General features: G+C 44.7%; 4 protein-coding genes and 1 pseudogene across 8 annotated transcripts in view; 3 read left to right on the forward strand and 2 right to left on the reverse strand.

Moving 5' to 3' along the window:
* Positions 1-31,710: 31,710 nt before the first annotated feature.
* Positions 31,711-40,793, reverse strand: sypl2b (synaptophysin-like 2b). Its single transcript, XM_041845325.2, has 6 exons — positions 40,606-40,793; positions 40,340-40,417; positions 37,479-37,597; positions 36,917-37,118; positions 36,006-36,197; positions 31,711-32,417 (listed from the first exon to the last, which is right to left on the reverse strand). Exons 1-6 carry the CDS (start codon positions 40,621-40,623, stop codon positions 32,289-32,291), a joined length of 738 nt encoding a protein of 245 aa, XP_041701259.1. The 5' UTR covers positions 40,624-40,793; the 3' UTR covers positions 31,711-32,288.
* Positions 40,794-53,294: 12,501 nt separating this feature from the next.
* LOC121537717 (sortilin) lies at positions 53,295-80,301 on the forward strand. Of its 2 annotated transcripts, XR_006657396.1 has the most exons (20): positions 53,295-53,874; positions 60,739-60,798; positions 61,266-61,339; positions 61,452-61,554; positions 61,819-61,980; positions 64,027-64,100; positions 66,115-66,164; positions 66,851-66,978; positions 67,202-67,346; positions 67,581-67,736; positions 68,974-69,183; positions 72,406-72,574; positions 72,856-73,046; positions 73,254-73,443; positions 75,121-75,237; positions 75,445-75,556; positions 75,895-76,007; positions 76,505-76,634; positions 76,843-79,487; positions 79,606-80,301. XR_006657396.1 is itself a non-coding variant. In XM_041845320.2 (19 exons), exons 1-19 carry the CDS (start codon positions 53,608-53,610, stop codon positions 76,855-76,857), a joined length of 2,466 nt encoding a protein of 821 aa, XP_041701254.1. In that variant the 5' UTR covers positions 53,295-53,607; the 3' UTR covers positions 76,858-80,301. The 2 variants fall into 2 exon arrangements, 1 of the variants encoding a protein (XP_041701254.1); XM_041845320.2 differs by having other exon boundaries at positions 76,843-80,301.
* Positions 80,302-80,996: 695 nt separating this feature from the next.
* LOC121538012 lies at positions 80,997-82,062 on the reverse strand (annotated as a pseudogene).
* A 468-nt stretch (positions 82,063-82,530) lies between these two features.
* LOC121537718 (nuclear transcription factor Y subunit alpha) lies at positions 82,531-116,422 on the forward strand. 3 transcript variants are annotated; one of them, XM_041845323.2, is made up of 9 exons: positions 82,531-82,820; positions 94,992-95,083; positions 98,552-98,698; positions 98,891-99,067; positions 103,015-103,120; positions 103,483-103,655; positions 105,114-105,287; positions 113,985-114,095; positions 115,149-116,422. In XM_041845323.2, exons 2-9 carry the CDS (start codon positions 95,009-95,011, stop codon positions 115,212-115,214), a joined length of 1,029 nt encoding a protein of 342 aa, XP_041701257.1. In that variant the 5' UTR covers positions 82,531-82,820; positions 94,992-95,008; the 3' UTR covers positions 115,215-116,422. The 3 variants fall into 3 exon arrangements, with proteins under 3 accessions (XP_041701257.1, XP_041701255.1, XP_041701256.1); XM_041845321.2 differs by lacking the exons at positions 82,531-82,820; positions 94,992-95,083 and adding an exon at positions 97,139-97,783; XM_041845322.2 differs by lacking the exons at positions 82,531-82,820; positions 94,992-95,083 and adding an exon at positions 97,141-97,783 and having other exon boundaries at positions 103,501-103,655.
* A 4,609-nt stretch (positions 116,423-121,031) lies between these two features.
* The window catches only part of LOC121537716 (S-adenosylhomocysteine hydrolase-like protein 1), a 57,775-nt gene continuing 34,627 nt past the window's right edge, over positions 121,032-144,179 (forward strand). For both annotated transcript variants that reach the window (XM_045207296.1, XM_045207297.1), the window contains exon 1: positions 121,032-121,550. In XM_045207296.1, the coding sequence (XP_045063231.1) occupies positions 121,359-121,550 (192 nt within the window). In that variant the 5' untranslated portion in view covers positions 121,032-121,358. The remainder of the gene's footprint in view (positions 121,551-144,179) is intronic.

Consider the following 144,179-nt stretch of genomic DNA (forward strand, 5'->3'; position numbering starts at 1 on the left):
GCTGAGTTGCATCCAAAGAACACCATACCTACTGTGAAGCATGGGGGTGGAAACATCATGCTTTGGGGCTGTTTTTCTGCAAAGGGACCAGGACGACTGATCCGTGTAAAGGAAAGAATGAATGGGGCCATGTATCGTGAGATTTTGAGTGAAAACCTCCTTCCATCAGCAAGGGCATTGAAGATGAAACGTGGCTGGGTCTTTCAGCATGACAATGATCCCAAACACATCGCCCGGGCAACGAAGGAGTGGCTTCGTAAGAAGCATTTCATGGTCCTGGAGTGGCCTAGCCAGTCTCCAGATCTCAACCCCATAGAAAATCTTTGGAGGGAGTTGAAAGTCAGTGTTGCCCAGCGACAGCCCCAAAACATCACTGCTCTAGAGGAGATCTGCATGGAGGAATGGGCCAAAAAACCAGCAACAGTGTGTGAAAACCTTGTGAAGACTTACAGAAAACGTTTGACCTGTGTCATTGCCAACAAAGGGTATATAACAAAGTATTGAGACACTTTTGTTATTAACCAAATACTTATTTTCCACCATATAATTTGCAAATAAATTCATAAAAAATCCTACAATGTGATTTTCTGGAAAAAAAATTCTCCTTTTGTCTGTCATAGTTGACGTGTAACTATGATGAAAGTTTACAAGATTACAGGCCTCTCTCATCTTTTTAAGTGGGAGAACTTGCACAATTGGTGGCTGACTAACAGGCAGGCAGGCAGGCAGGCAGACAGACAGACAGACAGACAGACAGGGAGGCAGACAGACAGACAGGGAGGGAGGGAGGGAGGGAGGGAGGGAGGGGGGAGGGAGGGGGGAGGGAGGGAGGGGGGAGGGGAGGGAGGGAGGGAGGGAGGGAGGGGGGAGGGAGGGGGGAGGGAGGGAGGGAGGGGGGAGGGAGGGGGGGAGGGAGCAGTATCAAACTGAACCTGCCGCTTACTCCTTATGCAATCACAATAAACCACAACCCCCCAGCAACGATTTCACTCACATTCACAGCCAAGAGCTGCACACACACAGGTTGTCTGGATCCAAACTGAAGTATTGTTTCACTGTTGTTTCACTATTGTTTCACTTCAAAGTGAATAGTTAAGCAGAGTAATTCAGTTTAAATTCAGGTTAGGACACAACACAGCCACAACACAGCCACAACACCGCCACAACACCGTCACAACACCGTCACAACACCGCCACAACACCGCCACAACACCGTCACAACACCGCCACAACACCGCCACAACACCGCCACAACACCGCCACAACACCGTCACAACACCGTCACAACACCGTCACAATCACATTCACTGGATGAATGGAGGCACAGAGCCACCGACCAGGGAAACCTGGTAATCTTACCCAGGCAGGTTGATTTGCCCACCACCAGCTTTGATGAGCTTGTTGAATTCTTAACGCTGCTATACTGGACCTTTTTTGGCAAGGCTATGGATGCTTGATTGGGTCGCATCGACTATGAAAAGCACTTTAGTCTCTGCAGGGATGCCCCTGAGACAGTTGCTGTCCACAGCCCTGTGGTGCTAAACTTCTGCATTCTGATTATGTCGCTGTCCGTCTCAGGGGTGCTGAATATTTGTCTTACAGCTCAAAGTGATTCATGTTCAGTTTCGACTCTCTGTTACCTGCTGTGATGAGGACAGCATGCAAACAAACAACAAACAACAGAAATGTGGGATGCATGCCAGCAAAGCCACTACCCAACACAACACTAAACAATACATTAATTGCACACTAACGGTGGCAAATGGTGCCCACAAATTGCTAGGGCCTACATAAAGCTGTCCCAACAGCAGTCACAACACCTTACCCCTGCTACACCTGGCTATCAGCGGAGCCTTGTCTGGCAGCGAAACAGTTCATTCAGCCTAATTTACTGCCTTAAAAAAAAAACATAGCTGATATGGCTGACTTGCTTAAACAAATGTGGTTTCTACTGACAATTGAGATGTACAAACTATGGCATAAGGGGACGACAAGCGGACAAGAGACAATCCGTAATTTCGATTAAAGACATTAATGAGCGAGCTGGGACGGACGTAGTCAATATAACTATTTGTTTAGCACTTTTGAAATGTACAGCGACAGAATTCAGAACATGAGCCGTTCTTACAGTATTCTCCCTGTACACCGAGTTTCTCTAAAACAGGTTATAGGCTACATGTGCACCACTAAGTCAGAACAGTAGGCAAAATTAATGGGGAAAATAGACTACACAATATACACTTAGTTTTACTTTCTTAGCTACAGTATACATATCTCCCTGGCATATTACATCATTTATGCAGCAGCATACAAGACATTTTTGGACTCACCTTGTTAATCTGTGCTCAAGCATAAAGGCCTTGAACAGGAAGGTGGCGCGGCGGTCCTTCGTGGGCAAATTTTGTCATCAAAGTCTGTCATTCTCTGGGTTTATGGTGCTTTCAAGACAACTGGGAACTCTGAAAAAAAACAAGGTTGAATCATGATGACGTCAGTGATCTTCAGGTCATAGCGTTTCCCGAGTGGCGCAGTGGTCTAACGCACTGCATCGCAGTGCTAGCTGTGCCACTAGAGGTCCTGGTTCAAATCCAGGCTCTGTCGTAGCCGGCCGCGACCGGGAGACCGATGGGGCGGCGCACAATTGGCCCAGGGTAGGGGAGTGAATGGCCGGCAGGGATGTAGCTCAATTGGTAGAGCATGGCGTTTGCAACGCCAGGGTTGTGGGTTTGATTCCCACGGGGGGCCAGTATGTAAAATATATAAATAAATAATGTATGCACTCACTAACTGTAAGTCGCTCTGGATAAGAGCGTCTGCTAAATGACTAAAATGTAGCTCTAGCAAGAGGCCCAAGCTCTGGATTTACAATTCTGAGTTGGATGACAGTTCAAAATGTGTTTTTCCAGAGTTCCCAGTTGTCTTGAACTCACTGAAGTCAAGTTTTCGCAGTTCCGAGTTAACAGTTGTTTTGAGCGTGGCACAAATCATGCTTCGTTGACAGCATGGCCAATGTTGAATGTTTATCATTTTAAACTTGGAAAAGAGACCATTAATCCCAGATTTGGGACCACACAGCCACTCCACTGAATAGCAGGCTACTGTAGATATAACATGATTTGATGTCGTTTTATCTGTGGCCACTGACCTTGAGCCTTCTTGGATGGGCACTTCTAATGTAACTCTATGGCAGCACCCAAGGGGCTTCAATTTTCGAGCTCTACCCTTAGACTTGGCGGTGACGTAGTGTCCCCATGAGTGACAGAACACTGAGCCAATCACGGCGCAACTAGAGAACATTACCAACACCTACGCTCCGTATTTTCCGCTGGCTGCTCCACCACCACAGAAAGCACTGAGCTAGGCTGAAACACCTGTATTTTGGAGCTGCCTTACTCAAGAAAGCAAAAAAGAGACCATGTTTGTAAGCAGCTATATCTTTTTTTTACATTGTTTGCAAACTGATATGTGACACATATTATTGCCAAAATAACATGCAAAACAGGCAAGCTAAAAATGTGGGGCTCAAAACAGGTGGGGCTCTGCCTCACCTGCCCTGAATGACGGCTCTGCCTCACCTGCCCTGAATGACGGCTCTGCCTCACCTGCCCTGAATGACGGCTCTGCCTCACCTGCCCTGAATGACGGCTCTGCCTCACCTGCCCTGAATGACGGCTCTGCCTCACCTGCCCTGAATGACGGCTCTGCCTCACCTGCCCTGAATGACAGCTCTGCCTCACCTGCCCTGAATGCGGCTCTGCCTCACCTGCCCTGAATGCGGCTCTGACCGACCTGCCCTGAATGACGGGTCGCCACTGGTAATAGAACTGTTCCTTGTCACTTCATCTGACCTGACCTCGGCCCACATTCCTCACTTTTCCCTAATCCACACATTCCTCACTCTTCTAATCCACGGCTATCCAACTTTATCAGTGACTGAAACCAGACTGTTACCCTTTGGCCCTCTCCATAGGATCCATGAGATTCTCATCGACGGGGCTGTAGTGGAACAGGTTGAGAGCTTCAAGTTCCTTGGTGTCCACATCACCAACAAACTATCATGGTCGAAACACACCAAGACAGTCGTGAAGAGGGCATGACAAAGCCTATTCCCGCTCAGGAGACTGAAAAGATTTGGCATGGGTCCTCAGATCCTCAAAAAATTCTACAGCTGCACTATCGAGAGAGCATCCTGACTGGTTGCATCACCGCCTAGCATGGCAACTGCTTGGCCTCCGACCGCAAGGCACTACAGAGGGTAGTGCGTACGGCCCAGTACATCACTGGGGCCAAGCTTCCTGCCATCCAGGACCTCTATACCAGGCGGTGTCAGAGGAAGGCCCTCAAAAAGACTCCAGCCACCCTAGTCATAGACTGTTCTCTCTGCTACCGCACGGCAAGTGGTACCGGAGTGCCAAGTCTAGGTTCAAAAGACTTCTCAACAGCTTCTACCCCCAAGCCATAAGACTCCTGAACAGCTAATCATGGCTACCCGGACTATTTGCACTGCCCCCCCACCCCCCACCCCATCTTTTTATGCTGCTGCTACTCTGTTAATGATTTATGCATAGTCACTTTAACTCTACCCACATGTACATATTACTTCAACTACCTCAAATAGCCGGTGCCCCCGCACATTGACTCTGCACCGGTACCCCCATATATATATAGCCTCCCTACTGTTATTTTATTTTACTTCTGCTCTTTTTTTCTCAACACTTTTTTGTTGTTGTTTTATTTTACTTTTTTATTAAAAATAAATGCATTGTTGGTTAAGGGCTGTAAGTAAGCATTTCACTGTAATGTCTGCACCTGTTGTATTCGGCGCATGTGGCCAATAAAAATTGATTTGATTTGATTTGATGTAACAATAATATTATACATGTAAAGTAGTTATAGTATAGTAACATGAATACGTATATATTTCAAGCTAGAATTCAACACTATAATGAATTAATCTCTCGTGGACAGACTACGTAAACATACCAAATTAGAGTTTAGTTCTGGCTTAACCAAGATTAATAATGAATTAATTATATGATATCTATGATAAGAACATCCTGCTAAATGACTAAAATATAAATCCAAATGTAAACCCATGGATCTATTACATATCACAGAGAAATAGAGAGAAATAGAGAGAGAATACAATGAAAGGGATGAGGGGTGGAGGAGAGAGAATAAATGAAAGATAGAGAGAGTGTGGACATTTCCCAGTCCCAGGAGACAGTGGTTATTCAGCCATGCAAATTAATTTGGAGCTGCCTTACTCAAGAAAGCAACAAAGAGACCATATTTGTATGTGGCTTTATTAACTCAATGCTTTTTTTAAATATGTATTTTTACATCGTTTGCAAACTGATATGTGACACGTATTAATGGAAAAATAACATGCAAAACAGGCAACCCCCCCCAAAAAGGTATTATTATTTATTTATTATTTATTTTTAGCTAAAAATGTGGGGCTCAAAACAGGCAGGGCTCTGCCTCACCTGCCCTCACTCCTTGGTGTTTATGTCCGTGTGCATGGGTGTGTGTGTGTGAGTGTGCGTGCATGGGTGTGTGTGTGTGTGTGTGTGAGTGTGCGTGCATGGGTGTGTGTGTGTGTGTGTGTGTGTGAGTGTGCGTGCATGGGTGTGTGTGTGTGTGCGTGCGTGCGTGCATGTGTGTTGTGTGTGTGTGTGTGAGTGTGCGTGCGTGCATGGGTGTTGTGTGTGTGTGTGAGTGTGCGTGCATGGGTGTGTGTGTGTGTGCGTGCGTGCATGTGTGTTGTGTGTGTGTGTGTGTGTGTGAGTGTGCGTGCATGGGTGTTGTGTGTGTGTGTGTGAGTGTGCGTGCGTTTGTGTGTGACTCAGGTAGTGCAGCAGCCCAAACAAAAACTTGACAGGGACACTGATTGGACACTGGTTTTCAAACTTTTCTTGCCTCCGACCAGGCAAACCGGCAACCCAGGGACCCCCATCACATGTTAGCAAAACAAATTTGATCACATTTTGTCATCAGGTGAATGATAACGGCTAGTAGAAGTAATCAACATTTTAAGATGAATAGATTTGGTAGACAGTTTCATTATTTTGACCTCCCCACAGTTCATTGGAAGAGGAAGTGTCGACTCTAACATATTATATTATCTAGAACTGTATCTTAGCAGTGTAGAGAAACGTTTTCTGCAATTCTACACAGTTTGGCATGAGGCCGTGAGACGATTGAGCAGATCCTGGCTGGATTCCTGGCTGGCTCCTGGCTGGGTCCTGGCTGGGTCCTGGATGGATTCCTGGCTGGATTCCTGGCTGGCTCCTGGCTGGGTCCTGGCTGGGTCCTGGCTGGCTGCTGGCTGGGTCCTGGCTGGATTCCTGGCTGGCTCCTGGCTGACTGAGATACCACAGTAGGTACTGTAGCAAAGTCATTAAACAACATTGCACCAACATCATGAAAAAAGACGACTTTACCTGGTTGTAATCTAATCTGGTTATCTGACGTCTCTACACTACTTCCACAAAACCAGTATACAACCAGAAAATGTGTGTGACGAGTACTGAGTATACGAAGAGGCAGGACGCAGACGCAGGAATTAACAAGGTCAAGGTTTACTTAAACAATGACAAAGAGAAATAACAAAGAGAGAGTAAACGACACAACGCTTAACAATCACACACAACATCATCCAGAACAGTCCAGGGCTAAATAGGGGTGGTGATGAGATGATGAGGTGCAGGTGCGCTGGAGGTGATTAGGGTGCGTTTGGTTTCCATTCCTGTGTTTGCCGAGGTGGTGCGCTCAGACCGGTGGCTCAGGAGACCGGCGAATCAGAGCGCCGGATGGGGAGCAACGGGAGGAGACGTGGCAAAATGAAGTGAATCTGCCGTCGCGTACCAAATTTTACACACGCAGGGCACAACCCCTCCAAACACAGTTCTACCCAGATGAAACCCTCTTGTGAGAGGAGGAACAAATCAGTAAAATTAGCTTAGATAGAGGAGGGAGGGGAGGAGGGGAGGGGTGGGAGGAGGGGAGGGGAGGAGGTGGGAGGAGGGGAGGGGAGGAGGGGAGGGGTGGGAGGAGGGGAGGGGGGTGGGAGGAGGGGAGGGGAGGGGAGGGGTGGGAGGAGGGGAGGGGTGGGAGGAGGGGGAGGGTGGGAGGGAGGGGAGGGGAGGAGGGGAGGGGTGGGAGGAGGGGAGGGGGTGGGAGGAGGGGAGGGGGAGGAGGGGGAGGGTGGGAGAGGAGGGGAGAGGAGAGGGGGGAGGAGGGGGGGGGAGGGGGGAGGGGAGGGGTGGGAGGAGGGGAGGGGTGGGAGGAGGGGAGGGAGGAGGGGAGGGGGTGGGAGGAGGAGGGAGGAGGGGGAGGATGGGAGGGGGAGGGGAGGGGAGGGGAGGAGGGAGGGGAGGAGGAGGGGAGGGGTGGGAGGAGGGGAGGAGGGGGCCCCTGGCTGTGCAAGCTGTCCCAACTCTCAATTCCCAGAAGCACAGGTTACATAAGCCAGCCAGTCACAGCGTGGTGTCTGTCTGTTCCTAGATCCTGTAATCACTGTTAACACAACAGGATGAAGACCCCCAATAGAGACACGACATGCAGACAACGTTGGTTTTTTGTCTCTTGATTTTCTTCATTGAGGACGTCTGTTACTAATGATGTTCTCATGCCAGGTTTAAAGAGAAAATGACCCTTTCATTTTCATTTGTTTCATCCGTTCCGATCCTGTCCTGTGATATCGTCCTGTGTTTGTATGTTCTTACATGACCTCCGTAGAGAGCCCAGTGTCATGACCTCTGTAGAGAGCCCAGTGTCATGACCTCCGTAGAGAGCCCAGTGTCATGACCTCCGTAGAGAGCCCAGTGTCATGACCTCCGTAGAGAGCCCAGTGTCATGACCTCCGTAGAGAGCCCAGTGTCATGACCTCCGTAGAGAGCCCAGTGTCATGACCTCCGTAGAGAGCCCAGTGTCATGACCTCCGTAGAGAGCCCAGTGTCATGACCTCCGTAGAGAGCCCAGTGTCATGACCTCCGTAGAGAGCCCAGTGTCATGACCTCCGTAGAGAGCCCAGTGTCATGACCTCCGTAGAGAGCCCAGTGTCATGACCTCCGTAGAGAGCCCAGTGTCATGACCTCCGTAGAGAGCCCAGTGTCATGACCTCCGTAGAGAGCCCAGTGTCATGACCTCCGTAGAGAGCCCAGTGTCATCGTCCTTCTACTAGAGAAGCGCCCACAGCAGGCAGATCAGTCCTGTGTAGGCTCTCTCTCTCTGTAAATTAAACAGATTTGTTTCATAGTGTTAAATAAAGCCAGTATCAAGCGGCAGTAATCTTGGTGCCAGGGGAAGAGCCTCGTGGTGAGATGTAAAGGATTTAAAGGGGTTTTCTGCTCTTGTAGTCTATGAATCTGGTCCTGCTGTATTGTGTCTGGACATTTTCTGAGAAGAAGAGGCTTATGGTCTTTAAACATACTGCCGTGTCATGATTAGGATTACATTTCATTCCACTGTCACCATCATCACGAACACAAATAGTCTACATTACTATGGAGGATTGAGACAGCGGCCATACAAATAGCATTACATTACTATGGAGAATTTTTACAAATCGCCTTTTTGAAAATGTCTGTCTGCGATGTCCTGTGTAGGCTAGCTTTTGAAATTCCTCAAAAATATTACTGGCTTCCCCTCTATGGCAGTTGTGTGTGCTTAACATGGCCTGGCATGGCTTTAGTCCAGAGTCAATGAGCCGGGGGAGATGTGATTAATACAGAGTTAAAGCAACACAAACCCCAACATTCAGATTACAGCAGGAGACAACAGGATTAGTGTTATCCTCTGAGCTGGACTCATTCACTAATTTGACAGAGAATTTTCCCTTTTAAAGATTGATTTCACTCTCCATGGATCGGCACCGGGCCCTGGTATGATACTAGATGGTTAGCTAACACTGAATTTGTCAGCGCTTATGTCATAGTTTTTTTTTTTCCCCAAGGAGGAACCATCATAGCTTTCCAGTAGAGAGCCCAGTGGTTTAAAACAGATTGAGAAACGCTGCAGTAGCCCATTGTGAACTTCCATTCGTACTGTAGTGTGGCTGGCTGGCTGGCTGGCTGGCTGGCTGACTGGCTGGCTGACTGGCTGGCTGACTGGCTGGCTGGCTGGCTGGCTGGCTGGCTGGCTGGCTGGCTGGCTGGCTGGCTGGCTGGCTGGCTGACTCCCTCCATTGCTGAACGACATCTGGCCTGTCTGGCTGGTGCTATCCACTGGCTTGCGGCAGGCCTTTGCAGTGTTTAGACTATTATTAGCAATGCGCCATCTGTCTGGGCTTAAACACCCCTTCCATTTTTCCACATTTTGTTACATTACAGCCTTGTTCTAAAATTGATTAAATAAATGTTTTTCCTCATCAATCTACACACAATACCTCATAATGACAAAGCGAAAACAGGTTTTATACATTTTTGCAAATGTATAACAAATACTTATTTACATAAGTATTCAGACCCTTTGCTATGAGACCTTGAAATTGAGCTCAGGTGCATCCTGTTTCCATTGATCATCCTTGAGATGTTTCTACAACTTGATTGGAGACCACCTGTGGTAAATTCAATTGATTGGACATGATTTGAAAAGGCACACCTTCTCACACCTGTTTATATAAGGTCCCACAGTTGACAGTGAGTGTCAGAGCAAAAACCAAGCCATGAGGTCGAAGGAATTGTCCGTAGAGCTCCGAGACAGGATTGTGTCGAGGCACAGATCTGGGGAAGGGTACCAAAAACTTTCTGCAGCATTGAAGATCCCCAAGAACACAGTGGCCTCCATCATTCTTAAATGGAAGAAGTTTGGAACCACCAAGACTCTTCCTAGAGCTGGCCTCCCGGCCAAACTGAGCAATCGGGGGAGAAGGGCCTTGGTCAGGGAGGTGACCAAGAACCTGATGGTCCCTCTGACAGAGCTCCAGAGTTCCTCTGTGGAGATGGGAGAACCTTCCAGAAGGACAACCATCTCTGCAGCACTCCGCCAATCAGGCCTTTATGGTAGAGTGGCCAGATGGAACCAACTCCTCAGTAAAAGGCACATGATAGCCCACTTGGAGTTTGCCTAAAGGCACCTAAAGGACTCTCAGACCATGAGAAACAAGATTCTCTGGTCTGATGAAACCAAGATTGAATTATTTGGCCTGAATGCCAAGTGTCCCGTCTGGAGGAAACCTGGCACCATCCCTACGGTGAAGCATGGTGGTAATATCCTCCCGGCCGGCTCGGTCCTCCCCTACTGCTCCGTGGCTTGACGATTCATTGCGAGCTCACAGAATAGGGCTCCGGGCAGCCGAGCGGAAATGGACTCCCTGCGGACCGGTCATCTTTCCACTCCATCCTCTCTACATTCTCTTCCTCCGTTTCTGCTGCTAAAGCCACTTTCTACCACTCTAAATTTCAAGCCTCTGCCTCTAACCCTAGGAAGCTCTTTGCCACCTTCTCCTCCCTGCTGAATCGTCCTCCTCCTCCCCCTCCCTCCTCCCTCTCTGTGGATGACTTCATCAACCATTTTGAAAAGAAGGTTGACGACATCCAATCCTCATTTATTAAATCAAATGACACCGCTGGTCCTGCTCACACTGCCCTACCCTATGCTTTGACTTCTTTCTCCCCTCTCTCTCCAGATGAAATCTTGCGACTTGTGACGGCCGGCCGCCCAACAACCTGCCCGCTTGACCCTATCCCCTCCTCTCTTCTCCAGACCATTTCTGGAGATCTTCTCCCTTACCTCACCTCGCTCATCAACGCATCCTTGACTGGCTATGTCCCTTCCATCGTCAAGAAAGCGAGAGTTGCACCCCTCCTCAAAAAACCTACACTCGATCCCTCTGATGTCAACAACTACAGACCAGTATCCCTTCTTTTTTTTCTCTCCAAAACTCTTGAGCGTGCCGTCTATAGCCAACTCTCCTGCTATCTCTCTCAGAATGACCTTCTTGATCCAAACCAGTCAGGTTTCAAGACTGGTCATTCAACTGAGACTGCTCTTCTCTGTGTCACGGAGGCTCTCCGCACTGCTAAAGCTAACTATTTCTCCTCTGCTCTCATCTTTCTAGACCTATCTGCTGACTTTGATTGCGTTCTTCCACCTCTGGCCCCCTACCTCTGCGGAAGCACAGTTCCCGCTCAGCCCAGTCAAAACTGTTCGCTGCTCTGGCACCCCAATGGTGGAACAAGCTCCCTCACGACGCCAGGACAGCGGAGTCACTGACCACCTTCCGGAGACACTTGAAACCCTACCTCTTTAAGGAATACCTGGGATAGTATAAAAGTAATCCTTCTACCCCCCCACAAATTTTTTTTAAAATTAATTAAACATATATATATATATATATATATATATATATATATATATATAAAACAAATGAAAATTAAAAATATACTCTAAAAATTTAAACATTTAAAGTTTTCCCACTGGCTATCATAAGGTGAATGCACCAATTTGTAAGTCGCTCTGGATAAGAGAGTCTGCTAAATGACGTAAATGTAATGTAAATGTAATAGCATCATGCTGTGGGGATGTTTTCCAGCGGCAGGGACTGGGAGACTAGTCAGAATTGAGGGAAAGATGAACGGCGCAAAGTACAGAGAGATCCTTGTTGAAAACCTGCTCCAGAGCTCTCAGGATCTCAGACTGGGGCGAAGGTTCACCTTCCAACAGGACAACGAGCCTAAGCACACAGCCAAGACAACGCAGGAGTGGCTTCGGGACAAGTCTCTGAATGTCCTTGAGTGGCCCAGCCAGAGACCGGACTTGAACCCGATCAAACATCTCTGGAGAGACCTGAAAATAGCTGTGCAGCGACGCTCCCCGTCCAACCTGACAGAGCTTGAGAGGATCTGCAGAGAAGAATGGGAGAAACTCCCCAAATACAGGTGTGCCAAGCTTACAGCGTCATACCCAAGAAGAGGCTGTAATCGCTGCCAAAGGTGCTTCAACAAAGTACTGAGTAAAGGGTCTGAATTCTTATGTAAATATGATATTTCAATGTTTGTTTGTTTTTTCATAAACATTTCAAAAAAACTGTTTTTCCTTTGTCATTATGGGGTTTTGTGTGTAAATTGATATGGGGGGAGTACGATTTAATCCATTTTAGAATAAGAAAAGTCAATGGGTCTGAATACTTCCGAATGCACTGTATAATGTATTTCATCTCACTAATGGAAAAGTATTGTACTCCACTCTGTGCCATTGCCAAAAAAAAAGATGTGGATCTAGGGATATGATGTTTAGACAATTTAATTAGCAATATATTAAACATTATTTGCTTGAAACGGATTCATAGACTGAAATATATCCCCATTGCAATATTTACACAGACTGGAATCTAGAGTAGTTCATATGCTTTGCCATGTCCATTGTTGGAGTATGGTATGCTTTTTCTTCAATGGCAGAATCTTAAGCACCCTCGAGGAAAGTTAAAAGGCTTGTCTTTAAAGCTACAATGAACACAGTGTTTCTTTCTGGAAATAATGTTTTCTCTCAAGCAATTATATTGTCATACAGTAAAGCTATCTCAACATTCAATGACTGCCTGAAGACTCTCTTCTCTGTGGATTATGAGGCTGTGAATTTCAGCCTCTCCCTCCTCAGAGATATCTATTTTAAGCTTCTGCTCTTTTCCAACTCCTTGCAGCTATACTGATTTTAATAATAATAATAGTTATGATGATAACAGCGTGACTCTGAGATTTGAGATGTTAGCAACTCATACCTCAGGCCATCTTTTATTCTGGAACATCAATATGAGTGTGATGACCTCCTGTGTCTGGTGAGGTGTATCAAGGGACATTAGACGGTATTTACTAAGAACCAAAAGGAAGCAAACGGTCTGAAACAGGGAGGGACTACTTGGAACTTGCAAAAATGCTAAATGTTTTTGATACGGCACCAGCCCAGTAGGCCTCGTTCAGGAGAGTGGAACATTCCAGCATGTTAATGTACAGTATTGCATAGAATAGATTTGAATGTCTGTCCTTTTTAATTAAGTATAAAAGTTAATTTAATCAAAAATATCTAGATCTAGTCCAGTAACATTACAATTCATTTATGTCAGGGGGTTTGATACTGATGAATGACCAGTTACTCTGTATAAAGCTAATGGTTTGGTGCCATCTGGTGTTGAAAGGATGTTACTAATCTCTCCTAGTTCCAGTCTGTAATCCCAACACGCTTCAAGCTGACCACCATTGTCCCTGTTTCTAAGAACTCCAAGGTAACCTGCCTAAATGACTATCGCCCCATAGCACTCACATCTGTAGCCATGAAATGCTTTGAAAGGCTGGTCATCATGGCTCACATCAACACCGTCATCCCAGACACCCTGGACCCACTCCAATTCGCAAACTGTCCCAACAGATCCACAGATGACGCAATCTCAATTGCACTTCACACTGCCCTCTCCCACCTGGACAAGAGGGGAAATAACTACGTGAGAATGCTGTTCATAAACTACAGCTCAGCGTTCAACACCATAGTCTCCTCCAAACTCATCACCAAGCTAGGGACCATGGGACTGAACCCCTCCCTCTGCAAATGGATCCTGGACTTCCTGACGGGCCACACCCAGGTGGTGAGGGTAGGAAACAACACCTCCACCACGCTGACCCTCAACACGGGGGGACCCCCAGGGGTGTGTGCTTAGTCCCCTCCTGTACTCCCTGTTCACCCACGACTGTAACACCATTATTAAGTTTGCTGACGACACGGTGGTGGTAGGCCTGATCACCGACTGCGATGAGACAGCCTACAGTGATGAGACAGCCTACAGCGATGAGACAGCCTACAGCGATGAGACAGCCTACAGCGATGAGACAGCCTACAGCGATGAGACAGCCCACAGCGATGAGACAGCCTACAGCGATGAGACAGCCTACAGCGATGAGACTTGGCAGTGTGTTTCCAGGACAACAACCTCTCCCTCAACCACGCCCCCATCACGCCCCCATCAACGAGGCTGTTGTGGAGCGGGTCGAGAGCTTCAAGTTCCTTGGCGTCCACATCACTAAGGACTTAACATGGTCCACACACACCCCACACTGTCGTGGAGAGGGCAAATGCACCGCCCTCGACTGCAAAGCGCTACAGAGGGTGGTGCGGATGGCCCAGTACATCACTGGGGCTGAGCTCCCTGCCATCCAGGACCTCTATATAAGGCTGTGTCAGAGGAAGGCCCAAAACATTGCCAAAGACTTCATTCACCCAAGCCATAGACTGTTCACTCTGCTACCATCAGGCAAACGATACCGGAGCATCAGCTCTCGGACCAACAGGAACCGAGACAGCTTCTACCCCCAAGTCATAAGATTGCTAAATAGTTAATTAAATGTTTACCTGGACTATCTGCACTGACTCTATGCACACTCACAGGACTACACTACCGGTCAAAAGTTTTAGAACACCTACTCATTCAAGGGTTTTTCTTTATTTTTACTATTTTATACATTGTAGAATAATAGTGAAGACATCAAAACTATGAAATAACACATATGGAATCATGTGGTAACGAAAAAAGTGTTAAAAAGTGTTAAACAAATCAAAATATATTTTATATTTGAGATTCTTCAAATAGCCACCCTTTGCCTTGATGATAGCTTTGCACACTCTTGGCATTCTCTCAACCAGTTTCACCTGGAATGCTTTTCGTACACAGTTTCTTTCTCTCTGACTCCAAAAGTCCACAGTGCTTATCTCACTCTTTCTCTGGGGGAAGGACACACAGTAGTCAGTCAAGAACCAGAAACAGATAAGGACCTCAACCATAGAAATATAATTACTTTTCCATTCTATGTCATTCAATTTCTATGATCTCTACTGAATGGACTGTGACAGACCACCATGTGGACTACTCAAATAAAGGATCCAAGATACAAGTGCAAAGAAGGGTCTGCTAATAACAGCAACAGATGATTCATAATCAGGGATGGGCAATGGCCGGCCCGATGATAATTTAAAACTGAGTTGCAAAGAAAAAGCCATATCTCAGACTGCCCATCTTAATCTTTTCTTTTTATTGGCCAGTCTGAGATATGGCTTTTTCTTTGCAACTCTGCCTAGAAGGTCAGCATCCCGGAGTCGCCTCTTCACTGTTGACATTGCGACTGGTGTTTTGTGGGTAATATTTAATGAAGCTGCCAGTTGAGGACCTGTGAGGCGTCTGTTTCTCAAACTAGACACTCTAATGTATTTGTCCTCTTGCTCAGTTGTGCACCGGGGCCTCCAACTCCTCTTTCTATTCTGGTTAGAGCCAGTTTGCGATGTTCTGTGAAGGGAGTAGTACACAGCGTTGTAAGAGATCTTCCGTGTCTTGGCAATTTCTCGCATGGTGTGACACTCTGGCTCCAGGGACTCTGATTTATGGAGCCAGGGTTGTTCATTTTCATTTGGGTGTATTTCTATGTTGGGATTTCTAGTTGTGCATTTCTATGTTGTGGTGGTTCTTGATTATTCATGTGACTCCCAATCGGAGGTAACGAGTGACAGCTGTAGGCTCGTTATATCTGATTGGGAGCCATATTTAAACTGTTGTGGTTTCACTGTGTGTTTGTGGGTTTTTGTTCCGTGTTCAGTCATAGTCACTGTTGGACTTCACTATCGTCTTTTGTTTTGTATTTACGTGCTGTACTCATTAAAGTCATGTTCACTCAACGCGCTGCGCTTTGGTCTACTCATTCGTCAGACGACCGTGACAGAAAAACCCACCATAAAAGGACCAAGCAGCGTGTCCAGGAGCAAAGAGACTGGACATGGGTGGAGGCGCCGGGTAAGGAGATCGAGAGGCTGGCGATGGCCCAGGTGGGCAAATCGTGGTCCTGGGAGGACATGCTCGGGGGCAAGGGACCTTGGGGGAAGATCAAGGCCCTGGCGAGAGAGGAGCAACGGCGTCAGCAGGGTCATCGTTGGAAGGACGAGAGGCAACCCCAAAAAGTTTTTTGGGGGGGCACATGGCTTGGGCGGCTGGGCAGCAGGAGGCTGCCACAGGGAGACGTGGAGAGAAGGCTATCGGATTACGGGAGCCATTGGCGAGTAGAGGAAGGGAAGTTGTTGCGGCACGGCGTGAGAGACTGATGTGTGTTACCAGTCCGGTCCGGCCCGTTCCTGATCCCCAGTTAAAGCCAGTGGTGTGTGTTCCCAGTACGGACCGGCCTGTTCCTACTCCACGCATCAAGCCCACGGTGTGCGTCGCCAGTCCAGCCCGGCCTGTTCCTGCTCCACGCACAGAACCTACGGTGTGCGTCGCCAGCCCAGCCCGGCCTGTTCCTGCTCCACGCACAGAACCTACGGTGTGCGTCGCCAGCCCAGCCCGGCCTGTTCCTGCTCCACGCACAGAACCTAAGGTGTGCGTCGCCAGCCCAGCCCGGCCTGTTCCTGCTCCACGCACAGAACCTACGGTGTGCGTCGCCAGCCCAGCCCGGCCTGTTCCTGCTCCACGCACAGAACCTACGGTGTGCGTCGCCAGCCCAGCCCGGCCGGTTCCTGCTCCACGCACCAGGGATATGGTGCGCTCGCCAGCCCGGCCCGGCCTGTTCCGGCCACTCGCACAGGAACCTACGGTGCGCGTCGCCAGCCCAGCCCGGCCTGTTCCTGCTCCACGCACCAGGGATATGGTGCGTCCGCCAGCCCGGCCCGGCCTGTTCCGGCCACTCGCACCAGGGATACGGTGCGCGTCGCCAGCCCAGCCCGGCCTGTTCCTGCTCCACGCACCAGGGATACGGTGCGCTTCGCCCAGCCCGGCCCGGCCTGTTCCGGCCACTCGCACCAGGGATACGGTGCGCGTCGCCAGCCCAGCCCGGCCTGTTCCTGCTCCACGCACCATAAAAAGCCCTGAGATGCGTGTTCTCAGCCTGGGACCACCAGTTCCGGCACCACGCATCAGGCCTACGGTGCGTCCCCAGGGCCCAGCATGCCCTGTTCCTTCTCCCCGCACTAGCCCTGAGATGCGTGTCCTCAGCCCGGTACCTCCAGTTCCGGCACCACGCACCAGGCCTACGGTGCGCCTCAGACGGCCAGAATCTGCCGTCTGCCCAACGGGGCCTGAACTGCCCGTCTGCCCAACGGCGCCTGAACTGCCCATCTGCCCAACGGTGCCTGAACTGCCCGTCTGCCCAACGGCGCTTGAACTACCCGTCTGCCCTACGGCGCTAAAGCCGCCCGTCTGTACTGAGCCTGCAAAGCCGCCCGTCTGCCATGAGCCTTCAGAGCCGTCCGCCAGATCGGAGCCGCTAGAGCCTTCCGCCAGACAGGAGCCGCTAGAGCCTTCCGCCAGACAGGATCAGCCAGAGCCGTCTGCCAGACAGGATCAGCCAGAGCCTTCCGCCAGACAGGATCAGCCAGAGCCTTCCGCCAGCCATGAGCAGCCAGAGCCTTCCGCCAGCCATGAGCAGCCAGATCCGTCAGCCAGCCATGAGCAGCCAGATCCGTCAGCCAGCCATGAGCAGCCAGATCCGTCAGCCGGCCATGAGCCGTCCAGCCAGGATCCGCCAGAGCCGTCCAGCCAGGATCCGCCAGAGCCGTCCAGCCAGGATCCGCCAGAGCCGTCCAGCCAGGATCCGCCAGAGCCGTCCAGCCAGGATCCGCCAGAGCCGTCAGCCAGCCAGGATCCGCCAGAGCCGTCCAGCCAGGATCCGCCAGCCAGCCAGGATCTGCCAGAGCCAGCCAGCCAGGATCCGCCATTTAGTCCGGTACTGCCCCTTAGCCCTGTGCTGTCCCTTATCCTGGTGCTGCCCCTTATCCTGGTGCTGCCCCTTATCCTGGTGCTGCCCCTTATCCTGGTGCTGCCCCTTATCCTGGTGCTGCCCCTTATCCTGGTGCTGCCCCTTATCCTGGTGCTGCCCCTTAGTCCGGTGCTGCCCCTTAGTCCGGTGCTGCCCCTTAGTCTGGTGCTGCCCCTTAGTCTGGTGCTGCCCCTTAGTCTGGTGCTGCCCCTTAGTCTGGTGCTGCCCCTTATTCTGGTGCTGCCCCTTATCCTGGTGCTGTCCCTTAGTCCGGTGTTGCCCCTTAGTCTGGTGCTGCCTCTTAGTCCGGTGCTGCCCCTTAATCCAGTGGGGTTATATTGGAGGGTGGTCATTTGGAGGAGGCTACGTAAGCGGGTAGTGACTATGGTGGGGTGGGGACCACGACCAGTGCCAGAGCCGCCACCATGGACAGACGCCCACCCAGACCCTCCCCTAGACTGTATGCTGGTGCGCCCGGAGTTCGCACCTTTAGGGGGGGGTACTGTGACACTCTGGCTCCAGGGACTCTGATTTATGGAGCCAGGGTTGTTCATTTTCATTTGGGTGTATTTCTATGTTGGGATTTCTAGTTGTGCATTTCTATGTTGTGGTGGTTCTTGATTATTCATGTGACTCCCAATCGGAGGTAACGAGTGACAGCTGTCGGCTCGTTATCTCTGATTGGGAGCCATATTTAAACTGTTGTGGTTTCACTGTGTGTTTGTGGGTTTTTGTTCCGTGTTCAGTCATAGTCACTGTTGGACTTCACTATCGTCTTTTGTTTTGTATTTACGTGCTGTACTCATTAAAGTCATGTTCACTCAACGCGCTGCGCTTTGGTCTACTCATTCGTCAGACGACCGTGACACATGGAATAGCCTTCATTTCTCAGAACAAGAATAGACCGACAAGTTTCAGAATAAAGTTTTTTGTTTCTGGCCATTTTGAGACTGTTAATCGAACTCACAATTGCTGATGCTCCAGATACTCAACTAGTCTCAAGAAGGCCATTTTTATTGCTTATTTAATCAACACAACAGTTTTCAGCTGTGCTAACATAATTGCAAAAGGGTTTTCTAATGATCAATTAGCCTTTTAAAATGATAAACTTGGATTAGCAAACACAACGTGCCATTGGAACACAGGACTGACTGATGGTTGCTGATAATGGGCCTCTATACGCCTATGTAGATATTCCATTGAAAATCAGCCGTTTCCACATACAGTAGCCATTTACAACATTAACAATGTCTAAACACTGTATTTCTGATCAATTTGATGTTATTTTAATGGACAAAAAAAGTGCTTTTCTTTCAAAAACAAGGACATTTCTTAGTGACCCCAAACTTTTGAACAGTAGTGTACATATGAGATGAGTAATGCAAGATATGTAAACATTATTAAAGTGACTAGTGTTCCATTTATTAAAGTGGCCAGTGAATTCAATAGGCAGCAGCAGCCTCTAGTGTGCTAGTGATGGCTATTTAACAGTCTGATGGCCTTGAGATAGAAGCTGTTTTTCATTCTCTCGGTCCCAGCTTTGATGCAACTGTACTGACCTCGCCTTCTGGATGATAGCGGGGTGAACAGGCAGTGGCTCGGGTGGTTGATGTCCTTGATTATCTTTTTGGCCTTCCTGTGACATCGGGTGCTGTAGGTGTCCTGGAGGGCGGGTAGTTTGCCCCCGGTAATGCGTTCGGCAGACCGCACCACCCTCTGGAGAGCCCTGCGGTTGCGGGCGGTGCAGTTGCCGTACCAGGCGGTGATACAGCCCGACCAGATGCTCTCAATTGTGCATCTGTAAAGGTTTGTGAGGGTTTTAGGTGCCAAGACAAATTTCTTCAGCCTCAGGAGGCACTATTGCGCCTTCTTCACCACACTGTCTGCATGGGTGGACCATTTAAGTTTGTTAGTAATGTGTACACCAAGGAACTTGTAGGTTTCCACCTTCTCCACTGTGTTCCCGTCGATGTGGATAAGGGGGTGCACCCTCTGCTGATTCCTGAAGTCCACAATCATCTCCTTTGTTTTGTTGACGTTAAGTGAGAGGTTAATTTCCTGGCACCGCATTCCCAGAGCCCTCACCTCCTCCCTGTAGGCGGTCTCGTCATAGTTGGTAATCAAGACTACTACTGTTGTGTCGTCTGCAAACTTGATGATTGAGTTGGAGGCGTGCTTGGCCACGCAGTCATCGGTGAACAGGGAGTACAGGAGGGGGCTGAGCACGCACCCTTGTGGGGCGCCAGTGTTGAGGATCAGCGAAGTGGAGATGTTGTTTCCTACCTTCACCACCTGGTGGCGGCCCGTCAGGAAGTCCAAGACCCAGTTGCGCAGAGCGTGGGTAAGACCCAGGGCCTCGAGCTTAATGATGAGCTTGGAGGGTACTATGGTGTTGAATGCTGAGTTATAGTCAATGAACAGCATTCTTACATAGGTATTCCTCTTGTCCAGATGGGATAGGGCAGTGTGCAGTGGGATGGCAATTGCATCGTCAGTGGATCTATTGGGGCGGTAAGCAAATTGAAGTGGGTCTAGGGTGACAGGTAAGGTAGAGGTGATATAATCCTTGACTAGTTTCTCAAAGCATTTCATGATGACAGAGGTGAGTGCTATGGGGCGATAGTCAGTTACAGTTAAGATGGAAGTTTACATACACTTAGGTTGGAGTCATTAAAACTTGTTTTTCAACCACTCCACAAATTTCTTGTTAACAAACTATAGTTTTGGCAAGTCGGTTAGGACATCTACATTGTGCATGACAAGTAATTTTCCCAACAATTGTTTACAGACAGATTATTTCACTTATAATTCACTGTATCACAATTCCAGTGGGTCAGAGGTTTACATACACTAAGTTGACTGTGCCTTTAAACAGCTTGGAAAATTCCAGAAAATGATGTCATGGCTTTGGAACCTTCTAATAGGCTAATTGACATCATTTGAGTCAATTGGAGGTGTACCTCTGGATTTATTTCAAGGCCTACCTTCAAACTCAGTGCCTCTTTGCTTGACATCATGGGAAAATCAAAAGTCTGGTTCATCCTTGGGAGCAATTTCCAAACGCCTGAAGGTACCACGTTCATCTGTACAAACAATAGTACGCAAGTATAAACACCATGGGACCATGTAGCCGTCATACCGCGCAGGAAGGAGACGCGTTCTGTCTCCTAGAGATGAACGCACTTTGGCGCGAAAAGTGCAAATCAATCCCAGAACAACAGCAAAGGACCTTGTGAAGATGCTGGAGGAAACAGGTACAAAAGTATCTATATCTACAGTAAAACGAGTCCTATATCGACATAACCTGAAAGGCCGCTCAGCAAGGAAGAAGCCACTGCTCCAAAACGGCCATAAAAAAGCCAGACTATGGTTTGCAACTGCAAATGGGGACAAAGATCGTACTTTTTGGAGAAATGTCATCTGGTCTGATGAAACAAAAATAGAACTGTTTGGCCATAATGACCATCGTTATGTTTGGAGGAAAAAGGGGGTCGCTTGCAAGCCGAAGAACACCATCCCAACCGTGAAGCACGGGAGTGGCAGCGTCATGCTGTGGGGGTGCTTTGCTGCAGGAGGGACTGGTGCACTTCACAAAATAGATGGCATCATGAGGAAGGAAAATTATGTGGATATATTGAAGCAACATCAGTCAGGAAGTTAAAGCTTGGTCGCAAATGGGTCTTCCAAATGTACAATGACCCCAAGCATACTTCCAAAGTTGTGGCAAAATGGCTTAAGGACAACAAAGTCAAGGTATTGGAGTGGCCATCACAAAGCCCTGACCTCAATCCTATAGAAAATGTGGGCAGAACTGAAAAAGCGTGTGCGAGCAAGGAGGCCTACAAACCTGACTCAGTTACACCAGCTCTGTCAGGAGGAATGGGCCAACATTTACATTTTAGTCATTTAGCAGACACTCTTATCCAGAGCGACTTACAGTTAGTGAGTACATACATTTTTATTTTATTTGTTAATACTGGAATCAAACCCACAACCCTGGCGTTGCAAATGCCATGCTCTACCAACTGAGCTACATCCCTGCCGGCCATTCCCTCCCCTACCGTGGACAAAGCTGGGCCAATTGTGCGCTGCCCCATGGGTCTCCCGGTCGCGGCCGGCTACGACAGAGCCTGGATTCGAACCAGGATCTCTAGTGGCACAGCTGCGCCACTCGGGAGGACATATTTACCCAACTTCTTGTGGGAAGCTTGTGGAAGGCTACCCGAAACGTTTGACCCAAGTTAAACAATTTATAGGCAATGCTACCAAATACTAATTGAGTGTATGTAAACTTCTGACCCACTGGCAATGTGATTAAATGAATAAAAGCTGAAAGAAATCATTCTCTCTACTATTATTCTGACATTTCACATTCTTAAAATAAAGTGGTGACCCTAACTGACCTAAAACAGGGAATTTTTACTAGGATTAAATGTCAGGAATTGTGAAAAACTGAGTTTAAACGTATTTGGCTAAGGTGTATGTAAACTTCCGACTTCAACTGTAGTTCAGTTACCTTTGCTTTCTTGGGTACAGGAACAATGGTGGCGATCTTGAAGCATGTGGGGACGGCAGACTGGGATAGGGAGAGATTGAATATGTCCGTAAACACACCAGCCAGCTGGTCTGCGCATGCTCTGAGGACGTGGCTAGGGATGCGGTCTGAGCCGGCAGCATTGCGGGAGTTAACATTCACAAATGTCTTACTCACGTCGGCTACTGAGGAGAGCCCACTGTCCTTGGTATTGGGCCGCGTCTGTGGCACTGTGTTATTCTCAAAGCGGGCGAAGAAGGTTGTTTGAATGTTAAATGACGAGGCAGAGGCATTGATGCGAGTAACCAGTCTTGTTCTGTATATTGCAATACATCCGGGTATCTCAAGTACACCGGTAAAACACTGGAGTTGCAGTAATTAACATTTACCAACAGATGGCATCATTGTGCCATCCCCACCCATAACATCTTACCTTTTATAAAATAGGACAGGAGGTGTCAATTCACTAACAAAACAAACCTAGTAGTAATTTCCAACATGAACAGATAAGTATTTTTATTTATTTATTTTTTTAGTTAACCACTTAACACATTTTGATACTCTCTTCACTTTTATCTCTGTCAAAATCCCTAATGGGAAACCTACAGATTAAGTATTTTTGGTGGCTGGGACAGACGCCCGCAGCGTGAAAAGACAGGGGGCTTGTCTGCGTGGACTGCGGGCTCCCGCACAGGCGTGTCACCTGACTGTCTAAGGGGAGTATTGATGGGCGAGGGAGTGGCCGACCTGTGATCCCCTGGCTCTTCGCCCAGTGCCTCAGGCCCCATGTGACTTGCTGGGGTTCCGTCTTTTGTCATGCGACCCCTATGACCATCAGAGTTCTGAGTAGATGCTGGCTCAGCAATCCGAAGGTCAACCCTGTTACGACGGTACAGTGATCCATTCACTTCGACCAAGTAGGAGCGTGGTGCCACTTTCTGTACACAGGATCCGAGTCTCCAGAGGCCCGTCCGGTCCCCTGGTAGTGGCTTCATTCGCACCGTTTCACCCACCCTGAGCTCAGGTAAGTATTTTGCTGATTTGTCGTAGATGAACTTGGAGACCTGTCTTCTGTGACGTAGCTTCACCAGCACGTCTGTCACCACACATGGCTCCAGGAGAGTGCTTGCTACTGGCAGAGCTGCTTTTAAACGCCGTGCCATGAGGCGCTGGGCCGGGCTGCTATCCATGCCTTCTGTCGGGGTATTGCGCCATTGCAGGATTGCTTTCCAGGCATCTTTGCCCTCTCGCAGAGCTTTTTTGCAGAGGTTCTTTGCGATTTTGACTGCCGACTCAGCCTTCCCATTCGCTTCTGGGTGTCGTGGTGATGAAGTGACGTGCTCGAATTCCCATTCTGCAGCAAATTTTCAGAACTCACATCCGGAGAATTGGGGTCCATTATCTGAAATTACCCTATCTGGCTGGCCATAGCGGGCAAACTGAGCCTTGCAGCGTTTGATCGTTGTCTCTGCTGAGAGGTCGGGGAGGAGGTCAATCTCCCAGAAGTCTGAGTAATGATCAACTACCAGCAGAAAGTCTTTGCCACTGTGCTGGAAGAGATCTAGACGTACTATCTGCCAGGGGCGCATTGGTAGCTCGTGGGACATCATCGTCTCTCTCTGTTGCTCAATGGCATATTCATTGCAGATTGTGCATTTACTGACATAGTCTTTGATTTCACTCTGCATTCCTGGCCAATACAGTGTGTCACGTGCTTGTCTGTAACAGGCCTCACCTCCTATGTGACTTGAGTGCACGCGCGCCAACATCTCAGGACGCAGAGACCGGGGAATAACGACTCTCTGACCCTTCAATATTACTCAGTTTTGAACACTGAGCTCTTCTTTGACTGGCCAATATTCTCTGATGGCTAAAGCAGTTTCTTCCTTGCAGTCGGGCCAGCCCATCAGAATCACAGACCTCAATGCCTGGAATTGCTCGTCCCTGTCTGTGTGCTGTCTGATTTGTATAAGGCGCTGGTCCGTAACATTGAGGTAGTCAGCCTGGTTGATGTGTTCAACATCCACTTGCTCTGTTTGTAAGCTGCACACTGCGTGTTGTTCATGCATGGAGCGTGTGTGAGTGCCTGATGCAGTAGCCCTGCTGAGCGTGTCACTCACATACATCTCTGGCCCTGGCTTATACACCACCTTGAGGTTGTAGTTTTGTAGGGCCAGTAGCTCTGCAGTCGTTTCGGGGCATTCAGGAGAGGCTTGCTGAATATAGCAATAAGGGGCTTGTGATCTGTCTCTGCGGTAATATTGTTACGCCCGTACAGGTAGTGGTGGAAGCGTTGGCATGCAAACACAATGCTGAGGCACTCCTCTATCTGGGCATAGTTCTGCTCTGTTGGAGTGAGTGCCCTAGAGGCGAATGCCACAGGCTGGCCCTCTTGCATGAGGCAACAGCCCAGACCATACTGGCTTGAGTCACTCTGAATCGTGACAGGTTTTGACACATCGTAGTATCGCAGTACAGGTGTCTGGGTGACCAGTTGTTTTATTTCCCTCACCGCTGTGTCATGTTTTGGGAGCCAATGCCAGATGATGTCCTTGTCCATGAGCCTCCTTAGTGGTTCACACACTTCAGAGAGCCGCGGTAGGAACTTGGCCAGGTAGGTGACGAATCCGACGAAGCGCTGCACTGCCTTCACGTCAGATGGGTGGGGCATATCCAAGACAGCCTTCACTTTTTCTGGATCCGCCTTAAATCCGGTGGAGGACAAGATGTGCCCATGTAAGCGAACCTCTTGCACTTTAAACTGAAGCTTTTTTATGCTTAGCCTTAGCTTGACCTGTCTGCATCTGACCATCAGGGCCAGCAGCTTGGCGTCATGGTCACATTCTGCCTCCTCATCACTGTCCCCACAGCCCACTACGAGGATGTCATCTGCTATGGGTTCCACGCCACTGAGTCCCATCAACAGCTCGTGCTGTTTCCGCTGATACACCTCTGGAGCCACGGAGACACCAAACGGGAGCTTCAACCACCTCTTCCTGCCCCAGGGTGTCCAAAAGGTGGTCATGTAGCTGCTGGGCTCGTCAAGCTTGCACTGCAGGAAGGCATCTCTGGCGTCCACGAGCGTGAAGACTCTGGCCTTTGGGAGCTTGTAAAGAACATCCTCCAACGTGGGCATAATGTAATGTGAACGTCTCAGAGCCCGGTTGAGGTGTTTAGGATCCATGCATATCCGTAGCTTGTCTGGTTTCTTGACGATAACCATATTACTTATCCAGTCTGTAGGCTCGGTGACGGATTTGATGTGGCCATCTGCTTCGTATTTGTCAAGCTGAGCCTTCGTAGCTTCTTTCATGGCCACTGGTACATTGCGGGGTGCACACTGGACAGGCTGGATTGCTGCGTCCAACTCAAAGTGGACTTCGCCGGGAACTGACTCGACCGGTGCGTTGAAGACATCATGGTACTTGCTTAGGAGTGTCTCCTTGCTCAGGGGCCCAGCCTGGACTTTGTCTATAATGTCAAGATCAGCTGGGATGGTGAAGTTAATAAGCCCAAGGCGCTCGCATGTAGAACCTGACAGTAATGGCTGTTGACTAGCCTCAACTATTTCAAACTCAAGTGTGTTTCTGGCCACGTAAAACACACTCTGTCACAAACAGGCCTAAAGAGGTCATGAACTGACCTGAATACAGTTTCAGCTTGGTGCTACTCTGTGTGAGTTTGTCTCTGGGCGCGAGCCTCCTTTTATCTTTAAGGCTCATAACGTTACACGTGGCCCCTGAATCTAGCTGGCATTGCTGTGGTTTATTATTAAGTAGCAGAGTGACAAACCATTTTTTTCCTTTTGCCCTTACTGCCCCTATGCACTCGCTAGCATATACATCCTCTGTGCTGTTGTTCCCTTCATCTGTGTTTATTTCAATGGAGTGCACTTTACCCTCCTTTCTCTTGCTTTTCATGCAGGCCCTTGCGAAGTGATTAGCTGTACCACAGGATTTGCATATTTTTCCATAGGCTGGGCAGTGTTCTTTTCCTCGTCCATGAGAAATGCCACAATATCGGCATGCATTGGGGTTGTCTACTGCAGAGTTGGCTGTAGTATTAGCATTAGCTGTGGCAAAAGGGAATTTCTTTACTGGCTGCCTGAATGTACCATTGACATTGTCCATATGTTGCCTTTCTAGCTCCATGGACCTTATCTGTATATCCGTAAGCTCTGCTGCACGGCATGTCTCCACTGCCAAGACCAGTGTCAGGTCACGTTCTCTCAGCAAACGTCTGCGGGTGCCCTCATCAGTTATGCCAAGCACTATCTTGTCTCTGATCAGTTCATCTCTTAAAGCACCATAGTCACATGTAGCTGCCTTTTCCCTTAGCTTAGTGACAAAGCTGTCAATGGACTCCCCGTCCTCCTGTTTGCAACAACGAAAACATAACGCTCGTAGATAACGTTCTTTGCTGGCTTAAAGTAAAGTTGGAGAGCATCAAGAATAGCTGTAGCGTTACCTTGCTGAGCTGCTGTTAGGTTCAGGCTGTGTTTGTATACGTGTCGGCATTCAGCTCCCATTATAGTCCTCAAAGTGGCAGCCACTACCTCATCGTCCTTTTCCCGAAGTCCCGTTGCTAGTGCATAGTCCTCCCATTCACCTCTAAACGTATCCCAGTTTGTGCTCCAATCTCCGCTGAGCTTCATAACGGCGGGAGGGGAAATGTTCGCTGCCATGTCTAAACGGTGCTAACAACACTGAAGCTAACTAGCAAACTCAATCTAGCTAAGGACAATTCCGGAGAAGTTTTACTCAACTAAGCTTCTTTTTTTTCTTAAAAAAAAAACCCAGAACAGGTGACTCTAATTTGCTGAAAGCATGGTTAGTTATCCGACTCTGACACCATGTTTGAATGTTCAATGACGAGGCAGAGGCATTGATGCGAGTAACCAGTCTTGTTCAGTATATTGCAATACATCCGGGTATCTCAAGTACACCGGTAAAACACTGGAGTTGCAGTAATTAACATTTACCAACAGATGGCATCATTGTGCCATCTTCCACCCATAACAAAGGTGTTTAGCTTGTCTGGAAGCGAGACGTCGGTGTCAGCGACATGGCTGGTTTTCCTTTTGTAGTCTGTGATTGTCTGTAGACCCTGCCAAATACGTCTCGTGTCTGAGCCATTGAATTGCGACTCCACTTTGTCTCTATACTGATGTCTTGCCAGTTTAATTACCTTGCGGAGTGAGTAGCTACACTGTTTGTATTCTGCCATATTCCCAGTCACCTTGCCATGGTTAAATGCAGTGGTTCGCGCTTTCAATTTTGCGCAAATGCTGCCATCTATCCACCGTTTCTGGTTAGGGTAGGTTTTAATAGTCACAGTGGGCACTACATCTCCTATACACTTTCTGATAAACTCAGTCACCGTTTCAGTATTCTTTTAAATTATTTTCGCAAGCTACCCGGAACATATCCCAGTCCACGTGATCAAAACAATCTTGAAGCGTGGATTCCGATTGGTCAGACCAGCATTGAATAGTCCTTAGCACGGGTACTTCCTGTTTGAGTTTCTGCCTATAGGAAGGGAGGAGCAAAATGGAGTCGTGGGCAGATTTGCCGAAAGGAGGGCGGGGGAGGTCCTTGTAGCCACCCCGGAAGTTCGAATAGCAATGGTCGAGGATTTTAGCAGCCCGAGTACAACAGTCGATATGTTGATAGAACTTCGGGAGCCTAGTCCTCAAATTTGCCTTGTTAAAATCCCTGGCTACAATAAATGCAGCCTCAGGATATGTGGTTTCCAGTTTGCATAAAGTCCAGTGAAGTTCTTTGAGGGCCGTCGTGGTATCAGCTTGAGGGGGGATATACACGGCCGTGACTATAACTGAAGAAAATTCTCTTGGGAGATAATACGGTCGGCATTTGATTGTGAGGTATTCTAGGTCGGGTGAACAAAAGGACTTGAGTTCCTGTATGTTACTACAATTACACCATGAGTCGTTAATCACGAAACACACACCTCCAGCCTTCTGCTATCCGGAGAGATATTTATTTCTGTCTGCGCAATGAACTGAGAACCCATCTGGCTGGACCGATTTCGACAGAATATCCCCAGAGAGCCATGTTTCCGTGAAACAAAGTATGTTACAGGCCTTGATGTCTCTCTGGAAAGAAATCCTTGCCCTGAGCTCGTCGACCATGTTATCCAAAGACTGAACATTAGCGAGTAATATACTTGGAAGCGGTGGGTGGTGTGCACACCAGCAGGCCGCTCCGAGTGCCTCTCCTCCGCCGGCGATGTTTTGGGTCAGCCGCTGGAATCAGTTCAATTGCACCTGGGAAGAGCAAACAAAGGATCTGCTTTGGGAAAGTCGTATTCCTGGTCGTAATGCTGGTGAGTTACCGCCGCTCTGATATCCAATAGTTTTTCCCGGCTGTATGTAATGATACAAAACACTTTTGAGCTAATAATGTAAAAAATAATACATTTAAAAAAATACCGCAAAGTTTCCTAAGAGCTAGTCGCGAGGCCGCCATCTTCGTCGGCGCCAGGTGTGTGAGTGTAACGGGGTGATAGTCATTTAGACATGTTACCTAGGCATTCTTTACCAACTCTTTCCCTTTAATAATTTATAGCATTTTATAAGACCACCTTGTTTGCAAAATGATACATAACATTTGACCTTGTTTCTCTCCAAATAAAACTAAACTCAGCAAGAAAATAAAACGTCCTCTCACTGTCAACTGCGTTTATTTTCAGCAAACTTAACATGTGTAAATATTTGTATGAACATAACAAGATTCAACAACTGAGACATAAACTGAACAAGTTCCACAGACATGTGACTAACAGAAATTGAATAATGTGTCCCGGAACAAAGGGAGGGTCAAAATCAAAAGTAACAGTCAGTATCTGGTGTGGCCACCAGCTGCATTAAGTACTACAGTGCATCTCCTCCTCATGGACTGCACCAGATTTGCCAGTTCTTGCTGTGAGATTGTTACCCCACTCTTCCACCAAGGCACCTGCAAGTACCCAGACATTTCTGGGGGGAATGGCCATAGCCCTCACCCTCCGATCCAACAGGTCCCAGACGTGCTCAATAGTATTGAGATCCGGGCTCTTCGCTGGCCATGGCAGAACACTGACATTCCTGTCTTGCAGGAAATCACGCACAGAACGAGCAGTATGGCTGGTGGCATTGTCATGCTGTAGGGTCATGTCAGGATGAGCCTGCAGGAAGGGTACCACATGAGGGAGGAGGATGTCTTCCCTGTAACGCACAGCGTTGAAATTGCCTGCAATGACAACAAGCTCAGTCCGATGATGCTGTGACACACTGCCCCAGACCATGACGGACCCTCCACCTCCAAATCGATCCCGCTCCAGAGTACAGGCCTCGGTGTAACGCTCATTCCTTCGACGATCAACGCGAATCCGACCATCACCCCTGGTGAGACAAAACCGCGACTCGTCAGTGAAGAGCACTTTTTGCCAGTCATGTCTGGTCCAGCGACAGTGGGTTTGTGCCCATAGGCGACGTTGTTGCCGGTGATGTCTGGTGAGGACCTGCCTACAAGCCCTCAGTCCAGCCTCTCTCAGCCTATTGCGGACAGTCTGAGCACTGATGGAGGGATTGTGCGTTCCTGGTGTAACTCGGGCAGTTGTTGTTGCCATCCTGTACCTGTCCCGCATGTGTGATGTTCGGATGTACCGATCCTGTGCAGGTGTTGTTACACGTGGTCTACCACTGCGAGGACGATCAGCTGTCTGTCCCGTCTCCCTGTAGCGCTGTCTTAGGTGTCTCAGTATGGGCATTGCAATTTATTGCCCTGGCCACATCTGCAGTCCTCATGCCTCCTTGCAGCATGCCTAAGGCACGTTCACGCAGATGAGCAGGGACCCTTTCTTTCAGAGTCAGTAGAAAGGCCTCTTTAGTGTCCTAAGTTTTCATAACTGTAACCTTAATTGCCTACCGTCTGTAAGCTGTTAGTCTTAACGACCATTCCACAGGTACATGTTCATTAATTGTTTATGGTTCATTGAACAAGCATGGGAAAGTGTTTAAACCCTTTACAATGAAGATCTGTGAAGTTATTTGGATTTTTACGAATTATCTTTGAAAGACAGGGTCCTGAAAAAGGGACGTTTCTTTTTTTTGCTGAGTTTATATCGAACGAAGGTGATCATTTGAAACATAAAATACAAGGTGAATTGAAAGCCGATGGGGAGCACTACATGAACAGGAAGTAGTTGACAGCTAGAAGAAGTTCTGCCTTATCACATGTTGAGGTAGAAGAGAGGCACAAAAACGTACAAGTAACTTAAACCAGTCTTCAGTATTTTTGCATAACTGAAGAGGTACTGAAATGGTAAGAACTGTATTGGTAAGAACTGAAACTGAAGAGGTACTGAAATGGTAAGTACTGAAATGGTAAGAACTGAAATGGTAAGTACTGCATTGGTAAGAACTGAAACTGAAGAGGTACTGAAATGGTAAGTACTGAAATGGTAAGAACTGAAATGGTAAGTACTGAAATGGTAAGTACTGCATTGGTAAGAACTGAAACTGAAGAGGTACTGAAATGGTAAGAACTGAAATGGTAAGTACTGCATTGGTAAGAACTGAAACTGAAGCGGTACTGAAATGGTAAGAACTGTATTGGTAAGAACTGAAATGGTAAGTACTGAAATGGTAAGAACTGCATTGGTAAGAACTGAAACTGAAGAGGTACTGAAATGGTAAGTACTGTATTGGTAAGAACTGAAACTGAAGAGGTACTGAAATGGTAAGTACTGAAATGGTAAGAACTGAAATGGTAAGAACTGCATTGGTAAGAACTGAAACTGAAGAGGTACTGAAATGGTAAGTACTGTATTGGTAAGAACTGAAATGGTAAGAACTGAAATGGTAAGTACTGCATAGGTAAGAACTGAAACTGAAGAGGTACTGAAATGGTAAGTACTGAAATGGTAAGAACTGCATTGGTAAGAACTGAAACGGTACTGAAATGTTAAGAATTGAGCGGTAAAAACTGAAATGGTAGGTGAAAAAGGGACGTGTCATGAATACTGTGAGGTAGGCGTGAAAACAGGAGTTTGATGGCTTTATTTTCTTACAAAACGTTGTTAAATTAAAACAATATCACAAACCATGCCGAACAACAGAAAAAAGGAACATTTCAAACCTTATATGAAAGTAAGTACTGTTGCTTATGGCAGGGTTCCCCAACTGTTTTTTATAATTTTTTGACATAAAAACACAGCAAATCAGCACCAAGTGATTTTAATTGAGAAAATCTGTTCCAAAGTAGTCCCATGCATAATAGAGAGATATGTGATCGTATTCAAATGTAAGCAAGGTTTGAAATTATGTTTCAGTCAAATATGATATCTAAATTGGGCTTCTTGCAGTCAATAAATAATTTGTAATTAAATGTTTTCCGGTCCCCCGACCATCCACAAAATAATATATAATGGCCTTCAGCTGAATCTACAATAGTTGATGATCCCTGGCTTTTGGCATCACTTGTAATGTCTGTGACCATTTAAAATAGAGTGACTATTTTAACTGGCAAATAACAAGCAGAGTGTGAGAGAATAACAGCTTTTTTTTTTTTTTTATACAACAAAAACACTAAACTATCCACAAAGTAACAGTGTGAGACGAAAAACACTGGTTTCCGATCAACAAAATAAATTCACACGTCTCGACTCTTTCTGAATAAACTGAGGGACGCATTTGATCGTTGCATTGTGTTAAGATGTACTGTTAAACTAAAAACAGTTGACTGCATGAAACAAAAGTAGTTCTGAAACAAAACTAGCTATGACTTATATTTATGGCATATTTGCTGGATTCAGTTTTGTACCCGTTTAGACATCTTCAAAACGCACCACCTCGAACACTTCTGAATAATAAACGTGAAGCTGTCAATGTTGGCAATTCATGAAAGAAACTGTTTCCAACTTAATAAAGCTACTAGAAGACATTTCTAGTAGCGCCCCCAAGATTGGTTAATTTGTGCGACTGCTTCGCATGCAGTCTGGAACGCAGCCGTTGACAGCAGGGTGTCCAGTTAGGAAGGCCTGACCCCTGACCCCTCCTCGGCGTCACCAGGGGGGTTGGCTGACTTGTGGAAGGGCGTCTCCTTAAAGATGAACCAGCAGTTACCACCCCACAATATCAGGTTGAGAAATCCAAAGATCTGCCACAAAAAAACACATATTTTAGTCAGGACAAAAAACATGTTTCTTAGTAAGGAAGTGTCACATTTCTCAATGGCATGCATCAAATGGTAATGGCTCCACATTACAATTTCTTCATAAAATTAAATTGACGGTATATGGAAGAGACATGGATGGAATTCTGCAGCCAGGGCTGTAATTGAGGGGGGGGGGGCGACGACTCAGTTCTCAAGCAAAAACTCAGGTTGACATGTAAAACTTGTTTTTGAGCAGAGTTCCCAGGATGATTTCCCAGATTCCACACATGTACAGAGAGGGGAAAAAGTATTTGATCCCCTGCTGATTTTGTACGTTTGCCCACTGGCAAAGAAATGATCCATCTATAATTTTAATGGTAGGTTTATTTGAACAGTGAGAGACAGAATAACAACAAAAAAATCCAGAAAAACGCATGTCAAAAATGTTGTAAATTGATTTGCATTTTAATGAGGGAAATAAGTATTTTACCCCGTCTCAATCAGAAAGATATCTGGCTCCCAGGTGTCTTTTATACAGGTAACGAGCTGAGATTAGGAGCACACTCTTAAAGGGATTGCTCCTAATCTCAGCTCGTTACCTGTATAAAAGACACCTGTCTGCAGAAGCAATCAATCAGATTCCAAACTCTCCACCATGGCCAAGACCAAAGAGCTCTCCAAGGATGTCAGGGACAAGATTGTAGACCTACACAAGGCTGGAATGGGCTACAAGACCATCGCCAAGCAGCTTGGTGAGAAGGTGACAACAGTTGGTGTGATGGAAGAAACACAAAAGAACTGTCAATCTCCCTCGGCCTGGGGCTCCATGCAAGATCTCACCTCATGGAGTTGCAATGATCATGAGAACGGTGAGGAATCAGCCCAGAACTACACGGGAGGATCTTGTCAATGATCTCAAGGCAGCTGGGACCATAGTCACCAAGAAAACAATTGGTAACACACTATGCCGTGAAGGACTGAAATCCTGCAGCACCCGCAAGGTCCCCCTGCTCAAGAAAGCACATATACAGGGCCGTTAGAAGTTTGCCAAAGAACATCTGAATGATTCAGAGGAGAACTGGGTGAAAGTGTTGTGGTCAGATGAGACCAAAATCGAGCTCTTTGGCATCAACTCAACTCCCCGTGTTAGGAGGAGGAATGCTGCCTATGACCCCAAGAACACGATCCCCACCGTCAAACATGGAGGTGGAAACATTATGCTTTGGGGGTGTTTTTCTGCTAAGGGGACAGGACAACTTCACCTCATCAAAGGGACGATGGACGGGGCCATGTACCGTCAAATCTTGGGTGAGAACCTCCTTCCCTCAGCCAGGGCATTGAAAATGGGTCGTGGATGGGTATTCCAGCATGACAATGACCCAAAACACCCGGCCAAGGCAACAAAGGAGTGACTCAAGAAGAAGCACATTAAGGTCCTGGAGTGGCCTAGCCAGTCTCCAGACCTTAATCCCATAGAAAATCTGTGGAGGGAGCTGAAGGTTCGAGTTGCCAAACGTCAGCCTCGAAACCTTAATGACTTGGAGAAGATCTGCAAAGAGGAGTGGGACAAAATCCCTCCTGAGATGTGTGCAAACCTGGTGGCCAACTACAAGAAACGTCTGACCTCTGTGATTGCCAACAAGGGATTTGCCACCAAGTACTAAGTCGTGTTTTGCAGAGGGGTCAAATACTTATTTACCTCATTAAAATGCAAATCAATTTACAACATTTTTGACATGCGTTTTTCTGGATTTTTTTGTTGTTATTCTGTCTCTCACTGTTCAAATAAACCTACCATTAAAATTATAGACTGATCATGTCTTTGTCAGTGGGCAAACGTCCAAAATCAGCAGGAAATCAAATACTTTTTCCCCCTCAGTGTACAGATAATACAGCCCTCTCCTGAATTATTGGTAAATATGAACAAAAGGCGCTGTATTAAAAGCTTAATCTTACCCTCAAAATATCATATGAATCGTCATCAATAAATAATTATTTTATTCAAAAATATGCGTCACAATTATTGGAACCCCTAGAAATTATTATGAACAAAATCTAAATTGATGTATATTCCAATTAAGATTTTACTTTTTAAAAAAAGTTCATCTGAGTCTTTGGGAACTCTTAAGTGGTCATCCATGACTTCCTGTTTCACTGCGGTATAAATATGAGGTGACACAGGCTAAACTCCCTTAGTCATCCATCAATATGGGAAAGGCCAGAGAACACACAAATGAAATGAGACAAAAGGTTGTTAACCTTCACAAATGAGGCAATAGCTATAAAAAAAGATAGCTACACGCCTGAAAATACCCATCTCCACTATTAAAGCAATAATTAAGAAATGTAAAACAACTGGAGCTGTGATTAACCTGCCTGGAAGAGGATGCAAGTGTATTTTGCCCTCACGCACAGTGAAAAGGATGGTTCAAGTGGCAAAAATGTCTCCAAGGATCACAGTTGGAGAATTGCAGAAGTTGGTTACATCTTGGGGTCACCGAGTCTCCAAAACTACAATTAGACGCCATCTCCATGCCAGCAAGTTATTTGGAAGTGTTGCCAGAAGAAAGCCTCTGCTGTCACCAAACCACAAACGTAAACGCCTGGAGTTTGCTAAATGTCATTGGAACTTTGACTGGAACCAGGTTCTATGGTGTGAGGAGATAAAAAGAGAGCTTTTTTTGGCAACAAACACCAGAGGTGGGTTTGGAGTACAAACAGCCATATGGTCATGCAGAAAATAACCTAATCCCCACTGTGAAATGTGGTGGTGGATCTGTGAAGTGTGGTGGTGGATCTGTGAAGTGTGGTGGTGGATCTGTGAAGTGTGGTGGTGGATTTGTGAAGTGTGGTGGTGGATCTGTGAAGTGTGGTGGTGGATCTGTGAAGTGTGGTGGTGGATCTGTGAAGTGTGGTGGTGGATCTGTGAAGCGTGGTGGTGGATCTGTGAAGCGTGGTGGTGGATCTGTGAAGCGTGGTGGTGGATCTGTGAAGCGTGGTGGTGGATCTGTGAAGCGTGGTGGTGGATCTGTGAAGTGTGGTGGTGGATCTGTGAAGTATGGTGGTGGATCTGTGATGTTGTGGGGCTGTTTTACTTCCAAAGGCCCTGGGAAACTTGTTAGGATACATGGCATTATGGACTCCAAGTACCAGGAGATTTTAGGCCAAAACTTGTCTGCCTCTGCCACGAAAATGTTTCACTGACCATAGAATCAAGCTTTTGCAAAGACCATCCCAGTGCTCTGACCTAAACCTGTGGGATGAAGAGGAGAGTCCACAAGCCAGGACCAAGGACTGAAGGATCTGGAGAGTTTCTGTACGGAGGAATGGTCTCAAATCCCTTTCTATGTTTTCTCCCACCTCATCAAACATAACATAATTATTTATTATTTCTTAACGACAAAAAACATTTTAGAATTTGTTTTACTCAATTAAAGTTTAGATTAATATGATATTTTAAGTGTAAGATCAAGCTGATAAACAACAATTACATTTTTTCACAGCCTTTTGTTCATATTTACCTAGGGTGCCAATAATTCAGGAGGGCACAGTAAGTAACCAATATTAATAACTCTACATGTAGTAGCCTACCACAGAGGAGTTGAGTCGCCCCATGTGAGGCACTGCTCCTGGTGTGCACTTGTTGCTGACGTCCTTGCAGGTGGAGATTAAGCCTACCAGGTTAGAGGGGCTGGTGGCCCACTTCACGTCAGTCAGGCCTTTACCCCAGGCAGAGGAGGACACCAACCACAGGAAGGTGAAGGCTCCGGTCACCAGCAGGTCCTGTTGGAAGGATAGGAGACATGGTAAATAAAGTATATAAATGCAGGTTGAAGACGAATGTTGGAACTTAAAATCAGACAAACCCGCCTACAAACAGTATGTAAACAGTCCATATAACAACCTGACTTCTTCACAACAGCGTATTCCTGCATCCCACTACCACCAAATCCAAATAATTAGTTATCAGGCTTTTAATTTGCATTGTTTTGCATCCGATTGTGTGAAACTTGAATTAGTGAAGCAGTTGTGGGTTAAATAGAAAACGTCAAAGATTTGAAAGTATTTGATGTTTGCTTGATTCAGCTTGGAGTTTGCACTTTTGGGACTAATCCATTGTACCAGGAAAACTAAATCAAGTGCACCTCAAATATCTGACAATGTACTTCACCCAGATCTGTTGGTCCACAAGCAACCAAAATGTTCAATGACAATTTCTTGGATTGCCACCCCCAGTTCCATAGGTCCACCCCCCACCCACCCACCCACCTCCAGATGAACACACCCTTCACCCTCCCCAGTTCCAGTTCTTCATTTACAGACCACTGTTAAGATCCCTTTCTCTCGTTAAGTGCCCATCTCACGCAGTTGTCAAGTGTCTATAGCTATTTCGTGCCAACGCTCAAACTCTTTAGTGTTCCAAGTCATTCTGTAGACTAACATCTACACCTTCCATTCACCACTACAAAGAGCACGGACGAAACAATTCCCAGATAACTCACCACAATGGGGCCACGGCTGGTCTGCCTGTAGACGTGTTGGTAGCCAAGGTAGATCACCAGGCTGGCGGCACTGTAGAGGAAGGCAAACACCCCAACACAGACGTAGAACTCAGCTGAGGAGGAGTGGTCGCCGGTCAGATAGAGCTGGATGGTACTGGAGTCGTTCTTACAGGAGGGGACGCTGTATGGATGGGCCATCAGCCTGTGGGGGAACAGATGTGTAGAGAGAGGGTGGTGTTCAGTAAGGAGAAAACTAAGTGAAACAGGGAGGTACTACCAGAAATGGGCCAATAAGAACACATTCGTTTTTGGGTGTAGAGACATGTAGTATAGGGTCATGTTCAGTAGGTAGACATTTGGGAAATGTTTTGTAACGGAGTGAAAACGGGGAGGTACTCGGCTGAGCTTGTCCCGTAAAAATACAGATGTTCGTTTTTTTTTGTCGCAAAACATTTCGCTTCAGTGTGTCCCGCTGAACACGACCCAATTATAATAACAAGCCACTTTGAACAGAAACATCACACACCCATACGATGAATCTGTTTACTCCTGTTCTGCTTACCTGAACGGGTAGTTAAAGGCAGCAGTGATTTCTTGGCTGCCGTTACCCTGGCACTGCACATTGATGCTCGTAGAGCCGGCATAGCCCGACGTCGTAGCGAAGGCAAATATGGAGAAGACCTGCAGACAGACAAAGCCAAATAAGGACAGATTTTAGATTTTAGTCATTTAGCAGACGCTCTTATCCAGAGCGACTTACAGTTAGTGAGTGCATACATTTTTTTTTTATTTTTTTTCATACTGGCCCCCCCGTGGGAATCGAACCCACAACCCTGGCGTTGCAAAACGCCATGCTGTACCAACTGAGCTACACGGGACAGGACACGATCAAATGAAAGAAGCAGTGCATAACTGGACATATAACTCTTTCTGAAATGACATTCAGTCCAAACAGTGCAGATTAGAACATGACTATGGCACCCTGTGCTAACTAAACGGCAGTTTGCTTTACAGGTTCATAGCAGTCTGAAGTGACGGGAGTTGACCGGTCTGGTAACGGATCAGATAAAAACTACCGACAGTAGAAAGTGGAGTAAGACAACTATGACTGGATCATGCCCAGCGAGTCACCGTGGATGACTGACGGGCTTCCTCTCCCGCTCACACACGATTTCCTCTACAGAAGGGCATCCTTCCTCACAGGAAGTGATTATCACTTGACTATAGAAACAAAAAAACACAGTAGAGCAATCGACTAGTAGTAGTAGTAGTATGAAAAATGTATGCACTCACTAACTGTAAGTCGCTCTGGATAAGAGCGTCTGCTAAATGACTGAAATGTAAATGTAGTACCGTCATGATGGTCTTACGCCGTAGAGAGAAGTTGTTTTATTAGCCTGAGTAAAACACTCCTTTTATACATGCGATACAGGATGCACTTGTCAAGAGACGCCACCTCACAGATGGCTGTGTAGAGCCTTGTTGTATTGATACTCTACAGAGGCCATAGTATAGTGTGGTGAATATTGTCTAATAATAATAATAATAATAATAATATACTGGTAAAATATCACATTTCAGCGAGATCTAAAGGATCTCCAGACGAGTTCTGAGTCCGTCTTCTATTGTTTTGGTGTCACAGGCAGTCAACATTCTTTGCAAAAATATACATTTGTTGCATCTTGTAAATGAACAGATTGCTACCATCTTTCATATTTAGTTTGCAACAATGAAGTTGTTACGGTATAGTCGAGGTCGGGACTTCCAAATTGTTACATGATGAATAACAGGAGGAGGTCACAGTGAGATCACCAACTATGGGCCTGCAGTACGTCACAACACCAGCTAGTTTCAATCCATTTGAAACCCATTCTGCTGCTATGCAGGGTGGCTGGTGACACGGTAAAAAAAAAAAAAAAAGGCACCCTATGCATTAGTCTGATTAAATCAGGCTGTAATACATACACAGTCTGAAACTAATGACTGCAAAGTCGTGTAGATGTTCCTTACAAGCCAGAATGATGAATTTAATTACATTTGAACTTACTCTACCGGTTGTCTGTGCAGTTTGTCCTCAATTTGAGAAAAAAAATATTGACAGGAAAGTATTGTTTGCCCAACTTTTTCGATAACCTGGACCATGTAAATACCTGCTGATTTAAGTTAGTATGCATGCATCGCTTGCACACATATATGTTTGCTCATGACCGAAGGCATGTGCACAAGACGGAAGTACATGCACACAATGCATGGATACTAACCATACCTCAGTGATACTAACTGAAGTCAGCAGGTGTTTACATGGTTTTAAGCATGTGCCAGGTGAAAGAAAATTGAACTTCAGTACCTGCACTCTAAAAAGTTGGGTAAACAACACTTTGCTGTGGATATTTTGTCTCAAATTTCGACCATCTGGACCAACACCACAGTCAACCGGTAGAGTAAATTCACATGTAATTGTTTTCAACATTCTGAATTGTAAGGAACATCTTACACGATTTTGCAGTCATATTTTCAGGCTGTATATACCAATGAATTGTGTATTACAGCCTAATTAATCCGACTACCTCTACATAGACCAAGCCCTGCATATTTATACAAAATAAAAACATTCATTTCAAGTCATTGAGGTTCTCCCCATGATAGGCCAGATGATCGCTAGCCCTTGATCATGACTCAATTCCATGACACATAAGGGTTGTTGAACGAAGGCGTCTTCTGTACGGGGGAGTTTTGTTAAGAGCGGAACACTCGGTCTGAACATTAACATATCGCTTTGCCGTACGGTTTTGGAAGCATAAGGACCATATCGTTTATATCAGCATGAAATTATAAAAAATAAATAAAGTTCAATTGATACACACCTTTACAGGGTTAGAGTTTAGTGTTCCCACACGGCCATGTCTCCATGTTACAGCGCGTCTTTACAGAAGACAGACGAAGACAGAGGGACCACTTGTGCTAATTGTCCACATTTTACACTAAATAATAAGTGATATTTCCTGGGGACAAAAAAAGGCACCACGTTGTAGGAATGACCCGATTAGCTATTTAGCATACTCAGTGTAATGGAAGAAGGCCGCCAGAAACATGTCACTGAAAAATACTGTCAGCTGCAACTGTGATAAAACCGGTTAAAATAGTGTACAGTAAGTGTGCATTTCGCATTTGTGAAATTATTTTTGATGTGATATGAAAGTAGAGGGCTTTATGTTCCTAGAACCGTTTAGCAATCGAGAATCGAGTCACCTTTAGATGGAGTATCTGGCTGTTTTGGCTGCCAGAGCCAGTCTACCTCTGAAAATAACATATAAAGGTCCGTGTACCTTAAGGAGGAATGGTCAAGTTAAGGTCCGTAAGAGTACATACTGGGCTACATGATAGCTTAATAATAAATAGCTAGAAAAACATTAACAAACTTACCCATTCGAGCACTCTAATAAATGCCAAGGGCTCTTTCAAGGGTCCCAGGTCCAGAGTAAATCCTGAAGTCTGAATTTTCTTTTGATATTCAGGGAACAAAGGTAAACAATGTTTTTTATTAACTAACTAAGTAGACAAAGTTGTCATTAGATGATAGGCATGCAACCAACACACAAATAGACCACCACGCAATACTTTTGCGCAATAGAAGCGGGTTGAACATTTTATTTAGCGAACATAAACACTTTTTCAGACGCTGTCGTTACCTGGGCTATCCCGTCCATCGTATCACTGTCCAAGTTAATTTATCGGACAGTATGCAGTACTTTCTCTTTAGACGATTGTTGGCAGGTAAAACATGGATGACTTCCTTGGTAATTTCAGAAATGTATGTCAAACTTTTTTTTTCTCCAAGTGAAGAGCGCTGCACACGTGTTCACCGACGTTCTTAAAGTGACATGTCCACCTAATTGTATTTCTTCTTCTTCTTCAGTGGGGTTTGTCGGCGGTTGGCATCCAACGTTATGGTGCATTACCACCACCTACTGTACTGGAGTGTGGGCCAGAGACAGGGAGAAACTAAATCCTACCTGCCAGCCCCATTGCTCTTAAAAAAGATAACAAAATATTTGAGACTATTTCTAATGACGTTCTACTCAATATAATATTTAAACTAATTTCCTGTATCCCCTTCTCACTCATACTAGATATCATCCTCTCTTTCCCTCTGATACTGCCTAAACTGTAGCAATACATGCGCCACAGTCTCTATTTCCTGACAATAATCACACTTTCCTGTTGGATACTTTCCTATCACATTTAATGTCTTATTCAACTGGCTGTGTCCCACCCTTAATCTTGTAAAAATAGCCTCCTCTCTTCTGTCCCTTCCTGCCGTCCTCCCCTCCCCGACTTTCCTCTGTACTTGAAATAAATGCCTTCCCTTATTATCTCTATTCCACTGCTCCTGCCATCTCTGCACCATCACTGTATATATCAGTCTGTTTGCCTCTGCCCTGCTCATTGAAACTTCAACATCAACATCCCCACTACTAAGTGCTTGTTTAACCTGTTCCCCTCCACCCCCACAAGGGCTGGGACCAAAGTAAATCTCATCTGAATACCCATCTGTTTAATCCTGCCACGGGTTTGTAGCACCTCATAAAGCAGGTCTTGTCTGCTACGTGAGCTAAAGGACTGGAGACTCATTAACACTGCACATGAATCAGAGCAAATAACTACTCTGTCTGGCTTAACTTCCTCCACCCACTGCAAGGCCAACAGTATGGCCATCAGCTCCGCCGTATATACAGCCAGATGATCTGTAATACGTTTCCTGACTTCCACCCCACATTACTGCACTACAAATGCTGACCCAGTACGTCCTGTCCTTGGATCTTTTGAACCATCTGTGTAAATGGCCACAAAATCCTGATTCACAGTTTCCAGACCTCTTAAATAAATCAGATGGATCAACACCCTCCCTATCTTTCTGTAGTCTCTCTAACACTTCTAGATCAACTACTGGAGGCGGGAGTAGCCATGGTGGATTTACAGGAATAACTACTGTTGGACTAAACTCCCTTCCATACAGTCCCATCTCCTTCGCCTGGGTATTACCCACCCACCCAAAGCGCACCTAATTGTATTCATTTTTATTAACAATAATAAATCAATACAAAGGTACATGGGGAATATAAGTATACATAAAGAGTATTAAAAACATAAAACAATGTTTTAAGTGAGAAGCAGGCATTGGTCTGAAGTCGAAAAATAATTCTGGATTGTTTAACACCCCTGACTTCTGATGACATGGCTGCACTCCAAGCCTACCACCTGCCAACTTGACCCTATGCCCACAAAGCTGCTCAAAGAACTCCTGGTTAAAAAAAACTTGATCCAGATGAACTAAAAAAACAACTGATCTCAAACCTCCGCTTCCTTTAAGATACTAGAGAAGGCCAGCGGCTGACCTCATTATTTAATTCACACAGTATCTTTGAAACCCACCAATCCGGTTTCAAACCATTTTACAGCACTGAGACTGCACTTGTTAAGGTAGTAAATTACCTACTGCTGTCCTCTGACCGTGGACTCTAATATAATCTAGACTATTGTAATACTCTCCTGTCCAGCTGATCAGACTCTAATATAATCTAGACTACTGTAATGCCCTCCTGTCCAGCTGCTCAGACTCTAATATAATCTAGACTACTGTAATGTCCTCCTGTCCAGCTGATCAGACTCTAATATAATCTAGACTACTGTAATGCCCTCCTGTCCAGCTGCTCAGACTCTAATATAATCTAGACTATTGTAATACTCTCCTGTCCAGCTGATCAGTCTCTAATATAATCTAGACTACTGTAATGCCCTCCTGTCCAGCTGCTCAGACTCTAATATAATCTAGACTACTGTAATGTCCTCCTGTCCAGCTGATCAGACTCTAATATAATCTAGACTACTGTAATGTCCTCCCGTCCAGCTGCTCAGACTCTAATATAATCTAGACTACTGTAATGTCCTCCTGTCCAGCTGATCAGACTCTAATATAATCTAGACTACTGTGATGCCCTCCTGTCCAGCTGATCAGACTCTAATATAATCTAGACTACTGTAATGTCCTCCCGTCCAGTTGCTCAGACTCTAATATAATCTAGACTACTGTAATGTCCTCCCGTCCAGTTGCTCAGACTCTAATATAATCTAGACTACTGTAATGTCCTCCTGTCCAGCTGATCAGACTCTAATATAATCTAGACTACTGTAATGTCCTCCCGTCCAGTTGCTCAGACTCTAATATAATCTAGACTACTGTAATGCCCTCCTGTCCAGCTGATCAGACTCTAATATAATCTAGACTATTGTAATGCCCTCCTGTCCAGCTGATCAGTCTCTAATATAATCTAGACTACTGTAATGCCCTCCTGTCCAGCTGATCAGTCTCTAATATAATCTAGACTACTGTAATGCCCTCCTGTCCAGCTGATCAGACTCTAATATAATCTAGACTACTGTAATGTCCTCCTGTCCAGCTGATCAGTCTCTAATATAATCTAGACTACTGTAATGCCCTCCTGTCCAGCTGCTCAGTCTCTAATATAATCTAGACTACTGTAATGTCCTCCTGTCCAGCTGATCAGTCTCTAATATAATCTAGACTACTGTAATGTCCTCCTGTCCAGCTGATCAGTCTCTAATATAATCTAGACTACTGTAATGTCCTCCTGTCCAGCTGATCAGACTCTAATATAATCTAGACTACTGTAATGTCCTCCTGTCCAGCTGATCAGTCTCTAATATAATCTAGACTACTGTAATGCCCTCCCGTCCAGTTGCTCAGACTCTAATATAATCTAGACTACTGTAATGTCCTCCTGTCCAGCTGATCAGTCTCTAATATAATCTAGACTACTGTAATGCCCTCCTGTCCAGCTGCTCAGTCTCTAATATAATCTAGACTACTGTAATGCCCTCCTGTCCAGCTGCTCAGACTCTAATATAATCTAGACTACTGTGATGCCCTCCTGTCCAGCTGCTCAGACTCTAATATAATCTAGACTACTGTAATGCCCTCCTGTCCAGCTGATCAGACTCTAATATAATCTAGACTATTGTAATGCCCTCCTGTCCAGCCTCTAATATAATCTAGACTACTGTAATGCCCTCCTTTCCAGCTGCTCAGACTCTACTATTAGAAGCCTACAACTTGTACAGAACACTGCAGCTGGGATTCTAACCAATACTAGAAGACATGAGCACATTACATTTACATTTTAGTCATTTAGCAGACGGCCTTATCCAGAGCGACTTACAGGAGCAATTAGGGTTAAGTGCCTTGCTCAAGGGCACATCGACAGATTTTTCACCTAGTCTGCTCTGGGATTAGAACCAGCGACCTTTCGGTTACTGGCACAACTGGGTCTTAACCACTAAGCTACCTGCCCCGCCCAGTTTTAGAGCATCTGCATTGGCTGCCTGTAAAGTAAAGTAAAGTAAAGTATCGGTCTGATTTTAAGATCTCACTCTTAACTTTTAAGGGCCTGCATGGCCTTGCCCCCCTCTTATACTGACAGACATGCTTGTTCTATACAATCCAGTGAGGGCGCTCCGCTCCCAAGGAGCCGGTCTGCTTACGGTTCCTAGAATCAGAACCAAGGCAGGGGGCTGAGCGTTCTCTATTAAAGCCCCTCAGTTGTGGAACAGCTTGCCCTGTCAGGTAGGAGGGGGAGGCACCATTTAAGTTTTTTAATCACTTTTAAAAACCCACCTTTTTAGCCAGGCTTTTAATAAGTGATTTCTATGTTATTTTGTTATTGTTTTAATGTAAAGTGTGTTGTGATTGTAAATGCACTTTAAATCAAGTTTGATTTGAATTCACATGAGCACCACAATGTCTACTCCACTCACGCTCTACCAAGGTTTTCCAGCACACAGCTTTGACCTACTACAGTAGCTATGTTGGTCTATTGTACTTCAACAATGTGTAGGCAGGTTGCTTAGGATTCAAACCTTCTCAAACAGCCCAATTCATCAAGCCTAAGGAACCTGCCTACACATTGTTTGAAGTACAAAACCAACATTGCTACTGTATTAGGTCAAAGCTGTGTGCTGGAAAACCTTGGTAGAGCATGGTGGAGTAGGCATTCTGGTGCTCATGTGAATTTCCTTTATTTTGTGGCTTCAGGCCAATGCCTAATTTTCACTTAAAACATAGTTTTATGTTTTTAATTTCCATGGTTTGTACACCGGATGGTGATTATAAAAAATTATACCAAATGTTCACATGCAAAAGGTGTCTTTCGAAAATGTCATTTGCGCTTCAAATGATGTAAAAAAATATATATATGTATTTTGTCTCACATCATTTATTGTCCAGGGCCCGGTTTCCCAAAAGCATCTTAAGGCTAAGTTCATCGTCAGAACTTTCAAAGGCTCATTGTTAAATCTCAGAGCTGTTTCCCAAAACCATTGTTACTAAAGTTACACTTGAAAACACTTGTTATTTACCGACTGCCTCAGACCACTCGTAGAACAGCTAACTGGGTTGTTCAATGCTTTTTTGCCATTCCGTGTCACTTTATACACAGAAGAGCTCTGCTAAACATAGAATCAAGATGTTTATCTGTCTCTCTGTATCTGCCAATAACTTTAGAATGAAGTTGACTACAATACAAAGTTGCCAATGTCTTTGTAATTATTATAAACTGTCACGATCGTCTAAATAAGCGGACCAAGGCGCAGCGTTGCGAGTGAACATGATGACTTTTAATTAGAAAAGCACGTCAATACAAAACAAAAGACGAAAGTGAAGTCCAATAGTAACAAAGACTAAACTTGGAACAAAACCCACAACCCACATGAGGAACACAGACAGAATAAATATGGCTCCCAATCAGAGATAACGAGCCGACAGCTGACACTCGTTACCTCCGATTGGGAGTCACACGACACCACAATTAACACACCCAAAACACAACCAACCGAATACACCCTTACAACCAACCCCACAACAAATACCCAACAAAACAAACACACCCTGGTTCATTCACAACGCCCCGGAACCAGAGCGTGACAGTACCCCCTAAAGGTGCGAACCCCGGACGCACCAACATAAAGACAGGGGAGGGTCTGGGTGGGCGTCTGTCCACGGTGGCGGCTCTGGCCCCCGGTCGTGATCCCCACCCCACCACAGTCACAAACTGCTTAACAGGCAGCACCGGACTAAGGGACAGCACCTGACTAAGGGGCAGCACCGGACTAAGTGGCAGCACCGACTAAGGGGCAGCACCGGGCTAAGGGGCAGCACCTGACTAAGGGGCAGCACCGGACTAAGGGGCAGCACCGGGCTAAGGGACAGTACCTGACTAAGGGGCAGCACCGGACTGAGGGGCAGATCCTGGCTGGCTGGCTCAGGCGGATCCTGGCTGGACGGCTCTGGCGGATCCTGGCTGGGCGGAAGGCTCTGGCTGATCCTGTCTGGCAGAAGGCTCTGGGTGATCCTGTCTGGCGGAAGGCTCTGGCTGATCCTGTCTGGCGGAAGGCTCTGGCTGATCCTGTCTGGCGGAAGGCTCTGGCTGATCCTGTCTGGCGGAAGGCTCTGGCTGCTCCTGTCCGGCGGAAGGCTCTGGCTGATCCTGTCTGGCGGAAGGCTCTGGCTGATCCTGTCTGGCGGAAGGCTCTGGCTGCTCCTGTCTGGCGGAGAGCTCTAGCGGCTCGGGTCTGGCGGGACGGCTCTGAAGGCTCATGGCAGACGGGCGGCTTTGCAGGCTCAGTACAGACGGGCAGTTCCTGCGGCGCTTGGCAGACGGACAGTTCAGACGGCGTTGGGCAGACGGGCAGTTCAGGCGCCGTTGGGCAGACGGGCAGTTCAGACGGCGTTGGGCAGACGGACAGTTCAGGCCCCGTTGGGCAGACGGCAGACTCTGGCCGTCTGAGGCGCATCGTAGGCCTGGTGCGTGGTGCCGGAACAGGAGGTACCGGGCTGAGGACACGCATCTCAGGGCTAGTGCGGGGAGAAGCAACAGGGCATGCTGGACCCTGGGGACGCACTGTAGGCCTGATGCGTGGTGCCGGAACTGGAGGTACCGGCCTGAGGACACGCATCTCAGGGCTAGTGCGGAAAACAGCAACAGGGCATGCTTGGCCCTGGGGACGCACCGTAGGCCTGATGCGTGGTGCCGGAACTGGAGGTACCGGGCTGAGGACACGCATCTCAGGGCTAGTGCGGGAAGCAGCAACAGGGCATGCTTGGCCCTGGGGGCGACCGTAGGCCTGATGCGTGGTGCCGGAACTGGAGGTACGGGCTGGGCGAGCGCACCGTATCCCTGGTGGCGTGGAGTAGGAACAGGCCGGGCTGGGCTGGCGACGCGCACCGTATCCCTGGTGCGAGTGGCCGGAACAGGCCGGGCCGGGCTGGCGAAGCGCACCGTATCCCTGGTGCGAGTGGCCGGAACAGGCCGGGCTGGGCTGGCGACGCGCACAGTAGGCTTCGTATGAGGCTCAGGAACAGGCCGGGCTGGGCTGGCGACGCGCACCGTACACTTAGTGCGAGGGGCCGGAACAGGCCGTACCGTACTGGGGACACACACTACTGGCTGTACCTCGGGATTAGGAACGGGCCGGACCGGACTGGATACACACCTCAGTCTCTCACGCCGTGCCTCTACATCTCCTTTCCCTACTTTGGCCAGTGACCCCCTTAACCTGGTAGCCTCCTGAATCCGTCCCTTCTCTGCCTCCGTCAGCCCCCTTAACCTGGTAGCCTTCTGAATCTGCCTTGTGGCAGCCTCCTGCTGCTCAGTCGCCCAAGCCATGTGCCCCCCAAAAAAACTTTTTGGGGGTTGCCTCTCGTCCTTCCAACGATGATGGCCCTGCTGACGCCGTTGCTCCTCTCTCGCCAGGGCCTTGATCTTCCCCCAAGGTCCCTTGCCCCGAGCATGTCCTCCCAGGACCACGATTTGCCCACCTGGGCCATCGCCAGCCTCTCGAGCTCCTTACCAGGCGCTTCCTCCCATGTCCAGCTGTCTTGCTCCTGGACACGCTGCTTGGTCCTTCTATGGTGAGTTTTTCTGTCACGATCGTCTAAATAAGCGGACCAAGGCGCAGCGTTGCAGAGTGAACATGATGACTTTTAATTAGAAAAGCACGTCAATACAAAACAAAAGACGAAAGTGAAGTCCAATAGTAACAAAGACTAAACTTGGAACAAAAACCCACAACCCACATGAGAACACAGACAGAATAAATATGGCTCCCAATCAGAGATAACGAGCCGACAGCTGACACTCGTTACCTCCGATTGGGAGTCACACGACACCACAATTAACACACCCAAAACGCAACCAACCGAATACACCCTTACAACCAACCCCACAACAAATACCCAACAAAACAAACACACCCTGGTTCATTCACAACGTCCCGGAACCAGAGCGTGACATAAACAAGCAAAGGGTCAAAAGATACTTCAAAATGAAAACCAAGATGACTGCATTAAAAGATAAATGCAGTAGGCTACATAGGCCTATATATTGGAACCATATTGAAATCAATTTCATGTTCAATCAATTGAGTTCTAATTTGCTAATTGTAGGCTACTGTTTTTCATTTTTGCCTCAATTTCATGATGTGTAGGCTTAACAACATGTGCGCAATGATGTGCGCAAGCCTGTTCCAGGTGCCCAGGTTCCCTGAGCTGTTGAGGGTAACCACTAGAGCAAGCAATAGTTCATGGGTGGCAGGTAGCCTAGCGGTTAAGAGAGTTGGGCCAGTAACCGAAAGGTTGCTGGTTTGAATCCCTGAGCTGACTAGGTGAAAAATATGTCGATATGCCCTTGAGCAAGGCACTTAACCCTAATTGCTCCTGTAAGTGGCTCTGGATAAGAGCATCTGCTAAATGACTAACATGTAATGTGCCAAATATTCGATTTAGTGCATAGCCTAAGCATTACAAGAAGCCGCCTCAATATTAGCAGCATAGGTGATCATTTCTCTCTAGGACCTTGATCCGTCGTCAGTATCTAATGTTAAGGTAAGATTTGAATGGAGAACGCTGATCGACACATGCTCTAACGACACACTGTTTAGGGAAACACATGCGAGTTCTTCAACCATTATAGAAACAATGCTTTGTTAAAACACTCGTAAGCTTAAGTTTCATCGCTATCGGGGAAACCGGGCACTGGCAATTACTTTATAGACATGGCTATTTGCATTCATGCAAAAACATTTGGATTCTCCCTTTAAAGAGGGTGGGGGTGAATATTAACAGGTTCTTCACATTAAGCACATATCAGTTCCTGTAAGTGACTCAAAGTACTGAATAAGTTGGCTGAATGAGCATTTGGAAAGAAAAATATATAATATGGGGGAGTTCCCCCAGACCCCCCTCCAGTGTTTTTACTTGTTGATGCTACTTCCCACTAAGGGGACCTACACCGGACGTCTTTTTTGGGGTATTTCTTTGGTGTGATCCGGACCGGCCTTGATTTCAACATCCACGGACTCCCTAAAAACACCTTTTTGATTTATATGTAGCTTGCCGCTATGTTTATTAGCACAATAAGTAGATAGCTAAAGATAATACTGTCACGATGTATCTTTTTTTATCACTTACAGTAAACAATCATTGTAAAACGTGGGATATAAAACATTCTCTGTTAAGAGTATTGGCCTATAACTTCATTGAGTGTGGAAACATTTAAATAACTTATGTATTACGTCTAATCAAAACAAAGTTAAAGCATATTTGAATGACTAATGTATTCTGTGTAAGAGGCCTAGGTTTATAGCATATTGCTAATCTCTCGTGGAAAGATTCTGCGTGTGCAGCTGACAAATTACGTGAGACTTTAGTTCTGGGTAAACCAAGATTAGCATATTGCCCAACACCACAATTAGTTATCGTCGTTCTCTATTTATTCAACTTTCTCTGTGATGTGTAATGTGTTTTACTCCAACTAAACTAGGCTGTTCTATTCAATCATCCCACTATGAGCAGCTGGGGACGACTGTTATGAACAGCTGTGATGTGAACAGCCATTATATTGTATGGCATCTATTTGACTGATAATAACGATTTCAATTCGGCCAATCTAGGAGATAAAGACATTCAATTTTACTAGAATTTAGGATTTTGCATGGGATTTAAATTTGGCCTGAAACGACTGAATATAAATTGAAAATGCCCCCAACCACAATGGTGATATAAGTGCTGTACACTCCACTAAATAATGTCAGGGGACATGCAGCTCTTCGTCACAAGGGGGCTCCATTTCTACATACAGCAAGGCAAATTGTATCTGATGAAATTGGCCTGTCTCATTCATATCAGAAGAGTGAGAGTGTGTTATAACTAACCTCTTACATTTCTGCCCCATGACTATTCACATCATGTGCTCTTTCCAGTTCTTGACCCCGTTTAAATAGTCAGTTATGAAGTAGGTAGGCTAATCTGTTTACTCATGACATATTAAAGACAGATGCATGACATAAAAGGTTGTCCAGAATATTGATCACTATGTCCTCCGTTGAACAAGTTGAGAAACTTCAGGTTCCTTTTTCTGATCACTATGACTCAATTCACTGGTTTCTCCCTGAACACAGGAGCCTAGCTCACCTAGTGGCCAGACCAGGAACAACCAGCCATTATTGTTAGAAAGGGCCCAGTCACAGTCTTCTCCATATCGTAGAGCACATCTCCAAGAAGGAATAAGAGTTTCCTTTGTTCTCCACCTTTTGACAGTCGACTGGGCGGCCATGCTGGGGCCGTAGGGGGAGGGGTTGCCTGTGCATTGTACAGTTCTGGGTTACGTCCCAAATGGCACCCTGTTCTCTACATAGTGCACCGTTTTGACCAAAAGTAGTGCACTTTGTAGGTAATAGGGTGTCATTGGGGATGCAGATCCTGGCTCACATGAATGCCACGCTGCAGATAATTGTTCTGCTGTGAGTTTTGGTCGGATGGCCTCGTCAGACCGGTTGCTTTTCATTCACAGTGAATCTGGGAGAGTGAGGAATATGTACCCAGTAACCACCATGGTTGGGGTTGTTTTTCAGAAAGACAAGTAACTCACCACACTGGATTCATGTGGCCAACAGGTCACACAGAGACAGGCTGTTGCACAGTTATCAGGGCATCTTACTTAAAGAGACTATCTGGGTCAAGTTTAAAGGTGCTACATAACTCTTGGTTTTGGTCCACCAACTTCAAACTCCAGTTGCCAAAACAGGTTATTCTGGTCTAAAGATATTCAAACTGTTTCAGTAAAGCTCATGTTGTTTGTTTACCATGTTTCTGTCCTTCTTTCTCTAGTTCTGAAACTATTGTCACTCAGCAGATGTTAAATAGTGGGCTTGAATATGGTATCAAGAGTCCAAAATAATGTGGGAAATGACACTCAATCTATGGGTGGGAATTGGGTGGATCCTCTCTGGCTGGCATGAAGAGAAAGGAGAAGAAAGTGATTCACCACACCGCTGTTCGAATGTGGCAATGTTTTTGACAACAGGTCACACAGGCTGTTGCTGGGTTATCATCACTGTCATCTAACTCCTCAAAAGAGACTGTGGTTAGGATCAGGTTTAACAGAACGGGTCAGGAAGTCAGTCAGGTAGCCAAACAGGTTATTCTGGCCAATGTTGTTTATCTTGACCATTTTGAGTTCCGGAACTGTTGTTGTTTTCACTGCACACATGTTTGTGGGCTTGACAACATGGAATCAAAATGAACAGTACAAAACAATGTGTAAACTCAGACTGAAACTATGGGTGGGGATTGGGTGAATATAGGTCCACTAACATCAGCTGGCAAGAGTTTTCATTGTCCTGGTTGTTATGTCTCGTGGGTTTCATAACCATGCTTTTATAACAATTAAATAATGATGAGATGGGAGACAGGAATTCAGTTCAACCATTTATATGAATGTGCTCATCTCAACACACACAACTCCCGTGATGCTCTGCGGCACAACTCCAACACACAACAATGGTAGTGTGAATGTCCTCTCTCTTCCTTTCCTCCTCCCGTCCTCTCAGTGACTTGTTGTGGAACTATTCCAGGAGTGGAATGTGGCTCAGCATTCTGGAACTCTGAAAGGCTCTAGAATGTCTTCCATCAGGCTCAACGTTCTGCTGCCTGGGAAGTAGACTAGGTGTCGGTGAAGGTCCAGTGGTCGTGGTGGTCACTGAGTTTTAAAGCCGGCTGGCTGGCGAGAGACTCCCTCCAGGCAGTCCTTTATTTTTCTCCAACACCACGTGATCTCCAGTCATGGGTTCCCCCTGGCACTAGGGCTCTACCATCACATGAACACATTTAAAATCTGTTTCTGACTCACTCCTTCTCATAAAATGAATTAAATCTAATTTGAGGTTGTGTACGGCGAACAAATTACGCTCTTATGTGAGTTAATTCAGGAACAAACAGGAGAGTATAGTAGGGTCAATTAGGCAAGGTTTAACTTTTGACCTGAATGACCCACCCCTGTTAGCACCTCCATCAATTTAGCCTATGGAATGTTGTAGGTAACAGACGTACGGACGGACAGACCGACGGGCGGGCGAGTGGCCGGACAGACGGACAGACGGACAGACGGACAGACCGACAGACCGACGGGCGGACAGACAGGGCAGGCCTGTTTGCTGTTTACTGAGGGTTTATTCAAGCTGAGTATATCTGATAATCTCTGGCCTGGAGCTTGCAGGATCACAACACTTTGCTTGTCCAGATGTTCATCCTCTCTCAGCCTGTCACTCATCATGCTCTAAAGGAAAATGCTCTTTTGATCTGTGGAAGGCATGTGTGTTTGTTGTTTAAAAATGCCGACCAATTAAGAGTTTGATAAGGGGATATGACACAACACTTTTTGTGTGTTGCTGTTGAGAACCTTGGCAATTCATGTAGGCCATGTGACCACTTTCACTTGGTTTGGTTTGGCAACATCAAAGGCAGGGATATTAACATGTCCTTTTGACTTTTTCCCTTTTTCATTGGCCTTTTCTTAACCATCCTTTTTAATTCATTTATTGATTTATGATTACTACTACCCACTGATCCAACATGATCACCTGATGTCTAAAGAGCCTGTCACAACTAGTCTGGCTATGCCATCACATTAACTAGTTTTCTCATGCTTATTGTTCTCATGTTTTGCATGCTTATAAACATGTATTCCTATTCATGTATATTTTTAATTTGATGATTGTACATATTCGGAATCATACATATTAACAAATATTGATCAAGCTCACTGAAGGGACAAATCATTCCATAGTAGAATAGCTATTTTACCCTCAACCAAGCTTAACAAGGCTTTGACAGCTACCAGAAGCAGTCGTTTGTGCAGTGGGATGTGCTATTGGGGTCTTAACCAATCAGAAGACTAATTTCCCGTGTCAAACACAGTAAAAGCCAATCACAGTGGGCTGTCTGCAAAGACCTATCCCAATATCAAAAATCATTTACATAATTTGAGGGATCTTTACATTGTGTAATTTCTGGACAAGCAGTTGCACAGTGGACAATTGGACGTAATGCATCTCGGCAAATTAATGCGCTTGAATTGTTTTTTAGAAAAGGAGTGTATGACCCGTGGAGAGCGAACAAAGCCGCAGTAGGCTACCACTCGCTGTCAGGACTACTGTTTTTGTTGATGTCATCGGCAGCGGTGTTCCGAACCGGATCGACCGTCAATTTATAGTCAGGATTACTACAATAACAAAATATAGCCTACAATACAAGTAGTTAAGGTTTTTGGCGCACAGTGGATATGGGAGTTCTAACGTACTGTGTTTTACTTTTTCTATTCCAGCATTTGACATCAGCTTATGATTTTAAAGAAGGACAATATAACAATGGACAGTATGAATTTGTGAAAGATCCCAGTTTGAATATCGAAAAGAGATCAGCAGATTTAGAATTAGAACAGTTTGACTCTGAATCATCCGACCACATAAGGAGCAGGAGAAGCGCGGATGAAGGGGACTGTAAAAGTCTCCAGGGATTCGACACCAAATTGACTAACAACACCCACACCGTAAGTTAACCCTTCAGGTCCGGTTAGGTTAGACTTCTCACCGGTATAATAGGCTAATGTTCTGCAGGTGACACGTTACCTCGACAATTATCCTCATAATAAGAAAATGACTTGGGTTTAAACAATACCGTTAACATGAAACTAACCACATATCATAATCTATTCGCCAGCTTCTTGCATGAGATCAATTTTTCATGTTTCACAGCTCATTCAACTGTAGTCAAGCCAGTTGATACTGACACAAGTAGGCTACTGGAGTTAAAGATTACTTCAAGCCCATACAGAGCAGGATTATGGGTTTAATGTTCAGTTTAGCATCTCTGTAGCTAATTGTTTAAGGGTACCTGTAGTTCATTTATCAAGTTTCATCTTTAGTGAGTTTAGCATACAGTTGCTCTGTAATACAGTGTAGGTATACAATGAGCAATTCAAATGGTGTATCCTTCCCAGGGCATAACTGCATTGAGGCCATTATCTAGCCAGGCTAGTGTATATAGACATACGAAATTATTGACACCCTTGATGAACACCCTTTGGCCGTCATTGTAAATAAGAATTTGTTCTTAATTGACTTGCCGTTAAATAAAGGTACAATCAAATACAAATAATGAAGATGAGCAATAATGACTGTATCAAATAAATAATTCAAATACTGAGCTATTGTATGCTCAAATTGTTTTGGAAAATATATTATTTTATACTAATACAAAGAGGAAGGGGAAGAGGTTTTGTTTAACAAGTCATATTTTTTTCGCTCAGAAAAGTAGGGATCAAAATTATTGACACCCCTAAAGATTCTTATAAATAAAGTAGTCAGATTTTGTATTTTGTCCCATATTTCTAGCGCTCAATGACTACATCAAGCTTGTGAATCTACAAACTTGTTGGATACATTTGCAGTTCGTATTTGGTTGTGTTTCAGATTCATTTGTGCCCAATAGCAATGAATGGTAATAATGTATTGTGTCATTTTGGAGTCACTTTTATTAGGGGTTGGTTAGCATGTCTGGAACCTTCTCACTCATCATGATTTACCATTCATTCAGGATTATCCGTAATCATGGTAGCATCAACATCAATCAAAGTCTTTAGACAAGTTTGTAGAGTCACAAACTTGATGTAGTCATTGCGTGCTAGGAATACGGGACCAAATACTAAACTTTAGGGGTGTCAATAATCTTGACCCCTACCTTTTTGAGAAAATAAATGATTGCTTGTTAAACAAAATATATTTCTCTGAGAAAGATTTTTATTAGTATAAAATAATATAATTTCGACATCGTTTTGAGCGTACAACATAGCTCAACATTTGAAATGTTTATTTTATACAGTCATTATTGCCCCATCTTTATCAAGGGTGTCAATCATTTCAGACTCCGCTGTATGTGTCTCTCACCTGTTCTCTAATGGTAATGAGTCTGACCTATATTTCCTCATGGGAACGATACTGCCTGTAGTTCATACCTGGCCTGCCCTAACTACTTTGTTGTCATGTTCTGCCACAGTGTCTACAGATACATAAATACATAAATATGTATTCACTAACTGTAAGTCGCTCTGGATAAGAGCGTCTGCTAAATGACTAAAATGTAATGTAAAATGTACAGAGGGTCAAATAGCATTCTTTTTCAATAAGGAAATAGGTGAAACCTAGTGTTTGTTCGGCAGTTAGGTGATTCATGGGAACGATGCTACCTGTAGTTCATACTAGGCCTGCCCTAACTACTTTGTTGTCATGTTCTGCCTCAGTGTGTTCGGAGGCCTATGGGTGGTTGAACGGGCAGTCTGGTTTTTCAAGAATTTCTATTGCCTGTGCGTAAAGAGGAAGTGTTTAGTTGTAGGGGACGTGTGTGTGTGTTAGGTTGTTAAGTAATTAGGTTATAAGATACACACATTTCAAACTGTTTCTGCATTTGAGAGCACATTCTAGACATTTAGACTGAACAGTAGTCCCCTGTAGCTCAGTTGGTAGAGCATGGCGCTTGCAACGCCAGGGTTGTGGGTTCGTTTCCCATGGGGGGGGCCAGTATGAAAAATTTATGCACTCTGGATAAGAGTGTCTGCTAAATGACGTAAATGTAAAACATATACAAATTGGGAGTAGACCTATATTCCTATGTTTTCGACTTGACATTTAGACTATGCATTAGGCCTATACTGTAGGCAGAACTGATGAAAATTGGGAATATGTTATGAAGTTCTTGCCACTGACTGTCTTTCTTAATGATGTTGTCCTCAAACACTGTGCAGTCAGCTCTAACTAAGAGCGATGTTTAATTTCAGATCACCAGATGTCTTTTGGAAGCTGTCTGGTCTGTCTGTCTGGCTGTGTCAACACAGGACAGACAGACCAGTTTAGCAACGTCTTACCCAATGCATCCGCGTTCTACTCAGCTAACAAACAGCATACCCACAGACGCCTCGTTGAGTTAGTTCGTAGTTCCTGATAATATAATTTGGTCCAGTTCTTGATTTTCACTACCCCTGTCCTTCATTTCCTTGTAGCAACAAATTGCATTTAGTATAAACATTTTAGTACCCCCCCACACACACACAACACACAGATTGTACAATATTAGGATGCAATATATGCACAGTATATATATATATATATATATAAGCAAGATTTCAGGCTCTCACAGACCTGTAACTTCTTCTTTAAGAGGCTCCTCTGTCCTCCACTCGTTACCTGTATTAATGGCACCTGTTTTAACTTGTTATCAGTATAAAAGACACCTGTCCACAACCTCAAACAGTCACACTCCAAACTCCACTATGGCCAAGACCAAAGAGCTGTCAAAGGACACCAGAAACAAAATTGTAGACCTGCACCAGGTTGGGAAGACTGAATCTGCAATAGGTAAGCAGCTTGGTTTGAAGAAATCAACTGTGGGAGCAATTATTAGGAAATGGAAGACATACAAGACCACTGATAATCTCCCTCGATCTGGGGCTCCACGCAAGATCTCACCCCATGGGGTCAAAATGATCACAAGAACGGTGAGCAAAAATTCCAAAACCACACGGGGGGGACCTAGTGAATGACCTGCAGAGAGCTGGGACCAAAGTAACAAAGCCTACCATCAGTAACACACTACGCCGCCAGGGACTCAAATCCTGCAGTGCCAGACGTGTCCCCCTGCTTAAGCCAGTACATGTCCAGTCCCGTCTGAAGTTTGCTAGAGTGCATTTGGATGATCCAGAAGAGGATTGGGAGAATGTCATATGGTCAGATGAAACCAAAATAGAACTTTTTGGTAAAAACTCAACTCGTCGTGTTTGGAGGACAAAGAATGCTGAGTTGCATCCAAAGAACACCATACCTACTGTGAAGCATGGGGGTGGAAACATCATGCTTTGGGGCTGTTTTTCTGCAAAGGGACCAGGGACGACTGATCCGTGTAAAGGAAAGAATGAATGGGGCCATGTATCGTGAGATTTTGAGTGAAAACCTCCTTCCATCAGCAAGGGCATTGAAGATCAAACGTGGCTGGGTCTTTCAGCATGACAATGATCCCAAACACACCGCCCGGGCAACAAAGGAGTGGCTTCGTAAGAAGCATTTCAAGGTCCTGGAGTGGCCTAGCCAGTCTCCAGATCTCAACCCCATAGAAAATCTTTGGAGGGAGTTGAAAGTCTGTGTTGCCCAGCGACAGCCCCAAAACATCACTGCTCTAGAGGAGATCTGCATGGAGGAATGGGCCAAAATACCAGCAACAGTGTGTGAAAACCTTGTGAAGACATACAGAAAATGTTTGACCTGTGTCATTGCCAACAAAGGGTATATAACAAAGTATTGAGAAACTTTTGTTATTGACCAAATACTTATTTTCCACCATAATTTGCAAATAAATTCATTAAGAATCCTACAATGTGATTTTCTGGATTTTTTTTCTCATTTTGTCTGTCATAGTTGACGTGTACCTATGATGAAAATTACAGGCCTCTCTCATCTTTTTAAGTGGGAGAACTTGCACAATTGGTGGCTGACTAAATACTTTTTTCCCCACTGTATATATTATAGGCTACAGTAAGCTACTAAATAACATTTCCAGTGGCACACTGACCCACCTAATGATGAAGATGAAGCCATAGGCTACTCACGGTGATGGCCGATGTACTCCTCGTACTCCTACATCTCAAGATGAGATACTTTGAAAAACAGTGCTGCTGTTAGCTCCAAATTGGGAGTTCCTGAGAAAATACAATTTCTATTGACTCACGCAATTGACCAGTCAATGCCCCTGACTCACGCAATTGACCAGTCACATTAATATGCAGTTTATTTTATAGTATTATTAATCAGTTACCCAATCAGTTACCCACGTGGGTCTCTGAACCAACCATGAATTGGACTATTTGTCCAAACAATGACCACTTACTGATTATGGGCTTCCCAAAACATAATCAATTAAATCAATGCTGTACGTACAGTATCCTGTTGTCACAGATCTTCTATTTTTCCATAGTTTCTCTGTCCCAGCCAGACGTTGAACCCAGATGCAGGGTTATGGGTAATCTAGAGACTAAATGTGTGTCCCAGATGGTAACCTTTTCCCTATGTAGTGCACTACTTTGCACTAATAGCGCACTACCTTCTCAAAAGCAGTGCACATTATAGTGAATAGGGTGCCATTTTGGACGAACCCTAAAGGCTGAAGAAATAATTCCTAGAGGCTCATTCTAAATTCCCCCATAGGTCCAACCATAGATTGTATATATAGTGAACAAAAATATACAGTTGAAGTCGGAAGTTTACATACACCTTAGCCAAATACATTTAAACTCAGTTTTTCACAATTCCTGACATTTAATCCTAGTAAAAATTCCCTGTCTCAGGTCAGTTAGGATCACCACTTTATTTTAAGAATGTGAAATGTCAGAATAATAGTAGAGAGAATGATTTCTTTCAGCTTTTATTTCTTTCATCACATTCCCAGTGGGTCAGAAGTTTACATACTCAATTAGTATTTGGTAGCATTGCCTTTAAATTGTTTAATTGTTTATTGTTTAAGCTTCCCACAATAAGATGGGTGAATTTTGGCCCATTCCTCCTGACAGAGCTGGTGTAACTGAGTCAGGTTTGTAGGCCTCCTTGCTCGCACACGCTTTTTCAGTTCTGTCCACACATTTTCTATAGGATTGAGGACAGGGCTTTGTGATGGCCACTCCAATACCTTGACTTTGTTGTCCTTAAGCCATTTTGGCACAACTCTGGAAGTATGCTTGGGTCATTGTCCATTTGGAAGACCCATTTGCGACCAAGCTTTAACTTCCTGACTGACGTCTTGAGATGTTGCTTCAATATATCCACATAATTTTCCTTCCTCATGATGCCATCTATTTTGTGAAGTGCACCAGTCCCTCCTGCAGCAAAGCACCCCCACAGCATGACGCTGCCACCCCCGTGCTTCACGGTTGGGATGGTGTTCTTCGGCTTGCAAGCGACCCCCTTTTTCCTCCAAACATAACGATGGTCATTATGGCCAAACAGTTCTATTTTTGTTTCATCAGACCAGAGGACATTTCTCCAAAAAGTACGATCTTTGTCCCCATGTGCAGTTGCAAACCATAGTCTGGCTTTTTTATGGCCTTCTTGGAGCAGTGGCTTCTTCCTTGCTGAGCGGCCTTTCAGGTTATGTCGATATAGGACTCGTTTTACTGTAGATATAGATACTTTTGTACTGTTTCCTCCAGCATCTTCACAAGGTCCTTTGCTGTTGTTCTGGAATTGATTTGCACTTTTCGCACCAAAGTACGTTCATCTCTAGGAGACAGAACACGTCTCCTTCATGAGCGGTATGACGGCTGCGTGGTCCCATGGTATTTATACTTGCGTACTATTGTTTGTACAGATGAACGTGGTACCTTCAGGCGTTTGGAAATTGCTCCCAAGGATGAACCAGACTTGTGGAGGTCTACACATTTTTTTCTGAGGTCTTGGCTGATTTCTTTTCATTTTCCCATGATGTCAAGCAAAGAGGCACTGAGTTTGAAGGTAGGCCTTGAAATACATCCACAGGTACACCTCCAATTGACTCAAATGATGTCAATTAGCCTATCAGAAGCTTCTAAAGCCATGACATCATTTTCTGGAATTTTCCAAGCTGTTTAAAGGCACAGTCAACATAGTGTATGTAAACCTCTGACCCACTGGAATTGTGATACAGTGAATTATAAGTGAAATAATCTGTCTGTAAAGAATTGTTGGATAAATTACTTGTGTCATGCACAAAGTAGATGTCCTAACCGACTTGCCAAAACTATAGTTTGTTAACAAGAAATTTGTGGAGTGGTTGAAAAATGAGTTTTAATGACTCCAACCTAAGTGTATGTAAACTTCCGACTTCAACTGTATGTCTCTTCTTTTTCGAGAAGGTTTGACAGTTGATTGACAGTTGGGACTGGTTGTACTAGTGCAGCCTCCGACTGTGAGGGCGTTTGGTCTGAAGCCTATGCTACTGGTCGGCATGCCAAGGATTAGGGGTATTTGATTGTGTACTCTTGAACACTTCTCTTTCTATATGTAATGTTTTGTAATACTTAGAGATTTGGAGAGGGAGAGGCATGGTACAGCATTAGGTTAACGGCTGGGTGAACACAGCAGAGAGGTAGAGTTGTGGTACAGCATTAGGTTAACGGCTGGGTGAACACAGCAGAGAGGTAGAGTTGTGGTACAGCATTAGGTTAACGGCTGGGTGAACACAGCAGAGAGGTAGAGTTGACTAAAACGATTTCTGGATTACTCACACTCAATGACTAATGTGATGCTTGCCTTTATAAATGATGTTGTGATGGATTTCAGTCTGTGAACAATAAACAACATGACTGCAAATATTCCTATTTGCTCTCTTTTCTTGTCAGTACTCCTTCAATGACCTGAGTGGGTCCGTGTCACTGGCCTGGGTCGGAGACGCCACTGGGGTGAGTTTTACTATTCCATGTTCCATTCTGTCCCAATTACGTACTGATATAACTAAATGATCGGTATGTCAAACCAGGGTCTCAAACTTATAGATGGAATACAGGTGTTCTATACTAGTCCTTATAGGTGTTCTATACTAGTCCTTATAGGTGTTCTATACTAGTCCTTATAGGTGTTCTAGACTAGTCCTTATAGGTGTTCTATACTAGTCCTTATAGGTGTTCTAGACTAGTCCCTATAGGTGTTCTAAACTAGTCCTTATAGGTGTTCTATACTAGTCCTTATAGGTGTTCTATACTAGTCCTTATAGGTGTTCTAGACTAGTCCTTATAGGTGTTCTAGACTAGTCCTTATAGGTGTTCTAGACTAGTCCTTATAGGTGTTCTATACTAGTCCTTATAGGTGTTATATACTAGTCCTTATAGGTGTTCTAGACTAGTCCTTAAACTGGACTTGTTCTCTACAGGTCATCCTGGCTTTGACAACATTCCAAGTTCCATTCTTCATGTTGAGATTCGGCCAGTCCAAACTCTACCGAAGGTAAGAGTAGACTGATTCATCACCAGTTGTGTCAAATAATTTCTGTGGTAAAATAAAGCCAGATATTATTTGAGCTGACGAGTGGTTGAATATTAAAAGTGTGCTTTCTCAGTGAGAACTATGGGAAGTCGTTCCAGGACGTCACAAAACTCATCAACAACACTTTCATCAGGACAGAGTTCGGCATCGCCATCGGACCAGAGAACTCTGGGAAGGTAAGACGTGTTTTTAAAACCTGTGAACAATCTTACGTGTTCATGGCATGTTCTAGAAGAAACGTTTCTGAAAATAATGGCAACACTTTACTGAAAGACTGCAGGAATAACTTTGTTAGTTTTATAAGCATGTATGAACCTTTACTGTCTTGTATTAAGGCTTATAATATGTTATGTCTCCATATGTATCAAAAGACGTGATGTTGCAGACCACTGTTCAAGGGGACATATCATCATTTGGTTTGCCTGTCCTGCTCCTCCCAGGTGATCCTGACAGGTGATGTGTCTGGCAGCCTGGGCTCTCGTATCTTTCTCTCCAGAGACTTTGGGAAGAGCTTTGAGCAGCAGGACCTTCCCTTCAACCCCCTGATGCAGATCATGTACAACCCCAGAGACGCCAACGTTCTCCTGGTTATCAGCAACACTGTGAGTCGGGGGTCAAGGGGCGTGTGCGTGCGCGTGCGCGCGTATGGAGGGTGAGGAGTACTACAAAGTATTCTTACTTCTCCTAACACCCAGACCCATCAGCACACTTAACTTATCAATACTTTTACAACACCAGTGGTCTAGGCAGCCTCATCATGTACCTCTCAGGGTTGATAAGAGCTGTTCAGACCCTCTCTATCTAAATCACTTTATGGTCTCTCATTAGTAGGTCTGTTAACCCTTTACACTCGTGGGAATTTACCTATATGGATAGGGCTAAATTGAAAGGTTTCTTACAAAAGAAATATGAAAATGCATAAGCATGGTAGCAATTGAAAAGGAACAGTTTGGAGATTATGGGAAAATGATTAGACCAAAGTTAAGGAGGTCCCATGTAGCTCAGTTGGTAGAGCATGGCGCTTGCAACGCCAGGGTTGTGGGTTCGATTCCCACGGGGGGCCAATATGAAAATGTATGCACTCACTAACTGTAAGTCGCTCTGGATAAGAGCGTCTGCTAAATGACTAAAATGTAAGATGTAAGGACAGTTTACCTGGCACAAGACTGAATCCAAACATTACACTGTTGACTTTATGTGCATTTTACATTTACTGTACTTTTACCCCGCATTTGTTGATAACGAAAACAGAAAATGCTCTGGATACATTCAGTAACATGATAAGAATATTCCTGGAAAATGTGGGGTAGGTGCAACATAAGACAAAAAAAATGACAAAGGTTTGAGTGAGAGGACTAACTGGTGTCTCCAATTGGCCACACACCTCTACAAAGTGTGCACAGTTCGTAAGCAATTTCAATGCACTTTTATGACTCAAAGAAGAGTCTTCAACTATAAGGTGATTTTTTTTTTTAGCTCTCCTAGCTGTGATGTTGAGGAACTACAGCAAGCAGACTTGTAGTTGTTTAGTCTGGAACACATACCTGCTTCCCGCCATCACACAATTACTGCCGTTGTTTACGCAATCCAAAAACTGACCATTTATAAATCACAATGTGGGTCAGGTGGTCATGATTTGAAAGCTTGTTCTATTGCAAACATGACTAGCTAAGTTACAAAATATGATATTACAGTGTTAGGCTTTCACAGGGTAATTCAGAAAAACAGATCATAATTTTGGTGCGCATAGAAAGGAATCATGAGTGCATTCAGGTGTGTGACACTGTGAATAAACACACAGGCTCATTCTGTTCAGAACAACCCAGGGTACGACGCCATGTCATCTTGGAACTGTACATCAGACACAGGCTCATTCTGTTCAGAACAACCCAGGGTACGACGCCATGTCATCTCGGAACCGTACATCAAACACAGTGATCATAAATGTTGACACTGTATATGACAGTTTTATGATTTGGAAACGTGCAGTGCACATTTGGACTCACGGGTGTTCGGCTTGCTTGTATGATATTAAAGCAGTATTTATTATAATCCTCAACGTCTCATCTTTCAAAATACATAGAGTCCTCTTCATTTACAGCATTTCCCCAACTCAGACATCAAAACATTTAGCAAAAGTTTCCCAATTACCGGAAGGGATGGGGCCAACTTCTTGTTGCGAGCGTTGCTCAAGTTCAGAACGGCTGTCGGTCAAAACGTGGTCCTCTGTAGCTCAGCTGGTAGAGCACGGCGCTTGTAACGCCAAGGTAGTGGGTTCGATCCCCGGGACCACCCATACACAAAAATGTATGCACGCATGACTGTAAGTCGCTTTGGATAAAAGCGTCTGCTAAATGGCATATAAAAAACCCATGCGGCACTGTGAAGCACAGAGCCAGAGCTCTGACGTCATGTATAGCATGTTACTGTTCAGACACTACGTTCCAATTTAGGCGCTGATTAGTGCCCAAATCTTCAATTTTCAACCCGTACACAGGTACTAGTGTAGAGGGCTTTTATGTGTCAGGTGGAGAGGAGTAAAGCTGTGGGAATCAAAACAAAACTAGAGAGAACATTATTGGGGCCATATCTTTTGTTGTGTAAATGGCAATGTATGTATTTTTAATACTCTTGTAAACCCTTTACAGAACGAGCTCTGGCTGTCAGAGGACTTTGGAGAGAACTGGAGGAAGATCCATGACATGGTGTGTCTGGTCAAATGGTAAGAGACATGATACAAGATATAGGAATAGAGTTAGCAGAAGACCCCGTCCTTACATGGCTGCCACAGGGTAAGAGTTAGGATCTATTAGCAGGCAGTTATCCCATTGCTCACGGTCTGTTTGAGTTCCTATAATGAGCACTGTTGTTATGTAGACTGTACTGGATGTTCATTCCCTCTATAACTGCAGCTCAGTCCCTGTGGTTGATTTGGTGGAATTATATTTGCTTGACCTCTTCTCCGTCGGGCAGCTAGCCGATTAGTTTTAGATGTAGGATGTTGAATAAACCCATAGAGTTAGAATACTAGAATGGACATGAACCTTCTTATGATGGTCCAAAGGTCAGACATGTTGGTCAGGGAGTTAGTCAACCATGGTTTGCCAGTGCTGTGATAAGATATTGTTTCAAACAATGTTTGTGAAGAATTTATCTGCACTGTAGGTGTTAGCTAGCTAGCCAGCCAGTTTTAGAGGAATGATTCCATAAATGTTTCAAATTAACTGCCAATACGCCAACATTCCATTCTAACAATGCAGTCAATCCACAGCCACACACTGGCTGAAATCAGTTGATGATAGGATTTAGGCCGGCAGCTAGCCTATTGGTTAGAGAGTTGGGCCAGCTAGTTTGAATACCCGGGTCGACAAGGTGAAATATCTGTCGGTGTGCCCTTGTTTTGCTCCAGGGGCGCTGTACTATTATGGCTGACCCTGTAAAACAACACACTTCACTGCACCTATCCTGTGTTTTTTTTTACAAGTTGTAAAAGCAACAAGTACTGATATTGTATCATATAATAGCACTCACAGCTTTCCAAGAAAACCAAATCTGAGACATTTATGGTCTGTTAACATATATATTTTAGAGGCTATTTATACAGACAATTTGTATAAAATCCATATAAACTGTATTTGTGTAATTATATGACAATATTTTAGGTTGACAATAATTCTATTACACTTTCTGATATATCACATGCCTTACTTTTTAATGTCCTGCATAAGTAAAAGCAGGAAATGCATCACCTCTGCCTCTACTGCCATTCATTCCAATTAGACTGGGTTTGGATTTCTCCCTGACCAAGATGGCTGCCATTTTCACCCAGTTATGGTACTTTGCGGGTTTAGTCCCTCTAGTAATTTAATAGGATCTCTATGACTAGACCTCTCAGCTAGCTGATTAGTTGTAGACGTATGTTGAATAAACATACTAAATAAACATCCAATACTGCCCCCACTGATAGCAGAGGGCACCATACACACAGTAACACACTGTAAAACACTATAAAACACACTGTAAAACTCACTGTAAAACACAGTAACACAAAGTAAAACACACTGTAAAACACACTGTAAAACACACTGTAAAACACACTGTAAAAGCAGGCAGTAAACAGGAATTGCAGTTATGTTAGTTAGTGTTTGACTAGGTGTTCTGAGCCAAGCCCACAGAAGCTGTAGTTTTGTGTAGAGTTATTTCCTGGATCTGCCTGCATTGTGATGAAAGGGCGTCAGTAGTTACTGTGAGGGTTTGTTTTCCCTCGCTGGTTCGCTTTCTAATGCTGCGACACCCAGACACACACACACACACACACACACAGCGATATCACACCACCCAGCCTCTCCTCCCAGTCCCTACAGACCTAACCTTGATAGGAATACAGGAATATAGTTCAAACTTAACTAGGGCATGACAAGAGTTTCTGAAGACAAACACAACAGAACATTTGGAGCAAAGTACATATTTGAGAAGGGCATGTGTGTGGCAGGGAGCGTGTGATAAACTGTAACCAAGACGATAAAGCAAGTCACCAAGGTCCTTTTTAGGACTGCGGGAACAACTATTGTTTGTCTCTACAGCCTGTCTCAAATTCTATCATCACCAGTGTGTCCCAAAGTATATCAGTCCAGGATACATTGAAAACAGTGACCTTGGTGCTGTACTAGCAACTAAACATGTTTTACAAAGGCTAGTAATGTGTGGTGACAGCTAGTCTTCTTCTCTGTTTCCAGGGGGATGAACAGGAACATATTCTTCACCTCCAACCTCAATGGATCCTGCAGTGAGTGACACTGACACCCATTCAAATAGCTAATAAACTCCAGAATTACTTTATAGTCTTTATAGTCTTTATAGTCTCTATAGTCTTTATAGTCTCTATTGTCTCTATTGTCTCTATAGTCTCTATAGTCTCTAGTCTCTATAGTCTTTATAGTCTTTATAGTCTCTATAGTCTCTATAGTCTTTATAGTCTCTATAGTCTCTATAGTCTCTATAGTCTCTGTAGTCTCTGTAGTCTCTATAGTCTCTATAGTCTTTATAGTCTCTATAGTCTCTATAGTCTCTATAGTCTCTGTAGTCTCTGTAGTCTCTATAGTCTTTATAGTCTCTATAGTCTTTATAGTCTCTGTAGTCTCTATAGTCTTTATAGTCTCTATAGTCTTTATAGTCTCTATAGTCTCTATAGTCTTTATAGTCTCTATAGTCTCTATAGTCTCTATAGTCTCTATAGTCTCTATAGTCTCTATAGTCTCTATAGTCTCTATAGTCTTTATAGTCTCTATAGTCTCTATAGTCTCTATAGTCTCTATAGTCTCTATAGTCTCTATAGTCTCTATAGTCTCTATAGTCTCTCGTGACAGATTACCATAAATAGTTCATGTGCAATTTGGTTCTGGATTCCAAGATGAATAACTTGATATCTAACTTTAAGACTAGATAAGGAGAACATCTGTCTCACCTTCTCAGATGACAGGGGGATGCTGGATTTGAGGAGGACAACGGATTATGGGAAGACCATAAAGACCGTTGCCACTAAGATCTTCTCTTTCGGCCTGGGGGGAAAGTTTCTGTTCGCCTCTGTTATGACTGGAACTGTAAGTATGAGGAACTTTGTGTGTGGTCTACTTGTTTGCTTGTGTGTGTTGGTTAGTTTGCATAATATTTGTGTTCCTGCTTTGAATGTGAGCTTGTTCTCTAAGCCTAATGCCCCCCCTCTCTCTGTGTTTCTCTCTCTCTGTTTTTCTCTCTCTGTTTCTCTCTCTGTTTTTCTCTCTCTGTTTCTCTCTCTCACTCTGTTTTTCTCCCTCCCTCCCCCAGGGCACTCTGAGGATTATCCATGTGTCGACTAACCAGGGGGAGGAGTGGAACATGGCTCAGCTGCCTCCGGTTGGCCACGAGGAGTTCTATTCCATCCTGGCAGCCAATGAGGACATGGTGTTCATGCACGTGGACGAACCAGGAGGTCAGTCAATAGCCAATACTGTGTTCTTTCTTTCTTGTCTTATTTCCACACGGTGTCTCACTAAATAACCATGTTGGAGAGGACCCTAACAGAACCAATGTTGTCTCCTCATCCTGTCACTCTAGTTAACCATGTTGGAGAGAACCCTAACAGAACCAATGTTGTCTCCTCATCCTGTCACTCTAGTTAACCATGTTGGAGAGAACCCTAACAGGACAAATGTTCTCTCCCCAGACACAGGCTTTGGCACCATCTACGTTTCAGATGACAGGGGGACAGTGTATTCTAAGTCTCTGGAGCGTCACCTCTACACCACCACAGGGGGCGACACTGACTTCACCAACGTTACCTCTCTACGAGGAGTCTTCATCACTAGTGTACTGGCAGAGGGTAGGGACCTCACGCACGCACGCACACACACACGCACGCACGCACGCACGCACACACACACACACACACACACACACACCACACACACACACACACACACACACACACACACACACACCACACCACACACACACACACACCACACCACACACACACACACACACACACACACACCACACACACACACACACACACACACACACACACACACACACACACACACACACACACACACACACACACACACACACACACACACACACACACACACACACACACACACACACACACCACACCACACACACACACACACACACACACACACACACACACACACACATACACACCACACACACCACACCACACAGACACACCACACACACACACACACACACACACACACACACACACACGGGGGGACGTTTTGGCTCTTTACGCCAGCATTTGGGATTTGTTTCATATGAGGCGACAGTACAGAATGGCACCTTTTATTTGAGGGTATTTTCATGCATATCTGTTTTACTGTTTAGAAATGAAAGCACTTTATGTATCTAGTCCCCCCCCATTTGAATATGTCATAAGTATTAGGACATATTCACTTATATGTGTATTAATGTAGTCAAAACTTTAGTATTTGGTCCCATTTTCCTAGCACGCAATGACTACATATGTGCCCAATAGAAATTAATGGTAAATAATGTATTGTGTCATTTTGGAGTCACTTCTATTGTAAATTAGAATAAAATATGTTTCTGAACACTTCTACATTAAAGTGGATGCTACCATGATTACGGATAATCATTGGGAATAATGATGAGTGAGAAAGTTACAGGGGTACAAAGATCATACCCCCAAGACATGCTAACTTCTCACTATTACCAATAACAGGGGAGTATAGCATTTCTTAGGAGGGTATGAGCTTTGTTCCTACTTTTTTTTCCTACCTTTATTTAACCAGGTAAGCCAGTTGAGAACAAGTTCTCATTTACAACTGCGACCTGGCCAAGATAAAGCAATTAATACACTATACTTTAAGTGAATTTGTCCAAATACTTATTGAAATGGGGGGACTAGATACATAAAGTGCTTTCCTTTCTGTACTGTCGCCTCATATGAAATATTTTATCTAAAATCCAAAATGCTGGAGTATAGAGACAAATAAAACATTTAAAAAAAAATAGCTTCACTGTCCAAATAAATACGCAGAGGAGTGTAAATGTCTCTTGTTGTTGTCCAGACGGCTCGGTGCAGTCCGTGGTGTCCTTCGACCAGGGAGGGGAATGGGTGCCCCTGCAGAAGCCTGACAACACCAAGTGTGACTCCACAGCTAAAGACCCTGACAAGTGCAGTCTCCACATCCACGCAGCTTACAGCACGGCTATGAAGCTGAACGTCCCCATGCTGCCTCTCAGTGAACCAAACGCTGTAGGACTCATCATAGCTCACGGTAAATCACACACGCAGGCATGCAAGCACACACACACACACACACACACATCTCATTCTCCTACATCTCCTTCTCCTCATTAACCTGTTCATGACTGTGTCCATTTGACTAAGCAAAAAGGCCAGGCCATTGTGCTGGAGTCTGATCGAGCGCTAACACTCGGGGTTCCAGCCTCAACTCTGCCACTAATCCGTGGCCCTCTCCCATATGTATCTCCTGACCTCCCATATGTATCTCCTGACCTCCCATATGTATCTCCTGACCTCCCATATGTATCTCCTGACCTCCCATATGTATCTCCTGACCTCCCATATGTATCTCCTGACCTCCCATATGTATCTCCTGACCTCCCATATGTATCTCCTGACCTCCCATATGTATCTCCTGACCTCCCATATGTATCTCCTGACCTCCCATATGTATCTCCTGACCTCCCATATGTATCTCCTGACCTCCCATATGTATCTCCTGACCTCCCATATGTATCTCCTGACCTCCCATATGTATCTCCTGACCTCTGAACCCTGACCTCTGACTCCCACCCCCAGGGATTGTGGGCGATTCTATCCCTGTGATAATACCCAATGTATTTTGGTCATTCAGCAGACGCTCTTACCCAGAGCGACTTACAGTCAGTGAATTCAACTAAAAGGTAGATAAAGAACCACACAGTCATTGCAGGTAAAGCAGTTATCAGTTATCAGAGTGTGAGTGTCAGTGCAAGAAAGATGGCTTTGACTTCTCACATTTAACCTTTCACTATTTCATTAAATCTACATTGTTTATTAAATACCGGAACGTATAGTTATTTCTACTTTGACAAGTTGCTGCATGACAGAAATCAGATATGGCATTATCCAAAGCGACTTAGTTATGCTTGCACACATTTTTTATGCATGGGTCGGCTCATCCTCAGAGAGCCCTGATACAGGCCTGTGGAGGCAGAGGGGGGGCTGATATAGCCCTGTGGAGGCAGAGGGGGGGCTGATACAGCCCTGTGGAGGCAGAGGGGGGGCTGATACAGCCCTGTGGAGGCAGAGGAGGGTGGAGGCAGAGGAGGGGCTGATACAGCCCTGTGGAGGCAGAGGAGGGGCTGATATAGCCCTGTGGAGGCAGAGGAGGGTGGAGGCAGAGGAGGGGCTGATACAGCCCTGTGGAGGCAGAGGAGGGGCTGATACAGCCCTGTGGAGGCAGAGGAGGGTGGAGGCAGAGGAGGGGCTGATACAGCCCTGTGGAGGCAGAGGGGGGGCTGATACAGCCCTGTGGAGGCAGAGGGGGGGCTGATACAGCCCTGTGGAGGCAGAGGAGGGGCTGATACAGCCCTGTGGAGGCAGAGGAGGGGCTGATACAGCCCTGTGGAGGCAGAGGGGGGGCTGATACAGCTCTGTGGAGGCAGAGGAGGGGCTAATACAGCCCTGTGGAGGCAGAGGAGGGGCTAATACAGCCCTGTGGAGGCAGAGGAGGGGCTAATACAGCCCTGTGGAGGCAGAGGAGGGGCTGCACAAACCCAGTGATCACATTAATGGACAAACCAATGGAATGTGAGAAGTACTGCGCTTCAACATGATTGAGGACAATGGACAAAGAAATCCTTAAAACTCACCAAAATATTCACCAGGAGAATCTAAATGATCTTGAACGCCCTCATCTTCATGTTGTTTGTCCCCTCCCTATCCCCTTCCCCCGGCCCGGGCTGTTTCAGAACCAAGCAGAACATCACAGACGTCAGGAGGCGGTACAGAACCAAGCAGAACATCACAGACGTCAGGAGGCGGTACAGAACCAAGCAGAACATCACAGACATCAGGAGGCGGTACAGAACCAAGCAGAACATCACAGACATCAGGAGGCGGTACAGAACCAAATAAGCAGAGTTGTAGACATGTAGACAGTCCAATCAGAAGCACACCGAACAAACCGGACCCCCAGAACTATCAGCCAGGCACCACCACAACAGCTCACCCTGTGTGTCTGGGGGTTTTGCACTCCACACAGATGCATCTCTGAAACAGGGGTCGACCAGTGAACAAGAGACCCCATACCAAATGCTGCAAGACGTGAGACTGTGTAGTTGTTTTGATGTGTATGCTGACAACGAAGAAGACAGAAGACAGGTAGAAGTGGACCTCGGACACGGCCGGGTTGAGAGAGAAGAACTCTGAGGCCATCGTCCCTCCCACTCCAGTCACTATCAGCCACAGGACGTAGCCATTGGTGGGAACACTCAGGATGAGATTGATTGCGCAGGAAGCAGTGTTGATGAAAAATGCATTGTGCATAAAGGTCAGCTACTGAAGTTCTGTTTGTCTCTGAGATGTTCATGTCTTCACCTTCTGGACTGGTGAGCGGGCTTCAATATGCTTCTACAATGATTGTTGTTACTAGGATTGTTCCTGTTGCAATGGCACGGTAAAACATTAATCAATCAAAGGAATCAAGATTGGGGTCAATTCCATTTCTACTCAGTCAATTTAGGAAATCAATCAATATTAGCAGCACAAAATGATATGTTATCCAATTAACTCACTTCATCTTATTCAACACATCTGAATCATCTAAATTCTACAAAACTAACATTTTTACCGCATTGTTTCTTACATTAGAGACAATGTCAGTGATAAAAGGTACACACCTGAATGGACGGAGTTCTCCTCTGGTCTGGAAAGTGTAGAGGCGACGTTACATAGACAAGCTGAAGCTGGAGTGCTGCAAACATTCATACACACACATACGGCCTTGTCTTTACATTGATTGACCACATCTGACATGAAAATGTTGACATGCAAAATGTAATCTATATCACACCACTATATGCCATGTAGTGTGCTATGGATGTGTCTTGGATAGGGCTGGGAGTTTTTCCTGCCAGGTCAAATGGTGCTGAAGGTTTACCATATAATGTTATTTAAAGGGTCAGTCTGGGTTTGGTTCATCCATTTTTTTTTTTACTTAAACCAATGATATACTGTATAGCCATTGATTCTTGAAGAATATAACTTATAAATGCCTCGGGGCATAGACGGGCTACACCTGGCTGTCTATTTTACTTGACCTCTGACCCCTAACCTCTCCACTCTGACCCTTAACCCTCAGGGAGTGTGGGCGATGCCATCTCTGTGATGAAGCCTGATGTATTTGTGTCCGATGACGGGGGCTACACCTTGCTGTCTATTTATTTGACCTCTGACCTCTAACCTCTCCACTCTGACCCTTAACCCTCAGGGAGTGTGGGCGATGCCATCGCTGTGATGAAGCCTGATGTATTCGTGTCCGATGACGGGGGCTACACCTGGCTCCAGGCCCTGAAGGGACCTCACCACTATGCCATCCTGGACTCTGGTGGACTACTGGTGGCTGTGGAGCACTCTGCTCAGCCCATCAAAGACATCAAGTACGTCTGTGTGTCAAAAGTAGTGTACTATATAGGGAATAGGCCAGGGTGTCGTTTCAGACACGTATTCAGAGGGCGAGGCGATGCTGGTAGCCTGGATCCCAGTCTCAGGCTATTCTGCTGTAAGACATACTGGTATCCAGGCTAGAATGCAGAGGCCTCAAAAAACCTAAAGAAAGAAACCACTAAAACATCTGATAGGGCTTCTATAGGGAACCACGTTACGATAAAACACCTTATGGCAATTGTGCTGACGTAGGATATGTGTTCTTTCCTGTCAGGTTTTCCACAGACGAGGGCCAGTGCTGGCACCTTCACCAGTTCACTAGCGATCCCATCCACTTCACAGGGCTAGCGTCGGAGCCGGGGGCGAGGTCTATGAACGTCAGTGTCTGGGGCTACAGAGACTCTCTGCTCAGTCAGTACTGGGTATCAGTCACCATCGACTTCAGAGAGCTGCTCACTAGAGACTGTGAGTACCAGGAGATACAATTAAAACACTTCACACTACTTAGCCAACCCGAGCTGCACTGGACTGACCCTGTTACGCATCCACGAAACCAGTCTAAAGGAAACTGATGTGATATAGATGGGACCGACTGGGGTTCAAACCCGGTTCTCTTAAACCTCAAAGAACTGTGTTAGCCTGCTGAGCTAAAGTCTCATGTCTGTTTCTCAGGTGAGGACCAGGACTACGTGCAGTGGCTGGCGCACTCTGATGACATCAGCGACCCTAACGACGGCTGTATGATGGGTTATAAGGAGAAGTTCCTGCGTCTGAGGAAGGCCTCCGTCTGCTGGAACGGACGGGACTATGAGGTCAACAAGCAACCCAGCCCCTGCCCCTGCACTCTGGATGACTTCCTCTGGTCAGTGGTTCAATGACTTAAACTGTTGTTTGGAAACTGTAAATCCATAAGCATATTGCAGTTGTGTATTGTAAGGGAGAATAGATTAGACTAGATTACCTTCATTTATTTTGTTCAGGTCAGCACATCAGAAACATACAAACAATTTACAATATTGGGGGTTGTCTGTTGTCTGTGCACTGCGTTACATGTGGAGGATGAACGTCACTAACTGTACTGCTATGTCTGTCTGTCTCTGTCCCTCTGTCTCTGTCCCTCCCTGTCTGTCTGTCTGTCTCTGTCCCTCTGTCTCTGTCCCTCCCTTTCTGTCTGTCTCTGTCCCTTTCCTGTCTGTCTGTCTCTGTCCCTCTGTCTCTGTCTCTCCCTTTCTGTCTGTCTCTGTCCCTTTCCTGTCTGTCTGTCTCTGTCCCTCTGTCTCTGTCCCTCCCTGTCTGTCTGTCTCTGTCTCTCTGTCTCTGTCCCTCCCTTTCTGTCTGTCTCTGTCCCTTTCCTGTCTGTCTGTCTCTGTCCCTCTGTCTCTGTCTCTCCCTTTCTGTCTGTCTCTGTCCCTTTCCTGTCTGTCTGTCTCTGTCCCTCTGTCTCTGTCTCTCCCTTTCTGTCTGTCTCTGTCCCTTTCCTGTCTGTCTGTCTCTGTCCCTCTGTCTCTGTCACTTTCCTGTCTGTCTGTCTCTGTCCCTCTGTCTGTCTCCGTCCCTCCCTGTCTATATCCCTCCCTCCCTCCCTCCCTGTCTGTCTGCCTGTCTTTCTTTCTGTCCCTCTGTCGCTGTCCCTCCCTGTCTGTCTGTCTCTGTCCCTCCCTGTCCGTCCCTGTCTGTCTGTCTGTCTCTGTCTGTCTCTGTCTGTCCCTGTTTGTCTGTCTGTCTGTCCCTGTCTGTCTGTCTCTGTCTCTGTCTGTCTCTTTCTGTCTCTGTCTGTCTCTTTCTGTCCCTGTCTGTCTCTGTCCCTCTGTCTCTCCCTGTCTGTCTGTCTGTCTGTCTGTCTCTGTTCCTCCCTTCCTGTCTGTCTCTCTCTGTCCCTCTGTCTCTGTTCCTCCCTTCCTGTCTGTCTGTCTCTGTCCCTCCCTGTCTGTCCCTGTCTGTCTGTCTCTGTCCCTCCCTGTCTGTCCCTGTCTGTCTGTCTCTGTCCCTCCCTGTCTGTCCCTGTCTCTGTCTGTCTCTGTTCCTCCCTTCCTGTCTGTCTCTCTCTGTCCCTCTGTCTCTGTTCCTCCCTTCCTGTCTGTCTGTCTCTGTCCCTCCCTGTCTGTCCCTGTCTGTCTGTCTCTGTCCCTCCCTGTCTGTCCCTGTCTCTGTCTGTCTCTGTCCCTCCCTCCCTCCCTTCCTGTCTGTCTGTCTCTGTCCCTCTGTCTCTCCCTGTCTGTCTGTATGTCTGTCTGTCTCTGTCCCTCTGTCTCTGTCCCTCCTGTCTGTCTGTCTGTCTCTGTTCCTCCTTGTCTGTCTGTCTCTGTTCCTCCCTTCCTGTCTGTCTGTCTCTGTCCCTCCATGTCTGTCTGTCTGTCTGTCTGTGTCTCTGTCTGTCTGCCTGTCTCTGTCTGTCTGTCTCTGTCTGTCCCTGTCTGTCTGTCTCTGTTTGTCTGTCTGTCCCTGTCTGTCTGTCTCTGTCTGTCCATGTCTGTCTGTCTCTATCTGTCTGTCCCTCCCTGTCTGTCTGTCTAACCTGCTCCACGCTGCCCCCCTGCAGTGACTTTGGGTACTACCGTAAAGAGAACAGCTCTGCGTGTGTGGAGCAGCCGGACCTGAAGGGCCACATTCTGGAGTTCTGTCTGCAGGGCAAGAAGGAGCTGCTGCAGACCACAGGGTAAGGCTTTGTTCCAACCTGGGCATTCACGAGACCGTGGTAGCCCACTGAGCGAAAGCCTAGGCATTAGCTTGGGGAGCTAACACAGGTCTTCAAGTCTCAGACAAAGCTACTCATCACACAAGTGTGGATCACCGAACCACCTCCATTAAGATACTCTCTTGTGTGACCATGACTGACCACTAACCATGCCTTCCTGGTCCACAGCTATAGGAAGATCCCTGGGGATAAGTGTGAGGGAGGAACACAGCCGGAGAGGAAAGAGATCGACCTCAGTAAGAGGTGTGTCAGTGACCTGCTGGGACGTCAGGAACTACTGGTTAGTAGAACTATTTATGTTCGTGGATCTCATTGGTACTGGTCTACGAGGGCCATAATCCAGTGGTAGTCTGATGAGTTTTGACTCCACCCCCAGCAGAAAGCTGGTTAAAATGAAGTCATTACATCCAGTTGAATTTGGTCATAATGACGTTGTTTCAACCAGTTTAGCCTGCTGGGGGTGGAGTCAAAACTCCCCAGACTACCACTGGATCTCATTGGTCCTGTTATACAATGACTGACCACTGCAACATGACTATGGAGGTGATGCTGTACCGCTGTCAGTAGTAACGCTACTGTAGTCTTACTCTCTCTCTCTGTATCTCTCCCCTCCTACAGACGGATGGCCATCTGTCCAGCTCTGCACCCATCGTAGTGACGGTTCTAATCATTTTGATACTCAGTATCGTAGCTGGGGTCCTCTTCGTCAAGAAGTACGTCTGCGGTGGAAGGTCAGTACAGCTGTTTTTACGATTCCTTATGTTCTTTTAGATCAGGACAGCAAACTCTTCCAGGGAATGTACTGTGTCCAGTTGTAGCCATGTATACATCCACAAAGAACTGCAGAGAGTGAAGAGGCTGATCAGTACTTTAGGAGAGAGCTGTAGAGAGCTTCTAATGATCCGAGCTGAGCCAAACCAAGCTATACTGAGTTGAGCCAAACCAAGCTATGCTGATCCGAGCCAAACCAAGCTATACTGAGTCGAGCCAAACCAAGCTATACTGAGTAGAGCCAAACCAAGCTATGCTGATCCGAGCCAAACCAAGCTATGCTGAGCCGGGCCAAACCAAGCTATACTGAGCCGGGCCAAACCAAGCTATGCTGATCCGAGCCAAACCAAGCTATGCTGAGCCGGTTACTCAGGCACCATAGTTTCTGGCACAACGATAAGTGTTAAAAGGGTTTAAGTGGCTCAGTGTGTCTGTGTGTTTCGATTGGCTCCCCCAGGTTCCTGGTGCACAGCTACTCTGTCCTACAGCAGCATGCTGAGGCCCTGGGAGACGGAGTAGACGAGCCACTAGACAGCAACCACACTCAGGCTGGCAACAAGACCGACTTCCACGACGATTCAGACCAGGTAATGTTACCATAGAAACACACACACACTTTACATATCCTTTTCATGTTGTTATTTGTGTGGCCTTAGCACTTGTTAAACCGATAAAATGTAGGTCAGTTCTTAGTTAAAGGAATGGCTGTCTCTCCGTTGCCTCAGGGTTTTCTCTAGTCCTTTCTGTTAAAAGTCCACTTTCATAGGAATGTTTTTGTTCTCTGTGCTTCTGTAGGATCTTCTGGAGTAACAGGAGGATCCTGCAGCTCCCAGGAGGAACTACTAGCCTCCTGCATCTACTAGCCTCCTGCATCTACAAGGGGAATCTAGTCTCCTGTCTCTCCTTTACAACCCAGAGCCTCCTGCATCTACAAGGGGAATCTAGTCTCCTGTCTCTCCTTTACAACCCAGAGCCTCCTGCATCTACAAGGGGAATCTAGTCTCCTGTCTGTCCTTTACAACCCAGAGCCTCCTGCAGCTACAAGGGGAATCTAGTCTCCTCTCTCTACTTTACAACCCAGAGCCTCCTGCAGCTACAAGGGGAATCTAGTCTCCTGTCTCTCCTTTACAACCCAGAGACTCCTGCATCTACAAGGGGAATCTAGTCTCCTGTCTCTCCTTTACAACCCAGAGCCTCCTGCAGCTACAAGGGGAATCTAGTCTCCTGTCTCTCCTTTACAACCCAGAGACTCCTGCATCTACAAGGGGAATCTAGTCTCCTGTCTGTCCGGAGGTTCACTGCTCTACATTGAAGAACAAGTTGATCCTATCTGTACACCCAGAGGCTCGCTGCTGCTCTCTCTCCTTCGCCTCCTGCTACTTCCTCCTTCCCCCCTCCACCATGACCCTTGACCTCTAACCCCTGCCCTTCCAGCACCTGGCGGAGAGTCCTTCTAATGCAGCTGTAATCAGTGAGGTGTTCAATGAGGCTTTGTGATCTGAGTGAGACACAGCCAGAGTTCAGCAGGGGAGCAGAGGTCAAGTAGGCTTGTTGTGGTTGATTTAGAATGTATTCTGCAAGTTCCTTTTCTGTTGGGAACAATAGAGTGATGGAATGATGTGGTGGTTCTGGACTACTGGTGAATCTGGAATAATGGAACTGCTGTGTAGAAGCTGTTTTATGGTCATCAGGAGCTTCTCTTAACAACATCTACTGTAGCTAGACTCTTCAACCAAGTGAATGTAAACAGCACCATGACATTAAGGGTTACACATGCCACTCCCGTTGCTTGGGACTGGGGATTTGGGGAATATGACGTATACACTTCTATTGAAGACATGTCCTCTTTCACCCTCCCCTGCACTTACATAAAGATCTTTCCTTTTTCATTCATGTGATTCGGGGTCGGGGACCTGGTAAGTAGGTTGCAATTAGTTACTGTGGCTTGGCAAAATTATTCTACCAAGCCACTCTATTCTAAACTAGATTTAAATATTTTGCCTAAATGATAAGACGCAAGTGAAAATATTTATAAGCATTTTAAAGTTGGATAGCAATAACATGTTTAGATACACCGCATCAACACGCTAAGCTTTCATAGCTGGAACCAACCTCCTCCTCTAAACTAAAGGGACGAATCCTAAAATGAGAAATATGTACCCAACTCAAACATTCACCTCCTAAATCATGCGTTGATGTCAATGGGGTGAAAAATGAGTTTCTTGTATCTCAAGTTATGATTTGGCCGTATTGGAACAATAGAATAAGTATATCTAAACATTGTATGCAGTTGTGACTGCCTAAAGCAGTAAAAAACGTCTGTTTAGTTTGAGTCAGAGAAGGGAAGTGTAGTGTACAAATAGCGATTGGCCTCACGCCTCCTCATTTCTCAATATAAATGATGTTTATGTTTTAATATATTGAGCTAATCCTACACTAGTGAAAGTAAACCCAAAATGTGAAGGAAGGACAATAGGAATCAATCATTGGAATAAACTGCACACAACAACGTAAACACAGGAACTAAAAAGCACATTTTAGAAATGTAGTACATAGATAGATCTGGACATCTTTTGATGAAGCCGTTTGTTAGAAGAAATGGTTTTATAAGCTAACAATGTTGTGTGGATGTCCAGCAGTTTAGCACTGGCGTGCCTGTTCTCAGGGTACTGTAGATCCTATCTGAATATGATGAGTTAATACTACTGAATCACATATTCATTGTGGTCACCACATTACCTGAAAGGGTCATTGACTTAGTTTCACAGAGACAGGGTCATCCTAGCCTCGGAAGCCCATTTGGAAGGATGGCCTTGGGAGACTAGGGTCATGCTAGCCTCGGAAGCCCATTTGGAAGGATGGCCTTGGGAGACTAGGGTCATGCTAACTGGGTATAAACACCTGACGGGCGGTTTATATATATTTTTTCCTAATACTATAGTTGGATGCAATTGTTTTTAGAATAATACATGTACAGTAGAAGCTAAATTAATAGTTCTTGTAGGCTTTTCATGTCTTGAATATTGAAACAAGACGCTGATAGCTTCCCATTTGAACTAGGCTACTTTAAATACCGAGGAGTCACATGATCTCTCTCTCTCTCTCACCAGTTTTTGCTGTTTAAAACATTTGTTGCACAATCCTTTCCCCTCTCTTCTTCTGTCTAATACATCCCTTTACATGGTGGGCTTCTATTTATTTGTAATGATTTGATTCTGAGTGCAGTAATGTAACTTATTGTGTGGATTGATCATGGTTATACAAGTGTCTAGTATGGGTGTAGGGTCTGTAATATGAGGGTAGGGTCTGTAATATGAGGGTAGGGTCTGTAATATGGGGGTAGGGTCTGTAATATGGGGGTAGGTCTGTAATATGAGGGTAGGTCTGTAATATGAGGGTAGGTCTGTAATATGGGGGTAGGGTCTGTAATATGAGGGTAGGTCTGTAATATGGGGGTAGGGTCTGTAATATGGGGGTAGGGTCTGTAATATGGGGGTAGGGTCTGTAATATGAGGGTAGGTCTGTAATATGGGGGTAGGGTCTGTAATATGAGGGTAGGGTCTGTAATATTTAGAATAGTTTCTAGGTATCAGAGCTGTTGGTGTATCCACAGTTTTTACCACATTGTCAATGACACCCCTAGATTGCGCTTACTCTAGTTAGCCAATGTTAATAATGATTCCTTGAATTCAAACCAATAATACACATATATTCAGTCTCCTTTTCATTACATGGTGACTTGCAATACCAACTACCCTGTTATTTTGTAGAATTGCCCTCAGACTTCTCTCCTACCCTTAAAGCAATGGAAACATACATAACCCAATTTTATTTTACTCCCTGATCATGCAATACAGCTTTATTTGTCCATTGTGAAACAGACAAATGCAATGTTTCATCAAACCTATATTTGGTATTTGGTTTGTACATTACTATACCCACACAGGATTGAAAGAATTTGCAAAATCTCGATTGGCATTAGAGCCAAGACAACACATACTGCGGCTGCTAAAACACTGGGAAGACACTTGTTCTGAATTAATTCCTATTTAATCATGAAGGTTTTATGTATTGAGATTTGAAAGGTGAGACACTTTTCTTACATTTTAAAATGGCTGTATAAAGTAATAATTCAATGTGATGACAGCTCTGTAAATATACAATCGTTACGTCTTTGTATCTGCTGTGTAGTTCTTCAGTATATTTGATGATCTTGCTTTGGGTTATTGACTAATAAATTAACTTGTCCCTTTGCTCCTTTGATAAAAGTTTTCTGGTCCTATATTACATAAGAGTAGATTTTATTCTGATGTTAACATTCAGAAAAACAACTTGATGATACAAGAACGTAAAATCAAAACTTAACAGAAATGGTAAATAGTGCGTCATTGGTTTGTGGCATGATCAGTCTCTGGCATCTTTAAATAGAGGTTGCATATTACTGCATTATAGAGAAATCATCCAAATATAAACATCATCTCAACTTCAGATTCTGTACAGGAAGTTTCCCTCAGAAGAAAATAACTATTTTCCATTCTGTACCACAGGCGAGGGCTTTGTAGACCGCATTAGTTCCTCCAGTTCTTCCTCTGAAAACACCCTTCCATCCCATCTCTCCTCCATCCGCTCATCTTTCTCCTCTTCCTCCTCCAACACATTGTCCTCTGTATCTTCCTCCTCTTCCTCTCTAGAGTTATCTTGTCCTGAGGTGCGTCTGCTGTGCAGGGTGGGTAAGGTTGAGAGCTGGGTGGGTAGTGAGGCCAGAGGAGCAAGGCTGTTTCCAATAGTCATGGGTCTAGGGCCATCCTCCAAATCCCTGGGTATCAGACTGGCTGGTCAGGGGACCAAGGCACCAGTGCCACTTCCTTTGGGTGGCATGGCTGGTGTGCTACTACTGCTCTGTCCAGAGCCAGGCAGCTACTGCCTACCCTTTCCCACCTCTACCCCCAGGTAGGGCCAGCTACTGCCTACCCTTTCCCCACCTCTACCCCCAGGTAGGGCCAGCTACTGCCTACCCTTTCCCCACCTCTACCCCCAGGTAGGGCCAGCTGCTGCCTGCCCTGTCCCACCTCTACCCCCAGGTAGGGCCAGCTGCTGCCTGCCCTTTCCCACCTCTACCCCCAGGTAGGGCCAGCTGCTGCCTGCCCTGTCCCACCTCCAGATAGGGCCCTGCTGTCTCAGCCTGGCCCACACGCTGGAGTCCTCTTTAGCTTTCCTCTCTGGGGTGGGGGTGAACTTCCTCTGGAGGACTCTGAGGATGACGTCACGAGGACGGAGAAGCCCTCGGCCAGATGGTCAACGGTCCATTCCTCTGGTAGCTCCTGCTTCAGATACCTGGGGTGTGGTCAGTCATTGAGGCAAAACGTTCACAAAGTCGCAGATAGATAGAAATGTAATAAATAAAGCTGGCATGACTCCCTTGTCTACCTGACAGACAATCAAATATGCCATTACACATTATATTTCTTTCCGAATATTTTGTAACATTGCACCCTTCCTCACCTGATCTGCTCCATGGCGTCCCAACTCAGCCTCTCTGGAGCTCCAGACTCAGTCAGCTGTCGTCCTGACTACATGGTACTTCACCGTCCTCTGTCTCCTCCTCTCTTCACTACACAGGGAAGGTGAGACTTGATAAATCTATAATATTATCTTAGATACAGTGTAGATGTATCACTGACAGAGTGAAAGTGGCTAGTGTACCATGTAGGCTTCCATTGTTGCTTTTGACCAGTACATCAACATGTCATTCTGCTACAGTAACAGGTATCCCACATTAGGATAGGCACCCTTCAATAGCCTGGTGGTCCCAGATCTGTTTGTGTTGTATTTATTATGGATCCCCATTAGCAGCTGCCAAGGCAGCAACTACTCTTCTTGGAGTTCAGCAAAATTAAGGCAGTTATACAATCTCTGCTTACATGTCGACAGCTTCTTGTAGACACTGGGCATCACTGATAGTGTGCCAAGCCTGAAGGCTACCAGGGAGACCATCCCGATAGTGATAGACGTCATGGCTATTCTGAAGGCTAACCACTGGTTACACTACTTGAAGAAAACACGGGGTGAGACATTCTCCATCTGGCTGATTTCCCCTGGTCATCCATTCAGTCTAATCTAGCTAAAAAGTTAACCTAGCAGAAATAACCCCAATGCAATGGAAAGTAACCTTTGCTAGTCTACAGAGCCAAATGCCTTAACTATCTAGATGCATACTTCTTTCCGCTACCTCAATGTAACATCTCACAACGTGTTCAAACAACAACCAGGTGTCTAGCCAACATCGATAGACATAATTAACAATGTTATTCACCCAAATAAAATTCCCCTACTAGACCAGATATCATTTGCTTAAAAATCTCTGGCTAGACCTGCTTACCTCGTGGAAACAATGTAGCACTTCCGCAAACATTCTAGTCGCCAGCGCCAAACACAGCCTACATCTGCTCACACTGCCACCTACTGGAGTGGGGTATAAAGAAAACAAAAGTCACTACTTGGTCGAAACTACCCCAAAACAAATCAACATTTTCGTGAATGCACGGATATTGATGAATATTATCAATTGATGCAGTGGTAACACTTGTTAATAGAGATTACATACAAAAATAAATACCGGGTGGTAGAGCGGCCATTTTCGCCTAAACGATCACATGCATCTCTTCGACATCGCTGTCGTTTCATTTGCGCCATTTTGTCCGCTCACTTTGGTGATTGGGCTTTAGAATCCTGTACTGGAGCCAATCAGAGGGATACCGGACAGCGAACACACGGTAAGAGAAGTCCGATTGAAGGCTATGCTAGTTGTCAGCACGGATTGGTTTATCATTGACCAACCAAATTATTAACGCTACAAAATACAGGAGTCGAACGTTTAAATTACGAACTTCTAATGATTGCAGTAAGATGTTAGCGCAACAAATTCATTGCTAGCCAACTGGGGCGACCGAGACTGATTTGCGCGACAAATGCAACGTTTGGTTTTGAATGAAACTAATAAATAATGGTGCCGTTTGTACCTAGCCAATGATATAAGCAAACTTTCATGCATTTCCAACATGCCTCCGCTCTGTATGAGATACTTTCTACAGGCTACCGTAGTTGTTTACTTGCTAGCAAACTATCCAGTTAACAAAGATCATATTTTCTCAAGCTAACTAACATTAGATGTGTACAGTAACTAACTAGCTAAATGTTTTGCGAGAAGCAGTTTCAAACAAAGGCTGAAGGTTCGGCAGGCTACAGTAATTGTTAGTTAGCTAGAACAAAGCAGAGTACAAAAAGATGTCATTCAACAAATGTAGCTAGCTTTTGTATTGATTTGCTGCATGATGGTGAATGCAGGCCATTCTGTAGCTCAAGGCCGGCAGATGGCGATATTGAGTAGTTTCGTTTTACCGTTTTTAATGCAGTGTATTTAGCCGGCAATTGTATTTGTTTATTTAACTAGGTAAGTCAGTTAAGAACAAATTCTTATTTACAATGACGGCCTACCAAAAGGCAAAAGGCCTCCTACGGGGGCTGGGATTAAAACTGTAGGACAAAACACACATCACAAGAGAGACACCACAACACTACATAAAGAGAGACCTAAGACAACAACATAGCATGGCAGCAACACAAAACATGGTACAAACATTATTGGGCGCAGACAACAGCACAAAGGCAAGAAGGTAGAGACAATACATCACGCGAAGCAGCCACTACTGTCAGTAAGAGTGAGTCTTTTGAATGACTTAAGGAGAGGGACGGAAGCAATACTGTTACAGCGAGTCAGTGGAAATAGTCTCTTAATGTGCAGGTGGACAGCTAGGCTTTTCAATACATTAGTATCTAAAACATTCTCCATTCAAGGTTGCATAGGCTTCAATTTCCTCCTTAACTTTAAGGCTAAATGCTAATCCCGAATGTTGTGTATCGCGTTCAGCCAATCGGGTTGCAGCAGTCTGTTTTTTCGCAGCGAAAGTATTTAATTACGTCATCTAAAGGGAGTGTTGCCCGGCTACTGAGTTTGTAACGCAAGATGGAGGAGAGCTGTCTCTCCTCAGAGAGCGCATTTCTTTTGGGAGATTGCAAAATATGACCTTTTCATTCAAGCCAGGATAAATCAAATCAAAAGTTATTTGTCACATGCCCCGAATACAACCGGTGTAGAACTTACAGTGAAATGCTTACTTACAAGCCCTTAACCAACAATGCAGTTTTAAGAAGAAGGGGGGGGTGGGGGTGGGGGGGCAATGCAAATAGTCTGGGTAGCCATTTGATTAGATTTTCAAATATATTGTTTCAGTTGATAATAAAACATGTTTTGTTTAGTTACTTTTTCCTCAACTTTTTTCTCTAACTTTATAGCAAGTCAAGCTAGCTTGCAGAGCTAAAAACAAGCTTCGTCACATCACAATAAACTTAAAAGCAAGGCAAATGTCACATAATATAATTGGTTTAGAAACCAATGTGTATTATTTAACATTACTATTAAAATAGTACTCACTTATAGGAATGGGTAATTGTTTACAAGTTGCTAGCTATCCCACAAAGCCATCACCGAAAACCACATATTTTCATTTTCTTCTGTGGTTTTGTCATTTTCTGTTGTTCGGACTCTGGCTAGACTGAAGACAATGCAAAGTTAGCAAAATGTTAAAGTATGTAGAGTCTCTCTGGGGCGTTCAACCTGCAAGGGGGTGTAGCAATTCCCAGTTGTGAACGCCCCCATTGAAATGAATGACATCCGGCGCAACATAACTGAGTGCCCATGGTTAATGTGAACGAGGAATAAAGCAGCGCTGAATCGCATTAATGGAAACCAAGACTGTTCTCAAGGCGGGTCTGCCGGTTTTGACTAGCTGAAGTTACTTCTTGTAGCAGGTTAGGAGAACGTAGCAGCAGGTTAGGATAATTAATGTGGCAGGTTAGGAGAATGAGATTAAGGTTAAAAGAGACGGGATTCACCCTAACCGCAGGGGATCCAGGATTATTTCCAGCAACATCGCAAACTGTTTTAGAGACTGACGGACAGGGTCTGGTAGCGCTCCAGTTCTCCCTGTCAGAATAAACAACAGAGGACTTGGAAAGCATATCAACTCCTGTAGAAATGGCACTTTGGTTCCTTTAACTCCGCCTTCTAGTGAGTTTATACAAACTGTCATCTCCTACCATTCTGATAGATTGGAGACTGTCAGAAAATGTGGTTGTAACGTTAATAATTTGATTGTTATTCCATTGGTTACCTCGAGGCAGAGTGGCCCACACTCATTGAATATGGCGCTTTTAAATGTTAGAGCAATCACAAGTTAAACCTTTCTCGTGAATGACCTCATTGCTGAGCACAAAGTTGATTGCATGTTTTTCACTGAAACATGGCTGTCTTCAGACTGTAGTGCCGCTCTTATTGAAGTCTCTCCCCGGACTACAGCTTTTCAGACAGCCTCTATTTTGACTAATTCTCTCTGCTGTAAGGACATTTTGTTTGGGAACTTTGGGTCTTTTGAGCGTCATGCTATACTGTTTAAATGTCAACCAGCAGTGCTGGTCATAATGTTGTATAGGCCAACAAAGCACTGCCCCCCTTTGTTTGTTTTTTGCGTTTATTTTTACAGGGACAGTGCACATTAATCAACGTTTCAGTAAAAGTGCCGGTTTTAGCCAGCCGGCTAATTTTCAACCACAGTCCCTGGGCAGGTTATTAAAAACTATTACAATAATAATAGAGAAAAACAATGAGCAGTGAGCAATGTGCAGAGCAACATAGGACAAGCAGCACGCAGACAGAGTAACATAGAACAAGCAACACGTAGCACGCAGACAGAGCAACATAGAACAAGCAACACGTAGCACACAGACAGAGCAACATAGAACAAGCAACACGTAGCACGCAGACAGAGCAACATAGAACAAGCAACACGTAGCACGCAGACAGAGCAACATAGAACAAGCAACACGTAGCACGCAGACAGAGTAACATAGAACAAGCAACACGTAGCACGCAGACAGAGCAACATAGAACAAGCAACACGTAGCACGCAGACAGAGCAACATACAGTTGAAGTCGGAAGTTTACATACACTTAGGTTGGAGTCATTAAAACTCGTTTTTCAACCACTCCACAAATTTCTTGTTAACAAACTATATTTTTGGCAAGTCAGTTAGGACATCTACTTTGTGCATGACACAAGTAAGTTTTCCAACAATTGTTTACATACAGATTATTTCACTTATAATTCACTGTATCACAATTCCAGTGGGTCAAAAGTTTCCATACACTAAGTTGACTGTGCCTTTAAAAAGTTTGGAAAATGCCAGAAAATGATGTCATGGCTTTAGAAGCTTCTGATAGGCTAATTGACATCATTTGAGTCATTTGGAGGTGTACCTGTGGATGTATTTCAAGGCCTACCTTCAAACTCAGTGCCTCTTTGCTTGACATCATGGGGAAATCAGCCAAGACCTCAAAATAATTGTAGACCTCCACAAGTCTGGTTCATCCTTGGGAGCAATTTTCAAACGCCTGAAGGTACCACGTTCATCTGTACAAACAATAGTACGCAAGTATAAACACCATGGGACCACGCAGCCGTCATACCGCTCAGGAAGGAGACGCATTCTGTCTCCTAGAGATGAACGTACTTTGGTGTGAAAAGTGAAAATCAATCCCAGAACAACAGCAAAGGACCTTGTGAAGATGCTGGAGGAAACAGGTACAAAAGTATCTATATCCACAGTAAAACGAGTCCTATATCGACATAACCTGAAAGGCCGCTCATCAAGGAAGAAGCCACTGCTCCAAAACCGCCATAAAAAAGCCAGACTACGGTTTGCAACTGCACATGGGGACAAATATCGTACTTTTTGGAGAAATGTGCTCTGGCCTGATGAAACAAAAATAGAACTGTTTGGCCATAATGACCATCGTTATGTTTGGAGGAAAAAGGGCAAGGCTAGCAAGCCGAAGAACACCATCCCAACCGTGAAGCACGGGGGTGGCAGCATCATGCTGTGGGGGTGCTTTGCTGCAGGAGGGACTGGTGCACTTCACTAAATAGATGGCATCATGAGGAAGGAAAATTATGTGGATATATTTAAGCAACATCTCAAGACATCAGTCAGGAAGTTAAAGCATGGTCTTAAATGGGTCTTCCAAATGGACAATGACCCCAAGCATACTTCCAAAGTTGTGGCAAAATGGCTTAAGGACAACAAAGTCAAGGTATTGGAGTGGCCATCACAAAGCCCTGACCTCAATCCTATAGAAAATGTGTGGGCAGAACTGAAAAAGCGTGTGCGAGCAAGGAGGCCTACAAACCTGACTCAGTTACACCAGTTCTGTCAGGAGGAATGGGCCAAAATTCACCCAACTTCTTGTGGAAGGCTACCCGAAACGTTTGACCCAAGTTAAACAATTTATAGGCAATGCTACCAAATACTAATTGAGTGTATGTAAACTTCTGACCCACTGGGAATGTGATGAAAGAAATAAAAGCTGAAAGAAATCATTCTCTCTACTATTATTCTGACATTTCACATTCTTAAAATAAAGTGGTGATCTTAACTGACCTAAGACAGGGAATTTTTACTAGGATTAAATGTCAGGAATTGTGAAAAACTGAGTTTAAATGTATTTGGCTAAGGTGTATGTAAACTTCTGACTTCAACTGTAGAACAAGCAACACGTAGCACGCAGACAGAGCAACATAGAACAAGCAACACATAGCACTCAGACAGAGCAACATAGAACAAGCAACACGTAGCACGCAGACGGAGTAACATAGAACAAGCAACACGTAGCACGCAGACAGAGCAATATAGAACAAGCAACACGTAGCACGCAGACAGAGAAACATAGAACAAGCAACACGTAGCACGCAGACAGAGAAACATAGAACAAGCAACATGTAGCACGCAGACAGAGCAACATAGAGCAAGCAACACGTAGCACGCAGACAGAGCAACATAGAACAAGCAACACGTAGCACGCAGACAGAGCAACATAGAACAAGCAACACGTAGCACGCAGACAGAGCAACATAGAACAAGCAACACGTAGCACGCAGACAGAGCAACATAGAACAAGCAACACGTAGCACGCAGACAGAGCAACATAGAACAAGCAACACGTAGCACGCAGACAGAGCAACATAGAACAAGCAACACGTAGCACACAGACAGAGCAACATAGAACAAGCAACACGTAGCACGCAGACAGAGCAACATAGAACAAGCAACACGTAGCACGCAGATAGAGCAACATATAACAAGCAACACGTAGCACACAGACAGAGCAACATATAACAAGCAACACGTAGCATGCAGACAGAGCAACATAGAACAAGCAACACGTAGCACGCAGACAGAGCAATAGCGCAAAAAGCAACAAAACAAAATACATAAAAGCAACAGTGTTTCCACACCTCACAAGCTACAGACAACAAGGAAAAGCGGCAATACACAGCTAGGGATTATGTTCACAAGTCTGATTGGCCTTTAGCCATGTCTTTATGATTTTTGTGAAGATGCGATAGGTGGTACAGTTATGTGTGTCTGATGGCAGTGTGTTCCAGACATGGGAAGCTCTAACAGAGAAAGCAGATTGACTAAAGGTGCTTTTCCTTAAGGGAACTATACAGTCACCTCTCATGGCAGACCTTGTGGATCTGCTGCCATGGGTTTGGGTTTTCTGTTTAACAAAAGTACTAAGTGGAGGGGGAGGAGCCAGGCCATTTAGGATCTTTAATACAAGACATGCATCGGTGTATTGCACAAGATTTTCCCAACTCAGGAGCTCATGCTTTCTGAGCATGTAACAGTGATGGTGGCTATTGGGCTTTCTATCAAGCACTTTGAGAGCCTGTTTATAGACAGACTGAATGGGTTTTAATGTTGTACAGCAAGCTTGGGTCCAACTAGTCAAGCAGTATGTTAAGTGGGGGAGTATCGTAGATTTGAAGTACAGTTTTGCTACCTCTGTAGTCAAAACAATTTAGTTTGAATCGGAAATTAGCTAGGTTGAATTTGGTTGTTTGAGTTACCTTTTTCGCCTGCTTTTTAAAAGAGAGGTTGGAAACAAGGATGATGCCAAGGTACTTAAAATCGGACCACCTGGAGCTTCTCCCCTGACACATACAGTTGAAGTCAGAAGTTTACATACACCTTAGCCAAATACATTTAAACTCAGTTTTTCACAATTCCTGACATTTAATCCTAGTAAAAATTCCCCCTTAGGTCAGTTAGGATCACCACTTTATTTTAAGAATGTGAAATGTCAGAATAATAGTACAGAGAATGTTTTATTTCAGCTTTTATTTATTTCATCACATTCCCAGTGGGTCAGAAGTTTACATACACTCAATTAGTATTTGGTAGCATTGCCTTTAAATTGTTTAACTTGGGTCAAACGTTTCGTGTAGCCTTCCACAAGCTTCCCACAATAAGATGGGTGAATTTTGGCCCATTCCTCCTGACAGAGCTGGTGTAACTGAGTCAGGTTTGTAGGCCTCCTTGCTTGGCCACTTCAATACCTTGACTTTGTTGTCCTTAAGCCATTTTGCCACAACTTTGGAGGTATGCTTGGGGTCATTGTCCATTTGGAAGACCCATTTGCGACCAAGCTTTAACTTCCTGACAGATGTTTTCAGATGTTGCTTCAATATATTCACATACATTTCCTTCCTCATGATGCCATCTATTTTGTGAAGTTCACCAGTCCCTCCTGCAGCAAAGCACCCCCACAGCATGATGCTGCCACCCCCGTGCTTCACGGTTGGGATGGTGTTCTTCGGCTTGCAAGTGCCCCCTTTTTCCTCCAAACATAACGATGGTCATTATGGCCAAACAGTTCTATTTTTGTTTCATCAGACCAGAGGACATTTCTCCAAAAAGTACGATCTTTGTCCCCATGTGCAGTTGCAAACCGTAGTCTGGCTTTTTTATGGCGGTTTTGGAGCAGTGGCTTCTTCCTTGCTGAGCGGCCTTTCAGTTTATGTCGATATAGGACTCGTTTTACTGTTTTGTACCTGTTTCCTCCAGCATCTTCACAAGGTCATTTGCTGTTGTTCTGGGATTGATTTGCACCAAAGTATGTTCATCTCTAGGAGACAGAACGCGTCTCCTTCCTGAGCGGTATGACGGCTGCGTGGTCCCATGGTGTTTATACTTGCGTACTATTGTTTGTATAGATGAACATGGTACCTTCGGCGTTTGGAAATTGCTCCCAAGGATGAACCAGACTTGTGGAGGTCTACAATGTTTTTTCTGAGGTCTTGGCTGATTTCTTTTGATTTTCCCATGATGTCAGCAAAGAGGCACAGAGTTTGAAGGTAGGCCTTGAAATACATCCACAGGTACACCTCCAATTGACTCAAATTATGTCAATTAGCCTATCAGAAGCTTCTAACGCCATGACATCATTTTCTGTAATTTTCCAGGCTGTTTAAAAGCACAGTCAACTTAGTGTTTGGAAACTTCTGACCCACTGGAATTGTGATACAGTGAATTATAAGTGAAATAATCTGTCTGTAAACAATTGTTGGAAAAATTACTTGTGTCATGCACAAAGTAGATGTCCTAACCGACTTGCCAAAACTATAGTTTGTTAACAAGACATTTGTGGAGTGGTTGAAAAACAAGTTTTAATGACTCCAACCTAAGTGTATGTAAACTTCCGACTTCAGCTGTAGACATCTGGCTCAGTATCATCAGTTGTCCTCATTGTGGACAACATGCAGGCTGTTTTTTTTCACATTGAGATGCAAACATGAGTCACTGAGCCACTCTGTAACCTGGACCATTACAGTAGTGAGTTCTGGTACAGCTTGTTTGCTCTTTGCAAGCACATATATCACTGTATCATCTGCATACATTTGAACTTCAGACCCAGTACAGACAGAAGGCAGATCATTAATGTACAGGCTGAACAGCAGGGGCCCCAGTATTGACCCTTGGGGCCCCAGTATTGACCCTTGGGGCACGCCCACATCATAGATGAGGGTGGGCGACAGCTCATTGCTCACTCTGCTGGAGACTCTTATCTCCCTCACTAACTTTAAGCATCAGTTGTCAGAGCACCTTACCGATCACTGCACCTGTACACAGCCCATCTGAAATTAGCCCGCCCAACTACCTCATCCCTATATTGTTATTTATTTTGCTCATTTGTACCCCAGTATCTCTATTTGCACATCATCTCTTGCACATCTATCATTCCAGTGTTAATACTAATTGTAATTATTTTGCACTATAGCCTATTTTATTGCCTTACCTCCATAACTTGCTAAATTTGCACACACTGTATATATATGTATTTCTGTTGTATTTTTTTGACTTTGTTTTGTTTTACCCCATATGTAACTCTGTGTTGTTGTTTTTATCGCACTGCTTTGCTTTATCTTGGCCAGGTCGCAGTTGTAAATGAGAACTTGTTCTCAACTGGTTTACCTGGTTAAATAAAGGTGAAATAAATAAATAAATAAAACTCTGACACACTGGGTTCTGCCTTCAAGGTATGATTTCATCCATCTCAAGGCATCGGGGGGAAAAGTTGAACTTGGACAGTTTTGTGATGAGAACCTCATGGTTAACAGTATCAAAAGCTTTCCTTAGGTCTAGAAATACATCCCCAACAACGCCCCCTTTGTCCATCTTGGACTTCACATTTTCCAGAAGCAAGCAGTTGGCCGTTACTGTGGAGTGTTTTGCTCTGAAGCCAAACTGCATGGAGTGTAATGTGAAGGGGCTGTTGTTGAGTTGGGCAATCAGTTGCTCTGCTACACACTTTTCAGCAACCTTCGACACCACAGGTAGTATACTAACAGGCCTGTAGTTACTCACGTCCGCAGGGTCACCTGATTTAAAGATGGCCGTTATTATGGCCGACTTCCAGACCCTTGGAAACACCCCCTGACCAATAGATGTGTTGGTGACCTTAGTAATGGGGCCAATGAGTGACTCTTTGTAGTTTTTAAGAAAGGTAGAGTCCAGCCCAAACACATATTTTGGCTTTAGAGTTCTTTAGTGAGCTAATCACCTTGTTCACCTCTGACTCAGAAACCTCCCTTATGATGAAGACGGGTTGAGGGTCATTCATTGGCGCTGAGCCCAAGAAACCAGTGGAGGGGGGTACTGTGTCAGTAAATTGACAGAGTCAACAAAGTAGGAATTGAAGGCTGTTGCTATTTCGACTGCATCCTGTGTTAGACTGTCATTCACATTGAGTTCTAGTCTTTTTGCAGTGTTACTATGGTCATTCCCTTTTCACTTTTTTTTTTAGATTCTCCCAGATCAATTTAGAATTTCCCTTTGCTTCACCAATTATGTTGATTAAAAAAAAGTTTGCCTTGGCCTCTCTGATTTTCTTTAATCACCTTATTTCTCAACATGGTAAACCTACGTCTAATTCGGACTTTAAGGCTGTTTTTAGAGCATGATCTCATTCTTTCATCAGTTTCCAGATTTCTCCATTTATCCAAGGAGGAGTGCTCTTTTAGCCAGGTTTGGATTTGATTTTCTTTTAGGAAGCCATTTTATTGTAGTCTGGATTGAATGATTTAGTCACTCTGGTTTATTACTGAACACCAGATCAATCTGTGTTTTAGAACAACAAGTCTCCCTGGTTGGGCCTTTAACTAGCTGTCTAAGGTCAAAGGTGTTAGTGATCCGTTTGAGGGTTTTCCTACAAGACTTGTCTTCATAATTAATGTTAAAGTCTCCCATTTAAGATTACCTCTTTCCCAAAATCACATTCCCTAAGCATGTTATTAAACTGATTTTTAAAAAAAACACAATTTGTTTACATCGGATATGTTCTTTAATGTAAATAATCAGACCCCCCTCTTTCTTCAATCCTGTCTCGCCTGAAAACATTGTAGCCAGGCACAATCAAAGCAGCAGATGGGAGGGGGGGGGGGAGGTTTATGGAGCCATGTCAATGAAAGGCAGAGGAAGTCAAGGTTGGAGTCTGTGAGAAGATGTTGAATTTGATCACTTCTTAGAATGACACTGAGAATATTCAAGTGTTACCCCCTAGTAGGGGGCATTCTTTTTTAAATTGTACCCCCTTTTTGTCCCCAATTTCGTGATATCCAATTGCAATCCAATTACGATCTTGTCTCATCGCTGCAACTCCCCAACGGGATCGGGAGAGGTGAAGGTCGAGTTATGCGTCCTCCAAAACATGACCCGCCAAGCCGCGCTTCTTAACACCCGCTCGCTTAACCCGGAAGCCAGCAGCACCAATGTGTCGGAGGAAACACTGTTCAACTGACGACCGAAGTCAGCTTGCAGGCATCCGGTCTGACACAAGGATTTGCTAGAGCGCGATGAGCCAAGTAAAGCGCCCCCAGCCAAACCCTCCCCTAACCCGGACGACGCTGGGCCAATTGTGCGCCGCCCTATGGGACTCCCGGTCACGGCCGGATCCAACCCCAGGCTGTAGTGACGCCGCAACAATGCGATGCAGTGCCTTAGATCACTGCGCCACTCGGGAGGCCTGCCCGACTTTCTTTACTGATTTATCTGAACTATTGTCGATTGTCCTTGAGAACTATGATCAAATCATTGTGTTAAGAGATTTTAATATTCATGTTGACAAAGAGACTGACTCCAAGGCCATTGAATTTATTAATCTTTTGAGCTCTATGGACTTTATCCAACATGTTATCTTACCTCTGAAGTCGCTACAGATTTTATTGAGTGTATGAACAAAACTCCACCACCTATTCTGCTTTCCTCTTGTGATGATTTAGTTGATAACTTTTTAATAGCAAATGAAGGGCAACCATTGATGCCATAGCTCCAGTAAAGTTGGAAAAGGCCCCATCCAAACGGAGAGCCCCTTGGATGAGTGAGGAAACTAATCAATTAAAGAGACATTGCAGAAAGTGGAGGAAGACAAAGTTGCAGGTCCATTATGATATTCTGAGAGAGAAACTTGGCATATATAACGAGGCAATTACCCTGGCATGACGTTTTGATAACCATGTAAATCTCTCTCGGACATTGTGACTTTTATCAATATATTCGTCTCTATTTACTCTCAGATTCAAAAATGCCAATTAGCATCAAAGTAGAAATCATGCAAAACTACAAATCCCTGCAAGCTCTTGCACGTCATTTCAAGCTGACACCTTTGCTAACAGGTATTTTGTCAATTTGAAACTTGCACAAGATAGTTCACATAATTGTCAATTTAAAGACATTTTGCCAATTTATTCATTACTACATTCAGCAAACATTTATATAGTTAATCTAGAGATTCTTACCTTTGCCTCGATTCGGCAGTCTCGTCCAAATGATCTACACGAAACACAGCCCTTATTTTAAGTGTTTCTATGGGGAAAAAAAGATTGGAACCATTTCCCTGTTTGACCGCAAGGTTTTATGGGTATTTAACACTTTGGCCATAGGTTAAAGTCTACAAAACGTAGTCCGCTCTTTTTGTTACAGAATCTAGTTTTGTAAAAAACAAAACTGTATTGAGAATTAGCAGAACGTCGGCCCATATCAATCTCGCTCCATCTTCTCCCACTGCCGGCCACTGGGCTTCCTCTCATCACCATATTTGGTAGTGAGTGGAAACGGCAACCGGATGCTTCACATATTTTTATAGATCCGTTGAAATATCTGGTTCATTGTTCCATCTGTGGTAGCATGGTGGTGGAAAATGGTGTTTCATTGCCACTAACGTTAGCGCAATTACATGCTACCTGTTCCCATAGACTTCCAGTCAATGAGCCAACGACTATCCATTTTAAAAGCGTGTCTCGGCAGGAACATATATTTGACAAAAGTACATTTTTTTGCAGCGTTGGCAACAATGGGTCTCCGCTGCTAAATGAATATAGGGGAAACACTGTCATAGGGCTATGATTGCTTTTGTGACCCTAACCTTTTGTGTTGACTTCCCAACCTGCTTCACATTTTATTGACAAACCTCTGTACTTTGACAATGACAGGAAGTGACAAGCTGACCATGGAGTACACCACCGCCACCACCTCGACTGGGGAGCAGATAGTCGTTCAGACATCCAATGGACAGATCCAACAGGTGGGTAACTATCTACTATGAACTGCTGCTGTATTGAATTCATTCATGTTCAAAACCTCTCAATCAGTTGGGCCTAAAAATCATATCTAGATTTTTTTTTTTTTTCAAACTTATGGGTGATTCACAATATATCTATTATATATTAAAGGTCAAATACACTGCATTTCAAACAGTCAGCAATAATCTAATGAATTTGGGGCTTGTGAAATTATACCTAGGCTAAATATAAGCCTTCCACAGCCATAAGACCCACTAATAATGTAATTAGTTTATCAAAATAGTTTAACCTGCTTTTTGGCAATAATAACTGATCTGGCTTTCAAGTCTGTCTATGAAAATGCCCTTTTTTGTTACACATTAAGCCAGAACCATAATGCACATTCACTAATAATGACTAACTTCTTGTAGCAGGCATTATAGAAAATGAACACAGGTCTCGTGAACAATCCCTCAATCACAAGCCCACGTGCTAGTGACTAGCCAGCTAATCTTTATATTTCAACTTGGCTCAATTTGCTAGCTGACAAGGTAGATCAGTTGAATTTCATCTCCAACTGTTTGAACAGCATGCTAGCAATTTGAAGAGTTAAGACTCACAGGTCCTCAACTGGCAGCTTCATTAAGTAGTACCCTCAAAACACCAGTCTCAACGTCAACAGTGAAGAGGCGACTCCGTGATGCTGACCTTTCTAAGCAGAGTTACAAAGAAAAAGTCCAGTGTCTGTGTTCTTTTGCCCATCTTAATCTTTTATTTTTATTGGCCAGTCTGATATATGGCTTTTTCTTTGCAACTCTGCCTAGGTCAGCATCCCAGAGTCGCCTCTTGAGTTGAGGACTAGACACTCTAATGTATTTGTCCTCTTGCTCAGTTGTGCTCCGGGGCCTCCCACTCTTTCTATTCTGGTTAGAGCCAGTTTGCGCTGTTCTGTGAAGGGAGTAGTACACAGCGTTGTATGAGATCTTCAGTTTCTTGGCAATTTCTCACATGGAATATCCTTAATTTCTCAGAACAAGAATAGACTGATGAGTTTCAGAAGAAAGTTATTTGTTTCTGGCCATTTTGATCCTGTAATCGAACCCACCATTGCTGATGCTCCAGATACTCAACTAGTCTCAAGAAGGCCAGTTTTATTGCTTCTTTAATCAGCACAACAGTTTTCAACTGTGCTAACATAATTGCAAAAGGGTTTTCTAATGATCAATTAGCCTTTTAAAATGATAAACTTGGATTAGCAAACACAACGTGCCATTGGAACACAGGACTGATGGTTGCTGATAATGGACCTCTGTACGCCTATGTAGATATTCCATTAAAAATAAGCAGTTTCCAGCTACAATAGCCATTGGCAACATTAACAATGTCTACACTGTATTTCTGATCAATTTGATGTTATTTTAATGGACAATTTTTTTTGCTTTTCTTTAGAAAACAAGGACATTTCTAGGTGACCCCAAACTTTTGAACGGTAGTGTTTGTGGTAGTGGAGTAGGGGCCTGAGGGCACACACTTTTAGTGTTATGAATGTAATGTAATGTTTAAAAAATTGTATAACTGTGACACAACAAGCAATGTGTAGTGTAGAGAATCATTGTTATATCTAAACAGTTGTGAAATATATTTTCCATAACCAAAATTATTGTATTTTCAGCTGTTTGAAGCTGGTGTATAAAACCGAAAGTAAAAGATGCAAAAACGGAACTCAAGAACAGGAAGCATAGAAATAGCGCACCTAGAACAGATCTAACGCTTCTTAGACTTGCTTTCAATGAGAATGACAGATCTATAACTTACATATCTATGTGAATTCGGTTGGGTCGTCCAAAAAGTTACATATTAAGACTTTTTATGCTAGATGTTTTCTAAGACCCTTTTCATCTGTTTGACCAGAAATCAAAGCCTTTGCTTATTCCTCATTTTTAGGAAGGGAAATGGTTGAAAAATGAATATATGCCTTAATAAAAAAATAAAAGTAATCTTAGCTTTCATTTGACACCAAATTTGGTGTGCTCCTATGAACTTCACATGGTCGTGCTCATGGGACTTTTTACATGGAAATGCAGTTATACTGCTTCTATTATCAAACAACTGTTACACCTCTCTGGGACCTCTGGGACGAGGCGTCTGTTGTTACACCTCTCTGGGACCTCTGGGACGAGGCGTCTGTTACACCTCTCTGGGACCTCTGGGACGAGGCGTCTGTTACACCTCTCTAGGACCTCTGGGACGAGGCGTCTGTTACACCTCTCTAGGACCTCTGGGACGAGGCGTCTATTGTAACACGTCTCTGGGACCTCTGGGACGAGGCGTCTGTTGTTACACCTCTAGGACCTCTGGGACGAGGCGTCTGTTACACCTCTCTAGGACCTCTGGGACGAGGCGTCTGTTACACCTCTCTAGGACCTCTGGGACGAGGCGTCTGTTGTTACACCTCTCTGGGACCTCTGGGACGAGGCGTCTGTTGTTACACCTCTCTGGGACCTCTGGGACGAGGCGTCTGTTGTAACACAGAATCACTGATATCAACATCGCCTCGCTTCCCAAATAACTACTCGTGATGTCATCAAGATGAGCGATTCTGCTCCTCGCCTTGCTCCAACATGCTGCCTTGTCTGCAGACTCAGGGCACCGTGACGGCAGTGCAGCTGCAGACCGAGGCAGCCGTAGTGACGCCCTCTGGCCAGCAGGTGCAGACACTCCAGGTAGTGGTGTGACCGCCGGCCTGACTTGTCACATTATTATCACAATGTCACTCGGTGTCACAGTGTACTGCATGACCCTCGACCACCACGATGACCCATCTCAGTGCATGCTATTAGGCTATCGCTGATCTGAACTGCATTGTCACTTTAATAATGTTTACGTCACTTTAATAATGTTTACATATCTTGCACTACTCATCTCATATGTATATACTGCATTCTATTCTATAATATTCTACTGTATCTTAGTCCATGCCGCTCTGTCATTGCTTGTCCATATATGTATATATTCTTAAATTCCATTCCCTACTTAGATTTGTGTGTATTGGGTATATGTTATGTTGTGAAATTGTTAGATATTACTTGTTAGATATTACTGCACTGTCGGATCTAGAAGCACAAGCATTTCGCTATACCTGCTATAACATCTGCTAAACACGTGTATGTGACAAATAAAACTCATTTTTATGGAGGTAACATTTTGAAACAATGATTCATCTTACATAGTGTTGTTCATCATCATCATTTGACTCTGTTTTCCGCGTGTCGACTCAAACGCCGGCTCATTCCAAGTGTGTATTCATCATCATTTGATGTCCTAAAAGCAGGAATGCTTTGGCAGGAATGTCACTTCGTACGCCAGAATAGCATGCATGGAACTCTGGCTGTGCCACGAAATGGTTACTTTATATGAAGCTATACAGTGGCTGATTTGTATTGACAAATTAACAACCAAATGATGCAATGAACTTACACCCCCCGTTACAGGTCCAGGGCCAGCCCCTGATGGTGCAGGTGAGCGGAGGACAGCTGATCACGTCGTCAGGGCAACCCATCATGGTGCAGGCTATGGGGGGGGGGCAGGGACAGACCATCATGCAGGTGCCAGTGTCTGGAGGACAGGGACTGCAACAGGTGAGGAATGGGATGGGAGGAAACCATAGAAATATAATTACTAGAACCCATTCAATTCAATGAGGATGCAGTCAAATTGCAATGGTCTTATGGGGCTTTTCCCCATTCTAGTAATCATATTTCTTTGAGCCAGAGTCGGGAGTTGGAATGATATTATGAACACGCCATCATCTGATCATGTTTCACTGTCAGATCCAGCTACAGGGTGGACAGCAGATCCAGCTGCAGAACGGTCAGACGATCCATCTAGGGGGACAGCAGATCCAGCTGCAGAACGGCCAGACGTTACAGCTAGGGGGACAGCAGGGTCAGCCCCAACAGATCATTATCCAACAGCCACAACAAGCCATCACAGCCGGACAGAACCAGGTACACACACACACAGGCATATGCACACACAATCAGTTCAATTTCCACATGATGAACTACAATGTGTGCAAATCTCTAGACTGTGTGTTCCTGTATGTAGGGTCAGCAGTGGCGCCGTACTGTACGGCTGCAGTTTTGCGAGCTCCGACCCAACTTTGCTATTTTGTGATTCTTTTGGAGTTTATTTTTACTTTATTTTCCCGAAATGTATCCACTATTATTTCTTATAACCGACAATAACTTTTGAAGAACAGATCGGCAGTTACTTACCTCAATTCCGGCTTCAACTTCGACTCATCTGCCCTGGGCTCTTTCTGTAATTCCAACCCAATTTTGGGGGTATTTATAGGGATACTTCCCCAGAGTCAGATAAACTCGTGGGTACCATTTTTATGTCTCTGTGTCCAGTATGAAGGAAGTTCGAAAAATAGTTTAATGAGCCAATGCTGACTAGCATTAGCGCAATGACTGGAAGTCTATGGGTATCTGCTAGCGTAGACTTCCAGTAGACTTCCAGTCATTATGCTAATGCTAGTTAGCAACTGCGCTAGTTAGCAACTCCCTTCAAACTGCACGCAGATATAAAAATGGTATCCACGAGTTCATCTGACTCTGGGGCAGTAGATAACGGGCCTCATTGCCAACATCCCGAAGTATCCCTTTAAGAGGAAACGCCGGCATTACAGAGTCCTGGCGAGATTAAGGCGAAGAGAAAACCGTCTACCTCTTCCCTCCAGTCACTTGATAATAAGATGGATGACCTCCGATCGTGGATTTGCTACCAACGGGACTCTCGTAACTGCAACATTCTCTGCTTTTCTGAAACATGGCTTTCGGACAAGATATTCCCCATGGCTATCCAACTCGATGGATTCTCAATTCACCGACAGGACAGTGGAGTCAGGGAAATCAGGGGGAGGGGGGAGAGAGTTTGCCTCTTCATCAACAACAAATGGTGTGCTGACTCGAGCGCAGGGTGTGTGCTCAGCCTCCTCCTGTACTCCCTGTTCACCTACGAATTGTATGGCCACGCATGATTCCAACTCCATCATGTTTGCTGACGACACGACGGTGGTAGGCCTGATCACCAGCGACGTTGAGACAGCCTACAGGGAGGTGGTCAGTGGCCTGGCAGTGTGGCGCAAGAGGTACCGGTCCATCAAGTCTGACACCAACATGCTTCTGAACAGCTTCTATCCCCAAGCCATAAGACTGCTAAATAGCTAACAAAATGGCTACACGGACTATCTGAGTTGACACTTGTATTCGTTATTTATTTTTGCACTGTCTCTATACACACTCACAGGACTCTATACACTCACGCACACTGACAGTCCAACACACACAGACACACACAGTCACATAACATGCACACACACTCACATACCTTAATACCATAATCATCATATACACTGCTGCTATTCTGTTTATCATATATCCTGATGCCCAGTCACCGTACCCCTATACAGTGCCTTCAGAAAGTATACACACACCTTGACTTTTTCCACATTTTGTTGTGTTACAAAGTGGGATTAAAATTGATTTAATTGTAAAAAAAATTGTCAATGATCTACACAAAATAATCTAATGTCAAAGTGGGAGAAAAATTTGAACATTGTAAAATATTTATGAAAAATAAAACAAATATATCTTGATTAGATAAGTATTCAACCCCCTGAGTCAATACATGTTAGAATCACCTTTTGGGAGTGATTACAGCTGTGAGTCTTTCTGGGTAAGTCTAAAAGCTTTGCCCACCTGTATTGTACAATATTTGCACCTTATTCTTTTTAAAACTCTTCAAGCTCTGACAAGTTGGTTGTTGATCATTGCTGGACAGCCATTTTCAAGTCTTGCCATAGATTTTCAAGCCAATTTAAGTAAAAACTGTAACTAGGCCACTCAGGAACATTCAATGTCGTCTTGGTAAGCAACTCCAGTGTATATATGGCCTTGTGTTTTAGGTTATTGTCCTGCTGAAAGGTTAATTTGTCTCCAAGCGTCTGTTGGAAAGCAGACTGAACCAGGTTTTCCTCTAGGATTTTGCCTGTGCTTAGCTGTATTCCGTTTCTTTTTATCATAAACTCCCTAGTTCTTGCCAATGATAAGCATACCCATAACATGATGCAGCCACCACCATGCTTGAAAATATGAAGAGTGGTACTCAGTGATGTGTTGTGTTGGATTTGACCCAAACATAACACTTTGTATTCAGGACATCTTTTGCAGTTTACTTTAGTTCCTTATTCCAGACAGGATGCATGTGTTGGAATATGTTTTATTCTGTATAGACTTCCTTCTTTTCACTCTGTCATTTAGGTTAGTATTCTGTAGTAACTACAATGTTGTTGATTCAGCCTCAGTGTTCTCTTATCACAGCCATTCAACTCTGTACTCATGTTGAAATCCCTGAGTGGTTTCTTTCCTCTCCGGCAACTGAGTTAGAAAGGACACCTGTATCTTTGTAGTGACTGGGTGTATTGATACACCATCCAAAGTGTAATTAATAACTACACCATGCTCAAAGGGATATTCAATGTCTGCTTTTTTTATTTTTTTACCCATCTACCAATAAGTTCCCTTCTTTTGCGAGGCATTGGAAAACCTCCCTGGTCTTAGTGGTTGAATCTGTGTTTGAAATTCACTGCTCGACTGAGGGACCTTACAGATAATTGTATGTGTGGGGTACAGACAGAGTTGAGGTAGTCATTCAAAAATCATTTTACACACTATTAGTGCACACAGAGTTAGTCCATGCAAGTTATTATGTGACTCGTTAAGCAAATTTAGGCTTGCCATAACAAAGGGGTTGAATACTTATTGACTCAAGACATTTCTGCTTTTCATTTTTTCTAAAGTTGTAAAAATGTATAAAAACTTGGACATTTATGGGGTATGTTAATATATATTTTTATTATTATTATATGTATTATTTAAATTCAGGCTGTAACACAACAAAATGTGGAAAAAGTCAAGGAGTGTGAATACTTTCTGAAGGCACTGTATGGTGAGCAATATGTTTGGAACAGTCTCGAATCGCAATAGCTTTCTAGAATAATGAGAATCGCAATACATATCGTATCGGCACCTAAGTATGGTGACAGTATCGTATCTTGAGGTCCCTGGCAATTCCCAGCCGGTGTTGGTGATCGTGTTCCCACAAGAGCCGCTTCTTCTTGTTTTTAGCTGATAGGAGTGGAAACCGGTGTAGTCTGCCGCAGTAGCCCATCCAAGACAAGAATCGATGAGTTGTGCGTGCCGAGATGCCGTTCTGCACACCACACACTGCGCCGTTATTTGCCTGTTTGTGGCCCGCCTGTTAGCTTGCACGATTCTTGCCGTTCTCCTTCGACCTTTCTCATCAACGAGCCGTTTTCACCCACAGGACTGCCGCTGACAATGTTTTTTTGTTTGTTTGTCGCACCATTCTCGGTAAACCCTAGACACTGTCGTGCGTGAAAAGCCCAGGAGGGCGGCTGTTTCTGAGGTACTGGGACTGGCACGCCTGGCACCGACGATCATACCACGCTCAAAGTCGCTTAGGTCACTCGTTTTGCCCATTGTAACGTTCAATCGAACAGTAACTGAATGCCTTGATGCCTGTCTGCCTGCTTTGATATAGCAAGCCACGGCCACGTGACTCACTGTCTGTAGGAGTGAACCATTTTCGTGAACGGGGTGGTGTACCTAACAAACTGTCCATGGTTTATACCTTTCCAATGGCAAAATCCCGTTGTTGGTTCAGTCTAATAGGAATTTACATGTCAGTTTATAGCATTAAGGAGATAGATTGGGGGGTAAGGCCCTATTCTTGTACATCAAGTTGTCTCCCGCTACAGAAACAGGAGACTGGCTCCTCCTACTCCTGTGAGACGTTCCCTAGCCAAGGCTCATGCAACGGACTTTACTTGTAGCCATATATGACCCGGTCCTGTGTGTTCCTACAGGGTCAGCAGATCCAGCTACAGCAGGGCCAGCAGGTGGGGCAGACAGCCGACGGACAGACCATCGTCTACCAGCCGATCAACGCAGACGGCACTATCCTGCAACAGGGTATGTTTACAGTACACGCACACCGATATGCATGCCTACACACACACACACACACACACACACACACACACACACACAGATACTTTATTTACACACACACACACACACAGAGACACATTACAGAAGCATTTCGCTGCCCCTTGTGATAACATCTGCAAATCTGTGTACGCGACCAATAAACTTTGATTTTTATTTGACACAGATACGAACGCGTGCAACACACATACACACCTCCAGTAATATACATCCTGTACATTCTCAAAAGCTGTTAGTTATATGCCGTCACATACTGTACCTTCTGGTGCCGTGAGTGGAACGTCAATCTGATTTACTATAGTAATGGTGAAGGTGGTGGTGATAAGGAGGCTTTTTCTCCCCAGGAATGATCACCATCCCAGCAGGCAGCCTGGCGGGAGCCCAGATGGTACAGGCAGGGGGGGCCAACACCACCACCACCAACAGTGGACAGCAGGGCACTGTGACCGTCACCCTGCCAGTCTCAGGCAACATGATGAACACCGGTGGCATGGTCATGGTAAGGCCCCCAGCAGAAATACCCAGACATCCTGTTACCTGGTCATTACAGAGCCTGTAGTGTGTTATTACCTGGTCATTACAGAGCCTGTAGTGTGTTATTACCTGGTTATTACAGAGCCTGTAGTGTGTTATTACCTGGTCATTACAGAGCCTGTAGTGTGTTATTACCTGGTTATTACAGAGCCTGTAGTGTGTTATTACCTGGTCATTACAGAGCCTGTAGTGTGTTATTACCTGGTTATTACAGAGCCTGTAGTGTGTTATTTCCTGGTCATTACAGAGCCTGTAGTGTGTTATTTCCTGGTCATTACAGAGCCTGTAGTGTGTTATTTCCTGGTCATTACAGAGCCTGTAGTGTGTTATTACCTGGTCATTACAGAGCCTGTAGTGTGTTATTACCTGGTCATTACAGAGCCTGTAGTGTGTTATTACCTGGTTATTACAGAGCCTGTAGTGTGTTATTACCTGGTCATTACAGAGCCTGTAGTGTGTTATTACCTGGTCATTACAGAGCCTGTAGTGTGTTATTACCTGGTTATTACAGAGCCTGTAGTGTGTTATTACCTGGTCATTACAGAGCCTGTAGGGTTATTACAGAGCCTGTAGTGTGTTATTACCTGGTCATTACAGAGCATGTAGTGTGTTATTACCTGGTCATTACAGAGCCTGTAGTGTGTTATTACCTGGTTATTACAGAGCCTGTAGTGTGTTATTACCTGGTCATTACAGAGCATGTAGTGTGTTATTACCTGGTCATTACAGAGCCTGTAGTGTGTTATTACCTGGTTATTACAGAGCCTGTAGTGTGTTATTACCTGGTTATTACAGAGCCTGTAGTGTGTTATTACCTGGTCATTACAGAGCATGTAGTGTGTTATTACCTGGTCATTACAGAGCCTGTAGTGTGTTATTACCTGGTCATTACAGAGCCTGTAGTGTGTTATTACCTGGTTATTACAGAGCCTGTAGTGTGTTATTACAGAGCCTGTAGTGTGTTATTACCTGGTTATTACAGAGCCTGTAGTGTGTTATTACCTGGTCATTACAGAGCCTGTAGTGTGTTATTACCTGGTTATTACAGAGCCTGTAGTGTGTTATTACCTGGTCATTACAGAGCCTGTAGTGTGTTATTACCTGGTTATTACAGAGCCTGTAGTGTGTTATTACCTGGTCATTACAGAGCCTGTAGTGTGTTTATTAATAGATCCAAACTGAATCCGCCCACACACAATTCTTACCTAGACTCAGTAAGGTGTTGGGCATAGAATGAGATATTACACTATACTTTATCTCTATGGTATGGGGTGTTTTATTGGAAATAATTGTCTCTGTCAGGCACATGCGATGTGTGTGTTTGTTAGTCAGATATTCTATGCGGTGTCTCCCCCCCTCCTCATCTCTCTCCTCTCTGCACGAGGCTCTAACTAGTATGTCTCTCCCTCTCTCTCCCTGCTAGATGATGCCTAGTGGGGGTGCGGTGCCTGCTATGCAGCGTATCCCTCTACCCGGGGCTGAGATGTTAGAGGAGGAACCGCTGTACGTCAACGCTAAACAGTACCATCGCATCCTGAAGAGAAGACAGGCCCGCGCCAAGCTGGAGGCAGAGGGCAAGATCCCCAAGGAGAGAAGGGTGAGTAGCCTGGTTTAGGGCAGGACTTCAAATCAAATGTTATTTGTCAGATGCTTCGTAAACAACCGGTGTAGACTAACAGTGAAATGCTTACAGGCTCTTCCCAACGATGACGAGCGAGAAATTAAATAGAAAATAGTAACACAAGGAATAAATACACAATGAGTAACGATAACTTGGCTACATACACAGGGTACTAGTACCGAGTTGAGGTAGATATGTACATACAGTGCTTCTGAAAGTATTCAGACCCCTTGACTTTTTCCACTATTTGTTACATTACAGCCTTATTCTGAAATTGATTTAAATAGTTTTTTCCCCCTCATCAATCTACACACAATAATGACAAAACAAAAACAGGTGTTTTTTTTGCAAATGTATTACAAATAAAACACGGAAATATAACATTTATATAAGTATTCAGACCCTTTACGCAGTACTTTTGTTGAAGCACCTTTGGCAGCGATTACAGCATATAGTCTTCTTGGGTATGACGCTACAAGCTTGGCACACCTGTATTTGGGGAGTTTCTCCTGTTCTTCTCTGCAGATCCTCTCAAACTCTGTCAGGTTAGATGGGGAGCGTTGCTGCACAGCTGTTTTCAGGTCTCTCCAGAGATGTTCGATTGGGTTCATGTCTGGGCTCTGGCTGGGCCACTCAAGGACATTCAGAAACTTGTCCAGAAGCCACTCCTGCTTTGTCTTGGCTGTGTGCTTAGGGTCGTTGTCCTGTTGGAAGGTGAACCTTCGCCCCAGTCTGAAGTACTGAGCGCTCTGGATCAGGTTTTCATCAAGGATCTCTCTGTACTTTGCTCCGTTAATCTTTCCCTCGATCCTGACTAGTCTCCCAGTCCCTGCCGCTGAAAAACATCCCCACAGCATGATGCTGCCACCACCATGCTTCACCGTAGGGATGGTGCCAGGTTTCCTTCAGACGTGACACTTGGCATTCAGGCCAAAGAGTTCAATCTTGGTTTCATCAGACCAGAGAATCTTGTTTCTCGTGGTCTGAGAGTCTTTAGGTGCCTTTTGGCAAACTCCAAGCGGGCTGTCATGTGCCTTTTACTGAGGCGTGGCTTCCGTCTGGCCACTCTACCATAAAGGCCTGATTGGTGGAGTGCTGCATAGATGGTTGTCCTTCTGGAAGGTTCTCCCATCTCCACAGAGGAACTCTGGAGCTCTGTCAGGGTGACCATCAGGTTCTTGATCACTTCCCTGACCAAGGTCCTTCTCCCGAGATTGCTCAGTTTGGCCGGGCGACCTGTTCTAGGAAGAGTCTTGGTGGTTCCAAACCTTCGTCCATTTAAGAATGATGGAGGCCACTGTGTTCTCGGGGACTTTCAATGAGGCCGAAATGTTTTTTGTACCCTTCCCCAGATCTGTGCTTCGACACAATCCTGTCTCTGAGCTCTTCTGACAATTCCTTTGACCTCATGGCTTGGTTTTTGCTCTGACATGCACTGTCAACTGTGGGATCTTATATAGACAGATGTGTGCCTTTCCAAATCATGTCCAATCAATTGAATTTACCACAGGTGGACTCCAAGTTGTAGAAAGGATGATGAATGGAAATAGGATGCACCTGAGCTCAATTTCGAGTCTCATAGCAAAGGGTCTGAATACTTATGTAAATAAGGTATTTCTGTTTATTTTTAACACATTTGCTAAAACGTCTAAACTGTTTTTGAGGTACTCTGTGTAGATTGAGGGAAAAAATCTATTTAATCCATTTTAGAATAAGGCTGTAACGTAACAAAATGTGGAAAAAGTCAAGGGGTCTGAATACTTTCCGAAGGCACTGTATAGGTAGGGATAAAGTGACTAGGCAACAGAATAGATAATAAACAGTAGCAGCAGCCTATGTGACGAGTCAAGAGTTATTGCAAAAATGATCAATGCAGATAGTCCGGGTAGCTATTGGTTAACTATTTAACTAACTATTTAGCAGTCTTATGGCTTGCCGTGCGTGCAGTCTTTTACAATTTTTTAGGGCCTTCCTCTGACACCGTCTGGTATAGAAGTCCTGGATGGCAGGGACCTTGGCCCCAGTGATGTACTGGGCCGTACGCACTAACCTCTGTAGCGCCTTGCGGTCAGATGCCAAGCAGTTGCCATACCAAGCAGTGATGCAGCCAGTCAAGATGCTTTCAATAGTGCAGCTATATAACTTTTTTGAGGATCTAAGCGCCCATGACAAATCTTTTCAGCCTCCTGAGGGAGAAGAGGCGTTGTCGTGCCTTTTTCACGACTGTGTTGGTGTGTGTGTGTGAACCATGATCATTCATTACTTCTGGATCGTGAATCGGAAGCTACACACTTATCTCTCAGCCTCCCAGATCTTGAATACTACATTCGCTCATTTGTTCCCCGCACAGCGGGCTTACCTGTTGCTCCTGGCCAAGATGACCTAAGGCAACGCCGACGACGAGGAAGTATTCTGATGGCTAATGTCCAATCGTTGGAACTCAGAGCAAGGCTTCAAACGCAAAGGGACATCAGGGAATGTCTTTGTTTTTACTGAGACTTGGCTTACGGACAACACACTCGACTCTGCTATTCAACCAGACGTCTTCTCCATATTCCAAATGGCTCGAACGGTGGCTTCTGGTAAAGAGTCGGTCGGAAGGGGAATGTTTCCTCAAACAATTCCTAGTGTACCGAAGTAGAAAACATTGCGAGCTCCTGTTCACCCGTCCTGGAGTTTCTGATGCTAAAATGCCGACCCCCACTATATGCCGAGGGAATTCACGTGTGTTATTATCACAGCTGGGTACATACCGCCACAAGCAAACACCAAGGAGGCACTCAGCAAACTGTACAAGAACATTAGCCATTACGAATCCTCTCACCCAGAAGCAGTCTTTGTCACGGGTGACTTTAACCAAGCCCGTATTAAACTTTTGACAAAATATCACCAACATGTATCCTTCCCCACAAGAGGATCCGCCGTGCTTGACCATGTATACACAAACATCCGCGACGCGTACAAATCCATCCCCCTCCCTCACTTCGGCCAATCAGATCACGTCTCTCTGTTCCTACTCCCCGTCTTCAAGCAGCAACTCGAGGGAGCCACCAACACAGAGAATAGTGAGGCGCTGGACAGAGGAGGCAGACTCAATGCTGCAGGATTGTTTTGAGAATACTGATTGAAATATGTTCAAAGATTCATCCACCCAGTACTCCTCCATCAACATTGAGGAATATACATTGTCAGTCACAGGCTTCATTAGGAATTGTGTTGATGACATTGTACCCACAATAACAAACCGGACATGCCCCAACCAAAAACCCTGGATGAACGGAGATATCCGTACAATGCTGAGAGCCCGTACTGCAGCATTCAGTGTCAGCAGAACGAACCCCGACAACTCGTTGGCGCGCAATGCCAAATTACCTGGGCCCTCAGATCCTCAAAAAGTTCTACAGATGTGTACGAGCTCCGTAAATCCATTAGGGACGCGAAAAAGACAATACAGACTCAAACTTGAATGGATGTTCGACAACTCAGACTTGCTTCACATGTGGAAAAGGACTACAGACTTTCACAGCTGTACGGTGCTCTCTACCAGATGAGCTTCGAGGTAGACAATACCGAGCCATCCAGGAAGACTCTCACCGCTCCGACGACCAGGTGCTTTCGCTCTCCGAGGCTGACGTGAGGCAGGGTTTCCGTCAACTGGTAAATGCCGGCTTTTGGCCGATTTGAAATGAGAAGCCGATATATAAATTCCATAGCAAAATAATGCTTTTTATTAATTGATGGAAATACCAGTCGATGTGCTCCAACTTCAAAGGCAAATCTACTTCATAGGATAATAAATCCTCAATTATGAGGACCTCAAATTAGTGTCGTGTGTGTTTCTATATTTACTCACGCAAAAGACGCGAGGTCCTCATAAGGGACTTCAGCTAAGTGTACCCCGACTGGGTAAATCATAAGGGACTTCAGCTAAGTGTACCCCGACTGGGCAAAATTGGTAAAGATAGTGTTGATTATTCCAGTGTGCCTGCCGAGGAGATTCTTTCTCCAAAACAGAGTAAAGACGGCCTTAAGATCGCGCTTTCTTGAGGACAAAGTAATGAGGCTGATGTGCATCAAGCTGCTCCAAGGAGTTGGACAGTTTTTGACTTCTCAACAGCAGCGGCTCACTTTGAGCAGGCCAAGGTCTGCCGCAAACGCAAGTAAATTAAAGGCAAATGATTGTGTTCGTCAGACCCGGTCCTAGCAGTTCTGCTGCCGCCCTAGGCAAGATCAACATATGCCGCTCGTGTGTCATGTAGAGCATTGGTTCCTATATATTTGTAATAGTATAATGCACAAGGTGCAATTTCTAAATTGGGTATTGTATCATCAGTGCCTCTTGTCCTGTCAGTCATTGCAGACCTTAGAGAGCTATTTATAACTTATCAGAAATGCCCAGATCAACTAGCCCATGTCAGCAATAAAAAAAAAAAAATATGTTTTCTATTTTTTTATAGATATTGTTGTAATTATTTAGTCACTCAAATATCACATGAATACACATTAGATATGGCAAAATGTATAGAATTGCAAGAACATTTGGTTTAAAACTGCAAAATGTTCTTTGCACCACATGACAAAATGTGTAGAATTGCAAGAAAATTTGGTTTAAAACTGCAAAATGTTCTTTGCACCACATGACAAAATGTGTAGAATTGCAAGAAAATTTGGTTTAAAACTGCAAAATGTTCTTTGCACCACATGACAAAATGTGTAGAATTGCAAGAAAATTTTGTTTAAAACTGCAAAATGTTCTTTGCACCACATGACAAAATGTGTAGAATTGCAAGAAAATTTGATTTAAAACTGCAAAATGTTCTTTGCACCACATGACAAAATGTGTAGAATTGCAAGAAAATTTGGTTTAAAATGGCAAAATGTTCTTTGCACCACATGACAAAATGTGTAGAATTGCAAGAAAATTTGGTTTAAAACTGCAAAATGTTCTTTGCACCACATGACAAAATGTGTAGAATTGCAAGAAAATTTGGTTTAAAACTGCAAAATGTTATTTGCACCACATAACAAAATGTGTAGAATTGCAGGAAATAAGCTTTAAAACTAAAATATTCCCCAATGCTGGAAGGGTGAAAATGTTTGGGAACCCCTAATGTAGAGTATTGATGTGCAATTGGTGCATTTCAGTTGAGCTTATTCAGTAGCACTTTCCAACTATTCACATCGGAGAGTTACAATATTGCAATCACTAGGCAGCCAACTGTAGTAGGAAACAGAGTTGTTATCAATAAGCCATGTATATAGCTCCTGAGTGGCGCAGTGGTCTAAGGCACTGCATCGCAGTGCAAAACTGTGCCACTAGATCCTGGTTCGAATCCAGGCTCTGTCGCAGCCGGCCGCGACCGGGAGACTCATGGGCGGCGCGCAATTGGCCCAGCGTCGTCCAGGATAGGGGAGGGAATGGCCGGCAGGGATGTAGCTCAGTTGATAGAGCATGGCGTTTGCAACGCCAGGGTTGTGGGTTCGTTTCCCACAGGGGGCCAGTATAAAAAAATAATAATAATATGTAAGTCGCTCTGGATAAGAGCGTCTGCTAAATGACTAAAATGTAAATGTAAATGTATATCACACATGATACGAGTCATGACCCCACGATAGGTCAAATTACAATAAACATAACGTTTAGTAACATCATCCAGTAGAACTGTAAAAATATTGAAATATAATTTGAGTTTTGGAAACAAGTGCTTTAATAAATGCAATAAAACATCAGTTTTATAATTTCTTCATTTTGTGGCTGCCTAGAGTGTCCTCTTTCCACTGTTGTGGTGCTGAATCCCTTCTAGCCATGATCGGCTGGCCATGGTGTTCGTAGACAGCCATGTTGTATTATTTATTAGGCCTAATTAAAATAGGCTAAATTAAATTAGAGGCCTAGATTATATTTGAAAAAAGCTGTTATGTTATTTATTAATAAACAATTTCATACAAATAGCCTATAGGACAGGTTGTGCGCAAATTATATTATACAAATATAATATTTCGAAGTTTTGTATTACTCTGTAGGCGACTTGTTCTTCTAGGCTAAACATTTTTACTTAAAAAAAAAGAAGAAGATATTAATTAATGATTCATAGCAGGGATGACTAAATGACTTAAATGTAAAATGTAATGAAGACACAACGGACAATGTTTTGCTTTTTAATAAAACATGTCATGTTGGTATAAGAACATCGTTACACTTTTTATTTTATTACAACTTTACAGGCTAATTTCTATTCTGTTAAAATGAATTACAATAATCTAAATGTGATTTTGAGCACCGAGGGTGGATACCCTAATGCGTTACGCACCCAATGCATATGGATGTCCAGTACATTTCAAACATTTCCGGTAAATCTAAATCTTGCCTGTTACGTTGTCCGCCGCCCTGACGTGAGGGAAAACTCTCGAGTGAATACTCACAAAGCCGCCGGCCCAGATGGCATCCCTGCCGTGTCCTCAGCCCAGATGGCATCCCTGCCGTGTCCTCAGCCCAGATGGCATCCCTGCCGTGTCCTCAGCCCAGATGGCATCCCTGCCGTGTCCTCAGAGTGTGTGCTGACAAGCTGGCGGGCGTCTTCTCGGACTTCTTCAACCCTGCCCCTGTCCCAGGGTGTAGTCCCCATCCGCTTTAAGGAGACCACCATCGTCCCAGTGCCCAAGAAAAACAAGGTGACATGCCCAAATGACTATCGCCCCGCCCGTGCTCACCTCGGTCATCATGAAGTGATTTGAGAGGCTGGTCATGGCTCACATCAAGGCCAGCATGCCAGGCACACTGGACCCACTCCAATTTAGCCTACCGCTTCAACAGATCCACGGAAGATGCCATCACTATTCACACGGCCGTAACACATCTGGACAAGAGGAACACCTATGTGAGAATGCTGTTCATTTGACTACAGTTCAGCATTCAACACTATTGTTCCCTCCAAGGTCATCACCAAGCTCAGAGTCCTGGGTCTGGACACCACCCTCTGCAATTGGATCCTGGATTTCCTGATGGGCAGACCACAGGCTGTGAGGATTGGCAACAAAACCTCCTCCACACTGGCTCTTAAAACAGGGCCCCCCCCCAGGGGTGTGTCCTCAGCCCTTTGCTGTACTCACTGTTCACCCACGTCTGCGTGGCTTTGCACGACACCAACTGCATCATCAAGTTTGCTGACGACACCATGGGTTGTAGGCCTGATCATCAACAACGACGAGTCAGCCTATAGGGAGGAGGTAAGTGAACTGGCATTTTGGGGTCATGACAACAACCTGTCCCTCAACGTCATCAAAACAAAGGAGTTGATTGTTGACTTCAGGAAGCAGGGGAGGAAACAACGCAATCCACCTCAATGGGTCTGTAGTAGAGAGAGTGACGAGTTAAGTTCCTCTGCGTCCACATTACTGAGGGCTTGTCATGGACTAACAACACCACCAACTCTTGACGAGGGTGCAACAGTATCGCTACTTCCTAAGGCGGCTGAATGAAGAAATTCGGCATGTCGCCCCAGGTCCTCTCCAAATACTATCACAGCACCATCGAGAGTGTCCCCAACCACGAGCTGTTCTCTCCCTTGTCATCGGAGCATGAGGTCTGATACGAACAGCCTCAGAGACAGTTTCTATCTTCAAGCCATCAGACTACTGAACACAACTGGACTGACCACCTGCTCTGATTCTCTGCACCTTAGCAAACCTCACAACTGCTGCTACCAGACCCTTATTATACTGCCCCTTCCCCAATACGCATGTAAATATTGTACTATAAATTGTGCCTTCCTGTATTATACTTATGCAGAGGGAGGTGTTCAGTCCCAGGATCCTGAGCTTAGTGATGAGCTCGGAGGGCACTATGGTGCTGAACGCTGAGCTATAGTCAATGAATAGCGTTCTCATTTAGGTGTTCCTCTTGTTCAGCTGGGAGAGGGCAGTGTGGAGCGCAATTGAGATTGCGTCTATGGATCTGTTGGGGCGGTATGCGAATTGGATTGGGTCCGGGATGATGGTGTTGATTTTGAGCCCTGACCAGCCTTTCAAAGCATTTCATGGCTACAGATGTGAGTGCTATGGGGCGATAGTCATTTAGACAGGTTACCTTGGTGTTCTTGGGCACAGGGACTATGGTGGTCTGCTTGAAACATGTAGGTATTACAGACTGTGTCAGGGAGAGGTTGAACATGTCAGACCATGCTCCGAGTATGCGCCTTGGTAATTTGTCTGACCCCGCAGCATTGAGAATGTATTTTTTATTTTTGTGAACAAATTTCTATTTAGTTTTGCCTTGTGAATGTTAACCTGTTTTAAAGGTCTAACTCATGTTGGCTATGGAGAGCGAGATCACACAGTCGTCCAGGACAACTAGTGCTCTCATGCACAGTTCAGTGTTGCTTGCCTCATAGCGAGCGGAGAAGGAATTTAGCTTGTCTGGTAGGCTCGGGTCACTGGGCAGCTCGCGGCTGGGTTTCTCTTTGTAATCTGTGATAGTTTGCAAGCCACATCCGACGAGCGTCAAGTTAGAGTATGATGACAGGCTAGAGGCTGAGAGAAAGAAAGAAGGATGAGTCAGCTTTCTGAAGGCCTCTCACTATGGAGTATGGAAATGTATTATGTTCTTCTGATGCTCGACTGAGAACATATCTTAGTGTTGTTAGTGACTAACATCTGTCTTTCTCTGTTTTGCAGAAATACCTGCACGAGTCCCGTCACCGTCACGCCATGCAGCGCAAGAGGGGAGACGGAGGACGCTTCTTCTCTCCCAAGGAGAGGGAGGAGATGGCTCTGGCCCTGGCCCAGGTAGGAGAGGGGGTGAGGGGGAGAGAGGGAGGGGATGAGTTGAGGTCCTATTGGAAAAATAATAAATGGAAATATCACATTTACATAAATATTCAGACCCTTTACGCAGTACTTTGTTGAAGCACCTTTGGCAGCGATTACAGCCTCGAGTCTTCTTGTGTATGACACTACAAGCTTGGCACACCTGTATTTGGGGAGTTTCTCCCATTCTTCTCTGCAGATCCTCTCAAGCTCTGTCAGGTTGGATGGGGAGCGTTGCTGCAACGCTATTTTCAGGTCTCTCTAGAGATGTTTGGTCGGGTTCAAGTCCGGGCTCTGGCTGGGCCACTCAAGGACATTCAGAGACCTATCCCGAAGTCACTCCTGCGTTGTCTTGGCTGTGTGCTTAGGGTCGTTGTCCTGTTGAAAGGTGAACCTTCGCCCCAGTCTGAGGTCCTGAGCGCTCCACAGAGGAACTCTGGAGCTCTGTCAGAGTGACCATCGGGTTCCTGGTCACCTCCCTGACCAAGGCCCTTCTCCGCCGATTGGCGGCCAGCTCTAGGAAGAGTCTACGGACAATTCCTTCGACCTCATGGCTTGGTTTTTGCTCTGACATGCACTGTCAACTGTGGGATCTTATATAGACAGATGTGTGCCTTTCCAAATCATGTCCAATCAATTGAATTTACCACAGGTGGACTCCAAGTTGTAGAAAGGATGATGAATGGAAACAGGATGCACCTGAGCTCAATTTCGAGTCTCATAGCAAAGGGTCTGAATACTTATGTAAATAAGGTAGTGTTTTTATTTTTAATAAATGTGCAAAACAATCTAAAAACCTGTTTTCGCTTTGTCATTATGGGGTATCGTGTGTAGATTGATGAGGAAATTGTTTTATTTAATCCATTTTAGAATAAGGCTGTAACGTAACAAAATGTAGAAAAAGTCAAGGGGTCTGAACACTTTCCGAAAGCACTGTACATGATGTTATAGAATGTACACGATACATGTTTAGGTTGCATGTGTTAACTGGTACCTTCATCCTTCCCCTCTCTCTCTCCTTCTCTCCCTCAGCAACAGGCAGAGCTGGCCACCCAGGCAGGAGAAGACGGCGTAGCCCAGATGGTCCGAGTCTCTTAGTACCTAAACCCACACCCACACAAGGCTCGGTCCATGACACCCCTCCGTCAGCCATTAGAGAGGCCATCTGAGACCCCCCCTACCCAGCTAGCCAGCACCCAGCTACACCTCTCATCTACTAATAATAATAATAATAATAATTGATTGGATTGATATAGCACTTCTCCAGACACTCAAAGTGCTTTACAATGAAAGGAGGAAACTCATCCAAGACCTCGCCTACCACAGATATGTAGCTCCTATCCGGATGATGCCATGGCAGCCATTTTGCCCCCATAAAGAAAGCATAAACCTGTATTCTCCCACCACCTCTTGCCCCCTATACTCAACTATATGATATCCCTATGACTGGGGTCCTACATGATGGGTCACTATGAATGAACTTTAACCCTTGACCTCCCAACTCCCTGGTCTTCGGACATACAGCAAGTAAGACGTGAAAGTGGAGTTTTACTGGGACTGTAGTGCTCTGTCCTGGAAACCAAGACAACTATGAGCTGTTTTACCTTCATAATACCCTGGTCAATGACTTCATGTTTGCTGAAGAAGTCATTAACTGATGGTCGTTAGTTGCAGAATACATTTTGTTCGGTCATAAAGCAGCCCATTCTTTGGTGTGTTTCACAAATGCAACAATAGTTTACAAATTCAGCTGTAAAAGAGTCAAAAATTATGGTACACTTATTTTTTTCCCCTGTATGTATCTTTTGTTGAAACATGCAACACCATAGAAGGCCAGCCTTGGTCCATAAGGATTGTCAAATATTGTCTCCAATATGAAAATGGATATTAGTTAGAACGTTTTTGTAAGCACTTCTCAGCAGGGTCCAATTTCAATTTTTTCTCATAGAGAAGTATAGAGGAAAATTGGAATTTCAGTTTTCTTCTTGAATTGAAATGGAATTGACCCCCAGTTCTGCTTTTCAGAAGTGTTTTCAATATCCAGTACTCAGTTGTTGTCTGTACAGGGAATGTATTTTATACAACCTTTTTCAATGTAGCGAAATAGACGACACATTTATGTTGCCGCGACGTCTGAGTGACCCATGTACTTTGTCTGTTTTACTTTAGGACGTCTTTTTTATGTGAAGAGTACGTTTTATATTCTTCTGAAGCAGTCCTCCAATACAATTTTTTTTTTTTTTTTTTGTGGTTGACAACATTGTGTGACTGAGCTCATCTGTTCATTAAATTGTTCTAGTTCTGTATGTTTTCATTCATTTCATATTTCGTCTAGGGAGTGTGTATTGATATTCTCCTGTTTAGGTTCTAGAGTGAGGGTGAATTTACCAATTTATCTTTTGCATAGTATCTTAACCCTTTTAGCAGTAGATAAAACAGTCACCGAGAGCTATACTTGTGAACCTTGACCGGTGGCCACCAGTGACGCCAACATACCGTTTGTGACCGGTGGCCACCAGTGACGCCAACATACTGTTTGTGACCGGTGGCCACCAATGACGCCAACATACCGTTTGTGACCGGTGGTCTCCTCTGTCTCGCCCGGCTGGTGGCCAATGGTCACACAGTATCTTAGCACTTTTTAACAGTAGATAAAACATAAAACAACCGCAGAGAACTACTGTATCCTTGTACACGTACACTGTCTCATACCTTCCAGGTAGCTCCACCCCTGACACACCTGTTAGCAGGAAGTGGTCATGTTCAGATCAGAACAGCACTGTAACATTCAGCTATTCAGCATTCAGCCTACAGAACAAAACATTTTTACATTTTAGTCATTTAGCAGACGCTCTTATCCAGTGCGACTTACAGTTTTAGTGAGTGCATACATTTTCATACTGGCCCCCCGTGGAAATCGAACCCACAACCCCTGGCGTTGCAAGCGCCATGCTCTTAACAGCTGAGCTACAGGGCACTAAAATCCTTCTAAAGATTCATTCTAAACTACAATTGAAGAACATCAAACCCTCTATCCATGTTCTACTGACTCCACTGCTACGGCTTCTCAAAATAAGTCATCTTCATCTCAGAATCGGATTACAGAAGAGGGAAGGTGGCGAGAAAAGAGCATCTTCTGAACCTGCTCTCTCTGAAAACATTTTTTCCTGTCCTGTGTGCTGTGCCATCTTCAAGGATCCAGTTTTCCTACCATGTACCCACAGCATTTGTAAAGTCTGCAGAATTTCTGGAAACAGAAGAAATCTCAGGAATTTCCAGTGTATCAGAAGATATTGTCAATGGACCTTCCTGTAACCTGGTGTTAAAGAACCTGTGGTTAGGCCTTTGAAGGATAGAAGTCAGAGAGCTTAATCTGGGTCTGAGGTACAGGAGGGGATTCAGAGCTTCATCTGGGTCTGAGGTGCTCTGCAGTATGCACAGTGAGAAACTCAAGCTCTGCTGTCTGGAGGATAAACAGCCTATCTGTTTGGTGTGTTAGACTTCAAAGGAACATAAAACGCATGACTGCATCCCACTAGATGAAGCTCCTGTAGAAATATGCTTTGACATGTTTCATTTCTCATCTAAAGTGATTGTGGCATTCGTGTGTAGAACAGTTCTGTCCTGTCATCATAGAAACCCAGTGTGCCAACTCTACAGGCCAACAAACTCCCACAGAAACACACACCTACTACATTGATACACACACACATAAAGTGACGCACACCTACATAACCTACAACGTGTAGGAGGTAGACAAGAACCATCTTTAAAATCTTCTTTGGTCCCCTTTTCTCTTGGCAGTAATGTTTTTGTTTCATTCCAGGAGGAAGTTAAAACGACTGAATCCTCTACAGAAGAAGCTGAAGGCCTTCAATTAAGTTAAACTGACCTGTGATCAAACAACAGAGTACAATAAGGTAAGAGATCGGAGTGATGCTGAGATACTATGGTGCTATACACATTTCACCCTGTGTAATAATGGTTGTTGCAAGGGGTTTGCATCTTTTAGTGTAATGACTGGGGTGTTGGTTTGACAGTTGCTGGACCTGGTTTCGAGTCCTGTTTGGGGCTACCCCCCCCCCCCAAATTAGCTACAATATTGACATTATTATCTGAGACATTGTTCTCTGTTCTCTCCAGACACAGGCCAAGCACACAGAGAGGCAGATTAAGGGAGTTTGAGAAGCTTCACCAGTTTCTACGAGAGGAAGAGGAGGCCAGGATAGCTGCACAGAGCGAGGAAGAGGAGAGGAAAAGTCAGATGATGAAGAACAAGATTGAGGAGATGAGCAGACTGATGTCATCACTTTCAGACACTATCAGAGCCCTAGAGGAGTTGAGAGCTGAGGACATCTCATTCCTGCAGGTAAGCATTGCTCTAAACTTAGCAAGCAGACAAGAGAGGACTGCTATGTTGATTGGTACTCCCATTGATAACATGGATTTAATTTTCTAACTTGTGTCTCTGCAGAATTTTAAGTCCACCATGGAAAGGTAAGTGATCTGCCTCCTGTCTCTCTCCTCTCTGTGGTTCTGAACCCAACCCCACAGCAGCACTGACTCCTGAATGTTCTTCCAGAGCCCAGTACGCACTGCCAGATCCAGAGAGGGTCTCTGGAGCTTCTGATAGACGTGGCCAAACACCTGGGCAACCTGCAGTTCAGAGTCTGGGAGAAGACGACGAGAATAGTTAATTATAGTGAGTATTGGTACAAAACACCATTTACATAGACACATTTTTAATAATAGACTTAAATTGTTTAGCACCTTTCGTACAATACATTGGAGCCTATTGTACACACACAGTTGTTTAACATTACATTCTGTATGTGTAAATGGCAGCCCAAAAAAAATTATATCAATATTTATATATATTATTGATATAATATGCCTCTGTTCTCTCTGTTGAGCTCCTGTGACGCTGGACTCCAACGTGTCAGACCACTGTTGAGAGACAGCAGCTTCCTGACAACACGGAGAGGTTTGATTACTTTGAGTGTGGACTGGGGCTCTAATTCAGGGACACAGCTGGGAAGTGAAGGTTGGGGAGAATACACACTGCCACAGAGTCTGTCCAGAGGAAGGGAACCAGTGACTTTTGGGGGTGGATCCTGGTGTATTGTTTTTTTTTGTTATACAATGATGTACCACTAGGCCCACCGTGAGACAGAAACTCCAGAAGATCAGAGTGCAGCTGGACTAAGGGACACTCATTATTCTCTGACCCTGTCAGTAACACACAACTACTGAGAGTCTTTCCACACCTTTGCAATTGTTGTGAACTTTGTCCTCTTAAGATATTACCTGTGAAGGTGTCTGTATCTGTGGGTTCTGCCTCTGTCTGAATCAGGGACCTTCACAGCCGTGGGAAATAGTTTGGGGTGCTGCCGACTATTCATTCCTTTTCCATTTTAGTAGACGCTCTTTGCCAGAGTAACTTACAATAGTGAGTGCATACATTTTCATACTTTTTCGTAGTGGTCCCCCATGGGAATACGAACCCACAACCCTAGTGTTGCAAGCGCCATGCTCTACCAACTGAGCCACATCATCACAAACCACTTGATGACTCAATGTACTCAAATACTGTATTGTGCATTGTTTTTCTTCATGGTGATGGAAGGTCTACAGGTTCAAACCTAGATGACCAGCCTATGTACAATACAGTAACGTACATTTACATTAAGTGGTTTGTAAGGATGGTAGATTAATACTGCACAAAAAGTGGTTGTTTTCCATGTTATTTGATCAAGAAAAATATTTAATTTGATGTGGATGTTTTGTGTCGTCGCCCATAACTTTGCACCTATTGATGTAAATGTTAGAGGACAGGGTTTTGTTCTTTCTGGATTCCATTAGAATGACGATCACAGAGAAAGGGACAGGGCAACAACTCTTACAATTCCAACTATTGAATCCTGCAAGATACTGTTCTTAATTATACAACTACTTTTATTTTTCCAAAGTGGAGATGCTGATTTGTTGTTGTTGTTGCCTGTGCTACATATGTATCATTCTGCTAATACTAGTAGACCTAGTAAAGGCCCAGTGCACTACTTTTGTGATATATATATTTTTATAAAATAGTTATTAATACAAAAATACATATATTCAAATTTTTCAGGGAATGCTGCAGTACCCTCAGCGCCGCTACTTCCGGTGGCTATGGGGACCTTATGCTGTAAATGAGTCCATGTCAGATTGTGATGGAGTGAAAGAGGACCTTTCTCCATCAAGACAATCTCTGCTCTTCATCTCATCAAACAGTAAAAAACTTGTTTTAATTTAGGGGGTATTTTTTCATTTTATGACGCAGTCCTTCAGGGATGATAGATCCGTTTTTTGTGGTTAACTAATCTTGGTTACCCAGAAGTAAAATTCTCCCGAAAGTTCGTCATTTACACAGAATCTGTCCACAAGAGATTAGTGGTTAACAAATTATTTGACTGTGAACTCTTTCGTGTAACATCTGTTCATTAAATTATATTAACCCTCCCGTTGTCCTAGGGTCAAAATGACCCGCCACTGTGTTGAACCAACTTTATTTAATTTTTATATTTTGGGGATCATTTGTGAGAAGGAGGCAGTGAGACTTTAAAGAAAGTATCACTGCCTCCTTCTCACAAATGATCCAAAAAATATAAAAATTAAATAAAGTTGGTTCAACACAGTGGCGGGTCATTTTGACCCTAGGACAACGGGAGGGTTAACATGGTTTAGCTATCTAAACTTGAACAAAATTGACTATGGTGGGCTAGCAATTGTCATGATGCTATCCAAAAGTGTACCACAAGTGAGATGGGGTCGAGTCCCGCTCTCATTGGACACACGAGCGGTCCCTTCTCACCTTCTCGGCTGGCCATTGGCTGAGAGCCTCCCGCATCCCGCCCACTCATTCAGGTGACTGCTCTAACAAACCGCCCACTTCGGATGCTGAGCTTGTGACTGAGTGACAACCGACTGTAACTGGTAAACCGGCCGATGACCGAAAAGAAAAGTAGGCTACACACTCCACGCTGCTCAGTGCTTACACGCTAGCTACTAATATTCAGGATAGTACAAGGTCCATCTCTTGATTTTGCGCTCAGCGGACTGTTTCGGAAAGCAACGTAAGCTCACCGGACAACGAGAAGAGAGCAGTGCGTGACAGCAGAGAGAGGACTAGCCTACACAGTTGCCTACCAAGTCGGACATCATCACAATTCTCAACCAAGAGGTCTGAATCACTTGAATGCGAAGATGACAGACGCGGTCGTGGACGGCAAATTGGAGGCGGTGAAACAGGCAACGAAATATGTGAAAGAGACCGAGAACGTCGCGGAAAAATATTCTGCGATGACCGTTAGCAAGAACAGCGACATGAACATGAATGTTGGTGAATTGCAGTCGGCCGCATTCACTGCGGTGCCAACTCTCAAATCTGTCAAGAAGGTAAGAATGACAAAGTCGTGTGCACTGAGCATCGTCATCAACATTCACTACATTATAGATGCAGTTTTGCCACAATTATCCTATGCGGGTTTATGGATGGATGGGTGCAGGACCTGCCTGCTGTATCATAGTGACTCATGTTTCTTAAAGAAAAAAAAAACATCCTATTGCATCTCTGACCTTCTAAAATATCCAATTTAAATTCACCTTATGTTAGCCAATGATAAATATTGTATTTATTTACAGGGAAATTCCCTGAATTTATAGCAGGACTGTTATTCTTATAATATAGGCCAGGGGTACTGAACTCTGACCCTACAAGGTCCGGAGCCTGCTGGTTTTCTGTTCTACCTGATAATTAATTGCACACACCTGGTGTCCCAGGTCTAAATCAGTCCCTGATTAGACGGGAACAATGACAATGCAGTTCAACTGGCTTCTAGGTCCAGAGTTGAGTTTGAGGGATATAGTAGATCAGTCTATTCAAGACCCGTGCAAGTGCTTCCAGTCAGGTGTCCCAGCTGAGCAGTGAGCACCTTGATCGATCTATTACTCAGACCCAGATAGAAAAGCTAATCATCTGCAAAGTTGTAGCTAATTAACTGCATTATTAACAGCATTATTCATCAGGAGGCTGCTTCAAAAACAACGACCAAACTCTACAACACTCCTAATCAGGAGCGCAACTTTGGTTTTAGAAGTGGGGGGACGGAGGGACGACAACCTGGCAGGGGGTCCTCCCTCAGAATAGTTTTGGGCATCTAAAGCTAATTTCCTGCATTCATACTAGGGCTGTCCCCTGACTAAAAAATATCTTGGTCCACCAAGAGTAGTCTTTTCTTTCGACCAACCGATTGGTCAAAATGTTAAAACGTCTATTTTTCCATAGGCCAATATAGACACACCCTGTGTGTTTGAAAATGTACTGAACTTGTCTGATGCTTTAAGCACCCTGTTTGGTTAATAATGAAGACACACAAATGACTCGACGGAGCCAGAGATCAAGATAACCTAACCAGAAGAAAAAAAAGCTGTTCCCGACCCGCCTTCTCTCGCTGCTGCTGGCCTCTGCCATTATGGCGCCGGAAGTCACCGGTAATAGGCTACACCAGTGGTCGGCAAACTTTTCCATTTGGCGTGCCAATTTATCTTGCCATTTCTACCAATCTGTGTGGCAGTTATGATTTTCATATGCACATTTTCGTGGAACAGTTTCATTTCATTTATAGTAGTCTTTGTATCTAAAAATGATTGTCTGTGGTTCATCTACATTCTATCTAAATGAAAATTATACAAATCTAAAAGTAACTTTTATTGCCATTGCCAAATATGTAATAATAGCCTACATAAAGCCACACATTTTTTTTTGCAGCCTGCAGGTAGAAAATATCCTGATTAAAAATAAATATCCTATACATCACATTGGCTACGCTTGGCCTGTCTGCAACGATCTTGAAACATTGTATCAACTATCAACCGGGTTGCCCCAAAACTTGCGCTAGCAAACTTGAAACATTATATAAAATATTTATAGTTTCCCGCGCCAGTGAGCTCGAGACAGACACAGCTGTAGGCTATATGTGCAAAAGATAAGAAGTAATCAGGTATTTTATGATGCTTCCACTGGATCAGAGCATTACATTTTTCCCTTTCATTCAGAGTGGTTAACAAAAGGGAGAGAGTTTGAAATATTGTTCAAGTACTTTGAGGAGCTATTGTCATTCTCAATTGATTCTAGAAACAGACTTTAAATTACTTTGAGAAGCTCCACAGCTCATTATTGGTGGTAAGTTAAGACAATCAGAAATACTATCAGACATCCCCAAATGGGCACATTCATAGGCCTACATTTGCGCGCTGGCCAGGTAGACTAGTCCTACTTCTATATGCATAATCAGGTGCGCGTCCTTACTCAACATTGACAGGAGCGTTTCAAACAAAAGATGATGAATAGATTGACAACTCGTAAATGGAATGAAATAAACAGAAACTTGTTTCTCAACAGTGTAGCATAGGTTGTGAGTTCTGCTATACACATGTCCACTCCTGACGATGAGAACAGTAAATTAAGCGTGAGGCCCTGCGTCTGAACCCCGCCCTGTGCAACTGGGTCCTGGACTTCCTGACGGGCCGCCCCCCCAGGTGGTGAAGGTAGGAAACAACATCTCCACTTCGCTGATCCTCAACACTGGGGCCCCACAAGGGTGCATGCTCAGCCCCCTCCTGTACTCCCTATTCACCCATGACTACGTGGCCAAGCACGCCTCCAACTCAATCATCAAGTTTTCAGACGACACAACAGTAGTAGGCTTGATTACCAACAATGACGAGACCGCCTACAGGGAGGAGGTGAGGGCTCTGGGAGTGTGGTGCCAGGAAAATAACCTCTCACTCAACGTCAACAAAACAAAGGAGAAGATCGTGGACTTCAGGAAACAGCAGAGGGTGCACCCCCCTATCCACATCGACGGGACCCAGTGGAGAAGGTGGAAAGCTTCAAGTTCCTTGGCGTACACATCACTGACAAACTGAAATGGTCCACCCACGCAGACAGTGTGGTGAATAAGGCACAACAGAGCCTCTTCAACCTCAGGTGGCTGAATAAATTTGGCTTGGCACCTAAAACCCTCACAAACTTTTACAGATGAGAGCATCCTGTCGGGCTGTATCCCCGCCTGGTACGGCAACTGCACCACCCGCAACCGCAGGGCTCTCCAGAGGGTGGTGCGGTCTGCCGAACGCATTACCGGGGGCAAACTACCCGCCCTCCAAGACACCTACAGCACCCGATGTCACAGGAAGGCCAAAAAGACCATCAAGGACATCAACCACCCGAGCCACTGCCTGTTCACCCCGCTATCATCCAGAAGCGAGGTCAATACAGGTGCATCAAAGCTGGGACTGAGAGAATGAAAAACAGCTTCTATCTCAAGGCCATCAGACTGTTAAATAGCCATCACTAGCACATTAGAGGCTGCTGCTGCCTATTGAAATCACTGGCCACTGTAATAAATGGAACACTAGTCACTTTAATAATGTTTACATATCTTGCACTACTCATCTCATATGTATATACTGTATTCTATTCTATAATATTCTACTGTATCTTAGTCCATGCCGCTCTGTCATTGCTTGTCCATATATGTATATATTCTTAAATTCCATTCCTTACTAGATTTGTGTGTATTGGGTATATGTTGTGAAATTGTTAGATATTACTTGTTAGATATTATTGCACTGTCGGAGCTAGAAGCACAAGTATTTCGCTACACCCGGAATAACATCTGCTAAACACGTGTATGTGACAAATAACATTTGATTTGACTAATAATAATATATTAAATGCATTAACAGAAATTACCATAACCAAACAAACATTGCAGATGATAAATGATGGGAATTAACTGTAAATGTAGGCTAGTACTGGTGAATAATATAGTGAAGACATTAAAACTATGAAATGACACATATGGAATCATGTAGTAACCAGAAAGGTGTTCAACAAATCAAAATATATTTTATATTTGAGATTCTTCAAAGTTGCCACCCTTTGCCTTGATGACCACTTTGCACACCCTTGACATTCTCTCAACCAGCTTCACCTGGAATGCTTTTCCAACTGTCTTGAAGGAGTTCCCACACATGCTGAGCACTTGTTGGGTTGAGGTCGGGGGATTGTGGAGGCCAGGTCATCTGATGCAGCACTCCATCACTCTCCTTCTTGGTCAAATAGCCCATACACAGCCTGGAGGTGTGTTGGGTCATTTTCCTGTTGAAAAACAAATGATAGTCCCACTAAGCGCAAACCAGATGGGATGGCGTATCGCTGCAGAATGCTGTGGTAGCCATGCTGGTTAAGTGTGCCTTGAATTCTAAATAAATCACTGACAGTGTCACCAGCAAAGCACCATCACACCTCCTTCTCCATCCTTCAAGGTGGGAACCACACATGCGGAGATCATCCGTTCACAAACTCTGCGTCTCACAAAGACCAAAGGACAGAATTCCAGCAGTCTAATGTCCATTGCTTGTGTTTCTTGGCCCAAGCAGGTCTCTCCTTCTTATTGCTGTCCTTTAGTAGTGGTTTCTTTGCAGCAATTTGACCATGAAGGCCTGATTCACACAGTCTCCTCTGAACAGTTGATGTTGAGATGTGTCTGTTACTTGAACTATGTGAAGCATTTATTTGAGCTGCAATTTCTGAGGCTGGTAACTCTAATGAACTTATCCTCTGCAGCAGAGGTAACTCTGGGTCTTCCATTCCTGTGGCGGTCCTCATGAAAGCCAGTTTCATCATAGCGCTTGATGGTTTCTGCGACTGCACTTGAAGAAACTTTCAAAGTTCTTAATATTTTCTGGATTGACTGACCTTCATGTCTTAAAGTAATGATGGACTGTCATTTCTCTTTGCTTATTTGAGCTGTTCTTGCCATAATATGGACTTGGTCTTTTACCAAATAGGTCTATCTTCTGTATACCAACCCTACCTTGTCACAACACAACTGATTGACTCAAACGCATTAAGAAGGAAAGAAATTCCACAAATTAACTTTTAACAAGGCAGACCTGTTAATTGAAATGCATTCAAGGTGACTACCTCATGAAGCTGGTTGAGATAATGCCAAGAGTGTGCAAAGCTGTCATCAAGGCAAAGGGTGGCTACTTTGAAAAATCTCAAATCTAAAATATATTTTGATTTGTTTAACACTTTTTTTTTGGTTACTACATGATTCCATATGTGTTATTTCATAGTTTTGATGTCTTCATTATTATTCTACAATGTAAAAAATAGTAAAAATACAGAAACCCTTGAATGAGTAGGCGTTCTAAAACTTTTGACTGGTACTGTATGTAATGGGGAATTGATAGACACAGCAAACACTGCACACAATGAAGTTATGAAACAATGAATACCCATGAAATGGCGGGAGAAAGTGCATTCTGGAGAGAGACGTGCCTTGTGCATCTGAGTCACAATCCCCATATTCTTGGACCGTGGGATCCCTGCGGCCTCCTCAATGGACAGGCGCAAATCATACAGGTGTCATACGTGTGCCATGGAAAAAAAGTATCTATTTGCGACTGCTCGACACCAACAAAATTGGATGTTTTCAATACAAACCCCTTTTTAAAGTTGCACAGTATACCCTCAATCTTGTAATAAATGAAATCTAGTGAAACATACAGTTGAAGTCGGAAGTTTACATACACTTAGGTTGGAGTCATTAAAACTCGTTTTTCAACCACTCCACAAATTTCTTGTAGCTCAGTTGGTAGAGCATGGCGCTTGCAACGCCAGGGTTGTGGGTTCGATTCCCACGGGGGGCCAGTATGAAAAATGTATGCACTCAATAACTGTAAGTCGCTCTGGATAAGAGCATCTGCTAAAATGACTAAAAGAAAATTGTAAATTAGGGAATTTTGTTAGGGTATTAATGACTAAAATGTAAATGTTAACAAACTATAGTTTTGGCAAGTCAGTTAGGACATCTACTTTATGCATGACACAAGTAAGTTTTCCAACAATTGTTTACAAAAAATGTGTAGACCTCCACAAGTCTGGTTCATCCTTGGGAGCAATTTCCAAACGCCTGAGATACCACGTTAATCTGTACAAACAATAGTACGCAAGTATAAACACCATGGCACCACGCAGCCGTCATACCGCTCAGGAAGGAGAAGCGTTCTGTCTCCTAGAGATGAACGTACTTTGGTGCGAAAAGTGCAAATCAATCCCAGAACAACAGCAAAGGACCTTGTGAAGATGCTGGAGGAAACAGGTACAAAAGTATCTATATCCATAGTAAAACGAGTCCTATTGTCACGCCCTGGCTCTGGGGACACTGTTATGTTGAGCCAGGGTGTGTAGATCTATGTTCCCTATTTCTATGTTGGCCTGAGTGACTCCCAATCAGAGGCAACGAGTGTCAGCTGTTTGCTGGTTGTCTCTGATTGGGAGCCATATTTAAACTGTCGGTTTTTCCTTTGTTTTTGTGGGTTCTTGTTTCAAGTTGGTTGAGTTTGACCGTGAACTGTCACGTTACCGTCTTTGTTGTTTTGATCGTGTTTTCGCTCAATAAAGAATATGTTTGCCTGCAACGCTGCGCCTTGGTCCTCATCTGTTCCTGACGATCGTGACACCTATATCGACATAACCTGAAAGGCCGCTCAGCAAGGAAGAAGCCACTGCTCCAAAACCGCCATAAAAAAGCCAGACTACAGTTTGCAACTGCACATGGGGACAAAGATTGTACTTTTTGGAGAAATGTCCTCTGGTCTGATGAAACAAAAATAGAACTGTTTGGCCATAATGACCATCGTTTTGTTTGGAGGAAAAAAGGGGGGGTGGCTTGCAAGTCAAAGAACACCATCCCAACCGTGAAGCACGGGGGTGGCAGCATCATGCTGTGGGGGTGCTTTGCTGCAGGAGGGACTGGTGCACTTCACAAAATAGATGGCATCATGAGGAAGGAAAATTGTGGATATATTGAAGTAACATCTCAAGACATCAGTCAGGAAGTTAAAGCTTGGTCGCAAATGGGTCTTCCAAATGGACAATGACCCCAAGCATACTTCCAAAGTTGTGGCAAAATGGCTTAAGGACAACAAAGTCAAGGTATTGGAGTGGCCATCACAAAGCCCTGACCTCAATCCTATAGACAATTTGTGGGCAGAACTGAAAAAGCGTGTGCGAGCAAGGAGGCCTACAAACCTGACTCAGTTACACCAGCTCTGTCAGGAGGAATGGGCCAAAATTCACCCAACTTATTGTGGGAAGCTTGTGGAAGGCTACCTGAAACGTTTGACCCAAGTTAAACAATTTTAAAGGCAATGCTACCAAATACTAATTGAGTGTATGTAAACTTCTGACCCACTGGGAATGTGATGAAAGAAATAAAAGCTGAAAGAAATCATTCTCTCTACTATTATTCTGACATGTCACATTCTTAAAATAAAGTGGTGATCCTAACTGACCTAAATCTATTACCTAACCTATTCCAGAATGGCAATGACCCAAAACACACGGCCAAGGCAACAAAGGCGTGGCTCAAGAAGAAGCACATTAAGGTCCTGGAGTGGCCTAGCCAGTCTCCAGACCTTAATCCCATAGAAAATCTGTGGAGGGAGCTGAAGGTTCGAGTTGCCAAACGTCAGCCTCGAAACCTTAATGACTTGGAGAAGATCTGCAAAGAGGAGTGGGACAAAATCCCTCCTGAGATGTGTGCAAACCTGGTGGCCAACTACAAGAAACATCTGACCTCTGTGATTGCCAACAAGGGTTTTGCCACATAGTACTAAGTCATGTTTTGCAGAGGGGTCAAACTTATTTCCCTCATTAAAATGCAAATACATTTTATGCGAATAAAATGCATGCGTTTTTCTGGATGTTTTTGTTGTTATTCTGTCTCTCACTGTTCAAATAAACCTACCATTAAAATTATAGACTGATAATTTCTTTGTCAGTGGGCAAACTTACAAAATCAGCAGGGGATCAAATGCTTTTTTCCCTCACTGTACATCTACTGGTGAAAACTAGCCAAGTTAATTTACTTCTGTTGAAACGGGACAAAAAGGCTACAAAATTGACAGATGGCTAGAGCTGACTGTGGTAGCTACTTACATTTAAGTCATTTAGCAGACGCTCTTATCCAGAGCGACTTACAGTTAGTGCATACATTATTTTTATTTTTATTTTTTTTATACCCCCTGTGGGAATCGAACCCACAACCCTGGCGTTGCAAACGCCATGCTCTACAAACTGAGCTACATCCCCTGCCGGCCATTCCCTCCCTCCCCTACCCTAGACGACGCTGGGCCAATTGTGCGCCGCCCCATGGGTCTCCCGGTCGCGGCCGGCTCCGACAGAGCCTGGATTCGAACTAGGATCTCTAGTGGCACAGCTAGGACTGCGATGCTGTGCCTTAGACCACTGCGCCACTTGGTAGCTAGTGTTAGGTTCTGACAAATACAGAGTAAAAATTTGCGGACAACTACGAAAAGCTCAAACCAAGTTTATTCACCCAAAGGGTCAACCAGCTGAAAAGACAAAAACACAAGTTAATATACCCCACTTTAGGTGAAGTCTCCTCCTTTCTCTAAACATTACATCTTTATTACTAGGCAGGAAGTTAAATGATGTGGGTAATCAACTGTTCCTTCCCCTTCATGTGACGTGACCTGACCTGACCTGACCTCGGCCCCCATTCCTCACTAATCCACAGCTATCTACTCTTATCTGACCCCACCATATACATTCCTACTACATATAACCATTAACTTCTGGTGTAGCAAGTATTTCAAATTACAACCCAACAACTGAAACCAGACTTTGGCCCTTCTCTTCTCTATAGGATACCTGATGTCTAACAATAACATGTTCTGACAGAATGTAAACCCGTTGCCTTCCCCTCTCTCCCTCAGTAACATGAATAAGGATATTTCACATTTCAAGTTTAGAACTAGCTAGTTCATTTTCTTTCGACAGAACTTCAGTCGAGAGGGGATGAAACATTAGCTAACGTTACATGTCAGTTACACTACTAGCTCAGCACTGGGAATAAATACTTTTTTTTCTGTTAAGTTAAACAACAGTTACCTTGCCAGCTACATCAGTCAAATATAGTGTAGCCAGTTTCTGCTCTGCTTGCTTTTACAACTCTGAGAAAAGTGCAACACACAGACAGCAGCACCGTGCTGGTCAGAAGCTGCACAGAAGCTTTGCCTTCAGACAGCCTGTCCGCATGCTCTGTGGTGTCAACGTGGTCGTAAATCCAGCCGGTTGAAACTACCAAACAGCCTACCCGACCGCTTTGAGGCATCTCCGGTGCCGCTTTTTTGTATCACAGTGCAAGGATAAAACTGTGGGGGACAAAACTTCAATTTTAGAATGTATGTGTGTGTGTGGGGGGGGGGTTATGTGGCCTCCGTCCCCAGTGGAAGTTGCGCCCCTGATCCCAATTGTAGCCAGTTTGTTGTGGCCAGTTATTTTTAAATGCAGCTAAATTGGGACATGATTTCAGCTAAACATAGGGCATGGCAAAGTGACAGTGAAAGTTGAAGCTTATTTACTGCATTTCTACAGAATTTAAAAAAACTCTCTAAAATGCTATTCGGAGAACAGCAAAAACAAACAAAATTGACTCCAGCCATTATCACCTTGGCTGCTGTAACTTCATTCACCTCAGTTGATAAGGGACATAAATAACATTTGTTTTACAACAACTAGCTGCTAAACACTAGCTCTGCGCTGCGATTAAAAACTCTAGTTTAGTTTCATGTCTGGTCAAACAGCAGTTACCTAGCCATTTACAGCCATCATTCCACCTCATGCTGTTCACTGCAGCCAGGCAAACAGCCTTCCCGCCCGCTCCGAGGCGTCCACATGGTCCTAAAGCCAGCCTCAATATGCTAAACTGCTATTGTCTTTTAATCCGGATTGGAATAATAATATAATAATAATATGCCATTTAGCAGACGCTTTTATCCAAAGCGACTTACAGTCATGCGTGCATAATTTTTTTTGTGTATGGGTGGTCCCGGGGATCGAACCCACTACCTTGGCGTTACAAGCGCCGTGCTCTACCAGCTGAGCTACAGATGATTTTAATACTCTGCCATACCCGATTGACACCCCTGTGAGACTAATAGCAAAAGGCCAGGGCCAGCGGTATGTTTAGATTTTAGTTCCAGACTTGTGACACAGTGCCTTGCAGTCAGAGACTGAAGAAGGCTTTAGGGATGTACCTACATTAGACCGTCAGAGGATGAGAACACAATGAACTATGTCTGGCCACAATCAGCGTCTGAAACAATCATTAGTGTCATTCTGTATTATATTCTGGTTGATAACAGATTGCTGTTGTTAAAACATGCTGTTGTAAAAAAATAACATGTTACAACATATTGAGGAACATTCAGGGAGTTTATATAGTTTGTTTACAACAAATGTTTAACCTGTTTTTATGATCAGGAATGTGTTCTCTGTACGTTCCTAAATATGTCCGATTCCCTGCCTTGACTGGTGAACAACCGCTAGAGACTACCGTAATTTTCGGACTATAAGCCGCGCCTTTTCTCCCATTTTTCGACCCTGCGGCTTATATAACGGTGCGGCTAATCTATGGATTTTTACAGCTAACGGCCACTAGAAGACCTCCTAAATCTATGGATTTTACAGGTTACAGTCCACCAACTTTAATTCTATGGGCTCTTTGACCGGTCCGCGCCCCCCACCTTTAAGCAGCGGGCTCCAGCAGGAAAAGCTGGAGGCCGGAAAAGAGTGAGACAGGTAGCGCGCAAAAGTGAAAGTGGAACCGAGAGTGGTACGAGAGACAGAACGAGAGACAGAACGAGAGCAAGACAGACAGACATTACGAGAGCGAGACAGTTTGTCTCTTTCCCGACAATCCCCTCTGTGCACGAACCCTTACATATGGTAATTAAACATTAAAACACCTGCGGCTTATAGTCCAGTGCGGCTTATATATGTACACATCATTCAATATCATTCAATTTAGCTGCTGCGGCTTATACTCCGGTGCGCCTTATAGTGCGGAAAATACGGTAAATACTTGATAATCGCCCGAGTGTTTCAGTAAAGACAGACCCGGTGAAGGGATGACAGTAGCTGGGCTGCTACAGGAGGAAACGTGCTTCAATATCATAGAGGGATGTGCATTGAAATGATGGACTGAGGTGCACTGGGCTTATTTAACTCTCTGTTGTGTGTGTGGGTCCCAAATGGCATTCCCCAATCCCAATATAGTGCACTACTTCTGATCAGAGCCCTATGAACCCATGGCCAAAGGTAGTGCACTTTAAAGGGAATAAGGTGCTATTTGGGATACACGCCGTGACAGACTATTAACATATAAACTGGCCGGCGCACGCAAGATTTAGGCCTAGTTCTGGGTTTGGATTAATTAAACTCAGAACACATCACTGCTGAGTGTCTGACCCCCCCCCCTGATTTAGCCATGACAATATGTGGACTGAGGACTATCTAATTTGCCAATGGCACTGACTGAAGTGTACCGTACTGCACTGTCTGGATTTGAATCATATGCTTAGTAACCCCAGAATGTATACAGGCCAAGTCTTTGGTTTATACTGTAGCATGACATCCAGGGGTTACGTCCCAAATCGCACCCTATTTCCTTTACAGTGCACTACTTTTGACCAGGGCCCATAGGAAATACTAGGCTGTCTTTTGGGACGCGTCACAGAGCTTACACAACTCGGAACATATTGCTGCAGACCCCCCCCTCTTAGGCCTGACGATATGTGGACTGAGTTGCCAGAGCCTCAGCCTGCAGGGATTCTGGGCCGTGAACACAAAGCCCCTCAGAGTAGCAGTGCTGATCTAGAATCACATCCCCCGCCGTTCATATAATCCTATTCATTATGGTCTAAAAGGGAAAACTTTATAAAGGGGAAAACTTATCCAAGTTTTCCCTTTTTTAAGACCATAAGTAATAGGATTATATGAACGGCGGGGATGTGATTCTAGAACAGCACTGCTACTCTGATGCTCTTTGTGATTACGGGGTCCTGGTGTTTTAAACACACTGGATATGGGAGGAATGTGCTCTGAGTCTTATGAAAATAAATCTCTGTGTTATGAATTCATGTGAGAGGCTGAGAGCCAGGGCTCCCTGCTGTGGTCAACCTGTGCCACCTGTAGAGTGTTAAAGTCTTGAGTAAGAAGATGGATTTACAGGGTCAAAATAGTGAAGAAAATGATGTCAACACTGAAGTTGAACATGGATTATGGCAATTATTCAAAAATCTTTACCAGAAATATGCATTATTTTGCTGTAGTGTGTGGAGCAGTATTTGGGGAAGAGAAATAGTGGGGAGCAGAATTTGGGTAAGATAAATAGCGTCTCCTGAGTGGCGCAGTGGTCTAAGGCACTACATTGCAGTGCTAGCTGTGCCACTAGAGATCCTGGTTCGAATCCAGGCTCTGTCGCAGCCGGCCGCGACCGGGAGACTCACATTCACTAACTGTAAGTCGCTCTGGATAAGAGCGTCTGCTAAATTACTAAAATGTTACGGTGTTCTAAAACAAAACAAAGACATTTCCAATAGAAGATGTATTTGTTTATCCAACTGTGGTCTCTCTCTCCATACCAACCGTGGTCTCTCTCTCCATACCAACCGTGGTGTCTCTCTCCATACCAACTGTGGTCTCTCTCTCCATACCAACCGTGGTGTCTCTCTCCATACCAACTGTGGTCTCTCTCTCCATACCAACCGTGATCTCTCTCTCCATGACAGTAAATTGGACAGTAGTGTAATTCTAGGCCTATTTAGTGTATTCACTGTCTCCATACTCTCACTAGCCACAACATGGAATTGAGCTTCACCCACCGAGTCCCCGGTGTGTGTGGGTGGCGTGTCTGCGTGCGTGCGTGCCCGTTCGCGCGTGTGTTGCGTGGGCGCAAAAGCACTCCTCTGCCTACCCCCTCCTGTTTAACCTGCCCACTAGTTACACAGTACACTTCCTGGGAGGAATGTGACTGTGGCTGAGAATGGATTCATCATCATAATACGTCTATTCATGCTTTTACCTTTGTCATCACTTCTACCTCTTAGGAAAAACGATGTTCTCTTACATTATATTTCTGTTACGCTATGAGTCAAACATTCAAATACACTTTATTTTGTGACTCCTGAGTGGCGCAGTGGTCTAAGGCACTGCATCGCAGTGCTAACTGTGCCACTAGAGATCCTGGTTCGAATCCAGGCTCTGTCGCAGCCGGCCGGGACCGGGGAGACTCCAGGGGCGGCGCCATGGCGCAGCGTCGTCCAGGGTAGGGGAGGGAATGGCCTGCAGGGATGTAGCTCAGTTGATAGAGCATGGCGTTTGAACGCCAGGGTTGTGGGGTTCGATTCCACGAGGGGGCCAGTATAAAAAAATATGTATTCACTAACTGTAAGTCGCTCTGGATAAGAGCGTCTGCTAAATGACTAAAATGTAAATGTAAATGATAGAATCGTATGGTATAATGTACTTGGTTCATGTCAAGGTCCAGCTCAGTACATTTAATATACAGTGTGTGTTTTAAAGAACATCTAGAATAGAATACCACATAACAATAGAACTATAGAACCAACCATAACCATAGAAAGCACTTTTATGTTTACTTACGATCTAGGCTTTATCTCTGTTGGTCTTATAAAATCACATTTTATTTGTCACATGCGCTGACTTACAAGCCCTTAACCAACAATGCATTTTTAAGAAAATGTTTACTTTTTTTTTTACTTCAGTTTATTTAGTAACACAATAAAATAACAATAACAGGGTACCGGTACTGAGTCAATGTGCGCGGGTACAGGTTAGTCGAAGTAATTGAGGTAGTATGTACATGTAGGTAGGGGTAAAGTGACTATGCATAGATAATAAACAGGGAGTAGCAGCAAGGGTCAATGCAAATAGTTCAGGTAGCCATTTGATGAATTGTTCAGCAGTCTTATGGCTTGGGGGTAGAAGCTGTTAAGAAGCCTTTTGGACCTAGACTTGGCGCTCTGGTACTGCTTGCCGTGAGGTAGCAGAGAGAACAGTCTATGACTAGGGTGGCTGGAGTCTTTGAAAATGTTTTGGGCCTTCCTCTGATACCGCCTAGTATAGAGGTCCTGGATGGCAGGAAGCTTGGTCCCAGTGATGTACTGGGCCGTACGTGCTACCCTCTGTCGGATGCCGAGCAGTTGCCATACCAGGCGGTGATGCAACCGGTCAGGATGCTCTCGATGGTGCAGCTTTATAACTTTTTGAGGATCTGAGGATCCATGCCAAATCTTTTCAGTCTCCTGAGGGGGAATAGGCATTGTCGTGCCCTCTTCACGACTGTCTTGGTGTGTTTGGACCATGATAATTTGTTGGTGATGTGGACACCAAGGAACTTGAAGCTCTTATGAAAGCATGGTCCTGGGGCCTCGTGCATCTAGAATCTAGATTCAACACTGATATCACACAGGAACTCTATTGATAACAATGTTTATTCTGGAACTGATTCTGCTATGTAACTTCTCTATTTCTGCCATTACCAGCAGTACTGAATGTGTCATGGTTAGGGTTGGAAAATTATGGGAACTTTTAATAAATTCCCGGGTTTTCCAGAAATCCTGGTTGGAGTATTCCGGATTTCCTGCTTATTCCCTCCTGATACCGCTAAACCTCCAACTGGGATTTTGGGAAAACCAGGGACTTTATTGACACTTACCGGAATTCTCCAACCCGAGTCATGCTGCAATGCTATGCAGCCCACACAGGACTGAATGTGTCATGCTGCAGTGCTATGCAGCCCACACAGGACTGAATGTGTCATGCTGCAGTGCTATGCTGCTCACACAGTACTGAATGTGTCATGCTGCAGTGCTATGCTGCCCACGCAGTACTGAATGTGTCATGCTGCAGTGCTATGCCGCTCACACAGTACTGAATGTGTCATGCTGCAGTACTATGCCGCTCACACAGTGTTTGACTATCAGCGTATGAGTAATTTAACACTGAGAGAAAGTAGCAATAAGCTGAGACATTTGACACATCCGTACTGACTGTTCCAGAACATTTTCCTTGCTCGTTTTTGAAATAACGTCCTGGCATTTAGAATGTTTTGTGTTCCAAGTGGCACCCTATTCCGTATATAGCTCTATGGGCCATGGTCAAAAGAAGTGCACTGTGAAGGGAATGAGATGCCATTTGTGATGCAGGCAATGCCTCCAATATAACGTTAGCTACCCGTCTCAGGCCTGTTGAGTTCTCAGGTCCTTGACATTTGGTCTTGTCCTCCTCTATGTTGGATGCTAAAATGAAAGACATTACATCAAAGAAAAAAAAAGAAGAAAAAAACACAATTCACCATCACCACTGTTCTACTGTTTCTCTCACATGGATTCGTCTGGTTGGCAGAATAGCCTAGTGTCTGTGTGTGGCCTACCCAATAGAAACGCCCTTGACACTCAGTCAGGACACAGCAGCTGTAAAGGTCACAGTGGGGTCGTGAAGGTGGTAAAGTTTGGAGAGAGGAGAGGGGAGGGAGGGGGGGGGGTTTATCAGCCTGTCTGTTTTTCATAACACTAGTTGGGTCTAAGCCGTCATGCCTCTGTGGAACACTGTGGAATGTAGACACGGGTGACGTTTGTGTGCGATGGGTTTTACGAGAGAGAGAGAGAGAGAGATTTCAGTGTAGTTCTGGTGGCCCTTAGTTGGCTGTGGAGGGATTATGGATTACATTTCCTGTCCTGTTCTGTTCTGCCATGGCCTGTTTGGTTCTGTCATATCCTGTTCTGTCATATCCTGTTCTGTTCTGCCATGGCCTGTTCAGTTCTGTCACATCCTGTTCTGTTCTGCCATGGCTTGTTCAGTTCTGTCATATCCTGTTCTGTCATATTCTGTCATGTCCTCTTCTGTTCTGTCCTGTTCTGACATAACCTGTTCGGTCATGTCCTACCTGTTCTGTCATATCCTGTTCTGTCATGTCTTGTTCTGTCATGTTATGTCATGTTCTACATCTGCATTGCTTGCTGTTTGGGGTTTTAGGCTGGGTTTCTGTATAGCACTTTGTGACATCTGCTGATGTAAAAAGGGCTTTATAAATAACATTTGATTGATTGGTTGTCCTGTCGTGTGTGTCGTGTCATGTTCTGTCATAACCTGTTCTGTCATGTTCTGTCATATCCTGTCTTGTCTTGTTCTGTCATGTCCTCTTCTGTTCTGTCCTGTTGTGTCTATGCCCTGTTCGGTCATCTCCCATCTGTTCTGTCATACCTTGTTCTGTCATAACCTGTTCTGTCATGTCCTACCTGTTATGTCCTGTTTTGTCATGTCATGTTCTGCCTTGTCCTTTCATGTTCTGTCATGTCCTATCCTGACCTGTTCTGTCATATCCTGCTGTTCTGTCATGTTCTGTCCTGTTCTGTCATGTCCTGTTCTCTCCTGTTCTGTCGTGTCCCTGAGACAGAGGGGGTATAGATCTAGGATGGTGATGGCTGCCTATTGAGGCTCAGGCTATAGCTTGGTCCCAGGTTTTGCCATGTCTATTCGGCACACAGATCTGGGACCAGGTTTTGCCATGTCTATTCGGCACACAGATCTGGGACCAGGTTTTGCCATGTCTATTCGGCACACAGATCTGGGACCAGGATAACAGATCTGGTCCCAGGTTTTGCCATGTCTATTCGGCACACAGATCTGGGACCAGGTGCACACTGATCTGGGACCAGGTTTTGCCATGTCTATTCGGCACACAGATCTGGGACCAGGTTTTGCCATGTCTATTCGGCACACAGATCTGGGACCAGTGAGTCTTCGGCACAGATCTGGGACCAGGTTTTGCCATGTCTATTCGGCACACAGATCTGGTCCCAGGTTTTGCCATGTCTATTCGGCACACAGATCTGGGACCAGGTTTTGCCATGTCTATTCGGCACACAGATCTGGTCCCAGGTTTTGCCATGTCTATTCGGCACACAGATCTGGGACCAGGTTTTGCCATGTCTATTCGGCACACAGATCTGGGACCAGGTTTTGCCATGTCTATTCGGCACACAGATCTGGTCCCAGGTTTTGCCATGTCTATTCGGCACACAGATCTGGTCCCAGGTTTTGCCATGTCTATTCGGCACACAGATCTGGTCCCTCCCCCATCTTCTCTGAGCAGAGCAGGCTGTTGCTCTAGCGACTCCACACAGATCCAGCGTGTACCCATGCTGCTCCAGTGCCAGTACTGTTCTTCCTTCAGACAAGCGTGTGTCAACTTTGTTCATTTTGTCACAGGCCGGCTCATAGCCTGTGGCAAAAATGAGGGGACATGAACAACAGGTATAGGCCAATCAAAAGGTTATTTTATTATTTTATTGTAAAGCAAAAACTATTTAACTTTAAACAAAGAAAAAGGAATGAGGTGTGGAAATGTCATAATGTAGGGTGTAGGTAAGGTGCATGGATGCACGAATCTGTGTGTGTGTGAACATGACTGAGTGGAAACTAAGTAAACCTACAAAGGAACAAACAAACCAGGAGAGAGAGAGAGAGAGAGAGAGAGAGAGAGAGAGAGAGAGAGAGAGAGAGAGAGAGAGAGAGAGAGAGAGAGAGAGAGAGAGAGAGAGAGAGAGAGAGAGAGAGAGAGAGAGAGAGAGAGAGAGAGAGAGAGAGAGAGAGAGAGAGAGAGAGAGAGAGAGAGAGAGAGAGAGAGAGAGAGAGAGAGAGAGAGAGAGAGAGAGAGAGAGAGAGAGAGAGAGAGAGAGAGAGAGAGAGAGAGAGAGAGAGAGAGAGAGAGAGAGAGAGAGAGAGAGAGAGAGAGAGAGAGAGAGAGAGAGAGAGAGAGAGAGAGAGAGCCCCTGCACTGCAGAGGAGGGGCCGTGACACCCCCCTCCTTAAAATGAGGGTCCCACCCTCAACCCACATTATGCCCCAACATATTTAAAACAATCCAAAATTCCACCAAAAAATAAAAACGGATACCGGTCCCGGCTTCCAACAGTAGCCCCGTATCCCCTAGCTGAATGAATTTAAGAGAAAAGAGGCGCAGACAGCCCGCAGGGGTCAGCAGAGAGAAAATACAAACTAGGCTAAAGGAGCACGGGACAGAGCATCAGCAATGATATTATCCTTACCACTAATATGTCTAATATCGAGGTTGAATGGTTGCAAGAACAAAGCCCAACGCATCAGGCGCTGGTTTGGATTTTGCAGGGACTTCAGAAAAATAAGTGGGTTGTGGTCAGTAAACACAGTTACAGGGGTTAAACCAAAACCAACATAGACCTCGAAGTGCTGTAAATCCCAAATGACACCTAAAGCCTCCTTTTCAATTACAGAATGGTTTTGCTTTCCGGGAAAAGAAACTGACTGGACACTCAACATTGTCATCATTTTCCTGGAGAAGCACAGCCCCAGCACCAATTTGACTGGCATCTACCTGCAATTTGAAAGGTTTCCCAAAATGTGGTGCTGCCAACACGGGTGCCAAACACAAAAGAGCCTTAACTGCATGAAATGCCTCTTGACACTGGGTGGACCAGATAAATTCAGCCTTGTCCTTCAACAGATTGGTCAGGGGGGACACTACTACCGAAAAGTTTTTACAGAAAGCACGGTAGTACCCCACCATTCCCAGGATGCGCATCAGTTCTTTCTTTGTGGAGGGCTGTGGGAACTGCTTCACAGTCTGAACCTTGGCTTCCACGGGACAGACAACACCCTGACCCACAACCTTGCCCAGGTATGTGACTGTAGCTTTAGCAAACTCACACTTTGCCAAATTGATAGTCAACCTGGCCCACACCAGTCTTTCGAACAGGGCTTGCACTCCACAGAGTCTGAGTTATAGGACCACGTCATCCAAATACACGGCACACCCTTCCAGACCTGAGACCACCCGATTCATCAGCCTCTGGAAGGTGGCTGGAGCATTCCGCAAGCCATCACTGTATAAGAGAACAAACCAGATGGAGTTATAAAGGCAGCAATCTCACAAGCTCTTTTGGTAAGGGGTACTTGCCAATATCCCTTTGAGAGATCAAATTTGCTAACATACTTTGCCGACCCAACTTGATCAATACAGTCCTCCATCCTAGGAAGAGGGTAAAGGTCTGCTTTAGTAACATTGTTAACTTTTCTATAATCAGTGCAAGGTCTGAAAGTGGAATCAGACTTCTTGACCAGAAGACAGGGTGAAGCCCAATTTGAACAACATGGCTCCGCCAATACCATTGTCCAACATATACCGCACCTCTGTTTCCAACTGCAGTCTCTTCTCCTGAGATACACGATAACATCTCAGTTTAATAGGCTTAGCATCTCCGATGTCTATGTCACGCTCAATTAAATGTGTTTTCGATAAGAGTGTCAGAAAACAAAACAGGGTAGCTTCTAATAAGATCTACCAATTCATCACGTTTCTCAGAGTCTAAATGATCTACCAAAACCCCAAGGTTTTGCAAAGTCTGGGGATTTTTCAACCGACCTTGTAAGACCTCATCCGAAACCCTAACTACCTCCTCTTCTCCCCCCTCCACAAAGTTAAAGCCACAAGATGTAGTGACTGGAGCAGCAGTCAACGCTGACCTCACCGCTGGAGTGCCTTCCACTTTGCTTAGATCACGGGAGTGATAACATTTTAACAGGTTCACATGGCATCATTTAGAAGACTTCCTATGACCAGGGGTTTCAATGAGATTAGTTCAAATCTGACACTTTGCGCAACACGGTGAAAGGACCACAGTATTTTTGCCTGAAAAGGTGAACTCACAAGAGGCAAAAGAGCAAGTACACGATCACCGGGACTAAACCCACGGAGCTCAGCCTGTCCGTCATATTTTTCTGTTTCATTTTCTGTTGAGAACATATTCGTTTTTCTTTCGCCGGTTCACCAGCCCTATACAACTTCAGCCTAAAACCATTTACATAGTCAATTTGGGTTAGTTTAGTTCAGATTGGCACATTTTTTGTTTGAGGGGATGTTTTGGTTGGGCCAATATTGTTGGAGAGAGCATTGAGAGCCATGTGTTCTTTTGGTTTAGTTAATTTGGTAGTTAAATTTGGGTAGCAATTCACTCTGGGTTTTTCTGGGTTGTTGTTCAAGTGGGAGTCCTCTCCTGTTCAGGCTTATCAGCGAGTGTCAGTAGGTGTTTGTTTCAGGTGTTTGTGCTCGTGGTGTTTTGTTTCAGGTGGCAGTGAACGTGGGTAGAGCTTCCCTATTCCTTTTCCCTTACATCGGCTCGGGAGCACCTCCGTGGTTATGGGGGGGGGGGGCTGCCAGTTTCTGGTTGTCTTTTCCACTCCACTGGTTTTGTGTGCATAAAACCCCACCACATGTGACTGCACGAAGACTAGGGCCAGTTAGTTAGTTGTTTTTGGAGGATAGTGGGGTGTGGCTCTTGTCCTTGAACCCATACTGACAGCAGGTGAATTGTGTATTTTTTTTGTTTTGGAGCATTTGTAATGGTTGTATTGGTTGAGTAAAATGTCTTACATTCTGAGTGGTTTTGTTCAAGCTCCTTCAGAGGTAGCCTTAGAGTTGTGTACTAAGGAGCAGTTAATTGAAATTGCTGAACATTATCAGATTGAGATTGTTGATACATTTTTTTTAAAGAGACTGTTAAAGCTAAATTAAAGCAGGGTCTTAGGGAAATAGGTGTTTTGGGGGTCAATCTGCTAGTAGTGAGGGTACAAGTTTTCAGTCTAGTTCTTCATTAACTTTTGAGCAGCAGAGGGAGCTGTTTGCATATGCAGTTGGAGATAGAGCGATTGAGAAATGCTAATAGACCAGAGGGACTACCACAGTTTGATGTTTCACGGAATCTTTGTTTGTTGCCGAAATTTGATGAGTCAGATCCAGACACATAATTTGCTTTATTTGAGTGTATATTTGCGAAAGCTTGGTCAGATTTGGACATGACTATGTTGTTGCAATGTGTACTTACAGGTAAAGCACGTGAGGCTTTTGTAGCACTGAGTGTAGCTGACAGTAAAGTGTATGATAAAGTTAAATCAGCAGTTCTGAAGGTCTACGAGCTTGTGCCAGAGGCATATCGTCAACGTTTTCGTTACAGGAAAAAGTTAGATTCACAAACCTATTCTGAGTTTGTTTGTGATTTGACTTCTGCATTTAATCGTTGGTGTACAGCTTCTGAAGTTAGTACTTTTGAGGGTCTGTCTAATTTGATTGTGTTAGAACAGTTCAAAAATTCTGTGTCTGACCAGGTTGCTACATACATGAACGAACGTAAAGTTAAGTCTCCAGGTGATGCAGTGGTCCTTGCAGGTGAGTACAGGCTAACACATAAAAGCCATTTTGAGTCAAACAGTGACAAGTACCATTAAAATAACTTCCCTTCTAGGAATAGTAGGTCACCTTATTTTGGAGCTTCTTTTCAAAGGCCTCAGCAGAAGTTTGGGTCTGGAGGACTTAAAGCACCGGTTAATGCTAATACCTGTCGCTACTGTTTAGTTGAAGGACATTGGAAGAAAGATTGTCCTCTACTTAAATCAAAAAAGTCAGGTCAAGTTAGACCTGCTGTGATGGCAGCTCCTGTTACAGCCTCTGACCACCAGAATGAGTTTTTTTCAGCCACTAGTTGAGTTTGATTCTCAGTCTTCCCACTGTGATTTTTTCAGCCTTTATTTCAGGATGGTGTAGTGTCCCTGGTAGACGGCAACCAAAACTGTTTCAATCAAGATCTTAAGAGACACCGGAGCTTTTAGATTCTTTTTATTTTGGAATCTGTGTTGCCGTTCTCTAAGGAGTCTGATGCTGGCGGATGTGTAATGGTACGTGGTGTGGGTTTAGTTCCACTCTCCTTTACATGAAGTTACCCTAAAATGTGGTCTGGTAGAGGGTGATGTAGATGTTGGGGTGAGACCCCAGTTGCCAGTAGAGGGAGTACACATGATTTTGGGGAACGACTTGGCGGGTAGGAAGGTGTGGGCAGATGGCAAATTAAACATCTTTATGAAGCAACCTTCAGTGTCCCCAGCAAAGGTATCTCCAGAGCTCAACTGTGTGTCTCCTAAGGTATTTCCAGTTTTGTGCTGTTACCCGCGCTGCCTCTCGTAATAATGTTGAGAGTAAGCCAGAAAGTCTTGAGTTGCCGGTCAAACTCCAGACAGAACAGTTGACTAGTTCTAGAGATTAATTGATAGTTGAGCAAAAGGCCGATACTACCTTGGCTGATCTGTTTGATAAAGTTGTTCCTGATTCAGTGGTGAGGAATAGTGTTCAGTGTTATTTTCTTCTTGATGGGCTGTTGGTCAGGAAATGGGTTCCACACTATGATCAGGGTCTAGGAGAACCAGTCTTTCAAATAGTTGTACCTACTACTTTGCGAAATAAAGTGTTGCAAACTTCACATGATGATGTGGCAGGTCATATGGGTGTTCGTAAAACTTATAATGGTATACTCCGTAATTTTTTCTGGCCACGTTTAAAGCGGAATGTAGCTAAGTTTATTAAAACTTGTGATACGTGTCAGCGCACAAGCAAGCCAAACCAGGTTTTAAAGCCAGCACCTTTGTATCCAATACCAGCCGTAGGGCAACCTTTTGAGAGCATCTTATTATCGATTGTGTTGGGCCTTTACCACGGTCCAAGTCAGGTCATAGCGACTTATTAACTGTTACGTGTCAAGCAACTAGATATCCGGCAGCTTTTTCCTTGCGTACCATAACTTCAAAATCAGTAGTTAAAGCGTTAACTCAATTTATTTCAACATTTGGGATTCCAAAAATCATCCAGGCAGATCAGGGGTCTAACTTTACCTCCCGTTTATTTGCTCAGGTTCTCAAACAGCTTAAAGTTAAACACAACAAGTCTACTGCGTTCCATGCCCAGAGCCAGGGAGCTTTGGAACGTTTTCATCAAACTTTAAAATCCTTGCTTCGTGCATATTGTAAAGAACTGTCTGCAGATTGGGAGGATGTCTCTCATTCACATTAGCTTGCAAATGTCCAAACTCACCAAAAATGACATTTGGTAGCTCCTACCTACAGTGCATTTGGAAAGTATTCAGACAACTTGACTTTTTCCACATTTTGTTACGTTACAGCCTTATTCTAAAATTGATTAAATTGTTTTTTCCCCTCATCAATCTATACACAGTACCCCATAATGACAAAGCAAA

Source organism: Coregonus clupeaformis, chromosome 24, assembly GCF_020615455.1.
Source record: "Coregonus clupeaformis isolate EN_2021a chromosome 24, ASM2061545v1, whole genome shotgun sequence".
Taxonomy (NCBI): Eukaryota; Metazoa; Chordata; class Actinopteri; order Salmoniformes; family Salmonidae; genus Coregonus; species Coregonus clupeaformis.

Excerpts from the sequence above, each read along its gene's own strand:
- sypl2b (XM_041845325.2), bottom strand. Across the intron at positions 37,598-40,339 it reads TTATTAGAGTGCTCGAATGG|GTCTTCTCCATATTTGCCTT; the intron begins GTAAGTTTGTTA and ends GTCTGTCTGCAG. Across the intron at positions 36,198-36,916 it reads CCAGCCGTGGCCCCATTGTG|GACCTGCTGGTGACCGGAGC; the intron begins GTGAGTTATCTG and ends TCCTTCCAACAG.
- LOC121537718 (XM_041845321.2), top strand. The coding sequence starts at position 97,682 with ATGCTGCCTTGTCTGCAGACTCAGGGCACCGTGACGGCAGTGCAGCTG. Across the intron at positions 97,784-98,551 it reads AGCAGGTGCAGACACTCCAG|GTCCAGGGCCAGCCCCTGAT; the intron begins GTAGTGGTGTGA and ends CCCCCGTTACAG. Across the intron at positions 114,096-115,148 it reads TGGCTCTGGCCCTGGCCCAG|CAACAGGCAGAGCTGGCCAC; the intron begins GTAGGAGAGGGG and ends TCTCTCCCTCAG.
- LOC121537717 (XM_041845320.2), top strand. The coding sequence starts at position 53,608 with ATGGGAGTTCTAACGTACTGTGTTTTACTTTTTCTATTCCAGCATTTG. Across the intron at positions 61,340-61,451 it reads CAGTCCAAACTCTACCGAAG|TGAGAACTATGGGAAGTCGT; the intron begins GTAAGAGTAGAC and ends GTGCTTTCTCAG. Across the intron at positions 73,047-73,253 it reads AGAGCTGCTCACTAGAGACT|GTGAGGACCAGGACTACGTG; the intron begins GTGAGTACCAGG and ends TCTGTTTCTCAG.